Source organism: Manis pentadactyla, chromosome 16 (assembly GCF_030020395.1).
Source record: "Manis pentadactyla isolate mManPen7 chromosome 16, mManPen7.hap1, whole genome shotgun sequence".
Taxonomy (NCBI): domain Eukaryota; kingdom Metazoa; phylum Chordata; class Mammalia; order Pholidota; family Manidae; genus Manis; species Manis pentadactyla.
The window spans coordinates 49,708,854-49,851,066 of NC_080034.1; the positions used below are offsets into that span (position 1 = coordinate 49,708,854).

The 142,213-nt window shown below is 43.1% G+C and overlaps 12 protein-coding genes and 1 pseudogene across 22 annotated transcripts in view; 6 read left to right on the forward strand and 7 right to left on the reverse strand.

Annotated features, from left to right (window-relative positions):
• Window positions 1–14,755: 14,755 nt before the first annotated feature.
• On the reverse strand, window positions 14,756–15,161 carry LOC118913441 (histone H4). Its single transcript, XM_036887482.2, has one exon. It carries the CDS (start codon window positions 15,132–15,134, stop codon window positions 14,823–14,825), a length of 312 nt encoding a protein of 103 aa, XP_036743377.1. The 5' UTR covers window positions 15,135–15,161; the 3' UTR covers window positions 14,756–14,822.
• A 7,029-nt stretch (window positions 15,162–22,190) lies between these two features.
• Window positions 22,191–28,641, reverse strand: HFE (homeostatic iron regulator). Of its 8 annotated transcripts, none has more exons than XM_036886326.2 (6): window positions 28,254–28,641; window positions 25,088–25,351; window positions 24,609–24,908; window positions 23,538–23,771; window positions 23,305–23,418; window positions 22,191–22,357 (listed from the first exon to the last, which is right to left on the reverse strand). In XM_036886326.2, exons 1-6 carry the CDS (start codon window positions 28,402–28,404, stop codon window positions 22,317–22,319), a joined length of 1,104 nt encoding a protein of 367 aa, XP_036742221.2. In that variant the 5' UTR covers window positions 28,405–28,641; the 3' UTR covers window positions 22,191–22,316. The 8 variants fall into 8 exon arrangements, with proteins under 8 accessions (XP_036742221.2, XP_036742535.2, XP_036742073.2 ...); XM_036886640.2 differs by having other exon boundaries at window positions 28,329–28,634; XM_036886178.2 differs by having other exon boundaries at window positions 23,538–23,813; window positions 28,254–28,633.
• A 28,489-nt stretch (window positions 28,642–57,130) lies between these two features.
• Window positions 57,131–59,514, forward strand: LOC118913081 (histone H1.2-like). The gene is made up of 2 exons (XM_036886815.2): window positions 57,131–57,978; window positions 58,911–59,514. Exon 1 carries the CDS (start codon window positions 57,146–57,148, stop codon window positions 57,848–57,850), a length of 705 nt encoding a protein of 234 aa, XP_036742710.2. The 5' UTR covers window positions 57,131–57,145; the 3' UTR covers window positions 57,851–57,978; window positions 58,911–59,514.
• Window positions 59,515–66,455: 6,941 nt separating this feature from the next.
• Window positions 66,456–67,548, reverse strand: LOC118913274 (histone H3.1). The gene has a single exon (XM_036887140.2). The coding sequence runs from the start codon at window positions 66,921–66,923 to the stop codon at window positions 66,513–66,515; it is 411 nt and encodes a 136-aa protein (XP_036743035.1). The 5' UTR covers window positions 66,924–67,548; the 3' UTR covers window positions 66,456–66,512.
• A 119-nt stretch (window positions 67,549–67,667) lies between these two features.
• LOC118910219 (histone H2A type 1-like) lies at window positions 67,668–68,366 on the reverse strand. The gene is made up of 2 exons (XM_036881209.2): window positions 68,328–68,366; window positions 67,668–68,200 (listed from the first exon to the last, which is right to left on the reverse strand). Exons 1-2 carry the CDS (start codon window positions 68,364–68,366, stop codon window positions 67,802–67,804), a joined length of 438 nt encoding a protein of 145 aa, XP_036737104.2. The 3' UTR covers window positions 67,668–67,801.
• On the forward strand, window positions 68,192–71,642 carry LOC118913379 (histone H2B type 1-B-like). Its single transcript, XM_057494371.1, has one exon. It carries the CDS (start codon window positions 68,533–68,535, stop codon window positions 68,911–68,913), a length of 381 nt encoding a protein of 126 aa, XP_057350354.1. The 5' UTR covers window positions 68,192–68,532; the 3' UTR covers window positions 68,914–71,642.
• A 166-nt stretch (window positions 71,643–71,808) lies between these two features.
• LOC118913317 (histone H2A type 1-E) lies at window positions 71,809–72,431 on the forward strand. The gene has a single exon (XM_036887269.2). It carries the CDS (start codon window positions 71,959–71,961, stop codon window positions 72,349–72,351), a length of 393 nt encoding a protein of 130 aa, XP_036743164.1. The 5' UTR covers window positions 71,809–71,958; the 3' UTR covers window positions 72,352–72,431.
• Window positions 72,432–72,580: 149 nt separating this feature from the next.
• LOC118913130 (histone H3.1) lies at window positions 72,581–73,833 on the forward strand. Its single transcript, XM_036886930.2, has one exon. The coding sequence runs from the start codon at window positions 73,302–73,304 to the stop codon at window positions 73,710–73,712; it is 411 nt and encodes a 136-aa protein (XP_036742825.1). The 5' UTR covers window positions 72,581–73,301; the 3' UTR covers window positions 73,713–73,833.
• A 112-nt stretch (window positions 73,834–73,945) lies between these two features.
• On the forward strand, window positions 73,946–78,770 carry LOC118910267 (histone H4-like). The gene is made up of 2 exons (XM_057493889.1): window positions 73,946–73,991; window positions 78,367–78,770. The coding sequence occupies exons 1-2, from the start codon at window positions 73,946–73,948 to the stop codon at window positions 78,693–78,695; spliced, it is 375 nt and encodes a 124-aa protein (XP_057349872.1). The 3' UTR covers window positions 78,696–78,770.
• Window positions 78,771–97,134: 18,364 nt separating this feature from the next.
• LOC118912662 (rho-associated protein kinase 1-like) lies at window positions 97,135–102,412 on the reverse strand (annotated as a pseudogene).
• An 11,797-nt stretch (window positions 102,413–114,209) lies between these two features.
• LOC118913186 (histone H3.1) lies at window positions 114,210–140,170 on the reverse strand. 4 transcript variants are annotated; one of them, XM_057494361.1, is made up of 3 exons: window positions 140,063–140,170; window positions 139,731–139,963; window positions 114,210–117,081 (listed from the first exon to the last, which is right to left on the reverse strand). In XM_057494361.1, exon 3 carries the CDS (start codon window positions 116,695–116,697, stop codon window positions 114,757–114,759), a length of 1,941 nt encoding a protein of 646 aa, XP_057350344.1. In that variant the 5' UTR covers window positions 116,698–117,081; window positions 139,731–139,963; window positions 140,063–140,170; the 3' UTR covers window positions 114,210–114,756. The 4 variants fall into 4 exon arrangements, with proteins under 4 accessions (XP_057350344.1, XP_057350345.1, XP_057350346.1 ...); XM_057494362.1 differs by lacking the exons at window positions 139,731–139,963; window positions 140,063–140,170 and adding exons at window positions 126,281–126,528; window positions 133,402–133,996; XM_057494363.1 differs by lacking the exon at window positions 114,210–117,081 and adding an exon at window positions 137,392–138,317 and having other exon boundaries at window positions 140,063–140,167.
• On the reverse strand, window positions 135,812–136,494 carry LOC118913515 (histone H4). Its single transcript, XM_036887591.2, has one exon. The coding sequence runs from the start codon at window positions 136,302–136,304 to the stop codon at window positions 135,993–135,995; it is 312 nt and encodes a 103-aa protein (XP_036743486.1). The 5' UTR covers window positions 136,305–136,494; the 3' UTR covers window positions 135,812–135,992.
• A 94-nt stretch (window positions 140,171–140,264) lies between the features above and the next one.
• LOC118909055 (histone H1.1-like) overlaps window positions 140,265–142,213 on the forward strand; it is a 4,023-nt gene continuing 2,074 nt past the window's right edge. The window contains exon 1 of the mRNA XM_057494368.1: window positions 140,265–142,213. This exon is cut by the window's right edge and continues 2,074 nt beyond it. Within this exon, the coding sequence (XP_057350351.1) occupies window positions 140,298–140,909 (612 nt within the window). The 5' untranslated portion in view covers window positions 140,265–140,297 and the 3' untranslated portion in view covers window positions 140,910–142,213.

The following is a 142,213-nucleotide window of genomic DNA, read 5'->3' on the forward strand; positions in this document are numbered from 1 at the left end:
CAACACAACTGATATCTGTGATTACCCAAGACAGGAGGAGCAGAAACCTTTTGAAGACAGACTTCCTGGAATCAAATCCCAGCCCTCTTACTAACTCTAAAATCTTGGGCAAGTTATGTGACTTTTCTCTGACTCAGTTTCTTCATGCATAAAGTGAGTCCCTACATTAAAAAAAGAATGTTTTAGGGGAAAATATTGAGACAATGACTGGCACAGAGCAAGCGTTATACATATGTGTATGTATTTTATGTTACTTATAGATTTTTTTTTAATTAGGGTATTATTGATATACACTCTTATGAAGTTTTCACATCAAAAAATAATGTGGTTACTACATTTACCCATATTATCAAGTCCACACCCATACCCCAATGCAGTCACAGTCTATCAGTGCAGCAAGATTCCAGAGATCCACTATGTGACTTCTCTATGATACACTGTTCTCCCCACGATACCCCACACCATGTGTACTAAACATAATAACCCTCAGTCCCCTTCTCCCTCCCTCCCCACCCGCCCTCCCACACCCCTCCCCTTTGGTAACCACTAGTCCCTTCTTGGAGTCTCTGAGTCTGCTGCCATTTTGTTCCTTCAGTTTTGCCTCATTGTTATACTCCACAAGTGAGGGAAATCATTTGGCATTTGTCTTTCTCCACCTGGCTTATTTCACTAAGCATAATGTCCTCCAGCTCCATCCATGTTGTTGCAAATGGTAGGATTTGTTTCTTTCTTATGGCTGAATAGTATTCCATTGTTTGTATGTACCACATCTTCTTTATCCATTCATCTACAGCAGTACACTTAGGTTGCTTCCATATCTTGACTATTGTAAAAAGTGCTGCAATAAACATAGGGGTGCATATGTCTTTTTGAATCTGAGAAGTTGTATTCTTTGGGTATATTCCAAGGAGTGGGATTCCGGGGTCAGGTGTATTTCTATTTTTAGTTTTTTGAGGAACCTCCATATTGCTTTCCACAATGGTTGAACTAGGTTACATTCCCACCAGCAGTGTAGGAGGGTTCCCCTTTCTCCGCATCCTTGCCAGCATTTGCTGTTCTTAGTCTTTTTGTTGCTAGCCATCCTTACTGGTGTGAGGTGATATCTCATTGTGGTTTTAATTTGAATTTCCCTGATGATTAGTGATGGGGAGCATCTTTTCATGTGTCTGTTGGCCATCTGAATTTCTTCTCTGGAGAACCGTTTCTTCATATCTTCTGCCCATTTGTTAATCAGGTTACTTGCTTTTTGGATGTTGAGGTGTGTAAATTCTTTATATATTTTGGATGTTAACCCCTTGTCGGATATGTCATTTACAAATATATTCTCCCATACTGTAGGATGCCTTTTTGTTTTGTTGATGATGTTCTTTGCCATATGAAACCTTTTTAGTTTGATGTAGTCCCATGAGTTCATTTTTACTTTTGTTTCCCTTGCTCGAGGAGATGGGTTCAGGAAGAAGTTGCTCATGCTTATATTGAGGAGATGTTTGCCTATGTTGTCTTCTAAGAGTTATGGTTTAATGACTTACATTCAAGTCTTTAATCCATTTTGTTTACTTTTGTGTATGGGGTTAAACAATAATCCAGTTTCATTCTCTTGCATGTAGCTGAGTTTTGCCAACAACCAGCTGTTGAAGAGGCTGTCATTTCCCCATTGTATGTCCATGACTCCTTTATCATATATTAATTGACCATATATGGTTGGGTTTATATCAGGGCTCTCTAGTCTGTCCCATTGGTCTATGGGTCTGTTTTTGTGCTGGTACCAAATTGTCTTGATTACTGTGGCTTTGTAGTACAGCTTGAAGTTGGGGAGCATAATTCCCCCTGCTTTATTCTTTCTTCTCAGGATTACTTTGGCTATTCGAGGTCTTTTGTGGTTCCATATGAATTTTAGGACAATTTTCTCTAGTTTGTTGAAGAATATACTGTTGGTATTTTGATAGGAATTGCATTTAATCTATAGATTGCTTTAGGCAGGATGGCCATTTTGACAATATTAATTCTTCCTATCCGTAAGCATGGGATGAGTTTCCATTTATTGGTTTCTTCTCTAACTTCTCTCATGAGTGTCTTGTAGTTTTCAGAGTATAGATCTTTCACTTCCTTGGTTAGGTTTATTCCTAGATATTTTATTCTTTTTGAAGGGCCCCCACCAGTAAGATGGCGAATTTCTGGCTTCTCTTCCGGGTCCTCAGTTCCCGACGGCGCCACCTGAAGCCCAATCACCCCTCTCCCCACTCCCACACCCAGCACCTAGCCATTAGCCACCAGCCCCGTAGAAGTAACACCACAATCACCCCATGCCCCTTCCTATATAACCCAGCACATTTCCCCAATAAAGCAGAGTTCTCCGGTGAATTGCTGCTGTGTGTCGCTCCTTTCCTTTCATTGGTGCCAAAACCCGGAAGACGGGACACCCCAACTGGGCCCCGTCTTCCCCCAACACCAGCAGCAGCTTGCCCTCGTCCTCTTTTTCCGGCGCTGGCTCCTCACACTCACCACTCCTCTTTGGCCTTTAGGTAAGTTTTCCCCCAGAGTGGGCCACTCTTCCCCGAGCTATTGCAGTGCCATTGACCGTGATCGTCCAGCAAGGCCCTGACACTTGGGGACAAAGAAGGAATTCTCCCCACCTCCGGCCTTCACGGCTGCAGCAGACCCTCAGGCCCCCCTCCAACAGCCATAAACGAGGTGACTCCTTTGTGGATGAGAACGCTCCCTTTTCCCCCTTCCTCCTGTTCTGCCTGCTGAAATCCATTCTGTCCGCCGAAAACTCCTAGTACTAGGTACCTCGGACTCCGGCATTCTGCCTTCTTAGAGAAGTCTGGGTGACGACCCACATTTCCTAAGAAACCGACTCGTGTACGAGTTTCCACAGACCCTCAAGGGTCATCGGGGACGCCCTTTGTCTCCTTGCCATCTGCTCCGAGTCCGAGGATCTCCGTTCGTCTTCCCCTGTTTGTCTCCTTCTCTGTCCTTTAGCCATGGGAGCCTCCTCATCCCTCCCTGAAAGCTCACCTCTTGAATGCCTGCTCAAGTATCTAGCCACCCTCTCCCTGACGCCTGATATAAAACCAAAACCTCTCCTCAAATACTGCTCCCAAGATTTGGCCGACATACCCCCCTAGACAATAACAACCAATGGCTCACAGGGGGAACTCTTAATCCTAACATCACTCACGATCTCTTTAACTACTGCCAGTGCCTGAAAAACTGGAAGGAGATTCCCTATACCGAAGCTTTCCACCTCCTCCCCCCGCACCACCCCAAGTTATCCTAGCCTGCAAGCCGTCTCCCCCGCAAAAGCCTCCCGTTCACTCCCTTTCCCCTCCTCTCCTACAACAACCCCTCCCCCTTCCTCCACCACCATCTCCTCCCCCACCTCACCCCCCTTGCAGTTCAAGCCTGAGCCTTTCAACCCCCCTCTAACTAAGTTCCAAGAACCTCCTCTGTCTTTGCCCCCATCACCTGTTTCTCCCCCACAGACTGAGCCAGAACCCTTCAGTCCTCCTCAGACTCAGTCCCAAGGGCCTCCCAAAATTATCGCCCCCCCCGAGACGTAGCAAAATCTGAAGGCATCGTGCGCATTCATGTCCCTTTCTCCTTAAGAGATTTAGCCCAACTTGAGAAATGCCTACGTTCCTTTTCCACTGATCCCATGACATATATCAGGGAGTTTCAATAGACCCTCCAGTCATACAGCCTCACACATCATGACATCTTCATGCTCCTAGCCAATACCCTCCTTCCTGAAGAGCATAGACAAGTTTGGGACTTTGTCCAAATGCACGCCACCTAAACCCACAAGACTGACCCCACCTATCCCCCTAGCCCCACTGCTGTCCCCGAACAAGACCCACACTGAGATTATAACACCACTGTGAGTCTCCGCTCTTGAGATATCTTCGCCTGCTGCTTAATAGCAGGTCTGAAAAAAGCAGCTCATAAATACTCAATTTTCAAAAGCTCCCTCTGAGTTCTTAGACAGACTCACTGAAGCCCTATTACAGTATACCAGCCTGGACCCAGAAACGCCTGACAGGAGACATGTCCTTATGACATACTTCCCAGCTCAAGGCTACCCCAACATTAAAGCTAAACTCAAAAAGTTAGAACAGGGCCCCGCTACCCCACAGACTGAGATCTTAACAGTGGCCTTTAAAGTCTTCCATAACTGGGAGGAGGGGAAGGAACGCCATAAACAAAAGGCTGATCAGGCCAATTTCCAAATGTTGGCCCAGCTGATGAAACCACAACCTGGGCGCCCCTCTACAAACAAGCCCCCCCCAGGAGCTTGTTTCAAGTGTGGAAAAGAAGGGTATTGGTCAAGGGCATGCCCCTACCACAGATCTCCTACCACCCCATGCCCCAGATGCCACAAAAAGGGCCACTGGGGGTCTGATTGCCCAGCCACCCAAAGGGGAGGCTGGACGAACAACCCCCATCCTAAGCCCGCCGTAGTGGGGCTGGCAGAAGAAGATTGACGGGGCCCACGGGCTTCTCGCCCGACCATTTCCATCACCAAACAGGAGCCCAGGGTTACTTTAATAGTAGACGGTCGCCCCATCTCCTTCCTCCTAGATACAGGAGCCACCTTCTCAGTCTTGCGGGAATACCAGGGCCCTACCACGCCTGTCATTACTCCTATAGTCGGGGTAGGAGGTAAACAGATTTTCCCATTAAAACCCCCCCCTTTTATGCACAATCCAAGACAATCCCATACCTTTCTCCCACTCCTTCCTGGTTATACCCCAGTGTCCCATCCCCTTACTAAGACGGGACATCCTTTCTCTCCTCCATGTTTCCATAACTATATCCACTCCCACAGCCCCCAGTACTCCCTTTCTGATGGCCCTCATAGCCAACGACACCTCTCTACCCAATGAAAGCTCCAGTTCCACCCTCATACACCCTGTAAATCCCAGAGTTTAGGACATTACAAGCCCCTCCGTGGCTCTATGTCCTCCTGCCTCTATCAAATTACGTGACCCTTCTCAGTATATCTGTCAGGCCCAATACCCCCTAACCACTTCAGCCCTCATAGGCCTCCAACCCATCATTCAAGATCTTTTAAACAAAAATTACCTCAGGCCCACTCACTCCCCGTTTATTACCCCCATATTAGCTGTTAAAAAAACCAATAGATCTTTCTACCTCGTCCAAGACCTTCGCCTCATCAACATGGCCATCGTCCCTATCCATCCCTTAGTCCCAAATCCATACACCCTTTTATCGCTGCCCTGCCTTAGCTTCCCGAGACCCCTCCTCCCAAGATTTTTTCGTCTTCACCTGGACGGACCCATACACAAGACATTCTGAACAACTCACTTGGACAGTTTTGCCACAAAGCTTCTGAGTCCACCTTATTACAATATGTGGACGATCTTCTACTCTGCAGTCCCTCGTGAGAACAGTCTCAACTTGACACTGCCTCCCTACTTAACCTTCTAGCTTCCAGAAGTTACCGAGTATCCCCCGTCAAAGCTCAAATCTCTTCCCCTTCTGTCACTTACCTCCGATTTCTTCTATCTCAACAAAGAAAGTCCATTACCTTAGACAGAAAACGGCTCCTCTCTGACCTGCCCATTCCCAAAACCAAGACAGAAATCCTTTCCTTTCTAAGCCTGGCAGGGTATTTTAGAGCGTGGATCCCTAACTTCTCCCTGTTGGCAAGACCCCTATACGACCTCAGCAAGGGCCCCCCTGAAAAACCATTATCCTCCTCACCCCGACACTCCTTCATTAAGCTCCGTGGAGCCCTTGTGGAAGCCCCAGCTCTCCATCTTCCTGATTTGTCGAAGCCCTTCTCATTATACATTCATGAAAGGTCCAGTCAAGCTCTAGGAGTCCTAGGCCAATATAATAGCCCATCCTTTGCCCCAGTAGCTTATCTTTCCAAGCAATTAGACCCCACAGTTCGGGGATGGGCCCCCTGCCTACGGGCATTAGCCGCTGGACAGCTCTTGCAGAAAGAAGCTCATAAACTGACATTCGGGGCGCCCCTTACCATTCTGTCCCCACATCACCTAAAAGATCTCTTAACCTACAAAAGTTTACAGACTCTCCCTCCCTCCAGACTCCTGACCTTACTGTCCTCTTTCTTCCAAAATTCCATTCACCCCCTTTGCTATCCATACCCAAATCATGACTTTTTCCTCCTTTACTGCTCTCTTGCTTTTTCTTCTCATTCCTATTATCTTCCCCGCCACCCCAGCCTCCTTTGTATGGCGATTCAAAGTAAGACAGACTTACACACAGCATCAAACAAAAGTTACTGCCCTCATTGCCACATCAGACTGCCCTCTGAAAGGCTGCTCTGAGCCTTTATACCTCCACTTTCCTCCCTCCACCGAAGTGTTCACTAGCAGCTACCTTTATTCTCCCTACCTCTGCTTCCTCTATGACCAAAGACAAGCCTATTGCAGGCGATGGCAAGACACCTACAGGGGATGTCCCTACTGGTCTTGCACCATTCACTACATGAGTAACTCCCAGTACCCACAGTATTACTCCTCCAACCGTTTCATGAAATACCCCAACGGCTCATTCTCCTTATCAATCCCAGATCCCTGGGACTCTCGATGGGCCGCCAGGGTCACAGCCTCAGTTTACTATGGGGGGTCCTCGACCCCCCATGGTACCCTTCATATCTCTCGAGAGTATGTTCCCTCTCACCCCCAGATCTCTCAAGTTGCATCAGATATCGGACATTCCGAAAAAGTCATTATCCAAACTCTTGACGGCACTTCTTCATCTTCTTATTCCTCCTACTCTTGGTCACAGCTTATTCAAGACACCACCATCTTTCTCAACCACACCCTCAACACCGCCATTTGTTTCTTGTGCACATCACTACAGTGCCCATTGCTGGCCGCCGTGCCCCTTAATATTTCCAACTACTCCTTCCATGCAGAAGGACAACCCCTCTGCCCCCTGGCAGACATACCCCTATGAGAACCAGAATATGCAGATAATCTCACCATCCACCACTGTGTAGGCCCAGCTCCACCCCCCTCCAGCGCACTTCACTGCCTCTCTATCTACACCCCTACCTCCGGCTCTAAGACTTTTCACTCAACCGGGACACTTCTTTTGGTGTAATGGCAGTCTTTTCAACTCACTGCCTCCCAACTCCGATATACCCTGCATTCTCGTCACCCTAATCCCACAGCTTACACTTTACAGCATGGCAGAATTTCTTGAGCTCCAACCTCCCTTGCCCTCGTGCACAAAAAGGGCTGCTTTCCTTCCCATCATGGTCGGTATCTCTTTGACCACCTCAGCCATTGGGGCAGGGTTTTCGGAAGAGCCTTGGGTCACTCTCTATGGGCAATTAAAGATCTCAATGCCAAACTTGAGGGAGCCCTGACATCCACTGTCGATTCCCTGGCCTCTCTCCAAAGACAAGTCACTTCGCTAGCTAAGGTCACCCTTCAAAACCGGCGGGCCTTAGATCTGCTTACAGCCAAAAAGGGCGGCACCTGCATCTTCCTTCGTGAAAAGTGCTGCTATTACATCAACGAATCCGGCATTGTGGAAACTGACATTACCAAACTCACCGACCTTGCCTCCAGCCTCCACTCTGCTTCCAATTCCAACCCATTCTCTTCAATACTAACAAACCCCCTCCTTACCTGGCTCTGGCCCATTGCAGGCCCCATAATAATCATTCTTCTCGCCTGTCTCTTCTTACCCTGTATAATAAAGTTCATCAAATCCCAAGTCAGAAAAATCTCTAATCAAACTTTCAACCAGCTTTTACTCAGGAACTATCAGCTTCTGGCCACAGAAGATCCCTCACCCTCATGTAACCTCCTCACCACACGCTGAGATGGACCCCTCTCTCCGCTGGAAACAATGGCGGCAGACGCCTGGCTTCTGGCACCCGTATCCTCTTAGCACCATTAGAATCAACAAGTCCTCGACCTGTAGTTACAAGGAACCTTCATTGATTTCCAACCTGAAGAAGTCCTCATCTACTCGTCCTTACTGTGGGGAGTCCTATCAACCCTTTCCCCCCAATCCTCAAGCCCTCACTCCCTTCTCCGCCCCCATTCAGCGGGAAGCAGTCAGAAAGAAAGCAACATCCACAACCCCATAGAGGAAAAAGGGGGGAATGAAGGGCCCCCACCAGTAAGATGGCAAACTTCCGGCTTCTCTTCCGGGTCCTCAGTTCCCGACGGCACCACCTGAAGCCCAATCACCTCTCTCCCCACTCCCACTCCCAGCACCTAGCCAATAGCCACCAGCCCCGTAGAAGTAACACCCCAATCACCCCATGCCCCTTCCTATATAACCCAGCACCTTTCCCCAATAAAGCGGAATTCTCTGGTGAATTGCTGCTGTGTGTCGCTCCTTTCCTTTCACTTTTTGATGCAGTGGTGAATGGAATTGTTTTCCTGATTTCTCTCTCTGCTAGTTCACTGTTAGTGTATAGGAATGCCACAGATTTCTGTGTATTAATTTTGTGTCCTGCAATTTTGCTGAATTCGGATATTAGATCTAGTAGTTTTGGAGTGGATTCTTTAGGGTTTTAATGTACAATATCATGTCATCTGCAAGCAGGGACCATTTAACTTCTTCCTTGCCAATCTGGATGCCTTTTATTTCTTTGTGTTGTCTGATTGCTGTGGCTAGGACCTCCAGTACTATGTTGAATAAAAGTGGGGAGAGTGGGCATCTTTGTCTTGTTCCCAATCTTAAAGGAAAAGCTTTCAGCTTCTTGCTGTTAAGTATAATGTTGGCTGTGGGTTTTTCCTATATGGCCTTTATTATGTTGTGGTACTTGCCCTCTATACACATTTTGTTGAGAGTTTTTATCATGAATGGATGTTGAATTTTGTCAAATGCTTATTCAGCATCTACGGAGATGATTACATGGTTTTTGTCCTTTTTGTTTATGTGGTGGATGATGTTGATTTATTTATAGATTTCTAATGCAAATTATGAATCGTTCTTTCTCTGGATCTTAAATTAGGGATCTAATAATTTTTAAAGTTCTCCAAGTCTGTTACTTTTAAAGCAATGGAATGATATGTACTGTCAACCTATAAATATAAGAACCAATCTACTCCAGAACCCAGCCCTTAAGCCACTGACATTTAATGGCACAGTGCTCAGGGATCACGGAGGGCCAGAGAAGCCAAATATACTTAAAACATAGGGCCCTTAGTAAGATGCACTTGTTTATATCCCTTAAAGATTTTTCAAACTGAGGACCACAGAGCCTTATTAGATTGTGAAATCAATTTCATGGTTTGCAACCAGTATTTTAAAAAAATGAAATAGACCAGATTAGAATATATTATAACGCTGGCATTTGGGTTATTACTGTTTCCTAAATTTTTGTTTCAGGTGTGTACATGTATGTGTGTGTGAGCTTGCCTGCATGGGACAGAGATAAGAGACTTTTCAACCTCACTTTGCAATCAGAAGTTTGAAATTCTCATAATTTAATTTCTGCTTCAGAAATATTTCAAATGTAGACTCCTTTACCACACTGTCTCCTCAGGTGAAGCCCGTCTTCTGAGACTATTGCAAAAGACTACCAAACAACATTGGGCCCTTCTCAATGATGATTGTTTATGTGAAAAACCTAAAGCTTAGCTTAAACAACCAGAACAATACAATTCAACTACCACAGCACACAAACTTTCTCTTTAAAGACTTAGAGTGGTTCCCCAACCTGTAGAATAAACACCAAATTCCTCACACAGTCATTTGGGGATCTTCACAAGATCCTTATGGGGTTTTCCTCTGCTGAACCCTGGATTCTGGCCACACTATGTTGCTCCCTCAGCATCCTTCTGGAAGGCCCAACCTTGAAGGGCAAACTCTTGTATAGTACCTTTCACAAAGATGAGTCCTGAGACAAGCCCAGAGAGGCATCCTGGACATTGTTCCAGTAACTGTTTTTCTGCAGCTCTGCAAACACACCTGCCAGCCTAGTCCTGTCAGAGATCTGGGTCTGTAGTTTGTATGAGCTCTTCAGGCCAGGGTTCCTATCTCACATTTTAGTTGATTGAAGGCAGGTACTGTACCTGTTTCTGCGTGTGTGCATGTTTGTGGGGAAAGGTGGGGGAGTGGGGGTTGGAGAGTTACTAACTCCATCCTTGTGGTCTTCTATCAAGCAAGCTGAAGGGACTCTGCAGCGGCTGTAGTCACAAGCAACCCATATGCCTTGTAAATTATGGTTTATCTGATGTGTTTACCCAAATAAGCTTCCTACTCTGCAGTTTTTAGACAATTTTATAACCATTTGCTGACTTCTGAGTGAGACATCTAAGAGATCTGTGTTACTTCCCCATACTCATAAATAATTTTCAATAAAAATCATTGCATGAATAATTTATTTTCTCCATCGATTGGAGGCCAACTACATAGAAGGCAACTCAGAAGCAATGAGATGAGTCTCCTGCTAAAATTTACTTTTAAATTTACAAGGAAAAAGGGAAGGGCCAAAAGCTCTCCACAAAATTTTCCCTATATAATAAGCAAATTCTGTTTTGAGGAGATAAGAGGTCTCGTCACAAAAGTTGCAAGCTTCCAGAGGTTTCAGTGTATTACTGGTGTTAACCAAGCAAAGAACTAGGCAGTTTCCATCAAGGCCGATATGTTGTGTATGTTTCTACATATTTTCTCTGAACAAGCTTGACTAGTGTTGATACGGGGGTTGTTCTCGGAGCCAAAGAATGAACTTAGCAAACACACAAGGTAGGAGAACAAGGTGTAGAGGCTTTTATTTAGAAAGTGAAGAGGACAGAACTGGCTCACACCAGGAGGGGACATGAGAGTCCAGGGTAGTGCATTGTCTAGGGGATTTACAGGCAGTTGAGGATTTTTGGAAACTGATAAAGGGGTTAGGGTGTGGAGTTGTGCCACTTGCCCTGCCTCCAAGGTGGGCTTGGTTCTTGTTTGCTAGGGCTGTTTACAGTGAAGTCCCGGGGTTATGCTGAGATACCCTTTATTTGCGGAACAGTCAAACATTCCTGGCCAAGTTGCTCCTGGCTTTTTGAGTTTTAAGTGATCTCACTGAAGATGTTTATATTCCTAGTCTGGTATCTTTACCCTAGAGAATTATTGTGACCTTGACTTTGCATAATGCTCAACAGTTTTAACAGGGACTCCTTTTCACACTGTTAACATTGCTCTGACTGTAAATGCCCTTGCCTTTTCCTGGAGGCACTCACCCTACTCTGACTACACCCATGGTCCCTGTCTCACTGAGGAAGCAGCAGACCCTGCTTGGTGTGCAGAGACCTGGCAAATTCTTTTTTGCAAGTTTATACTAGCTCCATGAACCTTACTTTTGCATGTCTAACCAGGGTTTATCGGCCTACATTACAGAGCGGTCATTATACAGAAATAAAGGTGTCTGAAAATTAGGATTAGGAGGTTTAAGTCCAGAGAGGGGAAATCCCGGGGCAAAATACCTCTAAAAACCGAAGTCATTCAAAGGGAGAAATAAAGTTTAAAACCCGTTTATTGCTTACAAACTGCAGTCCAGGACAGTATTTCTCTTCTGCTCTGAAAGAAGCCAGCAAGCCAGCAATACCCCCCTCCCCTTAACCTCCCAGGTTCAGACTCGCCCTCAGTTGCCCAGGCAATTACCCATTGATATGGAGATGAACTTCTCTTTACCCCAGAGGATATGCAAATAAACTAAAGCCATATTTCTTTCCACCACTGAACACCTATTGATATGCAGATGAACTAAGAAAGCCAGGTGAGATATTCTGGAAATGTTACAATTTTCCCACAACCCACCTCTCCAGAAATCTCTGCTTAAAATGTACTCGTTCCCCCTCTTCCAACCAATCTAATAACATACAATAACAACAGCAATACAATCTTTATAATCTTCAACCAGAGGATTCAGCCTATGCAGATGAAAAAATGTACTTTACAGCACAATCTTCACTAAGCACAAAATATGTTTCTACACTTGTTTACTCATTCCTAACAACCATGCTAGTTTGCTCACACAAACTTTTACCGAACATTAGACAAAGTCAAGCCTCTCTTTAATCATTTTTTTTCTTGACAACAGCAACACAATCATGGTAATTCTCAAGCCAGAGGATTCAACTAGGTTCAAAGTCTCATGCAGATTAAGTCCAAAGCTCATCAATGCAGCCAGGGGGCGCATCCAGGACACAAGGACTGTAAAGCAAATAACCGTGATTGTGGGGGGGCCACTTTTCTGTTATTCCAGGAATACAGAGGAGGCGTTTCCAGGCCTTTTCCCCAAGGTGCCAGAAGAGCCAGCCATTGCTGGTCCATGTTTTGAAATGTCCAAGGCCACGTCCATTTTATTCCTAACTGCTGCACCCATTCTTGCAACGCCATGTCCAATAAATTGGGTGCTTTGATTGCTCTTAATCATCTGTGGCTGGCCACAGACTGCAAAGAGATGCTCTACTCCCCTCTTGGTGGTTTGCTGATCTGCACAACGTGCAGGGCACTCCTTCTGGGCTCGGCTGACTTCTTCAAAGGTCAATGGCAAGCCCTACATACGGGCTACAGCCCTCACTGTCTTTTGCCCCATGTGCAACAAACGCTGATGTAGCCATTAGGCCACAAAACAGACTTTCCTTCTAAGCCCAGTGCACCTGGGCCAATGCGTCTGCTTCATTATTCCCTGGGGATACCAAAGGCAAATGGCCAGTCACATGATATACAGTAGGTGTCTGTACCACAGCACTCCGTGGCCTTTGGGTCCAGTCCTGCACCCACCCCATGATGGAATAGGTGGTTATTAGCTTGGTCGGAGCTGTTCCGGCGATGGGCACCGTAGCCAACAAGGTGTAGTACACAGCAGCCAGTTACTTCTCTATCAAGGTGACCCGGACCTCTGCTCCTTTCCATAGTTGTGAGCAGACTCCGGCTGGCAGCAGAAGCAGCAGCAGTGGCAGAAGCATTAGCCCACAGGCCGGGGTCGGCGCAGCCAGCAGCGGTGGTGGCGCCTTCATGACTACACAAGTGTAGACATATGTCCCTCGGCGTGAGCGCCACTTCTCCCCATCTTTTCTTGGGGCGGCCCTCCCAAAGGTCGCACCCATTACAACAGATTACACCTGCTCGCTGCGCCAGGTGTAAGTCCGGGTAGAGGAAATCCCAGGGCAAAATACCTCTAAAAACCGAAGTCAAAGGGAGAAATAAAGTTTAAAACCCGTTTATTGCTCACAAACTGCAGTCCCAGGCCGTCTTTCTCCTCGGCTCTGGAAGAAGCCAGCAAGCTTGCCCGCCAGCCCCCTCCCCTTAACCTCTCAGGTTCAGACTTGCCCTCGGTTGCCCAGATAATTACCCACTGATGCGGAAATAACTTCTCTCCACCCCTGAGGGTATGTAAATGCACTAAAACAAACTTCTTTCCGCCACTGAACACCTATTGGTATGCAGATGTACTAAAGCCAGGTGAGATATTCTGGAAATGTTACAATTTTACCCCCAGGAGGCAATTTTTTACCTTTTTTAGTATTTCTTTTTAACTGATTCCTTTCCATTATGAGGGTACTTAAATTGAGAAATGCTTTTACAGTTGCAGGTTGATCCTCATTACCAAACTACCGTAATTACTAGATGTTGCTATATTAAGCACATGTTGTCAAGTTGAAAATTTGATACTATCATACAACTCTAATTGTATTTGTTGTGTAACTTTGCTCTGATTACACTTCACAGGCTGAAAAATGTTAATCCTAAAACGTTTATGTAAAATGTTGAAGGCCTCACAGTTAAGGTCTTAACTGAACTTTTCTAAATCACAGAAACTGCTTACATTAGGAATTACTCAGGGTTCAAACAAAAGCATCTTCAATCTCATTTTTCACAATGATTTATAATTTTTATGTAAAGGTCACTGTAATATTAAATTCGTACTATTAATCTTATTCTGTATATCGGTATTTGGGGTGACTCCAATTCAATAATGTACATTCCTTCACAGACAAACATGCTCTTTACAGATGACTCAGCAGGACCCAAACTTTGAGCTTGTGTAATTGGGCCGCTGGAAAAAAAAATTGTATCGAATGGAAAACACCTAAACAATGTTTCCAATTTCTATAATCAGCCATAGCCTGCGTAGTATAGGAATGTGGCCATTGTTTGAGGCTTGAGTTGCGGTAAGTATAGTAATGTTTCACTAGTCCGACGAGGCAGGGAATTCTTTGTTTTGCCTGGTAGTGGATTCACCCCACACCGTCAGAGGGAAAGGATGAGACTGGTGTCACTGAACCCAGATTATCTCCCAGTACGTGACAATACCTCGAAGGGCTGAGACATCACCGATGAGCCTCTGCTCCTCACGCCTTTCAACGACTGGCACGCAACAAGTTAAAATAAACCAACCAGTTTTTCCTCGTTTCGGGAATTTACACTAATCCTTTAAGCCAATAGGAAAAGTCCGTGGAACCTCACCCGCCGCAACTTCAGTTGGCGTCACCTCGTACCGCGGTTATCCAATGAGAACTTGATACCTAAAAGCTCTAATTTACATAGCTGTGTGGAGCGTTTAGTACATGTGAACCACATAGTTTTTCCGTAGTGATCTGAAGCTTTCGCAAAGCCGTCCAAACAGAAAAATTCCAATTTACAGTACCCGTTATTGCTATCTCGCTTTACGCAAAATTTAAAGCTTATCGACAGTGGCTTAGCCAGCATTCCGGCGTATGTGCACTTTACCCTCCCAACAATACGTAAACTGCTATTTCATACTCAGCGTCTGACACGTGTTAACAGTCCTTTCAATGGCTTTGTGGGCGGCCCTTAAAAGGGCCTTTGTTTTCTTCGGAATTTGGAAATATGGTATCTTCTTGTTCTCAACCGCCGAAGCCATAGAGAGTGCGTCCTTGGCGCTTGAGCGCGTAGACGACATCCATGGCTGTAACCGTTTTGCGCTTGGCGTGTTCGGTGTAGGTGACGGCGTCACGGATCACGTTCTCCAGGAACACCTTCAGCACCCCACGAGTCTCCTCGTAAATGAGGCCGGAGATTCTTTTGACGCCACCGCGGCGGGCCAAACGCCTTATTGCCGGTTTAGTGATACCTTGAATATTATCTCTTAAAACCTTACGATGGCGCTTAGCGCCCCCTTTCCCTAGGCCCTTCCCTCCTTTTCCACGACCAGACATGGCTACTGCTACTCTGCCTACCTCCAGGCTTCCGAAGCCCTTTAAATAGCATTCTCGCGGACCTGATCGAAAGCAAGATGCTCTGGTGCCTCTCCACACGTCATAAAGTGGGTGGAGCAAAGATAATCATTAACATTTCATTGTTTTGATTGGTCTATGAAATCTCGGTCGTGCTGGAAGGGGAGACTGATCTTATTCCGCTGAAAAGCCTTAGTTTCTCTTTTGTCTCGCATTGTTGTGCACATTTGCAAATTGAATGTATTCTTATCACTTTAAAGACTCAGGAGAAAGAGCTCCACTCCACGTTCTTTTTATTTCTCGTAAGTAAAACTGGTAACTGATATAATACTTCCTTGGAAGATGTCGGTAGAATGTGTAAAGGAGGTTAGAGTTATAGAACAATGGAGTTTTCCCTCTCTGTCTTTTTAATAGTCCTATTTTACGACGCATTTTGACCCCTTTCTCTGTGCTGGGCAAAATATAAGCCTGGCCATGAAAAAACTTTGACCCTAAACATTCTCCGTGTTTTTTGGAAAGGCAATGAGGTTAACAAACAATTGCAAATTGAAACTTCCTTTTCTTCTCTATCTCATTCACTTATTGGGTGACTTTTTTTCTGCAAAAATTTGTGAGAAAGTCGGAACAAAAAGCTAAACTTGGATAATCAATTGTTCCTGAAGCCTCTTCCTGGCCTGCTGAGCCTTGCGTGATCTGCCTGCAGTTCCTAACATGCTTCCTTGCCGCTCCTTTGTTAATCCCTTTTGAACCTTCTCAGATTTGAGACAAGAACATAGGTTTGGTAGAGTTGGGGATTCACTGTAGGGTAGGAGTAATACTTTATTAAGGTCATTACACAGCCTACAGGGCCTTCCCCTGGGAGGCGTTTGATGAGGTTATTGGTGTTTTAAACAAAGCTAATCCCATTTTTTTTTTAAAGGCAGAATAGAACGTAAATGGCTTCGAAAGTGGTTTGAAGAGGGATTTCTCAAAATTTCTTCCTAGCTTCCGGCTGCAGGTTGTGGATATTTCCACGATGAGTCACTAGTTACAGGGAAAAACAAAACAAAGCAAAACACGCCCTCACTCCATCCTGGTTAACTGAATTAGAATGAGACAATGGTCTGACAGAGACCACAAATTTCATCAGAATTCCTCAGATGAAAAGAAAGAGACCCAGGAGAGGGCAGGAAATCTAAGTGGAATATGATTTGTGACAGTTCTGAAATAACTGAGTGGTTAGTCTTCTGCCCCAAACTGAGAGTTTTAGATTCCTAACTTTCATTATCCCCACCACAAACACACACCTTTTAAGAGATTTAACGAACGAGGAAGAAATGTCAAACACTACAGAGGAAAAGTGCAAGGTCTAAAGTCATAAGTAAAGATGACATCTCAACGTGCTTCTTAATTCATGAAAATAAGTAAAAGAGTGTATACAATATGGCAATTTCGTGCGAAAATATATGGTGTGAGCACATCCTAGCAGGTGCCCTCTTCAGTTAAACTGGAGGGCTATGGGAGGCAGGCAGATGAAGCTCAGAATTCTTGGGTGTTTCAAAAAATAAAACCCCCAATCCAACTCCGCCACTTAATAGACCTCAGGGCTCTGACTGGTTGTGCCTATGCAAATAAAGTGTTACACCTTAAGCCAATCAGAGATGGCTTTTCCTAAGGCGGGGAGGGGTGGCACTTCCTCCTCTCAGGAGGCAATATAAACCCCCCAGACACCCGCACCTACAGAGCACTCTCCCTTGGAGTCTCTTCTAAGTAGTAGAAGTTTTCTCTTTTTCTCATTAAAAGAGCTCTTTTGTTTGCTGTGGACTTTTGTTTGCCGACTTCCTCACTGCTTTTGAAACATCTTGGAAAATAAACAGCGTTCTAGCCAGTAACATTACTTGACCATGGACTGGGGTTTAAGAGAGGGGTGGCTTACTGTGGAACTTTTATGACTTCCTATTTTTCTTCTACACCTTTCTTTCACTCTCAGAGAACCTGGCTTCACAGAACCACATTCATTCAACACATGAGTTAGGCCTTAAGGTAAAAATCCCTGCAAGTAACTTGTGGCTAATGGGTACATGAGACATCTGAACAAATAAGCCTATGATGTTAATCAGGTTTTATAAAAATATGCAATGCCAGAGTCATCATCCATAGACTAATACCAGTATCAGAATTGTTTAGTATATATACATATACCGTATGTATATATATATATAATGCATATAGTAAACAGTTCTGATTACAGCTGAGGCTGAGAACTACCGGCTTATACCATCACTTTTAACTATGCAATTGTACTTTAGTGAAAAGAAACCCCAGTGTGAAAATATTTTATCTGTATTACAGTTGTGGAAATTTGTAAGTTCAGTCTCATGCAACTTAGTGTGCAGGGGCTTTATAACATTACAGTAGTACTCTCCAGCCATTCAGGGACATCATTCCTGGTCTGGAGAAGATAGCTCCTCTAGCTCCTGGTTGATTTATCGGTCTTTCTCTCATCTAAGGCTTCAATGCATTTTTCTTTTCAGCCACCTAACCTTTACCCTGTTATGAATACCCATTTTCTTTCTTTCCCTGAATTAAACTGTCATTCACACTACCATGTCTTTGGTTCCATAACATATACTATGTCTCCCCTTATTTTCCTTACTTCTTCCCCTTACCCTTCTAGGAAAATATTCCTGCTTGTTTTCTTCATTCCAGACTCTTGCTAAAAGTTACTGTCACTTGCACTCCTAGGCCTACTGTCCTTGTGTAAGCTTTCTCCCATAAGCATTCTTAATGTTTTGACCTGAAGAAAAAATTATTTGGATAGAGAATTTCTAGCATTATCCTTTCTTATATTTTTGTCTCTTTCAGAAATTCTTAAATATGTCTAATTAAATTTCATTTTCAAAATTCCCTTGAATACTTTCTTAATCACACACAAAAAGTACTAAGTGTTTTGCACTTTTTTAATGGTGAAACTGTGAACCCAAACATACACAAAGGAAAGACCATTGACTTACATCCATTTTTAAAACTGATGCGCTCTCTCGCACACTTAGTCAAGCTCTTTTGACAGTTTTATAAAAATGCCATTGTGGTAACTCTGTTTAAGGAGTAAAATCCAGGATACTTAATCAACTCCTGGAGTAAGGTTAACTGACAAGACTTACACTGAAGTTTATACAAATATTGGTACTTACCCTAACTTTCACCCCCACAAAGGTACACTGAGGACTCCAAAATTCTTCTATAGAACCTTTGGATCAAAATCCATTATTTGATTTTTTAAAAATAGCAACACTTTTTACTCAAAACTGGTGAATGAAATGATTCACAGGGTCTTCAAAGCTACCCATCCCATAAAACTTGTGTATGAACAGAAAAAAATAAATAAATTTAAAAAACACACCCAAAGAAAATGTTTAAAGTTTTCTTCCTCACTGCAAGAAACATCCCAGGGGCTGCCACCAGGCAGTAGAATGGATAATTAAAGAAATATCTCAAAAAATGTTGACAATGCCACACCACATGTTTTCTTGAATCAATCTTAAATATTGTGTAGTGGTAATGAGCTTGACTTGGAGTCAGACTAGCTAGAATAAAAACCTAGCACAACCATTCTCTAACTATGTAACCTTCAAAAGGCAAAATAAGAGTCACAGAACAATAGTTCCTACCTCATCAAAGGAATTAAGTTAAAATTCAGAACAGGGTCTGATATCTAGTATTTAATAATTAATAGCTGAAAAGAGAAATAGTCTTAGAAAATATTCAGGCCATGGAAGGCTTTTACTATGAATGCAAATTCATCCAGCCAAGATACAGAAGCATCTGCTTAAAACATACCAAATGTATCCCTCACATGGATAAATAAAGACCTTAAATAATTACTCAGAAATAGAGCATGTGAGAAACCAGCATGCATGCCATGCTGAGTAATACATCCATGCAGGATGTCAAGGCTTTCTAATAAAATTGTTACACAAAAATATTTAATATTATATTAATACTCTACATGTTCATCACTGGTTAAAAAGAGAAAATTTAAAAAGGTGACCCAAAGTCCACAGAAAGAAATCAAAATTTCAAACACCTGTCCACACATATGAAAATCATTAATGTTTAAAGTCATATATTTTTAAGTTCTAGTCATTATTAAATTAGTGGGATTAGAAAAAAACTATAGCTTAAAAACGGTAGCTTATAAGAACCTTCCAGTATGACAGAGATGGTGTTGTTTTTAAATGTATGTGTGTGCGCGTACTTGTTTTGTAATACATCAAACAGACACAGCACTGTAAGATTATATTATTATAATATGAAAGGAAAATTTGCCTGTATCTCCTGTTAGGCCTCAACCAACTGCTGCACATTGTTTCAAAGATTACCAGGTTGGTTTTTCCTTCTTTTTTCTTCCCAGCACAGGTAACTCAACAGTGCTCCGTGATTCCAGCAATTCAAATAGCTGGTGAATAACTTATTTCCTCAAATATTCAAGGAGTTTTTCTCTGCAAGTGATCTCCATGTCCGACATCTTGTCTATCCACCTCTTCTGGCAGGAAAAACCTCCAACCCCTTACTTTGACTATGGCCACCAGATGTCACCCTTCTCCACACTACCGCACTTGGTATGTGGCTTTGCCAGAGGAAAAATGAGTTTAAAATGCAGGTCTTTGATTTTTCATAAACAGTTGACCTTAAGAATTGATGAACAAGGCCAGAAAAATTAAGCTAAGAAACACTGAAGGAAAAGAGAGATTTATAATTTCCATTTAAAAACAAAGATTAACAGGGCACAGTTGCCAATGGTTGGTTAGTAAATGTGTCACTGTGTAAGACTAGGGTGTTTCTTGAAATCTCAGCCTGTGTGAAATACAACCAATAAAAAGCAAACCATTGTAATTGTAAACGTCCTTAATGAAGTAGAACAAGGAAAGCTTTTTGGCAGCATGCTTTGAGTACAGGATATTTATAGAGAAAGAATTTATCAACGTGTTTTCAGCATGGTTTGGAGTAAAATGACCAATGTGTTACAACTTAAATGATATTGTTCTTACAGCAAGGAAAAACAATTAATTCAGCTGCCATAATTCAAAGGAACTATTCCATGAAACAAAATGTAAAAAAATTAGCAGTATAAATGTCCCCCAAAATGGTATTAACACATAATACCATTAAATATGTAAGATGGGCAGTATATAAAGATCATGCAGTGCATAACACAATTAATTTTATATTTTTAGAAATTGATGTATTTGTTGATTTTAAATATTTTAATGAAGCAATAATACTGAGAAGTATATTTGTGATAACACAAATAGGTTATCACTAGCTCATGAAATCATAGTTCTATTTAATTCATTTCAACTTTCTCATAACAAGCATAAATAACATGTAGTTATCCACTTAACTTTCATAACCAGGAAAAAAATTTTTTAAATAGTTGAGATCTCTTTGCCCAAATTCAATGTCTACCACACAAACTTTTGAGCTTTATTTGCTTTCTTTGGGTACCTGTCCTCCAACACAGAATGCCTCATTCCAGTTATATAGCCAAATGTATGTAGCAGCGTAAACACATGCCACCTGGGTGTATATCAGTGTTTATTTTAGCATTCTTTTGAATACTACAGATGAATTACTTTCTCAGAATCTAGTAATTCCTGAATGATCTGGTTAATTTTTTTCTAATGTACACAGATAGGGATAAAAACCAGGCTCGAGGGGAGATGCTGGCATACCCTTCAGGCAACATGGTGACTTCCATTTTACCTCCTTTAATATATGAGAGGTCACCCCAGTTCATGGGGGGAAATGCCACGACTGTTCTGACTCCAGAAGCACCGTCAGGCCCAACACAGCCACTAACTGACACCATCCCGCACACCTTAGCCTCAGAGCCCGAGAGACAGACGCCAGGCAGAGTGGACTGGTGTAGGTAAGAGGCGTAAGGGAGTCACACTCCAGGGTTGGAGAGGAAGCAATGGCTAAGATTTTTGGCTGTTTTCCCTTCATTTGGTTCAAACTCACTGAGAATAAAGGCAACGAGATTAGAAGCGCCATCTCCAGAGCCATCTCCTCCATTTAACTCCACACAGCTAGACCCTGAAATCAGTAGTATGTGAGATGGATCAGAGATAGACTCACTCAGTTTGAAACCTGTCTCTATTCCTGCCAAGCTGTAAGATACTCTCTACTTCATTTTCATCAAAAAAAAAAAAGAGGTTAATAATGTTTATGTCAAAGAATTATTGTAAGAATTACATGAGATAATGAATTTAAGAAGGTACTCAGAACTAAGTCTGGCAACAAGTGCTTTTCTTTTTAAGCCACTTTATTGCCATCACCATCACTCTTACTATCATTTTTATGAGAACAAGGTAGGGAGGGTCAGCAGAGACCAAGTAGAGAATTACTACACTACTTCAGTCTGGTATACCAGAGAGGCATTGTAAATGCCGGAATCATTAATCTGAGGAAACTATATGACACCTTTATGCAAATTTTTAAAAAGACACCCCTCCTCAAGACATTTCCCGTCCACTCTCCGGAAAACCATCATAATACACACAATCACCCATGATGCCTCTTCTGGGAAAGGTACCTCCTTGGTTTGTGCAGTGCACAGCCTTCACAGCTGTACAATGACCCAGATCACACTCTGGTGGAAGAGAACACAGGGTTTTGTGACAGATTAATTATTGGATTACAGAGAGGGGATTAAAAGGAAACTTGAATGGATCCAGGAAATGCCTATATGTGTAAGACATTCCAGTGGGGATATGAGAATATATATCCTGAGGAGATTTATAGCTTTTCTCAGACATTGAAAAAAATCATGACTTCCCCAAATTTAAAGAGCCATATTCCAGAGGTAGGAGATGAGATGACAGGTGTCTGGAGTCTGAACTGGTGCAGGAAATGACGGTAGGCTCTAGGTGCAGCTTGAGATTCATGAGCCAGTTCCAGTGGGGAGAGGTCACAGCTGTTCACTAGCATGCAGGAACTCAAAAACCTATATGACAGACACTTTTTGAGAGTGAACAGGGAAGGCTGAGAGCAGAGTTCCTCTTACAGTTCCTATTTATTAGGTCCAACTCTGTTTCGAAACATGAAGAAGACCACAAGTGCACCCCCCCTCACTGATCCCTAATTAGGTCTCCTCTCCACAAGAGGTCTGCAGGCTGCACTTCATTCACATTCAGCTAAAACGTAGTCCCCTGTGGCTCCTCCTGTAAAGATAAGAGACCCAGGAAAGAAGCATCACAGACTGAGATACCATTTTGCCTCCTCCCTGCGTCTCACCTTCCTCATACATTCATCTCAACTCTGACCATTCCCTTCCTAAGGAACTGCTGGATTTCAGGCACGATTAACTTTTGTCTGGAATTGCATAATAGTTTTCTAACTGGTCTCCTTGCCTCTCATCCCACCTCCACGCCACAGGGACTGTGCCCCTCCTTGCTCATGTTCTTGCATTGACTCCCCAGCGCTCATGTTACATCGTCACAAAGTCCCCAGAGCTCTGCATCAGCGGGCTCCAGTCTGTCCCTTTTCCCCAAATCACAGATGTTCAGAAGGCAGAAATGCAGAATTGGTGACTGACAGGTATGCAAGGCCAAGGATGAGACACAGTAATAATCTCACCTCCCAGCATGCTTCATATTCTATTTGCATGGTTGTTCTATCTGTGTAGACCTCCCCTCATCCTCAACCTTACCTAATGAAGTCTTACTTCCTCAAGATCCAGAACTCATTCTTGATCCCCAGCTGAATGCCTTCCTTAGGAACCCCAAAGAGTTTTCTTCATGTCTGCCTTAGGAGCTTATGGGCTCTTCTTCAACTGCATTTACTTGTGTTAAAGATTTCATTCTCTGCTAGATTTGGATTCTGAGAATAACAACAGTGAATTACTGAACCCCAAAGCCCCGGCACTACCTTAAATAGCACCTTGCAAAATAATAGGTGCTCAAAAGATGTTTGTTGAGTTAGTAGATTTCATTCTGAGGAAAACCATTAATTCCTGCTTCTAGCAAGGTGCCATTGTTCCCAAAGAAAAGGAGAAAAGGCTTCTCAGGGATGCCAAATCCCCTTCCCCCTCCCTCTCCTCCCTTCCTGCAGAGGAATTAGTGTGTCCTGGGAGCAGAGGTATTGAGAATTCCTCCTTTTTCCTACTCACTCGAAGCCTGCCGTTTCCTAAAGATTCTGAGCAGAATTCCAATAAGGAAGATGATGACACAAACAGCAATCCCACTGATGACTCCAATGACGAGGGTGCCAGATGGCGAGGGCTCTACAACAGCAAAAGCAAGTCAGAGCCTGTGACTGCCACCGCAGCCCAGAGCACACCCTTCCCTCACTGCCATGTTGATCTTTCTGCCCACAACAGATTTGCTCAGCTCTCATCCATACCCCACGTAATAGTGCAGGGCTGATCCAGGCCTGGGTGCTCCACCAGGCAGGTGTATCTGTGCTCTTCCCCAGGGGGCACAGCCAAAGCCATCCAGCTCTGGTAGGTCCCATCCCCATTGGGCAGCATGTCCTTATGCTCGATGTCCTTGGCATCCAATGGCTGCCTGTCCTTCAACCACCTCATGGTGATGTTTGGCGGGTAGAAGTTCAGAGCCTGACACCGGAGAGTGGTCACTGCAGAGGCCATGTGATGAGTCACCTTCACCAAAGGAGGCACTGGACAGGAAGGAGGAAGGATCTAGAGAGGGAATCTTTCTACCCTTGCCAGGAAGACCAGAACTTTCACTTTCCTTCCTCTGTAGGTTAGAGGAAGGAAATAACCTGTTTAGACAAAGCAAGCTGTAGAAAAGACACCATTCTGTGTCCTAAAACAAGTTCTAAGATTCAGCTCTGATGTCACATGGAGAACAGTCACATTCATATTGGCCTGTTCTCCTACCTGTCTCCTAAATGCACCTATCTGTCTCCATGTCTTCTGTGCTTTGTTATTATAATTGTCAGATGAAATGGCTCTTTATGTGGATCAAAAATGGCTGAATACACAGTCAGCAATTTCATCTGGTTCAACCTAGTAAGTATTCTTTGAAGAAGGAGCCTTGTAAGATAGCCAGCCTTCAGTGACTATTGCTATGTCTATGAAAGAAAGCTTTAACCTTCAAAGAATTCTGCTATTCTTATTGGTTGCCTCCCTTGATAATTTCTTGCCTTGGTATTCATGTGATAATTGACATCTTTGAATTCCTAAAAGGTATAAATATATACAGAGTTCTTGGTTAAATCAAAACACTACAGGTACTTCTTCTTTGGCCAAATGGGTGGAGAAAAAAAAGAAAACCATGACCCATGGCTATGTCACACATTTCAGTTATAAGGTACAGACCTCAGGGTGGAAAGCTCAGACCTCAGTTCCTGCCCAGAGGGTCACACAACCTTGTCCCTCTGACACCCCAGCCAGGGATGTGTGCCCTGCATTCCCCATCACTTCATCACTAGGGTTTGGGGGCACCGTACCTTGCTGGTCCAGAATCCCTCTCCCCAGCTCCAGCAACTGCTGCAGGTGCTCGGGGCAGTCCTTCTGGAGGTAGGCCCTGTTCTGCTTGGCCCGTATCTTGTTCACTTCCCATTCCAGCTTGGTGGCCAATGCCCTGGGCTCTGCTGCTTTCCAGTCCAGTGTCTCAGGGCAGAATTCAAGATGGTTCTGCCCATCGTACCCATACTTCCAGAACCCACCGGTGCTGTTGTCCTCTTGCATTTCACAACCCAGGATCACCTGCAGGGTGTGAGACTCTGGCAACACCCCCAGCTTTGTTACTGAAACCAAAGGAGTAGGTCCCCTGTCTCCACCATCCTCAGGGATTGAATGAACTCAGATTCCTTCCCTCCTCCCTGCCCCCAGACCTCAAACTCCCAGCTCTCTCCCTCAAGATGCATCCCTGAGGTGCAAAAACGCTCTGCCCTCCTCAGGAAGGTTAGGACCCCTTTCCACATACCCTTGCTGTGGTTGTGGTTGTCCATGATGGTCCAGAAGTCGACGATGAACATGTGGTCCCACCCTTTCAGGCTCTGACTCAGCTGCAGCCAAAGTGGGCTGGCGGCCCCACCCCAGTCCCATTGGCCTCGGGGCTCTGCTCTGCGACTCTTGTGATCGTAGGACACAAACAGCTGGTCGTCCACGTAGCCCAAGGCCTCGAAGAGGGGAAGCCCCAGGTCCGGCTGTGAGGCGCCCATGAAGAGGTAGTGCAGAGAGTGTGACCCTGAGAAGAGGGCAACAGGCCTTCTCCATGGGCCGCAGGGGGAATTGGGAGGTTGCAGCTCCACACACCTTCTGAGTCAACTCATACCTCCAGCTGTGTCTGGGCCCACCCTGTGAAGTGAGACACAGTACCTGCCTTCCCTCCATGTCTACTCTCTCCTTGTACACCCTCTGCCTATGTGGCTGCTACCCCCAGGCCAACCCCAGCCTCTGCCCAGTACTCAGTCAGGACAGTGTGGCTCTGAAGCCAGCAGGCTCCAGAAAATCCCAATGTGTTTCTAGCTATGGCAGTTGGGCTGTGCAGTTGGTGCTCAGAGCTAATTAGATCCAAGTCAAGGGGAATTTTGCTCTTGGGGTTTTTCACTGCTTCTATCTCTGTATCTTTTCCTGTGTAAATGTTTGCTCTCAAATACTTTGAAGATCTGATGATAAATAGGTCAGGGCAATTTTCAGCATCAAAACAACTTCAAAGCAAGTATAGAAGCCCCAATGAGCTAAAAAGGGCAAGATCTCTATGCAGGCAAGAGTTGCCCTACACCTTCCCTCAATTATAGAATGAGAGCATTCTCAGATGTATCCCCAGTACCAAGAACAGTGCCTGACATGTAGTAGATGCTTAACACACACTTGTTGAGTGAATAAATTGATGACAACTCCTAGACTTTTTATCTCTGGCCCTTAAGTCTAGATTCTTACACCAACTACCTACATGACACCACCAGTTGGATGACTGACTGGAATCTCGAAATGTAACAAGTCCCAAACCAGGCTCTTGATTTCCCCAAACTGCTCTTTCTTCTGCCTTCAATATCTCAGAAATGGCATCACCTATCACCCCATTGCTCAAGCCAGTAAAATAAAAGTAAAATGAAATAATATCAGAGTCGCTTTTGACCTCTCTCTCTCACACAGCGCATAGACCCCTCAACAACTTTCTTCAAAAGATATCCAGAATACAACCATTTCTCAGCACTACCTCTGCTCCCACCAGCCCAGTCTATCATGTCTTGCGTGGACTAGTGCAACAGCTTCCTGACTGTTCTTCTTTTATCAATACTTCCTTCGTTCTGTTTTCCACAGATCAGCCAGAGCAGTCTTTTTAAAAGTTACAACAGATCATGCCACTCCTTGGCTAGAATCTCCATCTCAGACTGCAAGGTCCTTAAGAGGCCTTGATGCGGTTCTTTTGCTGAATTCACCACCTGTTCTTGGCCTCTGGCCCTATATTCCTGCTGCTGCACCAGTGTCCTTGCTCTTCTCTTAACCCTGTGGTTATTAACTGGGACATTTTGTCTCTCTAGAGACATGTGGCAATGTCTGGAGATGTTTTTGGTTGTCAAAAGTAGGGGAGTGCTAACATCCAGTGGATAAAGGCCTGGTATGCTGTAGACACCCTATAATGCCCACAACAGTCCCCATAACAAAAAATGTCACAGGTGTTGAAGTTGCAAACCCTGCTTCAATTCAACTTGGCGGGCCCATTCAGCTTGTCTGGCAAGTGCTGCTCCCATTCGGCTTCACCATTTCCCTCAGGGCTCAGCTCAAATGCCAGCCTGAAGGAGTGACCTGCGCAGGCCTCCCTGCTTCACTCGCCTTCAGCATACCAGTTATTACCTAATGTTCTGCAGCCTTTGGCTGGTTGGTTTGTTATCCCCCACTGGAATGCAAAAACATCAGAATATTTGATATTGGCTTGGCTCCCTGACACCCCCTGGTCTATCCTTTTACACTTGTGAGCTCTAATTCTGTTCAACATCAGATTTTATGATTCAACCTCTGCTGTGCTCTGACGTTCTGGAATAGCAGCTATGAACTGCAGAATTGGGCCCTGCCTTAAAAGCCCAGGGTCACAATGAACAAAGTTACCAGCGAGCAGACAATGTGTCATTCTTTATCTATAAAATGTGGGTACACGCACTATCTATCCTCCAAGTGTTGTTCTGAGGCTATTTGCTAACACGTAAAGTGCTGAGTGCTGTGCTAGACATTAATGAGTGCATATTCACCTTCAGCTAAGATTAGAAACAATGGCAGTATTTCACTGAACATCAGAAAACCTGGTTGCCTAAGATCTGGGTAACCTGGGTAAATTATTTAACCTAAAGACCAACTGACTAATAAAACACCTATGAATAGCTCCTACCTCCCAAATGCATAGACGGTACAAAAAAGATCACAGATATGAAGGTAATTTAAAACGGAGTTCATTACTTAAATGTTAATTATTATCACGTTGGCATTCTTTAGTAAAGGCCTGTTAATTTTACAGTACTATTGACATTGCAAATCAAGAAGCCCCTGCTGAAAAGAAGTGTTAGTTCAATTAAAAAGTTCAAAAACAACACTTTTTCCAGGCCAAAGAACAATCGCCAAGAGTCAGTAAGGACAGGGGCTGATCTCTCTCCATCCCACAACGCATCAAAAGGCGTGAGGGTGGGTAGAATTCAGTTCCCCTTCACACCCGCCGACGCCAGCGCGATTGGTTTTCGGGGGAAAACCCCGCCTCGGTCCTGCGGGGCGTAGGCTCCGCCAAATGTCCCCCGGCCTTCGCGGAGCCCTGGTGTGTACACGCCAGGCTGGCCCTCCTGCCAAAGTCGCCCTAGGTGAGAGCTTGTCTGGGAATGACCGGGGTAAAAACAACACAGCCCACAGCAGCAACAGGAACACGGAGATCCGAGGCAAAGGGCCCTCAGCCTGGCTCGGCCTCAGTGAGAAATGAAAGATTTATTAAAAAGCGTGGCAGTCGGCGCAGAAAGTGGGTGCTTTCGAGTGCCGTTCGGGGGCCGCGGGAACTAGGTCCTGGGGCTAGAGGTCCCCTAATCCCATCTGCACCCCGGTGGCCTGCATCCCCTCCGGGAAAGTTGGGGGAGGGGACTGCGCACGGGCCAAGCAGTTCCTCCCACCTTCGCCAGCTCCAATCGCTAAGAAAGCTAGTTTCGGTTTTCTAACCCCGCCGCGCCCGCAGCCACCGCACTCACGCGGCGCTGGTCCCAGAGTGGCCACGGTCCGTAGGAAGATCAGCAGGAGAAGCGCGGGCGGGGCTTGCAGTCCCATTGCACCGGCTTGGACCGCGCGTCCTGGCGCGTTTCAGCCGCTTCAGTAGGACTGGGAAAAGCGGAAGGCCCGAGAAGTCACCCTGGAGCCATTGCCCAGGCTCCGGAGATCCCATATGAAACTTCCTGGTCAGTGGGATCCTTTTCCGGGTGTTAGGCCGTGGAGAGGAAATCCTGGGGCAAAATACCTCTAAAAACCGAAATCAGTCAAAGGGAGAAATAAAGCTTAAAACCCATTTATTGCTTACAAAACTGCAGTCTGGGCCATTTCTCTCTCCTGCTCCAGCAGCAGCAACACCGGCTCTCCCCTCACCTCTCAGGTACAGATAAGCCCTCCTTGCCCAGGTAATTTACCCATTGATAGGGAGATGAACTTCTCTCCATCCTGAAGAATGATGCAAATGCACTAAAGTCATGCTCCTTCCCACCTCTGAACGCCTATTGATATGCAGATATACTAAAGCCAGGCAAGATATTCTGGAAATGTTACAATTTTACCCACAATGTCTTTGATCATTTTGATTAATTTTTAGATACGGTATGAGGAAAAGGCCCAACTTCATTCTTTTTCATGTGTGTAAAGATAAAAACTCAGCTTTTCTTTCTTATATAGGGAAAAACCCAGTTCTTCCCTGTTTTTTGTTTATTTTTAATCTCTGTTAACACAAAACTTTACTTCTGACATTTCTAGTCACCAAATGTGTGGAGGTATTTTTCCCACAGCAATAAGCAAATCTCCAACACCAGCTGGTGTTTAACTCAATTCTGATGCTATCTACCCAGAGACAGCATCAGATCCCACAGGTTCAAGGCTTAGTCCCACAAGAACACCCCCCTACTCCCCCTCCAGACACCAGTCACAAGCTAGGTTCTCACTTGCGCTTCCGATCCACCGGCTATAGTTTGGAGGTTCCGATGACCTCCTCAGGTTTGATAAATTTGCAAGAGCTGTTCACAGAACTCAGAGAAACACATGACTAGTTTATTAAATGATATCATAAGGTATACAGATGAAAATAGGATACAACCAAATGAAGACATACATAGGGTGAGATATGGGAGGGTCCCAAGTTCAGGAACTTCTAGCCTGGAAGCTACTGGAAACCCTTGCTATTGGGATCTTATGGATGCTCCCTCAAACAGGCATGGTCAGTTATTAACTCCATTTCCAGCCCTTCTCCATTCTCTGAGAAGTGTGGAGAAGTGGGGAGATTGGGGGTTTAGGGAGAGAATATGGGCAGGGCTGAAAATTCCAAGCCTGTAATCATGGCTTGCCTTTTCTGCATCTGCCTTCTAGCAGCCATTTAGGAGCCCACCTAGAGTGGCCTAATTAGAACAAAAGATGCTCCTATCACTCAGGAAATTGCAAGTTTTAAGAGCTCTTTGCCAGGAACTGGGGACGGAAATCAATATATATTTTCTATTACCTTACAATGTAGATATTCAGTTGTCCCAGCACCATTTGTTGAAAGAATTACATTTTCATTACTGAATTTTTTGGCACTCTTGTCAAAAATTAATTAACCGTAAATGTGAGGATTTATTTCTGGACCCAGTCTGTGATACTTTGTTATTGCAGCCTCAGGAACCGACCACAGGAGGAAAGGATCACTCCTGGAGTCCCGAATGTCATGAAGTCCATGCCTCCAGAAAAAGGCTCCACTGGAATGTCTCTGAGCAAAATCAAATGAATTAAGAAATTTCAAGGAATCTGATAAGTTGGTGTAAGGCTGGAGGCACTGGAGGGAGGAAAGCGAGGACAATGCAAACGGAACAAAGACAGCACCAAATAGCTCTGTGCCATATAAGAAAGAAACGGACAGCTCTTCCTGGATTCCAGTCCCGTGACGTGAGGACAAACCCCGGATGCAGAGCCCCTCCATCCGGAAGGAGGAGACCTCTGGCTGTCCATCACCCGACCCTGAGCCAATAAAAAATTCCCCACCTACCCCTAGCACGGCCCACTTTCCCCTCCCTTCCCTGTTCTCTTAAAAACTCCCCACCTCCCCTCCCTGGGCACCACTTCCCCAGCTTGTGTTTCAGACTGGTGAACCTTGCCCAGGAGTTGCGCTCAAATAAACTGCCTAGCCCTTTGTTGCCTCTTGTCGACTGCTTATTTCAGCTCGAGTTTATCTTACACTTGGCAAGAACTGGAGAATACTCTAAAACAGCACTGTTCTATAGACCTGTCTGTGATCATGGAAATCTTTCTATACTGTCTAAAAACAGCTGTTCACCAAATGTGGCTGTTGAGCACTTGAAATATGACTAGTTTGTCTAAGGAACAGAATGTTTAATTTTGCTAATTTTTATTGGTTACAACAGCCACACATGGCTAGTGGTTACTGTGTTGGACAGTACCGCTCTTAAAGTCTTTCATGGTGAGACAGGACACACCATGGTGGCTGCTAGTGGCCAAGCAGCTGCAGGAGCCAGACACACAAGAGGCAGATGCTACAGTGAGGGTCTCTCCAAATACGGACATGAATTTTCCCTACCCCAATACTCCACTAAAATAGAGTTGATATTATTAATGTACATTTTTATGTCCTTTTCCATACAGAAAGATCAGCCAAGAACTACCTTGGTATTTTTGAAACATAATATTAAGTTGGCTGTTATGACAAAAGTAAATTAACAGCTCTTGTTTAAACATTGAAATTCAGTTTACATAGCTCACTATTGTATTTATTAATCTATCAAATTTTTAACTATCATTTTTAATGGGTCTTTGGGGATTTTAATGACCAAGTTTTTAAAAACTTAACTGCAATTACAAATTTAATATATTAGATTTTTAAAGTATCTAATTGATTAACAAACAAAAGTTCTCCAAATACTTCAATATTCTTTAAAAAAAAAAAACCTAGAATCTTAATTTCTTCTCAGTCTGCTTCTCCCATCTCAGGAAATGTCTCTGCCAATCATTCCATGGCTGAGCTCAAAATATCTTAAGTGACTCAATTAAATTAACCATTAGAATTTAGGTTCCATGCAAGCTTTTGTTTAATTCATGGATATAGTTATTGTTATGATTTGTGCCCCCTCAAGAGAAAAAAATAGAAAAGATATGTTGATTCTAACTCTTAGTATTTCTGAAGGTGACCTTACTACAGAGGTCTATACAAAAGTCATCAAGTTAAAATGAGGTCATTAGGATAGACCTTGCATCAATATAACTGATGCATCCTTATAAAATGGGTGAAATGGACAGACAGACATGCATAGAGAGAAGAGGTGAAGGAGAAGACAGTCATCTATAAGTCAAGGAATGCCTAAGACTATCAGGAGAGAGACCCAAAACCAAACCTTCCCTCACAGCCCTCAGAAAGAACTAACCCCTTCAACACCTTCATTTTGGACTTCCAAGCTCCAGAGCTGTGTGACAATATATTTCTGTTGGTTAAGCCACTGTGGGTAAAATTGTAATATTTCCAGAATATCTCCCCTGGCTTTGGTACATATGCATATCAAAAGGCTTTCAGACGTGTAAAGAAGTAGGCTTTAGTGCATTTGCATCTTTCATCTCCATATCAATGGGTAATTACCTGGGCAACAGAAGGCTTATCAGTACCTGAGAGGTGAGGGGGAGGGCTGGTGTGGTTGCTGTTGGAGCAGGAGAGAGAGTTGGCCAGCGGGCAGTTTTGTAAGACCCTTTCTCCCCAAAGAGCGTTTTGTGGTCAATTTCTTTGGTCACACTGAATCCATAGCAAAGTTGCCCGGGCTGAAACCCATTAGCAAGATAGCCACCATTTTTGGTACTTTGTTACAGTGACCCTAGCAACCTGATATACTTACAGCACATGGCTCAGTGCACACAGACACTCAATTAAAAAAATTATTGAAATAAGAAATGATGGGAGATATAAGCCTAGGTGTTAGTGTCCTGGGAGACAAATAAGGAAAGGAGCTGGGAGGATATAATTTTAAGTACACAGATTTTCTTTTAGAGCCTGATTTTCAGTTTTGTACTGCACACTCATCTTAAACTGTGCCTGAGGTTTGTGAGCTCAGGGTCTCTGCTTCAGCATCACCAAAGGAAAACCTTCTGTCTTCTGGGGAGTTGGCTCTGAGAGTTGCTGGTTGTTAATGTGGGGAGGTAATCTGGGATCAAAGTGCTTCTTCCACAGGTTTCTAACAAATCTGCCTGCTGTCAGTCCCGCCCATAATCCTCACTTAAGAGGTACCTGGTGTCTCAAAGACCTAAAGCTTCCTAGGGTTCTAGGGCAGGGAATTTATTTGTTTCTACTCATTCTCCCCCCTTGCTGGTGTTGGGTACAGCTTTCACTGGTTTAGACAAGGTATCTAGCATTCATCCTTCTGCTCTCTAGCTTCTGAAGTTCTGTTTACATCTCTTATAGGTTGTTGTCTCTTCCCTCATTCTCTTCATGTTTGACAGTTTATGTCTTCTCTGTAAAATCCTTTACTTACATTGACTGGGGTTTGGAGAAGGAGCAGAGACTGACCTGTGTCCAGTCAGCATGTTTAACTGCAAGTTGCTTCCTTTAAATAGAAAATTAACAAGATGTAATAGTGGTAGAAGTAAACTTTATTTGCCAGGAACTGTTCTAAACCTTATTTATACATTATCTCATTTTATTTTCAAAAATATCTTATTATATATCAAGGAGTTTACAGTCAAGTTGAGGAAATATGCCCTAATATGTTAAATAGCCAAATAACAATGCTCTACAATCTATTGCACCCAAGTGAAGAAATAGGTGAAGATGTAAAAGTTTTCAAGTTTATGGTCCTTTTAGCAATTCCATTTCTTAGTGTAATCATTATCTAATTATGAGTCCAAAGACCTGATTGCTATTTCCGGCCTTTTACCATATGGCTTTACTCCAGCATCTCTGAACCTCTGTATCTTCATCTATTACATAGGGGTAATAATTTTTGATCACTAATTGATACCTTCTATAAAGGATCTCTTACAGCTGATAAGAGATATAGACACCACTAGTAAGCAATAATCACAGACTCCGCAGATTAGGAATAAACTCTATGCAATACATTTCAGTTTAGAGTGCCATCAGAGCTAATGACATACTGTTAGGCTGGAGGAAGGAGAAATAAGGACATGCAAACAGAACAGAGAGATACCATAAAAGGAGAACAGACCAGACCCCAAGGCCCGTGCCTTATGTGGAAAGGGGACAGCTCTTCCTGAATTCCATCCTTCTGATGTGCCAACTAAGACCCAGATGTCAGCCTCCTCCCTCTTGGAAGGGAAAAAAGTTTCTAGTTGTCTATTATGTCACCTTTAGCCAATCATACTTCTCCATGCCCCATAGGATAGCTTGCCTACTCCTCCCCCTCCTAACCCCTTATAAACTTCCACCTCTCTAACCGGGTGTCACTTCCCCGGCCTGTAATACCCAGATGGGGGAACATCACCCGGGAATTGCACTCAAATAACCTGCCTGGCTCTTTGTTGCCTCTCATTGCCTGCTTATTTTGGTTGCAATTTATCTTACATTTGGTGCCAAAACCCAGGAAGGAGTGTGAGCATGGGGCCCTGACTGGCTACCGGCAGCCCTGCCCCCTCCTTCCCCTACCTGGGACCTCAGCGTGCTCTCTGCTGCATGGACTATTATCCAGTGAGTCCCTCAGTTCCCCCGGTCTGTTTCCCTTCCTAACTCTGTTTCACCTGGTCCGATAGAAATTGTAGCTACGTACAGGTTGGGGCATCTGGCCCCTTGGGCATCCAGCCCACCTTCTGTGGGCATCCGGCCCACCCCTAGCCCTGTGCTGTGGGAGACATCCCTAACCCAGGCCCCATGATGTCTGCGGGCATCCAGCCCACCCCTGGCCCTGTGGTGTGGGAGACGTCCCTCACCCAGGCTCCCAGGAAGTCTCCCCTGACTTGGTGCATTTGGGACGCTGGGCACTCCTCTCAACAGGATTAGTTGAGAACTGGTGCAGACATGGGGAACCAACCCTCGAAAGCAGAGGCTCAGACCACGCTGCAGTGTCTCATTTCTAATTTGGCTACTCTATATTTGTCCCAGGGATTTTGCAAATAGAAGCTAGTCTTTCTTTGCTCTGAGGCTGGGCCTCAGTATCCCTTTGACAATCAATCTCGCTGGCCCCCTGAACGAACTTTTGATTTTAGCATCCTCACGGACTTAATTATTGCCACCACAGCAGAGAGTAGGGTGAAATCCCATATGTGCAGGCTTTTTGGACTTTGTGCTCCCGCCCAGACCTCTATGTTAAGTGTTCAACAACTCAGGTTCTCCTGGCCTGATCTCCATTAAAAGATTGTCAGCCTCTTACTCTGAACAGCCCTTCTTCCTTTTCAGATCCGCCAGAAGACCTCAGTCGCCCACCTCCCTAAGCTCGCAATTCCCTCCCCCTCTCTCCACAACCATCTTTAAGTCCTTTGTCATCACACATGTCGTGGCCATCTTAAAGTCCTACACTCTCAACCATGCCGTTGTCCTGTTCTCCTCTTCTGGTGGCTGCACCACCCCATCCCCCTCTCCTTCCACCTTCACCCCCTCTTCCCCCACCAGAACACGATCCTCCCACCCTCTGGTTCCAGAAGCCACAGACAGGAAGCTGAGGAGAGGGAAAGCAATTGGATATCAGTGACTCAAGTCTTTATATCAGTTTGTCTGTCTGTGTACATGTTTTTGTGTGGGGGGTGTTGCTGACTGTAGTTGTTGTGTCTCAGTTTGTATGTGTGTCTAGGTGTGTAGATGAAAAATATTTTCCTACCTCTGGATGGTATTAATAAAAATTGATTTAAAAACAAGCACTTGTGAAAATTGGGCATTCTAAAACTTCCAGAATATCTGATAAAAAATGTTAAGCATTGGAGGGAGGAGCCAAGATGGTGGCGTGAGTAGGACAGTGGGAATCTCCTCCCAAAAACATATATTTTTGAAAATACAACAAATACAACTATCCCTAAAAGAGAGAACAGAAGGCACAGGACAACAGCCAGACTACATTCACACCTGTGAGAACACAGCGCCTGGTGAAAGGGGTAAGATACAAACCACAGCCCAGCGGGACCTGAGGCCCCTCACCCCAGCTCCCGGCGGGAGGAGAGTAGTCGGAGCAGGGAGGGAGAGTGAGCCCAGGACCGCTGAACACCCAGCCCTAGCCATCCACACCAGAGCGCAGACACACAGTGCATGCGTGGGGTGCCGGAAACTAGGAAAGCAGGACAGTAAGACCTGGGAGCGGGTCCCACAGCCGGCGCTCCTGGGACAAAGAAAAGAGTGCTTTTTGAAAGTCTTAAAGGGACAGGGACCCCACCGCTGGACGGAAGCATCCCGGGTAACAGACCAGCAGCTGAAAATTTCAGGGAACTCCGGACGCACTAAACCCCTGGGCAACAGCTCTGAGACACCTCACGGAGGTAAACAGCCAAACAGCCCCCTGTCCATTACTCCTCCGGGCCCCGACATAGCAGAGCAACAGCCTGAGGCTGGCCACGCCCACAGCAAGGGAGCTTCCTTAATTCCGGCCGGGCAAGATACAGAGACCCAGTCTACATGCAATTGCCAAACACAAGCCACTAGGGGTCGCAGTTGTCCCAGTAAAGAAAGGCCAGGAGCAATTGGAAAAAGTATAGGCTCTCCCAGCAGACAGACACGTCAAAACATATATTTTTTTTTCAGCATATATTTTTTGGTATAAAAAACATATATTTTTTGGTATTCTGAAAAGCATACCACTGCACCTATCAACATGAAAAGGCAAAAAAATTTGATCCAGACAAGACTAACCCAGATAGCTTCGACATCTTCTACATCTTCCCCTGAGAAGGAACAAGGGGAGATAGATTTAACCAGTCTTCCTGAAAAAGAATTCAAAACAAAAGTCATAACCATGCTGATGGAATTACAGAGAAATATGCAAGAACTAAGGAGGGAGAATACAGAAATAAAACAATCTCTGGAAGGACTTCAAAGCAGAATGGACAAAATACAAGAGGCCATTAATGGACTAGAAAACAGAGAACAGGAACACAGAGAAGCTGATGCAGAGAGAGATAAAAGGATCTCCAGGAATGAAAGAATTTTAAGAGAACTGTGTCACCAATCAAAATGGAAGAATATCCACATTATAGGGGAATCAGAAGAAAAAGAGAGAAAAAGGGATAGAAAGTGTCTTTGAAGAAATAATTGCTGAAAACTTCCCCAAACTAGGGGAGGAAATGGCCTCTCAGACCACAGAAGTACACAGAACTCCCATGACAAGGGTCCAAAGAGGGCAACACCAAGACACATAATAATTAAAATGGCAAAGATCAAAGACAAGGACAAAGTATTAAAGGCAGCCAGAGAGAAAAAAAAAAGGTCACCTACAAAGGAAAACCCATCAGGCTATCATCAGACTTCTCAACAGAAACCTTACAGACCAGAAAAGAATGGCATGATATACTTAATGCAATGAAACAGAAGGGCCTCAAACCAAGAATACTGTATCCAGCACGATTATCATTTAAATATGAAGGAGGGATTAAACAATTTCCAGACAAGAAAAAGTTGAGGGAATTTGCCTCCCACAAACCACCTATACAGGGAATCAAACAGGGACTGCTCTAGATAGGAGCACTCCTAAAAAGAGCACAGAAAAAAACACCCAACATATGAAGAAGGGAGGAGGAGGAATAAGAAGGGAGAGAAATAAAGAATCATCAGACTGTGTTTATAATAGCTCAATAAGCAAGTTAAGTTAGACAGTAAGATAGTAAAGAAGGTAACCTTGAACCTTTGGTAACCATGAATCTAAAGCCTGCAATGGCAATAAGTACATACCTTTCAATAATCACCCTAAATGTAAATGGACTGAATGCACCAATCAAAAGACACAGAGTAATAGAATGGATAAAAACCAAGACCCATCTATATGCTGCTTACAAGAGACTCACCTCAAACCCAAAGACATGCACAGACTTAAAGTCAAGGGATGGAAAAAGATATTTCATGCAAACAACAGAGAGAAAAAAGTATGTGTTGCAACCCTAGTATAAGACAAAATAGACTTCAAAATAAAGAAGGTAACAAAAGATAAAGAAGGACATTACATAATGATAAAGGGCTCAGTCCAACAACAGGATATAACAATTATAAATATATATGCACTCAATACAGGAGCACCAATATATGGGAAACAAATACTAACAGAATTAAAGGAGGAAATAGAATCCAATGCATTCATTTTGGGAGACTTTAACACTCCACTCACTCCAAAGGACAGATACACCAGACAGAAAATAAGGAAGGACACAGAGACACTGAACAACACACTAGAACAGATGGACCTAAAAGACATCTACAGAACTCTACACCCAAAAGCAACAGGATACACATTCTTCTCAAGTGCACATGGAGCATTCTCCAGAATAGACCACATACTAGGCCACAAAAAGAGCCTCAGTAAATTCCAAAAGATTGAAATCCTACCAACCAACTTTTCAGACCACAAAGGCATAAAACTAGAAATAAATTGTACAAAGAAAGCAAAAAGGCTCACAAACACATGGAGGCTTAACAACATGCTCTTAAATAATCAATGGATCAATGACCAAATTAAAATGGAGATCCAGCAAAATATGGAAACAAACGACAACAACACAAAACCCCAACTACTGTGGGATACAGCAAAAGCAGTCTTAAGAGGAAAGTATATAGCAATCCAGGCATATTTAAAGAAGGAAGAACAATCCCAAATGGATGGTCTAATGTCACAATTATCAAAATTGGAAAAAGAAGAACAAATGAGGCCTAAAGTCAGCAGAAGGAGGGACATAATAAAGATCAGAGAAGAAATAAATAAAATTGAGAAGAATAAAACAATAGCAAAAATCAATGAAACCAAGAGCTGGTTCTTCAACAAAATAAACAAAATAAGTAAGCCTCTAGCCAGACTTATTAAGAGGAAAAGAGAGTCAACACACATCAACAGAATCAGAAACAAGAAAGGAAAAATTATGACAGACCCCACAGAAATACAAATAATTATTAGAGAGTACTATGAAAACCTATATGCTAACAAGCTGAGAAACCTAGGAGAAATGGACAACTTCCTAGAAAAATAGAACCTTCCAAGACTGACCCAGAAAGAAACAGAAAATCTAAACAGACCAATTACCAGCAAGGAAATTGAAGAGGTAATCAAAAAACTACCCAAGAACAAAACCCCCGGGCCAGATGGTTTTACCTCGGAATTTTATCAGACATACAGAGAAGACATAATACCCATTCTCCCTAAAGTTTTCCAAAAAATAGAAGAGGAGGGAATATTTGCAAACTCATTCTATGAAGCCAACATCAACCTAATACCAAAACCAGGCAAAGACCTCACCAAAAAACAAAACTACAGACCAATATCCCTGATGAACGTAGATGCAAATATACTCAACAAAATATTAGCAAACCGAATTCAAAATTACATAAAAAAGGATCATACACCATGACAAAGTGGGATTCATCCCAGGGATGCAAGGATGATACAACATTCGAAGATCCATCAACATCATCCACCACATCAACAAAAAGAAAGACAAAAACCACATGATCATCTCCATAGATGCTGAAAAAGCATTCTACAAAATTCAACATCCATTCATGATAAAAACTCTCAACAAAATGGGTATAGAGGGCAAGTACCTCAACATAATAAAGGCCATATATGATAAACCCACAGCCAACATCATACTGAACAGTGAGAAGCTGAAAGATTTTCCTCTGAGATCTGGAACAAGACAGGGATGCCCACTCTCCCCACTGTTATTCAACATAGTACTGGGGGTCCTAGCCACGGCAATTAGGCAAAACAAAGAAATACAAGGATCCAGATTGGTAAAGAAGAAGTTAAACTGTCACTATTTGCAGATGACATGATATTGTACATAAAAAACCCTTAAGACTCCATTTCGAAGCTGCTAGAGCTAATATCGGAATTCAGCAAAGTTGCAGGATACAAAATTAACACACAGAAATCTGTGGCTTTCCTATATACTAACAATAAACTAGTAGAAAGAGAAATCAGGAAGACAATTCCATTCACAACAGCATCAAAAATAATAAAATACTTAGGAATAAACCTAACCAAGGAAGTGAAAGACCTATACCCTGAAAACTATAAGACACTCTTAAGAGAAATTAGAGAGGTCACTAACAAAGGGAAACTCATCCCATGCTCCTAGCTAGGAAGAATTAATATTGTCAAAATGGCCATCCTGCCCAAAGCAATATGCAGATTCAATGCAATCCCTAACAAACTACCAACAGCATTCTTCAATGAACTGGAACAAATAGTTCAAAAATTCATATGGAAACACCAAAGACCCCGAATAGCTAAAGCAATCCTGAGAAGGAAGAATAAAGTGGGGGGGGATCTCACTCCCCAACTTCAAGCTCTACTACAAAGCCACAGTAATCAAGACAATTTGGTACTGGCACAAGAACTGAGCCACAGACCAGTGGAACAGAATAGAGACTCCAAACATTAACCCAAACATATATGGTCAACTAATATTCGATAAAGGGTCCATGGACAAACAATGGGGAAATGACAGTCTCTTCAACAGTTGGTGCTGGCAAAACTGGACAGCTACTTGTAAGAGAATGAAACTGGATCACTGTCTAACCCCATACACAAAAGTAAACTCCAAATGGATCAAAGACCTGAATGTAAGTCATGAAACCATAAAACTCTTAGAAAAAAAACATAGGCAAAAATCTCTTAGACATAAGCATGAGTAACCTCTTCTTGAACATATCTCCCCGGGCAAGGGAAACAAAAGCAAAAATGAACAAATGCGACTATATCAAGCTGAAAAGCTTCTGTACAGCAAAGGACACCATCATAGAAGCAAAAAGGTACCCTACAGTATGGGAGTATGTATTCATAAATGACCGATCCGATAAAGGGTTGACATCCAAAATATATAAAGAGTTCACACACCTCGGCAAACAAAAAGCAAATAATCCAATTAAAAAATAGGTAGAGGAGCTGAATAGACAGTTCTCTAAAGAAGAAATTCAGATGGCCAATAGACACATGAAAAGATGCTCCACATCACTTGTCATCAGAGAAATGCAAAGTAAAACCACAATGACATATCATCTCATACCAATAAGGATGGCTACCATCCAAAAGACAAACAACAACAAATGTTGGCGAGGTTGTGGAGAAAGGGGAACCCTCCTACTCTGCTGGTGGGAATGTAAATTAGTTCAACCATTGTGGAAAGCAGTATGGAGGTTCCTCAAAAAACTCAAAATAGAAATACCATTTGACCCAGGAATTCCACTTCTAGGAATTTACCCTAAGAATGCAGCACTCCCATTTGAAAAAGACAGATGCACCCCTATGTTTATCACTGCACTATTTACAATAGCCAAGATATGGAAGCAACCTAAGTGTCCATCAGTAGATGAATGGATAAAGAAGATGTGGTACATATACACAATGGAATATTACTCAGCTATAAGAAAAAAACAGATCCTACCATTTGCAACAACATGGATGGAGCTAGAGAGTATTATGCTCAGTGAAATAAGCCAGGCGGAGAAAGACAAGTACCAAATGATTTCACTCATATGTGGTGTATAAGAACAAAAGAAAACTGAAGGAACAAAACAGCAGCAGAAGCACAGAACCCAAGAATGGACTAACAGTTACCAAAGGGAAAGGGACTGGGGAGGAAGGGTGGGAAGGGAGGGAGACGGGAAAAAAGAAAGGGGGCATTACGATTGACATGTGTAGTGTGGGAGGAGGGCACGGGGAGGGCTGTGCAACACAGAGAAGACAAGTAGTGATTTTGCAGCATCTTACTGTGTTGATGGACAGTGACTGTGAACGGGTATGTGGGGGGTCTTGGTGAAGGGGGGAACCTAGTAAACATAATATCCTTCATGTAATTGTAGATTAATGATACCAAAATAAAATTAATTTAAAAAAATGTTAAGCATTAATGCTAATTTGGGTTTGGCTGAGGCGGGCATGTCCTTGTGGTTATCAGCTGCCTAAGTTTACCTAAGGTCATTTAAGTGGATGTTATCTGCTAAATCTTTTAAGAATAAAATGTTTAAAGGCTTGGCTTTGTCTAATATTCAGTAAAAGTTTTGTAAGTAATCTAGCATAGTTGTTACAAATGAGTGAACTAAATAAGTGTGGCAAGTGAACACCTTTTTAATTGTGTGTTACAGTGTGTATACCTACCTACAGCCTGAGAATCTTTGTAGTAACCTAAAACCTTAAAGTTTTGCTAAGTTAAGAGGATATACTTTGTGTTTAGTGAGAGATTGTGCTGTAAAGATCATAGTTACAGAAATTATAAAATGCTCATAAATTTGTCAGTCTAAAGAAGGCTAGTGTAACAGTTGACAATAGCCTCCTAGGTGTTCACTAAAAATTAAGGTACCTAATGGTTATAAGTTCTAATTAAAACTACTTAAAGTAATAAAGAAAACATTTGAAGAGACTGTCATTTCCCCATTGTATGTCCATGGCTCCTTTATCATACATTAATTGACCATATATGTTCAGGTTAATGTCTGGAGACTCTATTCTGTTCCACTGGTCTGTGGCTCTCTTATTTGTGCCAGTACCAAATTGTCTTGATTACTGTGGCTTTGTAGTAGAGGTTGAAGTTGGGGAGTGATATCCCCCCCCACTTTATTCTTCCTTCTCCAGATTGCTTTGGCTATTCGGGGTCTTTGGTGTTTCCATATGAATTTTTGAACTATTTGTTCCAGGTCGTTGAAGAATGCTGTTGGTAATTTGATAGGGATTGCATTGAATCTGTAGATTGCTTTGGGCAGGATGGCCATTTTGACTAGATTAATTCTTCCTAGGCAAGAGCATGGGATGAGTTTCCATTTGTTAGTGTCCTCTTTAATTTCTCTTAAGAGTGTCTTGTATTTTTCAGGATATAGGTCTTTCACTTCCTTGGTTAGGTTTATTCCTAAGTATTTTATTCTTTTTGATGCAATTGTGAATGGAATTGTTTTCCTGACTTCTCTTTCTATTAGTTCATTGTTAGTGTATAGGAAAGCCTCAGATTTCTGTGTATTAATTTTGTATCCTACAACTTTACTGAATTCCGATATTAGTTCTTGTAGTTTGGGAATGGAGTCTTTAGGGTTTTTTATGTACAATATCATGTCATCTGCAAATAGTGACAGTTTGACTTCTTCTTTACCTATCTGGATCCCTTGTATTTCTTTGCTTTGTCTAATTGCCATGGCTAGGACCTCCACTACTATGTTGAATAACAATGGGGAAAGTGGGCATTCCTGTTTTGTTCCCAATCTCAGAGGAAAAGCTTTCAGCTTCTCTCTGTTCAGTATGATGTTGGCTGTGGGTTTTTCCTATATGGCCTTTATTATGTTGAGGTACTTGCCCTGTATACCCATTTTGTTGAGAGTTTTTATCATTAATGGATCTTGAATTTTGTTGAATGCTTTTTCAGCATCTGTGGAGATGATCATGTGATTTTTGTCCTTTTTGTTGATGTGGTGGATGATGCTGATGGATTTTCGAATGTTGTACCATCCTTGCATCCCTGAGATGAATCCCACTTGCTCATTGTTTATGATCCTCTTGATGTATTTTTGAATTTGGTTTGCAAATATTTTGTTGAGTATTTTTACATCTATGTTCATCAGGGTATTGGTCTGTAATTTTCTTTTCTGATGGGTTCTTGCCTGGTTTTGGTATTAGGGTGATGCTGGCTTCATAGAATGATTCTGGAAGTATTCCCTCATCTTCTACTTTTTGGAAAACTCTAAGGAGAATGGGTATTATGTCTTCTCTATATGTCTGATAAAATGCCACGGTAAATCCATCTGGCCCGAGAGTTTTGCTCTTGTGTAGTTTTTTGCTTACCACTTCAATTTTGTTGCTGGTAATTGGTCTGTTTAGATTTTTTTGTTTCTTCCTTGGTCAGTCTTGGAAGGTTGTGTTTTTCTAGGAAGTTGTCCATTTCTTCTAGCTTTTCCAGCTTGTTAGCCTATAGTTTTTCGTAGTATTCTTTAATAATTGTTTGTATTTCTGTGGGATCCATTCTGATTTTTCCTTTCTCATTTCTGATTCTGTTGATGTGTGTAGATTCTCTTTTTCTCTTAATAAGTCTGGCTAGAGGCTTATCTATTTTGTTTATTTTCTCAAAGAACCTGCTCTTGGTTTCATTGATTTTTTTCTATTGTTTTATTTTTCTCAATTTTATTTATTTCTTCTCTGATATTTATTATGTCCTTCCTTCTGCTGACTTTAGGCCTCATTTGTTCTTCTGTTACCAATTTCAATAATTGTGCCTTTAGACTATTCATTTGGGATTGTTCTTCCTTCTTTAAATATGCCTGGATTGCTATATACTTTACTCTTAAGACTGCTTTTGCTGCATCCTACAGAAGCTGGAGCTTTGTGTTGTTGTCATTTGTTTCCATATATTGCTGGATCTCCATTTTGATTTGGTTATTGATCCATTGATTATTTAGGAGCATGTTGTTAAGCCTCCATGTGTTTGTGAGCCTTTTTGCTTTCTTTGTACAATTTATTTCTAGTTTTATGCCTTTGTGGTCTGAAAAGTTGGTAGGATTTCAATCTTTTGGAATTTACTGAGGCTCTTTTTGTGGCCTAGTATGTGGTCTATTCTGGAGAATGTTCCATGTGCACTTGAGAAGAATGTGTATCCTATTGCTTTTGGGTGTAGAGTTCTGTAGATGTCTTTTAGGTCCATCTGTTCTAGTGTGTTGTTCAGCGCCTCTGTGTCCTCACTTATTTTCTGTCTGGTGTATCTGTCCTTTGGAGTGAGTGGTGTGTTGAAGTCTCCTAAAATAAATGCATTGCATTCTATTTCCTCCTTTAATTCTGTTAGTATTTGTTTCACATATGTCAGTGTTCCTGTATTGGGTGCATATATATTTGTAATGGTTATATCCTCTTGTTGGATTGACCCCTTTATCATTATGTAATATCCTTCTTTATCTCTTGTGATTTTCTTTCTTTTGAAGTCTATTTTGTCTGATACTAGTACTGCAACACCTGCTTTTTTCTCCCTGTTGTTTGCATGAAATATTTTTTTCCATCCCTTGACTTTTAATCTGTGCATGTCTTTGGGTTTGAGGTGAGTCTCTTGTAAGCAGCGCATAGATGGGTCTTGGTTTTTTATCCATTCTACTACTTTGTGTCTTTTGATTGGTGCATTCAGTACATTTACATTTAGGGTGATTATTGAAAGATATGTACTTATTGCCATTGCAGGCTTTAGATTTGTGGTTACCAAAGGTTCAAGGTTACCTTCTTTACTATCTTACTGTCTAACTTAACTTGCTTATTAAGCTATTATAAAAACATTCTGATGATTCTTTATTTCTCTCTCTTCTTATTCTTCGTCCTTCATTCTTTATATATTAGGTGTTTTATTTTGTGATCTTTTGTGTTTCATTTGACTGCTTTTGTGGGTAGTTGATTTTATTTTTTGCCTTTAATTAGTATTTGATTGTTCTGCTTTCTTTGCTGTGATTTTATTTTTACTGGTGACATCTATTTGGCCTTAGGAGTGCTTCCATCTAGAGCAGTCCCTCTAAAATACCCTGTAGAGGTGGTTTGTGGGAGGCAAATTCTCTCAACTTTTGCTTGTCTGGGAATTCTTTAATTCCTCCTTCATATTTAAATGATAATCATGCTGGATACAGTATTCTTGGTTCAAGGCCCTTCTGTTTCATTTCATTAAATATATGATGCCATTCTCTTCTGGCTTGTAAGATGTCTGTTGAGAAGTCTGATGATAACCTGTTGAGTTTTCCTTTGTAGGTGACCTTTTTTCTCTCTCTGGCTGCCTTTAATACTCTGTCCTTGTCTTTGATCTTTGCCATTTTAATTATTATGTGTCTTGGTGTTGTCCTCCTTGGGTCCCTTCTTTTGAGAGTTCTGTGTGCTTCCATGGTCTGAGCAACTATTTCTTCCCCCAGTTTAGGGAAATTTTCAGCAATTATTTCTTCAAATACACCTTCTATCCCTTTTTCTCTCTCTGCTTCTTCTGGTACCCCTATAATGTGAATATTGTTCCATTTGGATTGGTCACACATGTCTCTTAATATACTTTCATACCTGGAGGTCCTTTCATCTCTGTGTCAGCTTCTCTGCATTCCTGTTCTCTGATTTCTATTTTATTAATGGCCTCTTGCACCTTGTCCTTTCTGCTTCTAAGTCCTCCCAGAGATTGTTTTATTTCTGTATTTTCCCTCCTTAGCTCTTGCATATTTCTCTGCAAGTCCATCAGCATTGTTATGACTTTTTTTTTTTTAAATAATTATTTTTTATTGAAGGGTAGTTGACGCACAGTATTACATTACATTAGTTTCAAGTGTACAACACAGTGGTAGAACATTTATATACATAATTCTAGGTTCCAGCTATCACCCTACCAAGCTGTTACAATATCTTGACTATATTCCTTATGCTATACATTACATCCCGGTTACTTATTTATTTTACCATTGGAAGTCTGTCCTTTTTTTTTTTTTTTTTTTTTTTTTTTTTTTGTGAGGGCATCTCTCATATTTATTGATCAAATGGTTGTTAACGACAATAAAATTCTGTATAGGGGAGTCAATGCTAAATGCACAATCATTAATCCATCCCAAGCCTAATTTTCGTCAGTCTCCAATCTTCTGAGGCATAACAAACAAGTTCTTACATGTAGAACAAATTCTTACATAATGAATAAGTTACATAGTGAACAGTACAAGGGCAGTCATCACAGAAACTTTCGGTTTTGCTCATGCATTATGAACTATAAACAGTCAGTTCAAATATGAATACTCATTTGGTTTTTATACTTGATTTATATGTGGATACCACATTTCTCTCTTTATTATTATTATTTTTAATAAAATGCTGAAGTGGTAGGTAGATACAAGATAAAGGTAGAAAACATAGTTTAGTGTTGTAAGAGAGCAAATGTAGATGATCAGGTGTGTGCCTGTAGACTATGTGTTAATCCAAGCTAGACCAGGGCAATAAAACATCCACGTATGCAGAAGATTTCTCTCAGAACAGGGGGGGTGAGGTTCTAAGCCTCACCTCTGTTGATCCCCAATTTCTCACCTGATGGCCCCCCTGCGACTGTGCCTGTCTTAGGTTGTTCCTCCCTTGAGGAATCTTACCCGTCTCTGGCTAACCAGTCATCTTCCGGGGCCATACAGGGAAATGTGAAGTTGGTAAGTGAGAGGGAAGCCTTATTGTTTGAAAAGGTTAGCTTTTTACTTCTTTGCATATTTATGCCCTGTAGCTTCTATGCCCAGCATTTGTCTTGAGGTATCTTTACCACTTGGAAGAATTATGATACTCGGTAAATTTGATATGAGGCACGAATTCTATTTACATTGTTATGACTTTTATTTTTAATTCTTTTTCAGGAAGATTGGTTAAGTCTATCTCCCCAGGTTCCCTCTCAGGGGAGGATGTCTGTGTGATTCTGGTCTGTATCAAATTCTTCTGCCTTTTCATGGCAATAGGGGTAGTCGTGGGCAGTTGGCACATGTGTCAGCTGGGAGAACAAAGTCCCTTCCCGTTTGCTCCTTGCCTTCCTCTCCTGGGAGAACGTGACCCCTAGCAGCTTGTGCTGGGCAGCTGCACTCAGACGGGGTCTGTGATTTTTGCCTGGGCTGCTGTTGAGGCAGCTCTGCGTGGCTGCTGTGGGCATGGCTGTTTTCAGGCTCCTGCTCTGCTATGGTGGGGCTGGAGAGGGAATGGGTGGGAGGCTGTTTATCGCCGTGAGATGCCTAAGAGCTGCACTGTTGCCCAGGGGGTTATGGCATCCAGAGTTCCCCAGAATTCCCAGCTGCTGTGCTGAGTGTGCCGGGACACTTCCATCCAGCCGTGAGACTCCTGTCCCTTTAAGACTTTCAAAAAGTCCTTGCTTTTCTTTTGTCTCAGGGGCGCCAGCTGTGGGAACCTGCTCGCAGGTTTTACTGTTCAGTTTTCCTAGTATCCAGCATGCCACGCAGTGTGTGTCTACGCTCCCAGTGCAGATGAGTAAGGCTGGGTATTTAGCAGTCCTGGGCTCCCTCTCCCTCCTGGCTCCAGTTCTTCTCCTCCCACAGGGGAGCTGGGTTAGGGGTGGCGCTTGGGTCCCACCAGGCCGTGGCTTATATCTTACCTCCCTCGTGACATGCTGGGTTCTCGCAGATGTAGATGTAGCCTGGCTGTTGTCCTGTATCTTCTGGTCTTTCTTTTAAGAATAGCTGTTTTTGAAGTATTTTCAAAAATATATATGGTTTTGGGAGGAGATTTCCGCTGCCCTACTCATGCTGCTATCTTGGCTCCATCTGTATCGCACATTTTTTATTATGCTAATCATTTGTAATCATGTGTAAGATTCACTTCAGCATGCTAAAAGGCCCAGGCATATGTAGTGTTTCCTTCTTCAGACCTGATGAGGTGATTTGCAAACTGGGCAACTAATTTAGCTTGCAGACCCAGCTGTAAACAACATAGTAAAAGGCAGAAAGGATTCCACCTTAAAGATAAGATTGCATTTTAACACCCAGGAAGTTTAAGAAGTAAGATTCTTAACTTACTCTTTAGCAAACAATACCTCAGCCCACCGTAGGGACTGGGCAGGCATCCTTGTTTGATATGCTCCTAGACCAAGAAGCAGTTACCTCAGGGAGAAATCATCAGAGCAGGAGGGTGCTTGTGTTAAGTTAATTCTAAATATTCAGGGATAACTTAACAAGTCCACACCCCTAAGTCTTTATCAGGTTCCCAAAAATCCTCAACTGCTTATAAAACCCCTAGAGAATGCACCACTACGGCCTCTCTTGTCCCCTCCTGGTGTGAGCCAGGAGCTCTGTCCTCTCACTGTATCTCTCAATAAAAGCCTCTTCCTGGCTCTCCTACTATGGGTGTTTGTGAAATTCATTCTTCAACTCTGCAAACAAGAACCCCAGCATCAAGACTATGTCTTACCTCCACCTCCAGGTGTTCCACTCTTTTCATGTTTATTCAGACATCTTTTCCATTGTCACTGTTATCTACGTATTTCTAGGTCTTCATCCTCAAAATCGCACCGTAAGTATAGAGCCTGTCTTATTTACCTATTTATTCCTGGAAACCAGCACAGTGCTAGGTTTATCGAAGGTGCTGATTGATTCTTTGTGGAATGAAAAAAATTAACCAGCATGTTTTTTCTAGACCATTTAATACAGGAGTCCAAGTCACTTAATTTGTTGCTCTCATTTTCCCAATGGCCTCAGGATCATCATCTGTCAAATGCGTGTAGTAATTTTTGTTCATCTAAAGAGAACTAAAACCGTTGAGTGCGTAACTAGAGGGTCATTAGTTAAACGAAGGCCTGATGGGACTGGAACATATCCAGCCTCTAAAAAATGTTTTGGTTGGTTCCGAGCGCCATCTAGTGTCCATTATGACAAATAGCACGATGTATTGTAAACACCTCTCATTCTGCGGAGCTGTGAGGTAGTACAAAATGTATTTGCAGGGGTGAAAACACCTTTTACCTAAAACTTACTAAACAGATTATTATGTAATTAATAGTTGGGTGTAGTTTAATTTTATGCACTTTATAGCTAGGGAAACAAGTCTTATTTTCTTTGACTTTAGTTCAATTCGTATTGTAGTGTGCATGTGTTTAACTATTTTAATTGTAATCAGTTTGCAGGGCTGTCTTAGAAGAAATCTGAATCCTCAGTCTCCATTTTCTTACAAGTGAAGTGATAATAATTGTAATGGTAGTTACAGAATGGTGGTGAAGATGGAATGAAAACAGTGCATATTATGCTTGGTGCACAGGAAATGTTCAGTTATCTTTACTAGAATTCTTAAGTCAAGGGTTCCAGAATTGTGCCATATTGTGTTTATAGTAATATATCTTTAGTTTTTAAAAGTGTTTTTATTAAAGATGTATATATATGTATATATATATATATATATACACACATATATCATATATGTTTTTGTAGTAACAATATGACAGGTACTGTTCTAAGAGCTATATAAATATCAACTTGTAAATTCTCATAACAACCTATGAAATAGGTACTATTATTGCCACTTCGTAAATGAGAAAACTGAGACATAGAGAAGTTAACTTGTCCTATGGCTAAGTTGACTTTGAACCCAGTCATTCCAGCTTTTGAGCTAGTCTGTTTGATAAATATACTATACCATCTTTGTATTTTTCCTGGATTATTTTATAAAATTAAGAAGGAAATGTAAGTGCTACTACCATTAAACATGAAAAGTATAAGAAATGTACTATATTAACAGAAGTATAGCTACAGATCCTTAGGTAAGCTGTCAATAAGAATTTAGTCCCAAGATGTTTTGTTTAACTTAAGCAAGTCCAGGTGAATTCAGTAGTAAAAACGCAGGGTAATGGAGCACCTTGGTCACTCTTACATATTGTAATGCACAGTTCTCCCTGATGACCACACCTGCCTTCCATTGAAATTTTACCCATACCTGGCATGCAGGAGGCAGGGAGTGTCATCCTAATCTTTTCCCATTGAGTTTTTGGGAAAGGGGCAAACTCCAGAACAGCAATATAGTGGTAGATTCTAAGTGACAGTGACAGTCCTGGGTTATGTGGTCACCTACCAATTGCCAACATACACATGATTGCATGCATGAACACACATGCTCACACACACACACACACACACACACACACACACACACACACACACACACATCTCCTTTCTCTGATGGTCCAACTGCATCTCTTCTTGTTAAAATCTCTTCCTGAAGCCTTCCTTGGGATGTACCTCGGTCCTGTGACCTTTCAGTCTGCCAGAGGAAGCACACATAATTGGAAAGAGTAAACTAGCTTGTTGAACTTGAAATACTCTCAGCCACCCCTCCAAATTATGGAGATAGCAACCTTCTCAGGATCATCCAAAATCAGGAGAATCCATGGTACAAGGATCTAATGGGAATAAATTTCAAGTAAGAGGCTACTGTGGGCTCAGACAATCCCAGGAACTATATGCATGTTATTAATTTAACTCTCACTATATTCCTGGGGGAGGTGCTATTCCTATGTTACAGAGGAGGAAATGAGACTTGGAAAAGTCTGAGAATTTAGCAGGGTCGTCCAGCTGGTTAGTGAAGGACCTGGTATCGAAAACAATTGTGGTTAGTCCAAAGGTCTCTTGTCTTCTCTTGCATCAGCTCAACTGTGTATTCCACTTGCAGGCAGCTTTGTAAGTTACAGAGTAGCCTGCGGCTGCCAGATTTTGAATGGGCTAGGGAACCAGAAACATTTTCTAGCTGATCTTCCATCATTTATATATATAATATACAAAATTATATATATGGTATTATATACTATAGATTTTACATGCAAATCTATAGTATACAAGTGAATATATAATATATGCTATAAATTATATGTGATTACAAATACAATTAATTTGGCAATATTTAATAAACATTATCAAATAAATACTTATAGATTATTTAATTTACCTCTCAGTTTTAATGTCTAAAGTAGTAACTATCTATGTACATGTAACCTACATTAACAAAACTTTTTTGGGACCCTATTAATGTTTAAGAGTATAAAGGGGTCCTGAAATCTAAAAGGTGGAAAACCATTATCCTAGGCTATTCTCTGATGTCTTATTTTCCTAATTAGATTGGTAAATTCTTAAAGGCAAAGGTCTAGCCAGCATGTCAACATTTTCAGTTTTTATTTTTCAGTTCTCTCAGTGGTCTGTGTCTTACCGATCAGCTTTACCACACTCTGTGATGATGGTGACTGTCCTCTGTGTCAGTCCTACTTGGTGTGATCCCTTGAGAGGAAGCTCTTTGGCTAATCCTTGCTTTATTTCTCTCTTGGTATCCTTTGCTTAACAAGTGCTCACTACTCAGTAAGTGTTTGAAAAGCTCTTGCATGACATAGAGATGAGCTAGGAATAAAAAAAAAGTTATGTCCCAACAAATGTAGCAAAACTCATACATCCAGGTTTCCTCCCAAATAGTCACTGTGTAAGGCTATATACTAATTCTGATTAAGGCTATTGCCTAATATATATATTATTCATTGTATTATCATTAATCTACAATTACATGAAGAACATTATGATTACTAACTCCCCCCTTCACCAAGTCCCACCCCACAAACCCCATTACAGTCACTGTCCATCAGCATAGTAAGATGCTGTAGAATCGCTACTTGTCTTCTCTGTGTTGCACATTCCTCCCTATGCCCCGCCCCCACATCATACATGCTAATTGTAAGGCCCCCTTTCTTTTTCCCTGCCCTTATCCGTCCCTTCCCACCTTTCCTGCCCAGTCCCTTTCCCTTTGGTAACCGTTAGTCCATTCTTGGGTTCTGTGATTCTGCTGCTGTTTCAGTTTTTCTTTGTTCTTATACTCCACATATGAGTGAAATCATTTGGTACTTGTCTTTCTCCGCCTTGCTTATTTAACTGAGCATAATACCCTCTAGCTCCATCCATGTTGTTGCAAATGGTAGGATTTATTTTCTTCTTATGGCTGAATAATATTCGATTGTGTGTATGTACCACATCTTCTTTATCCATTCATCTATTGATGGACACTTAGGTTGCTTCCAATTCTTGGCTATTGTAAATAGTGCTTCAATAAACATAGGGGTGCATCTGTCTTTTTCAAACTGGGCTGCTGCATTCTTAGGGTAAATTCCTAGAAGTGGAATTCCTGGGTCAAATGGTATTTCTATTTTGAGCATTTTGAAGAACCTCCATACTGCTTTCCACAGTGGTTGAACTAATTTGCATTCCCACCAGCAGTGTGGGAGAGTTCCCCTTTCTCCACAACCTCGCCAACATTTGTTGTTGTTTGTCTTTTGGATCGTGGCGATCCTTACTGGTGTGAGGTGATATCTCATTGTGGTTTTAATTTGCATTTCTCTGATGACTAGCGATGTAGAGCATCTTTCCATGTGTCTGTTGGCCATCTGAATTTCTTCTTTGGAGAACTGTTCAGCTCCTCTGCCCATTTTTTAATTGGATTATTTGCTTTTTGTTTGTTGAGGTGCATGAGTTGGATGTCAGCCCTTTATCGGATCTGTCATTTATGAATATATTCTCCCATACTGTAGGGTACTTTTTGTTTTATTGATGGTATCCTTTGCTGTACAGAAATGTTTCAGCTTGATATAGTCCCACTTGTTCATTTTTTCTTTTGTTTCCTTTGTCCAGGGAGATATGTTCATGAAGAAGTCACTCATGTTTATGTCCAAGAGATTTTCGCCTATGTTTTTTTCTAAGAGTTTTATGGATTCATGACTTACATTCAGGTCTTTGATCCATTTCGAATTTACTTTTGTGTAAGGGGTTAGACAGTGATCCAGTTTCATTCTCTTACATGTAGCTGTCCAGTTTTGCCAGCACCAGCTGTTAAAGAGACTGTCATTTCCCCATTGTATGTCCGTGGCTCCTTTATCATAAATTAATTGACCATATTTTTTTGGGTTAATATCTGGGATCTCTATTCTGTTCCACTAGTCTGTGGCTCTGTTCTTGTGCCAGTACCAAACTGTCTTGATTACTGTGGCTTTGTAGTAGAACTTGAAGTTGGGGAGCGAGTTCCCCCCTACTTTATTCTTCCTTCTCCAGATTGGTTTGGCTATTTGAGGTCTTTGGTGTTTCCATATGAATTTTTGAACTATTTGTTCTAGTTCATTGAAGAATGTTGTTGGTAATTTGATAGGGATTGCATTGAGTCTGTAGATTGCTTTGGGCAGGATGGCCATTTTGTCTATATTAATTCTTCCTAGCCAAGAGCATGGGATGAGCTTCCATTTGTTAGTGTCCTCTTTAATTTCTCTTAAGAGTGCCTTGTAGTTTTCAGGATATAGGTCTTTTACTTCCTTGGTTAGGTTTATTCCTACGTATTTTATTCTTTTTGATGCAATTGTGAATGGAATTGTTTTCCTGATTTCTCTATTAGTTCATTGTTAGTGTATAGGAAAGCCACACATTTCTGTGTGTTAATTTTGTATCCTCAAACTTTGCTATATTCTGATATCAGTTCTAGTAGTTTTGGAGTGGAGTCTTTAAGATTTTTTATGTACAATATCATGTCCTCTGCAAATAGTGACAGTTTGACTTCTTCTTTACCAATCTGGATTCCTTGTATTTCTTTGTTTTGTCTAATTGCCATGGCTAGGACCTCCAGTACAATATTGAATAACATGGGGAGAGTGGGCATCCCTGTCTTGTTCCCGATCTCAGAGGAAAAGCTTTCAGCCTCTTGCTGTTCAGTATGATGTTGGCTGTGGGTTTATCATATATGGCCTTTATTATGTTGAGGTACCTGCCCTCTATACCCATTTTGTTGAGAGTTTTTATCATGAATGGATGTTGAATTTTGTAGAATGCTTTTTCAGCATCTATGGAGATGATCATGTGGTTTTTGTCTTTCTTTTTGTTTATGTGGTGGATGGTGTTGATAGATTTTCAGATGTTGTACCATCCTTGCATCCCTGGGATGAATCCCACTTGGTCATGGTGTATGATCCTTTTGATGTATTTTTGAATTTGGTTTGCTAATATTTTGTTGAGTATTTTTGCATCTACATTCATCAGGGATATTGGTCTGTAATTTTCTTTTTTGGTGGGGTCTTTGCCTGGTTTTGGTATTAGTTGCTTAATATATTTTTGCATCTTGTAATTGTCTATTCGAGGCCTAGTCTGGGAAGTTGTAATAATGTACATATTCTCACTCTTGATAAATCCTTTTATTTTGAGGATAGATTTGACTTTTGAAACAGTTTAAAGTCTTTGAAAGCAAGCTTGAAGAATAACGTGGCCATTAATAACCTAGTTTCCTGTGTAACTTATGTGTAACATCTACAAAACATTAAGCAAATAGTTTTGTGATGTACTGTTCCTTTTGTAATCCTCTCCCTGTGTTTATTAAGCTTCTACCATGTGTTTTACTATTCTCTGCCAGTTTTCCCAATATATTTTGAGGGTATGTCAGGGAATAGAGATAGAGGTACCTCTCCCTCTCAGCCCTTGAGGTACCCACAGGCTGGTGAGGGAAATGTTTTGGTTCAGGTCTAATTGCCTAAAAATTGTTGGCCATTTGCCTGCAAAGGTTGCAAATAGAACAGAAAAGTTGCTCTGAGGTTATTTGTAAGAATGGTTTGCGGTGCTGAAGCAAAGAAATATACTGGAGGACCTACATCTTCAGGCTGCAAATCTCTTGAAGTTCTTTCCCGCGTATTTTTTTTCAGGCTGCCCTATATTGTCAGCCTGGTAGTGAACCAAAGCACTAACACTTTACACTCTTGAACAGGACCACCAGTGGAGTGGCTACTACTATTAGCTTCATCCCTTCCTGAGTCAGGAAAACGGAGGTTGTGATATCACTGCCAGTTGAGGCTTGTAACAAGGTTTATTAATATCAGGACCCTATGTGGGCATGGTAGAAAGAGAAAATGAGAGAAAAATCAACTGTCAGTCCCTGATCCATTCACCTGTGCTAATAACATCTCTCACTCTCCTTTGAGTGTCTTGTTTGAATCCCTCTCTCTGTCTCTGCCTCTCCAGTTATAGTACAACCTTTTGGATTTGGCATTCTGTTCTACATATTTAATTGTGCATACCACCTTCCCAGGCTGTTTCCAACATGAAACATAATTAGCCAACCTGTAATATTCAGGATGTGTATAAATACAAGAATACACAATTTATTGCATGGCAATATTCATGTCCTCAGTTTACTGCTGGCTATCTTGCGGCCATCAGTTTTGAGTGGGAAGATCACACCTTTAATCTGAATTTTCCCTTGGAGCTAACTGTAATAGTCCCTTTGCTGCTCACAGTCTTGTACAAGCTTACATCAAAGCCTGAGACTCCAGGGAACATCTACCAGATCTAAGGTTGCTTTCAAGTTGACGGTCAAAGAATTCTGTATCTTCCATTCTGAGAATAGTTTCTATGTTCTGATTCAGAGCCCTTAGGACAAACTGATTAACCAAGTGTCAAAGCATAATTTTCAAAAAGTTAAAAACATGACTCTTAAACAAATACTGTATAACAAGCTCGTGCATGGATAATTTAAATCATTAGTGAGGGAGCAAACATGACAAAGTTCGGTGAAAGTAGGATACAGGTGAGCAAAATATGTATTTAATCAGGAAAGGAAAGAATGCTAGACAGCTGAAAATCGGATATAGAACTAGCTGATATCCTAGTAGGCAATACAATCCTAACTTACAGGGTTATGTTTTCTACTGGAAAGAATTTACCTACATCTCTATTGGAGAAAACCTTTATTAATGTACTAATCTACGAGTGAACATAAAAGTTTACACACTCTGAGCCTAATCAAAAAGTAAGTATTAAGTCAGTTACCTTTGGTGTAGTCATGTTCTCCAGGATGACAGCTATTAGTTACATATGGCCATTGCAATATATATACATATAGAAGTATTAAATATTTGAGAAGAAAGTTTACGGAGCCTTTTCTTACGAGAAAAAAATTGCAATATTGGAACCAAAGGTTGAAATACAAAGTAGCAAACCTTAAAGTAGTAAAGCAAATTTTTGAATAGAATACATATGAGCAGCTTCAGGGGAAATGCGAAGAGGTGAGCCTATTAACAAAAAATGGTATATTAATTTATATGTTCCAGTACTTTTCCTCTATTTGTTTAAATTTTGCCATTTTGGTTTTTTTTATTTCAAATCTACAGTTCATCTTATTAGTCAAAAGTGTATTTTATTAAAGTCAGTTGCTTTATTTCCATCAATGAGATGCCAGTTAGAGAGTGTCCTTCTATATATACCATGACATGTATTAGATAGTGTTACTGGAAGTAACGTACAATCTTCATGTGCTGAAATTCATCTCTTTATTGCAGCACACAAAAACAAATGCTTGTTTGAAAACAGATCATCACAATGTCTCTAGCTGCCAAGTCTTTGGGGGGGTTCTTTGCAAGCTTAGGGGCTCTCCCTTTTTCTCTAATTATTCTATTCTTGTGGGCCAGACCCCCTGCCTTGCACAACCCAGAGGGGAACCTGAGGGCTTTTTAAAAACAGTCCAATTTCTCGACTTTGGAGAAGTGAAGAATGCCCCGCCCCATCTATGAAAGAGGGATTTGATAGTTTCAATGTCTTCAAATCGAAGAACTAAGTCCACAACCCCTTGTCATCCAGGACTACCACTGCCTCCTCCCCAAGGCTTATGAACCCACTCCTATCCTGCCCTAAATGCTTTGGACTGGCCACGGAATCCTTGTCCCAGTCCACAGTTCCTATCGGTCCGTACGCAGAATTCATAGAGGACCTGTGTTATTTCCCTTGCGAAGAAACAGAATTATCGTGAAAATTTAGGTGGAAAACATTTCTTTTTTGTCCCCCAAAGAAGGGAAGCATGTGCCCAACCATCCTTGAGAAAAAGAACTTTCAGGGGCAAAGGAGCGAAAAGGCAATTTAGAAGAAAAACAGAAAGTGGTCTCCTACTGCCCTGGACTTCCCTGGGAGTTGGGGGAGTTGGGGATGTCTGGACGCGTTGTGTTTGTGGTTGCGGAAAAAATAAACGGAGAGTATGAAGCCTGAGGCTTCTCGGATCCTTTCCCGACCAAACCTGGGTAATTTGGTGAAGGATATTTTAATATTTTTCCTCTTTTGTGAAGTGGAACAAACACAACTTGGGCGCACCACGGCGGCCCGGAGCCTGCCAGCCAGGCGGGCGACCGGAGCACCAATCAGGGCGCGCCTGCGCTCTATATATATATGGCGGCCGGGCTTCGGCCCCGCTTCATCGGCAGTCTGCCACTTGCGTCAAAATCTTGTGTGTTCAGCATGTCGGAGACTGCTCCTGCCGCTCTTGCCACCGCCCTGCCTACGGAAAAGACACCGGTAAAGAAGAAAACTGCCAGAAAACCGGCGGGGACTCGCCGTAAGGCATCCGGCCCCCCGGTGTCCGAGCTCATCACCAAGGCAGTCGCGGCTTCCAAGGAGCGCAGCGGCGTGTCGCTGGCTGCACTCAAGAAGGCGCTGGCGGCCACCGGCTACGATGTAGAGAAGAACAACAGCCGCATCAAGCTGGGCCTCAAGAGCCTGGTGAACAAGGGTACCCTAGTGCAGACCAAGGGTACTGGCGCTTCGGGTTCTTTTAAGCTCAACAAGAAAGCGGTCTCCGGGGAAGCCAAGTCCAAGGCTAAGAAGGCGAGCGCGGCCAAGCTCAAGAAGCCCGCGGGAGCAGCCAAAAAGCCCAAGAAAGCCACGGGGTCTGTCACGCCGAAGAAAAGCGCTAAGAAGACCCAGAAAACAAAAACTACGGCGGCGGTCGTCACCAAGAAAGTGGCCAAAAGCCCAAAGAAAAGTAAGGCTGCCAAATCCAAGAAAACAGCCAGAAACGCGCCTAAGGCAGTTAAGCCCAAGGCCGTCAAGCCCAAGGTTGCTAAATCCAAGAAAGCCGCACCCAAAAAGAAGTAGGTTGTCGAGGGTCTGCTTCTAAAACCCAAAAAGGCTCTTTTCAGAGCCACCACAGATTTCAAAAGAAAAAGAGCTGACTATTTGCTCATCTGCCACGTCCATTGTTCCTTTCACCTTAACATTTTAAGGTAAGGTGGCGCGGGGAGATAGGTGGCTACGGGCTGTACCCATAAAGGCGTCGTAGGAGCTGGGGAGGGGCACTGCTGAACGTGATCCTGGCCGCGTTCCTGCGGCTCGTTCCTCGCCTGTGCGGGCTCCGGTTAGCCTGGTCAGCTGCTCGGAGACCACGCACACCTGACGTACTAGATGACATCCACCAGCCTCGCCCTGCACCTACGAGCCACAAAAACATTACGAATGATCGCAACTAAAAATGAGTCCTAACGAGGTATCTCGATTGGTCTAAATTCAAAAGTCCCGCCCTGCTCGCCGGTTGGCCCACTCTAGCCCATGATTTCCGTCCTGCATTTAATTGGATGGTGGCGGCCTCCTGACTATTCTGCCCGTTCTCCCGGCTGAAGTTTGCCCTTTTCTCCAGTAGAAATTTTTCTGATGTTTTGGACATTTCCACATTTACCAAGTAAAGTTGGTATCTCCCGGGGGCGAGGAGAAGGGTACAGGCACCTTTGCCCTGCGTTATTCTTGTCTGCTATTAGCAACAAAGGGATGCGTTAATCTATCCAGGGCAAGATGGATGACCGGATATCGGTTTTTCGGATCGTGTAACTTTCGGGAAAGGTGTGATGGGTGTGTGAGCACGAAAAAAACCAACTTTGCGTCGGCCACTTTTTCCTGGAGGCTGGTCCCCGCCCCTCTTTTAGATGATACTTAGGCATCTAAAAATTGTAGTTGCTTCAAATGCATTTTGTGCGGCCCAATCAAATGTTACAACGCAGAGATCAAAATATGGGTAAACTAAGGGAAATGGGTATTTAGGTGGAAGTGATGTTTAGAATAAACAGCTGTAGTTTTTCATTAATTTATCCGGTAATTCCTTCATATTTGATTGAGGCGGTTCTGGATAAAGTCCAGCTTCCTGTTTTTATTCTGTTGAACACAGATTTTCTTGAGACAAGTACCAGTGACGGGCTTCTGGAGACCTGCCGCTCAGTTCACGCATTGCCACAGGACGAGACTAATTCCCCCAGAAACGGTAGGAGCACGGAGTTCACTACCTGCTCCGCCCCGCCGCTCCCAACGAACTGAGATACTTTAAACTTTGCGAATGTGGAAAGACCTTCCCACGGAGACCACAATGCACATGCATACACACACGCTCACACCCAAAGAATGAAAGCGTTCTCCATTGTTTCTTTCAGTTTTGTGTTTAATTTTACAGTTAAAACAATTGTGCCCTTCAGTATTTTTTGTAAGGTTTAATATATGGATATATTTACCCCTCCACCCCTCAAGAACATTTTATTAACTCTTCCATTTCTGCCTCTCCGCTATCCTCACCCCTCGTTTGAGATGACAGCTTTTATCATAGGCTAAATTCCATGATGGATCTTGGTTTTGTTTGTTCCTGTGGGCCTTCTGGCCATTTCTCAGGTGGCGTCACACCATTTTAAGTGTTCACAGTAGTATTTTCAATGCTGAAAATACAGGACCCATAGTAGATACTCAATTATTGAATGTTTAATAAACTGAGATGTTATAACATGCCTTTAATTGCTGATAGAGGTAATTCCCTCGTTATACTCTTACAGAGTTTCCTGGCTATTGAATTTTTTGGTTATTTGTTTTGCACTATATATCCTTTAAGATAATCCCCCTCCTACCCCTTCAATACCCCATTACACATAAAAAAAACCTTAACACCCTCTTGGTAGTTTTCTTGAGACTGCTAAATTTATAAATTAATTTGGGGGAGACAATGAATTTTCCTATTCAAGTACACTTTGTTTTCTAGTTTTCAACTATTTTGGACTTGTGGAGAATGTTTTAAACTTTCTCTAAATGTATCTGAACATTTCATATTAGATTTATTCCCAGATTTTTATCTTTGTACTTTTGGAAATGGCAAGCTCTCATTCTTTGAGAGCCAGGCAGCACAGAATATGCTCATTGAAGATACTCAGTTATTGAAGGGATCTTACATGAATGAATTAACAGTCTTTAGAACAGCCCTGTCCATACTCACATAAATAAGTAAAAAAGAAACAGGTGAAATCAATTTTTAATAATTTAAGCCAATATATCCAAAATATTCTCATTAATCATGAAATCAATGTAAAAAGATTTATGAAATGTTTCCATTCTTTTTTGTTTTGCATGTACTGTCTGTAATCTCTGTATTTTACACATACAGCACATTCACTTCCCACTAGCCCATTTCAAGAACTCAGTTTACTGTGTGTGGCTCACAAGCAACAATATAAACTCTAGAACGCCTTCTGTTCTCAAATATCCTGGTCTTCTCTAACCTCATCTTCTGTTTAAAGCTTAAGTGCCAGTGTGTCTGAATACATACTGTCTTTTGTGAACTAAACATGTGGGGGAAGGTGTCTGACTTTAAGGATAGTTGGTCCAAAGATAACTGAGCCAATTTCTACCAAAACTTTTCAAAAACTGGAATTGAGCTACAGGAACTGAAGTAACCTGATGTCGGGCTGGGAGCTGCCTTCTTAGACACTATGTAGGAGAAACCAAGAGAGCTGATGGATAAAATGGTGCAATGGAGCCAAAGTACAGAGAAAAGCAGAGGTGAGAGATGTATGGAGCTACAATGTCTGGGTTCCTGACAATCTCCTGAGTTTCTGATTCCTTGAACCATCTGAGTTCCTGCCACTGAGGCCACCTTATTTAATTCAGATTGCATCAAATTGTGGCAATCAGGAGACCTAAATAAGACACTTCAAATATAATCACAGTTCATGATTATAGTAACAGCATCATGCATTTCTTTTTTTAAAATTTTTTATTAAGGTATTATTGATATACACTCTTATGAAGGTTTCACATGAAAAAACAATGTGGTCACTACATTCACCCATATTATCAAGTCCCCACCCATACCCCAGTGCAGTCACTGTCCATCAGTTTAGTAAAATGCCACAGATTCACTATTTGCCTTTTCTGTGCTACACTGTTTTCTCCGTGATCCCCCACACCATATGTGCTAAACATAATACCCCTCAATCCCCTTGTCCCTCCCCACCCACCCTCCCACACCCCTCCCCTTTGGTAACCACCAGTCTCTGAGTGTCTTGGAGTCTCTGAGTCCAGCATCATGCATTTCTATATTTCATTTCTCCTTCAAATACTTTCAAGTCCACCCATTTGCTTGATTTTCACACCAGTTCTGAATTAGGCTGGGAAGGAATCAGCCTAAGCAAAGAGAGTTGATTCTCTGATTTTCTTTTAAACCTGTTGTGATTGCCCTTTGGAATGTCAGTTTATTGAGTTCACAGACTTACAGTTGATAACATTGAATGTCTCCCGCAAACATATGTATAGATGAAGGATGTCCTTTACTTTGAAATGAAACATGTTCTTCAAAACCAGGTATAATCACCCTTCTCCAGAAAGGTTGGTGAGTTCATTCACTCACAGAGAGCTAAAAGTTATTATAAAAATCTCTATTTTTTATCTAGCTTTTAGATAAAGTCTTCAACAGTTTCCTCAATTGTGCCCATGTTTAACTTTGTTGCATTTCTTCACAATTGATCACATAGTTGACTGTCTGAGATCTATTTAGCCATTCATTTGAATCTAAAAATTTACCACTTTAAGAAAAGGGTCCCTGTGTTGATTTTATTAAGTTAAGAAACCCATATTTATTTTGACATTGTTAATATTATCATTTTCAGTATTTCCTTTATTATTATAAAATAATGTTGACAACAGCAATAATGTATTCAAATAATTGCCCAAACACAGCTGATTAGCCAAAAATGGCAATGAATAGTGCATAAACTTTTGAATGATAATTCAACAATGAAAAATCATGAAATGCCCATGTATACAACACAAGTGTGATGAGTAAGACAATAATCACAGGCTTCTTGTAATTTCTTATTTCAAACTTTCTTTCTATGCATACACAGTGCTCTCATGGCTGAAGAATTAAGTATTCTATTATATCCCCCTAGGGGAAGCTCTAGGTATCATTCCTTCTATGCCAGTGGGAAATATAGAAGGCAATTCTGTGGTTGAAATCAGAGATAAACAGATCCAGTACAAGACAGATTTACATCATTAGAGGATTTCTGAAGGGAACAGGGATTTAGGGCACAGTGGTAACAACAGTAAGGAGAGCTAATATTTCTTGAACACTAGTTTACAATGTATCAAGCATTATTGCTGAGCAGTCTACATTTATTTTCAAAGATTCTTTTCACAGCACTTTGAGGAAAATGTCATTATTACTGAGGATCAGTGATGCTAAGGACATAGATAGTTTCTGATCAGTGAGTCAGCATAATTATTCTCTATACTAGTGCTTTCCTCAGAAATATAATAAGAAATATAATATGCAGTAAAAAATTTCCTAGTAATGCTTTGGTTATGTAACTATACTCCTATTATGTTAATGTGTGTGCGCAATTTAAGTAGTAGCTTAAAACCTATATATGCTGAAGTTACTCTACAAGAAGATATGTCAAAGAAATAATCAATCTTCCCATGTTTTCTTCCGCCTGCTACTTCTATAGCTTTTCTTCTTCCTTCCTAATTACAACCCCTAAATAGAATTCGTGCCTCATATCAAATTTACCGAGTATCATAATTCTTCCAAGTGGTAAAGATAACTCAAGACAAATGCTGGGCATAGAAGCCACAGGGCATAAATATGCAAAGAAGTAAAAAGCTAACCTTTTCAAACAATAAGGCTTCCCTCTCACTTACCAACTTCACATTTCCCTGTATGGCCCCGGAAGATGACTGGTTAGCCAGAGACGGGTAAGATTCCTCAAGGGAGGAACAACCTAATACAGGCACAGTCGCAGGGGGGCCATCAGGTGAGAAATTGGGGATCAACAGAGGTGAGGCTTAGAACCTCACCCCCCCCGTTCTGAGAGAAATCTTCTGCATACGTGGATGTTTTATTGCCCTTGTCTAGCTTGGATTAACACATAGTCTACAGGCACACACCTGATCATCTACATTTGCTCTCTTACAACACTAAACTATGTTTTCTACCTTTATCTTGTATCTACCTACCACTTCAGCATTTTATTAAAAATAATAATAATAAAGAGAGAAATGTGGTATCCACATATAAATCAAGTATAAAAACCAAATGAGTATTCATATTTGAACTGACTGTTTATAGTTCATAATGCATGAGCAAAACCGAAAGTTTCTGTGATGACTGCCCTTGTACTGTTCACTATGTAACTTATTCATTATGTAAGAATTTGTTCTCCATGTAAGAACTTGTTTGTTATGCCTCAGAAGATTGGAGACTGACGAAAATTAGGCTTGGGGTGGATTAATGATTGTGCATTTAGCATTGACTCCCCTATACAAAATTTTATTGTCGTTAACAACCATTTGATCAATAAATATGAGAGATGCCCTCACAAAAAAAAAAAAAAAAAAAAAAAAAAAAAGGACAGACTTCCAATGGTAAAATAAATAAGTAACCGGGATGTAATGTATAGCATAAGGAATATAGTCAAGATATTGTAACAGCTTGGTAGGGTGATAGCTGGAACCTAGAATTATGTATATAAATGTTCTACCACTGTGTTGTACACTTGAAACTAATGTAATGTAATACTGTGCGTCAACTACCCTTCAATAAAAAATAATTATTTAAAAAAAAAAAATTTCCTAGTAGCCTTATTAACAAAAGGAGAAACAAGTAAAATCTATCTTAAGTGTTTCAATGTACTATGATCAAATATTATTTCAATAAGTAATCTAAATATAAAATATTAAAGAGATTTTCTAATTCTATTTTTTGTAGTCTTTTGAAAATCTGATATGTATTTTACATTTAAAGCTCTATTTGGACTAGCTACATTTCAAGTACTTAGTAGCCACCATACGATCTTGGACAACATAACTCTAGAGTAAATACTGTGGGGAAGACACAAGCAAATATTTGCTTTGGAGCAGAATACACATGTTTCTAAGGAAATCATTACTCTGACCTGGCCTTGAATCCCAGAGATCATCCCTGCAACCTGGTGTTTCTTCTGGTCATCCTACCCATGTCATCTCACACTAGGCATCTGACCAGAGGACTCTGATAACAGAATTTAGCCCAAGCCAGGCCATGGTAGCTTCCCCCTATCCACCCTGAGGCAGCCCAATTTGCACAACAGAGTTACCTTTGAGGAGGAAACTAGATATGGAAATCCATTTCTGGGCAATCTCACTGATCAGAAGATATTTAGAACGTGTGGTTGATGTAAGACTACCTGGTAGTCGTATTTGCTAGTAGTATGAGTTTGATCAATTTACTAAAAGATCTTAGGCTAAAGTTCTTCCTCTAGAAAATGGAGACAGTTGAGAGAACTTACCTTTCAGTGTTGTAGTAAGAATTATATATAATAATTCAGGCCAAGCATTTCATGTGGTACTTGACCCATGGAATCCATGGTTTTATTGTTTTTTCCTTCCATGGGGTCTTCTCTAAAGAAAGATGATATTCGGTACAGAATGGATCTGTAACACCCAGCAAAGCTGTCTCAGGGAACTCCTCTTTACTCTGAAAATGTTCAAATTGCTCAGAATTGACTTTCTATCCTCTCCACTGAGTTTCCCTTGGTATCTCTAGGAGAAAGTATCTCTAGATGGTAAGAACTAAAGCCATCCATCATCCAAAGCATCGTGCTAAGCATTGTTCTATCTCAGAGGCCTGAGACTCATCCCAGATCAGTGATTCTCAACCTTTCAGGTGCTGATGTGAGTTAGGACAGAGTGGGAGGAGGGCAGGAGGGCCATGGATAATTTGGAAAGCCATTGCTCACAGATTGATGAACCTCAAGTGTCAGGCACCATACCAAGGTTCTGGGAATGGTTCCTGCGAGTGTATTCACTTGGTCTCGTGTTTTTTGTTTTGTTTTTTTAATTGTAATGTTAAGATATTTTAATCAAAGCTAGTTAAAATCTTTATTTCCAATCTTCTCTTCCATTACTATTCACCTTTTGTTTGATTATATTGGGATGCTGATGACAATATTTGAGACTTGGGAAAGAGAAAATTTAGTTGAATACGTATTTACTTTGAGGTTAATGAGACATTACAATGAGGTTAATGAGGTGATTCACAGACATGCTCCTATTTAGGTCTCCTGTTGCTAGCCAATCTAATGTAGCAATGGTTTCAAGGAATACTCCTACTGCTCCCCGACAAACTAACCTGGATTCCTGGCAGAAAGATGCAGGACTAGAGGCCATATAATGACATCTGTGTATTCATAGCACCCAGCAGTGAGAGTGAGTGTATAATAAAGAATCAAGACTTGAAATATATAGACAGAAACTAATCTGTGAAGAAGTCTTCCAAATTTTATAACTCACATATGAAACTCGACAGAGGAATCCCCAAATTTGACAAGTCTTAACAACCAACCAACATTACCAAAAATGTGTTGTTCTTAAGCTGAAACTCTTCTAAGTTACCAAGGGAATAAATAGTGGAAATGCTGGATTCTCTTTCCACTATCTATATAGAAATATTACAAAATAATTTTCATTTGAAGAGAATCAATATGCAAAGACATAGAAAATGTGTTATATTCAAGTTACTAAGATGTACTATTTTTCTGATGGCTATGGTTTTATTTGTAAAACTGGATTTCCCCCAAAAAACTAGATATATGTCTAACTAGGTTTGGATTTCTGATTTTTGTATTGTAGTTTTTAAGAGGTGCCAGGTTGTATAAGCTTTAGGCCTCAGAAAACTATCAGTTGTTATACTTTTATATTTGGAAAACTTAAAAAGAAATTAACACATAAATCGATATTCTTGTAAAAGTGGGCATGGCTAAAAGAACTACAGTTACTACCTTTCTCAATCTCAAATCTGATTTTAAAATGTATAGGCAAAGGAATTTTGTCAGATAGGCAAATCTTATCTTTTTTGTTGCATACATCTAATTGAGTGGACCTCTGGTGGTGACTACTGAAATTACCTTTCTATTGCCTGGGCTATACATTGTAGGCCGACTGATGGTAGATTCTAGATTCTGGATACGCGAATGCTGTGGATTACTGGGTTTTATGCATAGTAATGCTGCTGCCAGATCTCACGTTTGTATTACAATGAATTAAAAACTATGACAGGGGCCTCCATATAGACCCATGAATCTTTTTACCAAATTTTATAGAATTGAGGGTAAACATAAATGAGAACTAAACACTAAGTACTATTAAAACTGAGTAATTCAAGTACAACTAAAAGCTTACTGTACTATTGGTCTACAAATATGTCCGAAAGGACAATTGCATTCTACAAATAACAAGGCAAGATATGCAACTGTTTAGCATTCGTAATAGACCTAACCCAAGTGGAGACCAAGAAACGTACCTAAGCTTATAAAAAGCCAACTCACACTCAAACATCTAAGTGAAAAGCATTTTCCCATCAAAGCAATGCATTTTATGCTTCAACAATTGAAATCTACAATCAGATTACAACCGCTTTAAATGAAGTTGTGGGTGGCTCTGAAAAGAGCCTTTTTTTAATCATAAGGTAACAAATCTCTTAAGCTCTCTCCCCACGGATGCGGCGCGCCAGCTGAATGTCCTTGGGCATGATGGTGACACGCTTGGCGTGGATGGCACACAAGTTGGTGTCCTCGAAGAGCCCCACCAGGTAGGCCTCACACGCCTCTTGTAGCGCCATCACAGCCGAGCTCTGGAAGCGCAGGTCGGTCTTGAAGTCCTGCGCGATCTCGCGCACCAGCCGCTGGAACGGCAGCTTGCGGATCAGCAGCTCGGTAGACTTCTGGTAGCGGCGGATCTCGCGCAGCGCCACCGTGCCGGGCCGGTAGCGGTGGGGCTTCTTCACGCCGCCCGTGGCCGGCGCGCTCTTACGTGCCGCCTTGGTGGCCAGCTGCTTGCGCGGGGCCTTACCGCCGGTGGACTTGCGAGCCGTCTGCTTCGTACGTGCCATCTTGCAAAACTCGAGTACTGGCAAGCAAGTGCAAAGTTGCCCTTAAATACAGTACGAAGCATTCTGATTGGTCATATGTTTTTTAAAAAGTCCCGCGCGATAAAACCACTGGCTCGAAGCGTAATCAGAAGGATTGGTCAACTGCGAGAGCATGATTTGAATTACTCCATCGCCCATCTATTTTTTTGTCTCCGAAATCTAAAAGTATTTCACATGTTGTTTCACCTTGCAACCAAACACCGTGTTAAATATAACTTCTGATTTAGAAAATCTTGGTGGGTTGGGTCTCAATTCTTGACATGCTCAGTGACAATTCTGATCTGCCACGTTAAATTACATACAATTTTAATTTTGTCTTGTTTCTTTCTCCCCGGACAGTAGAGGTTGGTTTTTTTTTTAGTAAATAATTAATCCCCTGGACTGCCACTTTCGCAGCTGCGCTCATTACAACTCCTAATCTCGAGTGTTTTCTCTTGTGTGAGACTACATGTCAGGATCCCTGAGTAGATTATTAAAATCACATGTAAAGCGTCTTGTCAGGTCTGGTAGCGCTAAATCCAATGGACAGCCACCATATTCTCCGAATTTTGCTAGATGAAATAGATCTTGCTTGAACTTGAAATGCGTGTTCAACTATTACTGCTCAGCTGTTCGTTTCCTTGCCGCGTATTAACTGCGAGTCCCAGAGACATTCCTGCCCCAATTCTGGCGATTTTTCTAACATGTTTTCACATCAAAATACCTTTCACAAGTTGATCTGAGACCAACGTAGCATAGCCCGATTACCAGCTTTTCCTGTGAAAATGTTGAATGGCTCTGAAAAGAGCCTTTAGGTAATAGGGAGACTTAAGACTATATATTCTTTTCTGTTGCAGACTTTACTTTCCCTTGACCTTGTGGTGGCTCTCGGTCTTCTTGGGCAGCAGCACGGCCTGGATGTTGGGCAGGACACCGCCCTGCGAGATGGTGACTTTGCCCAGCAGCTTGTTGAGCTCCTCGTCGTTGCGGATGGCCAGCTGCAGGTGGCGCGGGATGATGCGCGTCTTCTTGTCGCGGGCCGCGTTGCCCGCCAGCTCCAGGATCTCGGCCGTCAGGTGCTCCAGCACCGCCGCCAGGTACACGGGCGCGCCGGCCCCGACCCGCTCGGCGTAGTTGCCTTTGCGGAGCAGCCGGTGCACGCGGCCCACGGGAAACTGCAGCCCCGCCCGCGAGGAGCGAGTTTTAGCCTTGGCTCTAGATTTTCCTCCTTGTTTCCCACGTCCGGTTTTTTCAATTCGCTAACAACAAACAGAAGTTTCGTGTAATACAGAAAACCTATGTTGCAGACTGAGAAAACAATATTTTTATAGATAGTGCAGGGATGCACCAATGAGCTATCCAATTGGTCAAAATGTTTTGTTCGACTATCCAATAGAAAAAGGAATGTGAATCCTGTATTTGCATAAGCACCTCCCTCAGGGAAATTGTGTCACATTTATCCAATCAGAAGAAATAGTTGTTGATCCTTCGTTTGCATTAAGGAACTATAAGTGAATGGACTCCAGACTTTTAGGTACTAATCTTTGATAAAAGTGAGGCTGTTTTTTTGTTAGCCTTTGGAGAAAGAACTATGCCTGAACCTTCTAAATCAGCTCCGGCCCCTAAGAAGGGTTCCAAAAAGGCCATCACTAAGGCACAGAAAAAAGATGGTAGGAAGCGCAAACGCAGCCGCAAGGAGAGCTATTCCATCTATGTCTATAAAGTGCTGAAGCAGGTCCACCCTGACACTGGCATCTCGTCGAAGGCCATGGGCATCATGAACTCGTTCATCAACGACATCTTCGAGCGCATGGCGGGCGAGGCGTCGCGCCTGGCCCATTACAACAAGCGCTCTACCATCACCTCCAGAGAGATCCAGACGGCCGTGCGCCTGCTGCTGCCCGGGGAGCTGGCCAAGCACGCCGTGTCCGAGGGCACCAAGGCCGTCACCAAGTACACCAGCTCCAAGTAGGCGTCTCTAAGCACAGGGACATTTTCAAACAGGCTCTTTTCAGAGCCACATATTTTCTCAAGAGAGTTGTAACTGCCACCTACCCTGCTGACTACAAGTGGTTGGTTTGAGCTCTAATGAAATGAATATGAGACAATCTCAGCAAGCAAATTCCGTTGAGGTCACTTGGCTTTAAGTGAAATACACTGCTGTGGTGAACCAGAAGAATTTTTCTCCCTTAATCTGGAGGTGCTCATTAAACTACTTGGGAATGCTCAGTCCCCTGTCTCCGTCTGCACGTTTCTGACGTTGACTGAAATTTCGTCGTTGGGTGAAAAAAGGCGGTTCAAAGAATATAAAAATGGGAATCCTGAGAAGGTGGATTATCAAGGCCACCCTTGTATGTAGAGGGTGAGTAACCTGAGCGGCGGAGAGGGCAGATAGCCGCTCTTCCTGGAGCTCAAATTTAGAGTGGCCTAAACCACTGGTGAAATACAAGGCAAAATAGCCTGACTTTTGGCACTCCTGTGGACTGCACTTCGAGCTCTGCGCACAGATTAAATTGAGATTCCTCCAATTTCGCATTACGGTCGTTTACCGAGGGCAGTGGCCAATCTGTGGCTATTGCAGTTTTCCTTGCATCCCAGAAATCTGGCTCGTTTCCTGGGTCACTTGTGGTTAAGGAGAGCCACTTAGAAGAGCAGGGAGGATGGCCCTCCAGTTCTAGGAGGGACAAAGGGTTTGAATTTCTCGCTCTTCCCTATCTGGCGCCACTTCCAGGCTGATAGCGAGGAAGAAGATGGGCGGTGTTTCTTTGAAAACTAAAAACCATCTTGAACTCCAAAACATACCCTAAAAGAGTGTCTTCCGATGAAGAAATAAAATTTAAAGTAGAGGCTCTTAAGAGAAAACAATTTAAATTTTTCTCCGTGTCCCAAACAGTCGACCAACTGTATGAGAAGCACTTCCTATCCAGCAAACACAAACTGTAGGTGTGAAAGATGCTTCCCTTTAAAAAAAGTAATTTTTGTTTTTTAGATTATACAAAGGCATTCCCCTCCTCCCCTTCTGTCTGTCTCTGTGTTATTAGCGAACTCAAGCTACAGCTTAAGAATCACTGACCCATATGTTTTTACCCTGTAGAAGTGAGATCTGGTCTGCAATCTTAATATTTAGCCTCTTTAAAATGACCTCCTGAGGTAGGGATTATTTTCTCCACATCTTGTCCTTCGTAACCAGTCTGCCTGCTTGTTTTCTAGCTTCCTTTTCTCTCTAATCTTTCCTTCCTTCCTTCCTCCCTCTGACTTCTCTTTCCGCTTTCTTTCTCTCCCAGCCCCCTTCTTCATTCCTAATATTTGATGTTTTATCTAAAACTATACCCTTGATTAACAAGCTCAAACCAAAAGCTAGGCCTAAACTCAAAGCTAGGCTTTTTTGCCACCTGTACTGATACCTGGCTGGTCTTTAAGTGAATGAGGAATTAAAAAAAAAAAATCAGATGCCTGGCCTCTGGTAGACCTTAGATCCACAATGGAAAGTGGGAGAAGGCCTTAAGAAAAATAAATTCATAAATTCCCAGTTGATTCTGATAAGGCACCAACTTTGGACACAGTAGGGCCACTGGGCAAGCCCATCAACCCGAAAGACCAGAAGTGTTTCCACACTCCTTTCTTAGTTAACACCCGCATTTTCTCCAGAGATGCAGTCCGAGTTACAAAGCAAATGAGAGAAAAATAACCTGTCCTACATCCTCAATTATTTCAGTCATGGAAAGTTTTGCCTCCCTCCCTATCCAACAGAGGATCTGAAGACAGCAAGAATGAAATACAGGAAGGAATAGAACTGCCTGGGCAGAGTTCTATCTGCCTGGAAGGAGGCAGAGGGGGATTGGGATAATTTAATTTTGGGAAACAGACTGACTGAAAATTTGGAAAAGAAAGGTCCACAAAGAGACAGATAAAAGGAGGTCTAGAGGCTGCTCATAATTTGGGAAAGGGACGGCACAGTTAGGAGACAAGGCAGGTCCCAGCCCTTGCTTCATGGCAGGTGGGAGGACACGGACCTCTCATCTCCGTCTACGGCAACTCAGAAATAGTTGATGTATTTTTCTTGGCTTTCCATTTCCATTAAACTGTATAATATGTAAAAACGAGCTATTATTAAATAATGAGTGTAAGTCTGGGGAGAGGAAATCCAGGGTCAAAATACCTGTAAAAACTGAAGTCAGTCAAAGGGAGAAATAAAGTTTAAATCCCGTTTATTGCTTACAAACATCAGTCCAGGGCTCTTGGTCCTCTGCTCCGGAAAGAAGCAAGCCAACAAGCAAGCCAGCCCCTCCCCTTAAACTCTCAGGTTCAGACACGCCCTCGGTTGCCCAGGTAATTACTCATTGACATGGAGATGAACTTCTCTTCACCCCTGAGGATATGCAAATACACTAAAGCAAGGCGAGATACTCTGGAAATGTTACAATTTTACCCACATCTGTCCTCTCACTTTATCTCTAAAAAAAGTCTCTGCCTTGCTCTCCTACCGTGAGTGTTTGCTAAGTTCATTCTTTGACTTCGCAAACAAGAACCCCGGCATCACTACGACAAAGAATTATTTACTGTCTCCTTTACTGTTGTATGATTTAAATTAGTTAAAGCAATTGCTAGTATAAAAGTACCTCTTAAATGTTACCTATTTAGAAATTGCTTTCCAAAATCATGAGTCCCAAGTCCCAGTTAAAGGACCAGCAGCGGAAAAGACAAAACAATGAGAACAACCACTTCTTCCGATTGTGCTTAAGGTATTCTGCGTAAACCACATGATTCAATTACCATTACTATTAAAAGCTCATCAGACCCGATTAGATTTAAACAAACAAAAATCTCAAACCAGATGGAAGGATTAATGAAAATGAAGGATGCAGATTCTGCTTTTCCATTGGCTGCTTGATAATAGCCAATGGGAGATTTGCACTCGAGACTACCTCCAGTTAGTATAAATATTCGCCTTGATTTCATTTTATTCTTACTCGATTTTCCGCTTTCCTGAAAATCTTTATGTTTTACTCAAGAAATTATGTCAGGCCGTGGTAAGCAAGGCGGCAAAGCTCGCGCCAAGGCCAAGACCAGGTCTTCTCGGGCCGGGCTGCAGTTTCCCGTGGGCCGCGTGCACCGGCTGCTCCGCAAAGGCAACTACGCCGAGCGGGTCGGGGCCGGCGCGCCCGTGTACCTGGCGGCGGTGCTGGAGTACCTGACAGCCGAGATCCTGGAGCTGGCGGGCAACGCGGCCCGCGACAACAAGAAGACGCGCATCATCCCGCGCCATCTGCAGCTGGCCATCCGCAACGACGAGGAGCTCAACAAGCTGCTGGGCCGCGTAACCATCGCTCAGGGCGGTGTCCTGCCCAACATCCAGGCCGTGCTGCTGCCCAAGAAGACCGAGAGCCACCACAAGGCCAAGGGAAAGTAAAGGGTTCTTAGCACGGATATTTTCATCTTACGTTAATAATCAGCCTAGCTTAATAAAGGCTCTTTTCAGAGCCACCCATAGCTTTTCTTTGAAAGAGCTGTCATACTATTTCTGCCCCTATGAAGATTTAAAGACTCAGTGACGTAACAACCAAATTACCCGAAAGAAATGTTTAGCGCTCGTGAAGATCTACGGGAACGTTGACTTAAGGTCGAGAACCACACATGAATTTCCTGAATGCACCTATACTGTAAGCCTTGACCGAGGCTAGCCGTACAGGAGAGTGAATGGCTAGAGAAGGCGCTGCCTTAGCTCTTAACTGGACGTTTGGGAAAGTTCGGAAAAGACAGTGCAGCCTCACATTTGGGAAAATGAGTAAAGTGAAGCTGGATTAAGTCAATCATTTTAACGCTGACGATACTAACACCCACATCGTCTCCATCCAGATTCAAGTTTTTATTAAAACTACTTAATGTCCTTGACAGTGCTTTGTAAATGGAGCATTTTCTCAATTGTCCATAATCGTGCCACACCCAAGAAAGTTATCATTTTAGATGCAGCCCATAAGTAAATTTACCTAAGCATCTCCAAAATACCTGATTGCTCTTTTTTAAAGAATCCACTGGAGTTTCTGCTTTGCTTTTTTAGACTACCTTTCAATATAGACTTCAGAAGCTTTCAGTGAACGACAGAGATCCGGAACTCCTCTACTAGGTTAAGAGTAAATAATATGACGTCAGAGGGGAGACAGTGAACGGCAGGGTTCGGGATTCATTCACCAACGGGAAAGCAGCTCTTAATCCGGGCCAGGCACATAGATGGTCCAATCCGGAGAGGACGCGGGGACTTTTGAATGTTCTTGGGCCCAATAGTCAGTGATCTTGCTGTATAAAAAGAAAGGTTCTTTACTCCTCACTGGAGTTCCTAAAAACATCCCGTGATCTTTTAATATGGCTCGGACGAAGCAGACGGCTCGCAAGTCCACCGGCGGTAAGGCCCCGCGGAAGCAGCTGGCCACCAAGGCGGCACGTAAGAGCGCGCCGGCCACGGGCGGCGTGAAGAAGCCCCACCGCTACCGGCCCGGCACGGTGGCGCTGCGCGAGATCCGCCGCTACCAGAAGTCTACCGAGCTGCTGATCCGCAAGCTGCCGTTCCAGCGGCTGGTGCGCGAGATCGCGCAGGACTTCAAGACCGACCTGCGCTTCCAGAGCTCGGCCGTGATGGCGCTGCAGGAGGCGTGCGAGGCCTACCTGGTGGGCCTCTTCGAGGACACCAACCTGTGTGCCATCCACGCCAAGCGTGTTACCATCATGCCCAAGGACATTCAGCTGGCGCGTCGCATCCGTGGGGAGAGAGCTTGAATTGTTGACTGTACGGTGTGATATCCCTAAACCCAAAGGCTCTTTTCAGAGCCACGTAAGTATTTCTATGAAAGTAGCTGTGACATTTTAGGTCTCCTTGGCCCCTAAACGGAAGTAGTGAGAGTACTTAGAATCCACTAAATTTGTTTTACAGGTGTTAGGGACCATCGATAGTCTGCAGAAAAATGACAATAGAATGCTTCTATTTACTGTCACTGATCTGTTGACCAAGCATGTTTTGTAATACATCTGTGGCTCAACTTGTAGACATTCTGGATCGTATTGCATACTCTTAAGGCTGTGAAATGCAATATGGTATGCCAGTTTTTTTGCAATAGTGAGCTGTAGTTATTTCAAATGTAGGATTTAACCGTTTTCCTTGATTCTAGGTATTTTGGAGTTTGGGATTCAGTAAGTAGTGAAAGGAAGATGACCTACATGAGAATAGTGTGAGAAGAAAAGGCATTTATAAACTTTATTTCCCATGTTTCACCCAATGTTTCATAAGACAATTTTTTTTATTAGATTTATCGCTTTTACCCTACATATTAAAACCAACTTTAGGACAACAATGTGGAATGCTGCATAACATGCCAGCTACCACATCCCAGAGATTTTGCTTCAGCTTTCCACACCTTATTTACACTTAACATCTGAGCTGTGAGTTGATGCATCAATGCTTCATGACAACCCAACAACAAAATACCAAAGATTAAACTTTTACTACTAGGAATTATTTGTATTCCAGTTTTTATGAAAGAACTACAAAATATTTACATTTTCAAAAGTAAAGCTAGACGTTTATCTCATTCGTGTGTGTGCTGTTTTGTTCATTTGACGTTTTTCCAGACTGCCTTGGCACAGACGTTTGTTACCAAAACAGGATCTGTTAGAGGCACTGGTGTCCTTGGCTTAAACCAAGTGTTTTGCCCTCCAGCTCTGGGCCCAGCTGAAATCCAAGTGTCTTGGGTTTTTTTTTTTGTTGTTGTTATAACTATGCTGGCTCTTACCAGAACTGTTTGATTTTTCCCTCTCATATTTTATGTATATGTGGGGAAAAGGGGATATTTTAGGTACAGGGCATGGCAGGATAGCCTTAAAAAAGAAAGTGCCCATTGTTGTCTGGGAGTCAGACTGTGGCTCAGAATGGCAGCTCCTCCTCCAACCCCTAAGCCAAGGAACACAGATTTGGCCTTTTCATTTATTTGAGCCCCTAGGAAGAAATGCCCAGTGTCTAAGGAACAATGCAGCATTTCCGGATTGCTGACTTTTTAATCTTTGTATGGAATACTCTGGAAGCTGGCAGCACAGAGTCTGAATGCTAGATTGACAGGGTTCACATTCCAGCTTTACTACTGTGTCATTTTAGACCAATCAATTTCTCCATCAGAAAAATGGGGGTGATACTACCCACCTCATAGGGTTGTCATTGCGGTCATATCAGTCAATTTTTGGATACATAGCATTACGTAAGTGTTACTAATTTTCATGAGCTGTTTATCATTTTCCCTTATATTCTAAGATTTTTAAGAATTTGAAATAAAAATTCAGGTTTAGCTTCTAAATGTCCTTTTCATTTGGGGTTACATAGCTGCAGATTCTGCTCAGTTTAGAAATGAAACTTCAGCAGATATTTTTGAATCAAAGAATGGAAGAAATTCACATTTATGAAAGAAACATTTATGAACATTTTGGACTGGGGATAATGCAAGCAACAAAGCATCTTTATATTTGGGGAGTAACTATGGTCAGGCTGGAGGCAAAAAGGGGATGTCTAATGTACTGATTGGATCTTTTAATGCCTGTTGCAAGGTCCTTAGTCAAAAGGGATTTTTCTTTCCAAAGCACTGCAATGTGATGTTACTGACATCACAGGCTGAAATTTACAGCTACTGCTGCTGGAGTCTAGAACTAGCTTGGGTTTGTTACAGAGACTCAGAGGAGTGAAGGAAGACAAGATCAGGATGCATTTTTCAGACTTAACATTCTAGTAGTATCCCTTCCTAGTAGTTGTCCCATCAGAAATGACCTGATGATCAACAAGTTTTAAGGAGAATTAATACAACAGTGGAAGTCAGTGTAGAGATTTCAACTACACTGCAGGCTTGGCTGCAGGAAAACCAGAAGGCTGAGATTGTCGATGCACACTGGCAGAAAGCAAAGAAACACTCATAAACCATGTTTAACATGTCATATATGAAAAACAAAATAGTCCATCAATATCTTGTAGTTTATTAAATGCTGTGATTTTTAAAATCCTCACTAATATATACGTGTTTGTGTTGTCAATATTATGTTGGGAGTATAAGCCTGAAAATGAGAGCTTGGGGCAATATTCCAATTTCAGGCAGATTCTTTAAGTAATATCAGCTAAAAACAAGTCACATTCATGTAGGATTTCTTTGTGCCAGTGTGTGTTCTAAATGCTTCAGTTTAATTAATTTAAATCTTCACAAAAATTCCCTGAGTACTATTATTACCCCAGCTTTGCAGATGAAGAAAATGAAAGTTACAACATCACACAGCTCTAGGGGAGAAAAAACAATTTTCCCTCTACCGTTCTGAGTTCTTAGCTGAAACTCATGTAATACAACACAGAAAAAAAAAAAAAAAACCAGAAAGAGAAAAATAAATATAAATTGATTAATATGTATACTTCAAGTCATATACCCAGGACATATACTTCATGAGACATACCCAGGGAAAAATGAGTAACTCCCTAAGGTGGCTTAGAATTGAGACCTAAATATCACCTTAATAGGGAAAGGTAAAGGGAGTAAACTATTTTTAGGAAAGGTGAATAGGCCCTTAGATTAGATGGGAACTATGACAGTTTGTGACAAGGTATGTCTGCATGTTGGCATCAACTTTGTCTCCTTTCCTGTGATAAGTGTCAGTCTTCTCTGTTTAATGAACTCTTGAGAATGGATTGATAATTTGAGTTCCATCTGGAGCATCTATCTTTAGGCAGATGAGAGTTCAGATAAACACTCTCTGAATTTGCTATCTTTCAAGTGCCCACAGCTCAAAATAATCAACATACCTATAGAAAAGGAAAAATAACGTTCCCTCTTCTTTTTTAGGTTTTTGGCTGAGAACCCTGTAAAAAGGCAGATTAACAAGAGAAAAACACAATATCAAATATACCACATGTATACATGGGAAATATCCAGAAAAAAATGAGTAAAACTTCCCAAATTGGCCCAAGCCATCACTTTACACGTTATCTTCAACTAAAGAAAAAGGAAAGATGTTGATCAGGGGAGGGGCAAGTAGCCACTTAAGGGAAGTTACCAGGAAAAGGTCAACAAAGGATAAGGTTTTTACGCAGAATTAAGTCCCCTGACTTCTCCACTGACAAGATTCTCCAGTGACTTAGAGAATCTTCCTGGTGCAGAGATGAAAACAAAAATCGAGATTTCCTTTACAAATCTGTATGTCCCTTATAAAAGAGTAAATTCTTTTCTTTTTAGAGATTCTCCTGTGTACGGTGTTTTTTAAAAAAATAATCAGCTGAAAAACAGTCCTATGTCAGGCATATTTTGGGTCGGCATGTCCTGAAGTCCTACAGCCCTATTTTGCTGCGCTCACAGCTAACAATCACTTACTTCTGAATGGGCAAGTACAGTACTTTTGAGACAAGAGACCCTGGATGTAGTCAGAGAAGGGTGAGGGCCTCCGGAGGGGGCAGGGCAGGATATTTGCAGTCAGAGCAATGTAACTACATGCAAGGAAACCTCCCTACTAAAACTCTGTTAAACATTAAGCTCTAGAATCATTCTTCAGTGACATCAGTTAATGTTCCCCAGATAAAGAAGAATAACACGTTTTATTATGCTAATCATTTGTAACCATGTGTAAGATTCACTTTAGCATACTACAAGGCCCAGGCCTATGTGCTGTCTTTCCTCCTTCAGATCTGACAAAGTGATTTTGTAAACTGAGCAACTAACTTAGCATGCAGACCCAGCTTTAGACGGCATGGTAAAAGGCAGGAAGAATTCCATCTTAAAGATAAGATTGCATTTTAAGACCCAGGAAGTTCAAGAGGCAAGATTCTTTAGCAAGTAGACAATACCTCAGTCTACCTTGGGGGCTGGGCAGGCGGCCTTTTGATGTGCTCCCAGACCAAGGCGCCGGTGTCGCAGAGAAATCAAGGCAGGAAATTCCTTATGTTAATTTTTAATATTCAGGGCCCACTTAACAAGTCCACACCCCTAAACTCTTTTTCACATTCTCGAAAAATCCTCAACTGCTTATAAAACCCCCTAGACAACGCACCACTACGGGCTCTCTTGTCCCCTCCTGGCGTGAGCCGGGAGCTCTGTCCTTTCACTTAATCTCTAAATAAAAGCCTGTACCTTGCTCTCCTACCTTGAGTGTTTGTGAAGCTCATTCTTCGGCTTCGTGAACAAGAACCCGGCATCATTTTGTCATAATATAAGGCCCTAAGCAAAGTCTCAGCCAAAGATATAGCTCCAGATATAAATGACACGAGGACCAAAAAAAAAAAAAATAGGATAAAAACGAAACCATTTACTGTTCTCTCTTCCACAGTCATTGGTCACACTGCCCAGAGGAGGCGGAGCTGTAGGGCGGCAGCCGAGCCACTTCCGCGCCAGGGCTTTCAGTTCTCAGTAAGGTCCCGGAACAGCTCTTATTGTTGGCCCAAGTTCTCCACGTTCACTTTTCGCGTTGAAGTTATTTGTACAGTCATGTCGGTGTGACAAAGGCTTGGGCAAAGGCGGCGCCAAGCGCCACCGCAAGGTGATGCGGGACAACATCCAGGACATCACCAAGCCCGCCATCCGCCGCCTGGCCGGCCGCGGCGGGATCAAGCGCATCTCCGGCCTCATCTACGAGAAAAACCGCGGGGTGCTGAAGGTGTTCCGGGGGAACGTGATCCTGGACGCTGTCACCTACACCGAGCACGCCAAGCACAGGACTCGTCACGGCCGCACCCTCTACGGCTTCGGCGGCTAAAAGTTTATTACAAAAGGCCCTTTTCAGGGCCGCCCAATTCCTCTCAGGAAAAGCTGTAAGTGGCTTTTGTGGCATATTGCGTAACTGTTGGAAATGTTTATTGGCTTTCATGCTAAGACTGTCTTAACCTTTGGCTGTAAATACGGGCCGGGCCAAGTAGCCAGCCGACATTCTTGACTGATCTCCCTTAACCAATCTGTTAGCAATGTACTTAAGAAAAAACAGTACTTTCGGTTAGTCAGAAGAGAACAAGCGCTTGCTTGTGGATATGTTGGGGGTGCGTTGTGTGTTTCCTCAGTCCTTGTCCCCGCCGCGAAAAAGAATTGAAGTGCAGAGACACAGTAGTGAAGCAGAGTAAAAGTTTTACTTAAAGTAACAAGAAGTGCAGCAGGCAACCTCAGCAAGGAAAGGCTCCTTGAAAGGTTTGGAGAGAAAGTTTATCGTAAAATAGATTTTAGCCAAAATAAGCAGGCGAAGAGAGGCAACAAAGGGCCAGGTGGTTTGAGTGCAACTCCCCGGTGATGTTCTGCGGCCTGGGTATTACAGGCCGGGGAAGTCACACGCGGTCAGGGAGGTGGGGGCTTATAAGGGATTAGGAGGGGGAGGAGTGGGCAAGCTATCCTAGGGGGTGTGGAGAGGTATGACTGGCTAAAGGTGACACAATAGACAACTAGAAACATTTTTCCTTCCAAGAGGGAGGAAGATGACATCTGGGTCTTAATTGGCACATCAGAAGGATGGAATTCAGGAAGAGCTGTCCCCTTACCATATAAGGCACGGACCTTGGGGTCTGGTTTGTTCTCCCCCTATGGCATTTCTCTGTTCTGTTTGCATGTCCTTGTATTTCCTCCCTCCAGCCTAACATTTCAGCCTTTTGGTCATAATGGGCGACGACTCCATCCAGCTACTTCCAGCTGACAAGGGGCGTCGTGGGGGTTTGAGGCTGGTATTAGGCTGAAGGAGGGGGTTCAGTGGGAAGAGGTGGGTAACGGTGAAGTAACACCTGGTTGGTGGCGACCCGGGTCACCTGGGTTAGCCGCTGTTGGAGGAACCTGAGGACACAAGGGGCAACTAAGAGTAAACCACAAACTGTTACTAAGGGGCCCAGTAGGGGCATTAGCCAGGCCATTATGGGGGGACTGGAATTCTGGATCGAGTTTACATCTCAATGACTAGTATTGGGATTTACTATAGATAAGACTGCATTATTGAAACAATACTTTTCTCTAAAATCACTCTCATTTTTATTAGAAGTATCCAAATTAAGAAAATAATTAACAGTTGGCTTGATTATTTGCATAAGTGCAGCAAGAAGAGCAGTTGATTACATAGGCTCTTTTAAATATGCTTTGCTGGAACGTTTTATAAGGAATTTCAGATTGGACTTTTAAAGGCTTCTTGAGGCCAGAAAGCCAAGCTAGACTTGCCATCAGGTTGTGCCTGCAGTACATGTACATTTGGGTGAATTCCTCTTTTCTCTGAGGTTCCCAAGACATTCTTGAGGTTCCTGCACCTGCCAAGCAGTGACCTTCCTTACTCACCTGGTAAGGCTGCTGGGAACTCTGTAAGCAAGGTACCAGGCCAGTTCTCTTAAGGGGCTTTGTTGGCTTTATACAGTCAATCTTAGTTCCTTAAAGCTGTCTGTTCACATCTGAGTTTACACACGTGTCTCTCAGGTATGACGTTCCAGTCAAAGCCTTGGAAATATAACCAGTGTTTTTAATTGGTCCTCATACAAGGAAAGCAGATTCTTAGTGAACTTGTGCAAATAAACATACTGCCATGAAATATAAAAATAGTCACTGAAAGTTTTTAAATTCTGGAGGGATCAGCTAGAGGGAAAGATAAAGTTTCAATTCTGCTTATAAAGGCAGTCATTTACTAAACTGTTGTCAGCTTAAGAGAAAAAGCTTAAAACACTTTATCAACATTTGAAACAAAAAGCCACAAAATCATCTTCCTTAGTTTACTTAATCCTATGCAACTAATACCTTTTCTGCTGAAATCTAGTTCTTTACTAGCTTAAGTGTAATAAAAGAGTGACTATAAACAATAAAAGACTTACAAATGGCAATGGTTATTTGATGAGAGCTTACTGTAAGACAGTTGACATAAGGAAATTCTGATATTTCTGTAACACAAAATGTTTAGTAACAAAGTTTAGCATTATTCTTTTTGACAGTGCTTTCTAGGTAATTAAGCAGGTAATTATATATTAAATAAGCTAAATTAGCCAAATACTTTCTTCAGTGAGAAAAAGTTCCTCTGACATGTTCCAGGGGCCCTCTGGAAAATATCAGTGTTAACTAGAGGTAAAGGTACCTTTTTGAATTTGATTTTGGGAAGTTGTCAGAAGAAAGTTTCTTTGGCACTTGCTTAAATAGGATTATAGGTTGCTGTGAAGCAATACTTATCTATTTAACTAGAATGACAACAAAATACCTCAAAGGCAAATAAAGAAGGTTACACAGTTGTTAGCACACTTTAGCTTTTAGTATTTTTAATATTAAGATCTTATTTCTTAAATACTCCAACAACTCATTGAGACTTTAAGCATGAGAAACTGCTTTGATAAAACAATTAGAGAACTTTTTGCAATCTTTCAATATTAGGAGCAGACTAACAGTTAAGAAAACTTTGTCTTTTTAACTGAAAACAAAATTCTAATTTTGCTGTGTACTTCATACCGAGACTCATTTGCTTTAATTTTATATAGCATGACCATATTAAATTCTTCCACAAACTTTCTACAACCTTTTTACATTTAGATTTCTCTTTCTAAATAAACAGCTGTACTTTAGAATAAAGTTACTTTCTTCTATCAAAACACACATTCTTTAGCATGCAGAAATGTTTTCCTTATTACTTTAAGTAGTTTTAATTAGAACTTAAAACCACTAGGTACCTTAATTTTTAGTGATCACTGAGAAGCAGGCTATTGTAAACTGTACACTGGCATTCTTTAGATTGACAAATTTATGAAAAGTTTATAATTTCTGTAACTATGAGCTGTACGGCACAATCTCTCACTAAACATAAAGTGTATCTTCTTAGCAAAACTTTAAGGTTTTAGGTTACCACAGAGATTCTCAGGCTGCAGGTAGGTATACACACTGTAACACACAATTAAAAAGGTGTTCTCTTGCCACACTTATTTAGTTCACTCATTCGTAACAATTATGCTAGATTACTTACAAGACCTTTACTGAATATTAGACAATGCCAAGCCTTTAAGCATTTTATTCTTAAAAGATTTACCAGATAACATCAACTTAAATGACCTTAGGTAAACTTAGGCAGCTGATAACCACAAGGACATGCCTGCCTCAGCCAAACCCAAATTAGCATTAATGCTTAACATTTTTTATCAGACTTTCTGGAAGTTTTAGAATGCCCAATTTTCACAAGCGCTTGTTTTTAAATCAATTTTTATTAATACCATCCGGAGGTAGGAAAATATTTTTCATCTACACACCTAGACACACAAACATACAAACTGAGACACAACAACTACAGTCAGCAACACCCCCCACGCAAAAACATATACACAGACAGACAAACTGATATAAAGACTTGAGTCACTGATATCCAATTGCTTTCCCTCTCCTCAGCTTCCTGTCTGTGGCTTCTGGAACCAGAGGGTGGGAGGAGCGTGTTCCGGTGAGGGAAGAGGGCGGTGAAGGCGGAAGGAGGGGGAGAGGGGGTGGTGCAGCCACCGGAAGAGGAGAGCAGGACGACGGCATGGTTGAGAATGTAGGACTTTAAGATGGCCACGACATGTGTGAAGACAAAGGACTTAAGGATGGTGGTGGAGAGAGGGGGAGGGGATTGCGAGCTGAGGGAGGCGGGCGACTGAGGTCTTCTGGCGGACCTGAAAAGGAAGAAGGACTGAGCAGAGTAAGAGGCTGACAATCTTTAACTGGAGATCGGGCCAGGAGAACCTGAGTTGTTGAACTTAGCATAAAGGTCTGGACAGGAGTGCAAAGTCCAAAAAGCCTGCACATGTGGGATTTCACTCTACTCTCCGCTCCAGTGGCAATAATTAATCAAGGTGGTGAGAAGGCTAAAATTGAAAGTTCCCGCAGGGGGGCAGCGAGATTGATTGTCCAAAGGATACTGAGGCCTGGCCTCAGAGCAAAAAAAGACTAGCTTCCATTTGCGAACTTCCCGGAACAAATATAGAGTAGCCAAATTAGAAATGAGACACTGCAGTGGGGTTTGAGCCTCTGCTTTTGCGGGCTGGTTCCCCATGTCTGTGTCACCCTCCCTACTAATCCCACTGAGAGGAGTGCCCAGAGTCCAAAGCGCAACAAGTCAGGGGAGATGTCCTGGGAGCCTGGGTGAGGGACATCTCCCCCACCACAGGGCCAGGGGCGGGCCGGATGCCCACAGAGGGTGGGCCAAATGCCCAGGGGTCGAATGCCCCACCTGGACGTATGTACGATTCCTAATGGACCAGGTGAAATGTAGTTAGGAAGGGAAACAGACTGGGAAAACTGAGGGACTCACTGGAAAATAGTCCACGTAGCGGAGAGCAGGCTGAGGTCCTGGGTCGGGGAAGGAGGGGGCAGGGCCACAGGTGGCCAGTAGGGGCCTCGCACTCACCCTCCTTCCTGGGTTTCGGCACCAAATGTAAGATAAATTTTAGCTGAAATAAGCAAGCAAAGAGCGGCAACAAAGAGCCAAGTAGTTTATTTGAGTGCAACTCCTGGGTGATGTTCCGCAGTCTGGGTATTACAGGCCGGGGAAGTCACACCTGGTCAGCGAGGTGGGGGCTTATAAGGGATTGGGGGGGGGGAGTGGGCAAGCTATCCTAGGGGGTGTGGAGAGGTATGATTGGCTAAATGTGACATAATAGACAACTAGAAACTTTTTTTCCTTCCAAGAGGGAGGAGGCTGACATCCGGGTCTTTGTTGGCACATCAGAAGGATGGAATTCAGGAAGAGCTGTCCCCTTTCCATATAAGGCACGGACCTGTCTGGTCTGTTCTCCCCCTATGGCATCTCTCTGTTCTGTTTGCATGTCCTTGTTTTTCCTTCCTCCAGCCTAACATTTATAACTAAAAGGTTACACACTTAGAAAGTGTGGGTGACCTCAGAGGGAGGAGCACGCCCTGAAAAGCTGAAAACAGTTTAAAGTTAAAAGGTTACGCACTTAGAAAGTTTGGATGACCTCACAGAGAGGAGCGCCCCGAAAGGTTGGGGGTTCCACCTTTTAAGGATTCTTCAGGAATGTGACTAAGGGCTGGGGCTGCAGACTTGTTAAGTGGTCTTTGAATACTTAGAATTAACTTAGCACAAGGAATTTCCTGCTCTGATTTCTCCCTGGGATACCGTTGTCTAGGTCTGTGAGCTGATCAAACAGGCTGCCTGCCCAGCCCCCAAGGGCTGTCTGTTTGCTAAAGAGTAAGTTAAGAATCTTACATTGTTAACTTCCTGGGTATTAAAACATAGTCTAAGACGGAATCTTTCCTGCCTTTTACTATGTTGTTCACAGCTGGGCCTACAGGCTAAATTAGTTGCCTAGGGTACAAATTATTTAATTAGGGCGGGAAGGAGAAAAAAAAAGCTTATAGGTAAAGGTAAAGAAAGTAAGCTGGGCCTGCATGATTAACACAATAAATACATGGGCAATGCTGAGGTACCTTCCTTTATCTGGGAAATATTCAAACATTCCAGGCCAAGTTGCTCTTGGCTTCCTGAGTTTTTATTGATTAATTTTAGGTCTTTTTTAGTGGACTTTCTGGCCTTTTTCCACCCCGCTCATATCCATTTTCCTGCCTAACATATAGGACAAAGGTTGGGATAAGAAAGGAGCTCAAATCCCAGACTGAATAGAGGACAAAGACCTGGTGCAAGTCTGGGGAAAGGAAATCCCAGGGCAAAATACCTCTAAAAACCGAAATCAGTCAAAGGGAGAAATAAAATTTTAAGTCCATTTATGACTCACAAACTGCAGCAAAAGCCAAAGAGTGCCTCTCTTCCTCACTTCTCAGGTACAGATAAGCCCTTCCTTTGCGCAAGTAATTGCCCATTGATATGGAGATGAACCTCTTTCCAAACCGGAAGAATGGTACAAATGCACTAAAGCTATATATCTTTCCACCTCTGAACACCTATTGATATGCAGATGTCCTAAAGCAGGCGAGATATTCTAGAAATACTACAATTTTACCCACAAGCACCTATTCTCAACTAGTATGGAAATTGATCTCACCGGAGTTTGGTCTGTTGTTTTTTAATGGTTGCGCTTTCTCTAGAATTTAAATCATTAGCTCTCATGAATAAAGAAAACAATTCCACACCTACATTTTGATGGAGCTGAAATAATACATAATAAAAGTAATATACATTATTACCAAATAAAGGAAAATCTTGAAAGTTAACAGAAAGAGAGGTAATATACAATGGAAACTCAATTAGAATGGTAACAAAGACTCTAGAAATCAATGAATATTATTTTCTGAATGCTGAGAGAAAACACTTAACTTTGAGGTTTAGGACCGTGTGGGTAAAATTGCAACATTTCCAGAATACCTCACCTGGCTTTAGTACATCTGCATACCAATAAGTGCTCAGAGGTGAAAAGATGTATGGCTTTAGTGCATTTGCATCATTCTTCAGGGGTGGAGAAAAGTTCATCTCCATATCAGTGGCTAATTATTTGGGACTGGAGGGCTTATCTGTACCTGAGAAGTGAGGGGGGGGGCAGTTTTTGGCCTCTGCTGGAGCAGGAGAGAGAGAAATGGCCCCAGATTCTGATTAGGGAGCAGTAAATGGATTTAAAATTTTATTTCTCCCTTTGACAAGTTTCAGTTTTTAGAGGTATTTTGCCTTGGGATTTCCTCTCCGGACTTACCTTCAGGAGCAATTGGTAGGATTCCTCTGAACCCGAAATATAATGGGTAGGGTCTTTGGGAGGGTCGCCCCAAGAAATGATGGGGAGAAGTGGCATTCGCGCTGAGGGACATGTGTCTACACTCCTGTGGTCATGGAGGCACCCCCACCGCTGCTGGCCATGCCGACACCAACCTGTGGCCACAGCCTAAGGCTACTGCTTCTGCCACTGCTGCTTCTGCAGCCGGCTGGAGCCTGGTCACAACCATGGGAAGAAGTAGAAGTCTGGTACATCTTAATAAAGAAGCAACTGGCAGCTGTGTACCATAGTTTTCTGGCTACAGAGCCCATCGCTGGAAAAGCTCTGACTGACCAAGATAATAACCACCTATGCCATCGCGGGGTGGGTGAGAGTCTTGTCCCAAAGGCAACGGTGTGGTGTGGCACAAACACCTATCATATATCCTGTGACCTAGCCATTTGCCTTTGGCATCCCCAGGAAATGATGAAGCAGATGCATTGGCCCAGGTGCACTGGCTAGAAGGAAAGCCTGTCTCTGATGTGGCCCAATGGCTGCATCAGCGTTTGTTACACGTGGGACAAAAGACAATATGGGCTGTAGCCCGTAGGCGGGGCTTGCGATTGACCTTTGAAGAAGTCGGCCCGCTGAGCCTGGAAGGAGTGTCCTGCCCTTTGTGCATATCATCATACCACCAAGAGGGGCCTAGAGCGTCTCTTTGCAGCCTATGACCGGTTGCCAGTGATTGAGAGTGATCAAGGCACCCATTTTATTGGACATGCATTGCAAGGACGGGTGCAGCAATTAGGAGTAAAATGGACGTGACCCTGGACATTTCAACATATGGTTCGGCAATGGCTGTCTCTTCTGGCACCTTGGGGAAAAGGCCTAGAAGCTAGCCTGCATATTCCTGGAATAACAGCAAATTGACCATCCCACAGTCATGGTTATTTGCTTCTATAGTGCTTGTGTCCTGTATGTACCCCCTGGCTGCAGCTGCCACGTGCTGGCTGGAATGGACGAGTTTTGGACTTAATCTACGTGAGACTTTGAACCTAGCTGAATCCTCTGGCTTAAGAATTATGATTGTGTTGCTGTTGTCAAGAAAAAAATGCTTAAAGAGAGCCTTGACTTTGTCTAATGTTTGGTAAAAGTTTTGTTAGCAATACATCATAGCTGTAAGGAATGAGTAAAAAAGTGTAGAAACATATTTTGTGCTTAGCAATTGTGCTGTAAAGTATGTTTACTTAATCTGCATAGGCTGAATCCTCCAGAGGATTATGAAGATTTTATTGCTGTTGCTATTGTATGTTATTAGATTGGTTGGAAGAGGGGGAACTAGTAAATTCTAAGCTGAGATTTCTGGAGGGGTGGCCAGTGGGTAAAATTGTAACATTTCCAGAATATCTCACCTGGCTTTAGGACATCTGCATATCAATAGGCATTCAGAGGTGGAAAAATGTATGGCTTTAGTGTATTTGCATCATTCCTCAGGGGTGGAGAGAAATTCATCTCCATACCAATGGGTAATTACCTGTGCAAGGAGGGCTTGGGCTTATCTGTGCCCAAGAGGTGAGGGGAGGGCTGTTTTCCTTCTGCAAGAGCAGGAGAGAGAGAAGGGCCTGGACTGCAGTTTGTGAACAATAAATTGATTTTAAACTTTATATCTCCCTTTGATTGATTTTGGTTTTTAGAGGTATTTTGCCCCATGATTTCCTCTCCCTGGATTTACAGACCAGCACAATCAGCATTCAAAAGCAAAGAAGAGCTCTCAAAGCATTTTCAGATACGTAAATTATCAGAGGCCTTACATCTCACACACCTTCTTACAAAGAAATAAAGGAGCTACTTCAACAAGAAGAAAACAATACAACAGTATGAAAGAAGAAAAAGCAAAGTGTAAGTCTGGCGAGAGGAAATCCCAAGGCAAAATACTTGTTCATTGCTTATAAACCTCAGTTCCAGACCACCTTTCTCCATTGGCCTGGAAGAAGCAAGCAAGCAAACAAGCCAGGCCCTCCTTTTAAACTCTCAGGTTCAAACACACCCTCAGTTGGCCATTAATATGGAGATGACCTCTCCACCCCTGAGGATATGCAAATGAACTAAAGCCAGGTGAGATATTCTGGAAACATTACAATTTTACCCACAGGCCACCCCTCCAGAAGTCTTGCCTTACAATTTACTCATTCCCCCCCTGCCGACCTATCTAATAACATACAATAGCAATAGCAATAAAATCTTGATAATCCTAAAGCCAGAGGATTCAGCCTATGCAGATGAAGTAAATGTACTTTACAGCACAATATCTCACTAAAAGCACAAAATATGTTTCTACACTTGTTTACTCATTCCTAAAAACTATGCTATATGGCTCACAATATTTCACCAAACATTAGACAACGTCAAGCCTCTTTACGCATTTTTTCCTTGACCACAGCAACAGAGTCATGATAATTCTCAAGGATTCAGCTAGGTTCAAAATCCCATGCAGATTAAGTCCAAAACTCATCCATTTCAGCCATTACACTGCAGCTGCAGCCAGGTGGCACATCCAGAACACAAGCACTGATGAAGCAAATAACCATGACGGTGGGGGGCCACTTTTCTGTTACTCCAGGAATACACAGGAGACCAGCTTCCAGGCCTTTTCCCCAAGGTGGCAGAAAAGCCAACCATCACCAGTCCATGTGTTGAAATGTCCAGGGCCATGCAGATTTTACTCCTAATTGCTGCACCCATCCTTGCAACGCATGTCCAATAAAGTGGGTGCCTTGATTGCTCTCAATCACCAGCCACTGGCCATAGGCTGCAAACAGATGCTTTAGGCCCCTCTTGGTGGTTTGCTGATCTGCACAACATGCAGGGTACTCCTCCTGGGCTCGGGGGACTTCTTTAAAGGTCAATGGCAAGCTCCACTGGTGGGCCCACATTGTCTTTTGCCCTGCATGCAACAAGCAATGGTGTAGCCATTGGGCCACATCAGACGCAGGCTTTCCTTCTAGCAAGCGCACCTGGACCAGAGTGCCTGCTTTATCATTCCCTGGGGATGCCAAAGGCAAATAGCCAGTTACATGATATATGGTAGGTATCTGAGCTACACCACTCCATGGCCTTTGGGTCGAGTCTCTCACCCACCCCACAATTGGATAAGTGGTTATTAACTTGGTTGGAGCTGCTCCGGCGATGGGATCCATAGCCAGCAAGCCATGGTAAACAGCAGCCACTGGCTTTTCTATCAAGGTGACCTGGACTTCTGCTCCTTTCCATACTTGTGAGCAGGCTCCAGCCAGCAACAGAAGCAGCAGCAGAGGCAGGGTCAGGGCAGCCAGCAGCAGTGCTGGCGCCCCCACAATCACACGAATGTAGACACACATCCCTCGGTGCAAGCGCCACTTCTCCCCATCAGTTCTAGATCGGCCCTCCCAAAGGTCACACCCATTATAACAGATTTTGGGTTCAGAGGAATCCTACTGACTGAACCAGATGTAACCTCTGGGAAAGGAAATCCCAGGGCAAAATACCTCTGTTTATTGCTTACAAACTGCAGCCCTGGGCAGTCTCTCTTGTCTGCTCTGGAGGAAGCAAGCAAGCAAGCCCCTCCCCTTAACCTCTCAGGTTCAGACACACCCTCCGTTGCCCAGGTAATTACCCACTGATATGGAGATGGACTTCTCTCCATCCCTAAGGACATACAAATGAAATAAAGCCAGGTGAGATATTCTGGAAATGTTACAATTTTACCCACAAAAAAAAACTATGAAATATTTTTAAGTGTTGCAAAATGAATGGTAACCTATAATGCTGGGGATAGAAATCCCATGGCAAAATACCTCTTAAACCTAAATTAGTCAAACAGAGAAATAAAGTTTAAAACCCGTTTATTGCTTACAAACTGTAGTCCAGGGCCAACTCTCTTTCCTGCTCAGGCAGAAGCAAAACTAGCACTCCCCCTAACCTCTCAGGATTAGATAAACCCTTGGTTGCTCAGGTAATTACCCATTGATATGGAGATGACCCTTTCTTCACCCCTGAGGAACACCTATTGGTATGCATATGCACTAAAACCATACTGCTCTCCACCCCTGGGGAATGCCTGTTGTGTGCAAATGCACTAAATCCAAGTGAAATATTCTGAAAATATTACAATTTTAGCCATAGGCCACCCCTCCAGATATCATGCCTTACAATTTACTTGTTCCCACTCTTCCTCAGTGGTCCCTGGGTGAGAAAACTGGGAGCATTGTGATCAGACTACTGACATACAATAGCAATAGCAATAAAGTCATGATTATCTTCAAGCAGAAGAATTTAGCTACATTCAAAAGCTTATAAAGATTAAGTCCAAAGCTCGTCCATTTGTGCCATCACGTGGCAGCTGCAGCCAGGGTCACATCCAGGCCACAAGGACTGTAGAAGAAAACACATACAATAGCAGCAGCAATAAAATCATGATAATCATTAAGCCTGAGGATTCAGCTAGGTTCAAAGTCTTATGCAGATTAAGTCCAAAGCTCATCCATTCCATAGGCAGGCAATAGCTGAAGAGGTAGAGGACTCAGATCAATCATCACGCAGCAGCTACAGCCAGAGGGCACACCCAGGCCACAAGGAGTGTAGGAGAACATAACCTCCTGGACATTTTGGGTACAGTACTGTGCTTTTTAGGGACCACTCTGCTGTTACTCCAGGAATGCACATGAGGCCAGCTTCCAGGTCTTTTCCCCAAGGTGCCAGAAGGGCCAGCTATTGCTGGTCCATAAATCAAAATGTACAGAAAAATGTCCTTTCAACAGTGTCTTCATGGTTTAATGAAGTAGAGGCTGGCAGCAAGATGTTGCTCTACTGGCCATATCCTGGCTTCAATAACTATTCTTTGGTTTGCACATACAGTTGTATAGGTGAGGCAGCACGGTGTGTGAGCATATCCACAGGGCTCAAAGCTCCTTTATGGGTCTTCTCATTCAAATGCTGCAGCACTGTCCATAGGCAAACTGACCAGCCCTGTAGACTATTGGTGTCTGACCTCAGGCCAGATTTCAACAAACCTTTGTACTTCTCTATCATGCCTGCCCCAGTAGGATTATATGGTACATGAAATTTACACTTTACTTCTAATTGCTGCACCCATCCTTGCAACGCATATACAGTAAAGTGGGTGGCTTGATTGCTCTCAATCACCTGTGACCAGCCATAGGTTGCAAAGAGACACTCTAGGCCCCTCTTGGTTGTTTGCTGATCTGCACAATGTGCAGGAAAAGCAGCCAACAGTCCTGTAGCCATGTCCACACAAGTCATGGCATACTGATATCCTTCTGATATAGGCAGAGGCCCAGTATAATCTATCTGCTGCCTGAGGAGGGTATCAGCCCCCTTACTATTGTGCCATATTTTTGTGGGACTTGGTGAAAGTCCCCCTTAGAGCACATGAGGCACTCCTCTTCTTGGGCTCGGGGCCTCTCCTTGGCCTAACTGGTCCACAGGGCTCTGGCTGGCAGCAGGAACAGCAGCAGTGGCAGCAGCAGCAGCATCCTTCAGTTCGGACCATGGGCTGGCGTTGGCATGACCAGCAACAATGGTAGCGTCTCCACAACTGCACAAGTGCAGACACATGTCCTTTGGAATGAGTGCCACTTCTCCGCATCATCTCTAGGGGCAGCCCTCCCAAAGGTTGCACCCAATATGACAGATTTCAGGTACAGAAGTCCTGCTGACTATCGCCAGGTGTAATTCCAGGGAAAGGAAATCCTGGGGCAAACTACCTCTAAAACTAAAATCAATCAAAAGGAGAAATAAAGTTTAAAACCCATTTATTGTTTACAAACTGCAGTCTGGGGCCGTCTCTCTGTCCTGCTCCAGCAGAAGCAAAATCAGCACTTGCCCTAACATCTCAGGTTTACATAAGCCCTCTGTTGCCCAGGTAATTACCCATTGATAGGGAGATGAACTACCTCTCTCCACCTCTGAGGAATGCCTGTTGATATGCATATGCACTAAAGCCAGGTGACATATTGTGGAAAAAATTACAATTTTTCCCACACAACCTTACAGAAGTATAAACTCCATTTGTGCACTCCATTTGTGCAAGGATTTCTCCTTGTTTTATTCACTGATATAGCTCCAGCTCTTAGCATACTACCTGGCACATAATAAGAACTCCATAAACATGTATTTTTAAGAAATATGAATATCCTGAGCACTTTATGTTACTCTGGGTAAAATTGTAATATTTCCAGAATATCTCACCTGGTTTTAGTGCATCTTCATGTCAACAGGCGTTCCTCAGGGGTGGAGAGAGGTAGTTCACCTCCATATCAGTGGGTAATTACCTGGGTGACTGAGGGCTTATCTGAACCTGAGAGGTTAGGGAACGGTCTTGCTTGCTTCTGCCTGAGCAGGAAAGAAATGTCTCTGGACTGCAGGTTGTAAGCAATAAATGGGTTTTAAACTTTATTTCTCCTTTTGACTGATTTCGGTTTTAAAAGTATCTTACCCCGGGATTGCTTCTCCCTGGAGTTATATCTGGCAGTAGCCAAAAGAATCTCTTAACATGGAACCTGTCAAATGGGTGCAACCTATGGGAGGGCTGCCCCTAGAGGTGGTGGGGAGGTGCCCAGAACCTCCACTGTGGAAGTTGGGGAAGCCCCAGTGGATGCAGTGGCAGAGGGTGCAGCTTCATTTGTTATTATCCCCCCAGCTGTATGGCTTCCAATTCGGGAGCCCCTAGTGGGAAATTGGTTTGGCATAAAGTACCTCCTAGAGGGGTGAGGCCTTCACCAGAACTGGAGAAGGGTGGAAACACCAAAATCTGCAGAATTAGTCCTCCATGAGTTGGAAGACTGTTTGAAGACTCTAGGGTGCTGAAGATTCTTTTGGCTACTGCCAGATATAACTCCAGGGAGAAGCAATCCCGGGGTAAGATACCTTTAAAACCAAAATCAGTCAAAAGGAGAAATAAAGTTTAAAACCCATTTATTGCTTACAACCTGCAGTCCAGAGACATTTCTTTCCTGCTCAGGCAGAAGTAGTGTCTGGCATTGTAGGGTCTCTTTTCATAAAGATGGTGGAAAATGTTATCCAGGAGAAAGGATTAGTGAGGGTTAGTGAAAAGAGAGAGGTACTTAGGCGGGAGAGAGACACACTTCACCATTGCTTGGAGGAGCTGCAATATGACCACTGGGAAGTAAAGAAGAGAGATAGTTACTGAAAAGGCAGGTCATGTGCCTAAGATTCCTTAGCAGCCACAAATGGGGAGGTGGTAGGAAAAAACATTTTGAAAGAGGCCATAGGGGAGGGGGATGAAAGAGTGATGCCTTTGGCCCCAGAAATGAGGAGGAGCTGGAGGGGAGAAGAGGAGGCTGTGGGACCATGGGCCCATCTGCTACCAAGGCCACTGACCAAGGTACCAGCCTCTCCTGTTTTAAATGCCTGCCAGCCTGTAATTAAAATAACAAAAATGAAACAACCGCGGGCCCTCAGGGGGAAGAGCTGCCCCTTCCACAGGTTGTGGAGCACTCCATTCTCTGCCCCTATGCCCAGGATGAGCTGCGGGACATGAGCATCCGGTATAGGCAGAGGTCATCAGAATCTCTGCCTACATGGCTTTTAAGTCTCTGAGATATGGGGTGGAAAACATTGTTACGTTGCATAGTGAGATGACTAGACAGGCTTCCCTGATGACTCACCCTTCTCTCCACCAGTGGTTGCAAAATGCCCATCACAGCTCAGGGAATCAGACACTCCTGGAATGGCTGACAGCTGCTATCAGGGTACTTTGGTCTAATCAAGGTGATTTACCATATTTACCCAGTACACGGAAAATGTATGCAGAGCTCCAACAGGTACTGTGGAATTGGGTATGCAAAATATCATGGATAATATGGACTCCCAGAACACTGATAAGGTGTTCACTGTAGGAATGAGAAATCTGGTGCTGCAAACAGCTCCCCCATCTCTCCTTGGGTCCCTAGTGACTACTCTTGCCCCCCACAAAGAGCAACTCATAAGTGAGGCTACTCATATGTGGGTAAAATTGTAACATTTCCAGAATATCTCGTCTGACTTTAGTACATCTGCATATCAATAGGCATTCAGAGGTGGAAAGAAGTATGGCTTTAGTGCATTTTGCATCATTCCTCAGGGATGAAGAAAAGTTCATCTCCATATCAGTGGGTAATTACATGAGCAAGGAGGGCTTATGTGTATTTGAGAGGTGAGGTGGAGGGCCGATTTTTGTCTTTTGCTGGAGCAGGAAAGAGAGAAATGGCCCCAGACTGCAATTTGTGAGCAATAAATGTATTTTAAACTTCATTTCTCCCTCTGACTGATTTCGGTTTTTAGAGGTATTTTGCCCCAGGATTTCCTCTCCCTGGACTTACATCATACTTTAGCAGATCTGGGGGAGGTTGAAACAGCAAGGGCTTGGAAGGAAGTATGGGTTACAACTGAAAGGAGAAGTGCAAAAGGCCCCGTGAAGGTCTCAAGGACCCAGAAGTGGATTGATTTGATAAAGGTTGGGGTAGTGAAACAAAAACTTGATGGGCAACCCAATCAAGTCTTGTTACAACTGTGGAGCCAATTAAACCCAGAGCAGCAGTTCTAGCAGCTGAGGTCCAGGACACGAAAACCGGAGTCAAGGCATCATGCCCAGCCTGTGTCCCTGCAGCACTTCCTGAGACACATTGCTCAGGATTCACCTGAGCCCTCTCCCCCATAGGAGGATGATTGGGCATTGTGGTTTGACTGAGGGGGTTGGGTCAAGGTCCCCACTTTGGGGGACATGGTGGGCACCAGAGGCCACATGTAAAATTAGCAATTCATTGGTCTGCTGTGAATGTACAATGTGTCCTGGTGCTGATGGACACAGGAGCTGAGTCATCTCTGATTCTTGGTAACCCTGAGTGTTTTCCCAGGACCCCTGCTATGATAGATGGGTGTCAGGGTAAGGAAATTAGAGTGAAGAAAACCCTTATCTCATTGGGGATAGGGTGTTTACCAACAAAGGAAAATACTGTGTACATTTCTCCCATCCCTGAATGTATTTTGGGGGTAGATATCCTGTAGGGCCTGTGGTTACAGACACTACAAGTGAAGTCAGACTGAGCATATGTGTGGTAAACGCAGATCTGAGGGGACATGCTAAGCATCCACCTGTAGCTCTCTTGTCACCAACTCTGCCTGTACCTCGGTGGGTGATAAATACTAAGCACAAGGAAATTAGAGAAACTCTACAGGAGTTGGAGAAGGTGGGCATCATAAAGCCCATTCATAGTCCATTTTATTCCCCAGTGTGGTCAGTTAAAAAGCCAGACAGCTCCTGGCTTATGACTGGTCTACAGGGAATTGAATAAAGTCACACCCCCTTTGCATGCTGCTGTTCCCTCAATAGCAGACATTCTGGACACACTCAGCCATGAACTGGGAACATATCATTTCTTAGTAGACCTTGTTAATGCTTTCTTCTCTATTAACATAGCACAGGAAATTCAGTAACAGTTTGCCTTTACATGGAAAGGCCGGCAGTGGACATTCACTGTCCTTCCACAGGAATACCTCCACAGTCCCACCATCTGTCACAGACGTGTTGCTCAGGATTTCACCACATGGAAGAAACCTCAAACGGTGTGGTTGTATCACTACATTGATGATATTATGCTCACATCTGATTCTCTTTCCAATTTAGAAGGGGCAGTTCCTAGACTGTTGCAACATCTACAGGAAAAAGGATGGACCGTGAACAGCACCAAGGTCCAGAGACCTGGTTTGTCTGTAAAATCCTTGGGGGGGTGTCTGGTTACGTAAAACTAAAGTTATTCCTGAAGCAGTCACAGACAAAGTTGAGGCTTTCCCCACCCCTACCACTATGGCAATCTTACAAGAGTTTGGGGGGATTTTTGGCTACTGGAGGCTATTTATCCTGCACTCCTCACAAATTCTGAAGCCCTTATACCAGATGGTATGAAAGGGCATCAGGTGGGACTGGGATGAGACGTGTTGCTTTTACTGCTGCCAAGCAGACAGTCAATGCCATATAGGCCTTGATTGTAATGTGTTGTGCCCAAAGTCGCGAATCCCAGAAGACCACCAAGGAGCCAACACTGATGCAAAAGCAAAGAGCCTTTATTCGAGCTAGCTCGAGCTCAATCTCTCATCTACACCAACGCAGTGGCAAGATGCCAGAGAAAAAGAGCGAGTTTCAATACCACAAAGGTTTTATGGGGTTCTAGGGCAGTTGGTGGGGTGATGGTCATGGCTCTGGCTGATTGGCTGGATCTAGGGGTAGTTGGTGGGGTCGTGGCTCTGGTCAATTGGCAGGGTCTAAGGGTGGTGGGTGAGCTCCTTGCTGACTGGAGAGGAGAGAGACCAAGCTCCGATTGGCTGAAATAGGATCTGGGAGCTTACCCCTTCATAATGGACTCATCAAGGCTCTGTGAGGTAGATGTTCATGTAACTGAAGATGGTTACGGATGGGGTCTTTGGCAGTGGCTTGAATAGACACACTAACCTATTGGTTTCTGGTCACAACTATGGAAAAGAGCAGACATCTGGTATACTTTGATAGGGAAGCAACTGGTTGCTCTGTACCATGCCTTGCTGGTGACTGAGTCCATCATCAGAACAGCTCCGACCGAGGTAACTTACAGCCACCTATCCCATTGCAGGGTGCACTGGCTAGAAGGAAAGCCTACCTCTGATGTGGCCCAATGACTACATCAGCATTTGTTGTATGCCAGGCAAAAGACAATGTGGACTATAGTCCATTGGTGGGGCTTGCTATTGACCTTTTAAAAAGTCAGCCAAGTCTGGAAGGATTGCTTTGTGTGCTCTAAGAGGGACTTACACTGAGTCCCACAGCAACATGGCACAAGAGTAAGGGGGATCTATATAACAGATAATAGTACATTGGGGCTCTGCCTGTATCAGAAGGATATCGGTATGCCATGACTTGTGCGGACTCAGCTACTGGACTATTGATTGCTTTTCCTGCATGCTGTGCAAATCAGCAAACTGCCAGGAGGGGCCAAGAGCATCACTTCGCAGGCTATGGATGGCCACAGGTGATTGAGAGTGATCAAGGCATCCACTTTACTAGACATGTGTTACAAGGATGTGTGCAGCAATTAGGAGTAAAGTGGAAATTTCATGTATCATATAATCCTACTGGGACAGGAATGATAGACAGGTACAATGGTTTGTTGAAATCTGGCCTGAAGATGGACACCAATAGTCTACACAAACTGCAATCTAGGGCTGTTTCTCTTTCCTGCTGAGGCAGAAGCAAAACAAGCACTCTCCCTAACCTCTCAGGTTCAGATAAGCCCTAGGTTGCCCAGGTAATTACTCACTGATATGGAGATGAACTCCTGCTCTCCACCCCTGAGAAATGCTAGTTGATATGCAGATGCATTAAAGCCAGGCGAGATATCCTGGAAATATTACAATTTTACCCACATCGCCCAATCTCTCCAGTCCAGATATGCCCTTACTCCCCCTTGTAATTACTTATTTATTTTTTATTTTTTTAAATGTATCCATCCTTAAATTACTTCCATTTCTCATTAAATGAGCACAGTCATTAGCATATTAATAACAGATGTTTATTATTACATATCCATCAGTGTGGTTTTCAATACCACTAGAAACATGTATATCATCCTAGAGACAAATCCATTTTCCAGTGCTTCTTATTTGATACACATTACTGCAAAGCCATTATAAATTATTGAGGTGGTATTTGGTTAAAAAAATAAACAATGAATCATACTGCCTATATGAATCAACTCCCATTATTGGATGGGAGTTCAACAGTATTTATCTGGTAATTCCTGTGCTAACTTGAAAACATTACAGATGTACTGCCATAATTTTCTTTTATACTGATGTAACCTTCTACACAGTTTGCAGAGTTTTATAAAGTCATTCATTACTTGAGCAGGTAGTTTGATACAAAGATTGTACTCAGTTTATTAAAGTCCAACAAACCTCTAAATATTTTAAATTAAACAAATTATTAATGAAAAACCCAAAGACACACACTTTTTTGAAAATATGTTTTTTTGAAATTTCTATATTTAGTCATGGCAGATAAAATAATTTTTTCAAATTAAGGCACTAAAAGGGAACTCCCATCAAAAGTTTTCTAAAAATAATTTACATCTCAAACAGTGCATACATTTCTTATGTGTTTGTTAACTTAATGTCTTTATCACTTAAAACCATAAATACATTATACAATAACAGAAATTATGTACCCCACAAAATGCTCTTAAAATTGCTTCTTTTGTACAGTTAGTTCCTAATGTCTCTAGTAGTAAAATAACTCAATATGGCTTGGCAAAAATGCATAGAGTAAATGTAACTTTTTTTTGCCTTCTCCCATTTCCCAATCTACAAACTTGCTGAAACACGTACAGTATTTTGTAAAGCATAATGTAAGATATTTATTCTCCATCAAGTCCACTATGGGCAATCAACAGTAAGTCTTTTAAATTCTACAGTGAGGGCACTGAAGTCAAGTGATGTCACTTTCTTAAAATAGTTTTGTATAGTCTTGCAAGAAAACAGAATCTGAAGTCATTTAAAAGAACTTCGGTTGTCTTATTTTGAGATATTTTCTTTACTCCTTCCATGAGCTGACCTTGATAGTGATGTCCATTCCACATGAAAGTGAAAGTCCCTTCCTCCCACTCATATGAGGAAAACTGTTCTATGATGATTGACAGGCATTTTCTTAGAAATTCAAAAAGGCAGCACCTTTTAAAATATATATATATATATCAAGCTAAGCTTTCCCTCAATTGTACTTGCATTACATAGTAATAATTAATCTAATCCACCTGTAGGCAAACCCGCAAAAAAGAAAAACAAAAAACAAAAAACCCTCAGTGTGCTTTTGTGCCAAAGCAAGGACACAGTAACAGCAATCTTAACCCCCAAAGCTTGTGTCAAATACTTGTGTCAAAAGAAAGCCTGTCTGCTCTGCATGTTTAAAGAAGCTTGGTTTGTCAGGTAGCATCCTACATGATTCCACAAGGTGCTGGGGTCACATGGTTTAGTTTATCCAGATGTATTTTTGACTTTCCGGAAAGACTGCTTTGCAGTGGACCTTGTTGAAAGTATTCGAGGGGATGCACGAACAAAACCAGATGTCGGATTTTTAGGGATCTTCTTTACTAAATGTGTCACCCATTTTTTTTTTGTTCATCCTGAGAATATGCTAACAGCAGCATGTCTCTGGCTGATGTTACATTATAACATACTTTACATGGAGAAATGAAGTCTTTCTTATCTAAGTGATCTCTGTGGCACTTAAGATGGCACCTTTGACAATCTAGGGCAGGGGGTGGCTTAAAAACATGCCAGAGACATTTGGCACAGGCCTCACAGTTGGCGGGAAAGTGGTAGAGTGTAGGAATGAACTCATGGCCTTTGTGATTTTGAAAACTGTTTTTTTCAGCTTGTTGCTCTGGTTCCATCTCTACATCTTTTCCACATTCACCTCCATTTGCATATAGTATCTGGAGTATTTTAGGAATTTTTTCAGTTTCAGCTCTGTACACATCTCCTTGGGCTTTAGGTTGAACACAAAACAATTTATCTGTGTCCAATACCATAAATGGATTGGATTGCTCCTTATCTTGCTCATCATTGTAGAACAAAATTTTTTTGCTGCTTACCACAATGTACAGTTTCTTCCAGTCATAACGTTTGATATTTCCTCTATTTGGTATTGAAAGCCAACCTTCAATTCTTGACTCTGGAAGATTTCCATCAGTTTCATCAGTACTAGGAAAACTAGCAACACTTGTAGAATCCAAAAGATCCAAAACGTAGCACGCAATTGTTCGGTATCACTCTCTTTGCTAGCCAACTGCATCTGAAGCTCATTCCTATGTGTACATTCTTCTACCAATTATGCTTGCATGTCATTCAGTTCCTTTTGATGTTTCACTACCATCTGGTTGAATTTCTCTTTCTTGGGTGAGTTCCAGTTGTAGCTTCCGATTTTCCTTTTCTTTCTCAAATCCTGTGTAAAAGCCTTCTTTCTATCAGTTTTAATATGTTTTCATTATTTCTGCCAACTTGTTAACAGCCTGTGTTTTAATGGCTCGTTGTGTTGATATTCTTTTCAAAGTCAGCCTTAAGATTACTAATCTCTCTTTCTTCAATTTATATTCTTCCTCTGCCTTCCTCATTTTACCATTAGCTCCTCATTTCCTTTTCTTAATAATTCAATATCTTGGGTAAGCATGCGGTTCATTTCTTCAAGCCAACTAACAGTGGGATCTTTATCTGTCATCTCTTGTCTATTTCTTGAAGCAGCTTGCTTGCGTTCTTTGGTCAATTCCAAATACTGCTCTTCTAGAAGCCCTTGAGCCACCTGCTCAGACTCAGCTTTTGTTTCTGTTGGAACCAACTGAGTGGCAAGGGTTTCTTTTTCATTTTGTAGTTCTTGTATTTTCTTTAAATTCTGTTTTTTCCTTCAATTTCTTCCTTAAGTTCCTTTACCTGGGTCTTATACAGTGTCGAGAAATATTGCTCAGCTTCAAGCTGATCTTGCAGCTCCCACTTCTGTCCTTCATTTCCTCTGTATTGTTTTGTAAGCTGAGCTAACTCAAATTCTGATAATCTCTTTGCTTCCAATAAAGTATTTATTTCCTGTTTCACCTGATTTTCTAGACCTTTTAAATTATCTGCTTCAAATGCTTGAGTCTTCATTTTGTAACAAAAGTCACTTATTTGATTCTTGCTCCAATTGAAGACTTAGATTCTTAACTTCATCCTCCATTCTTTCTTTATTTTCCATCAAATGCTCAAGCTTCTGCTATTGTTTTAGATCAACATCTAGCATGGAACACTGCTTCTCAGTCTGAACAACCCTACTTTCAGCCTTCTCATGAGAATCTCTCTCTTCCTTTAGCTTTTTTTCCATCTCACACATTGCAACGGATTTTGCCTCTTCGATAGACTTATGTTTGTCAGTTACATGAACTTTGGTTGCTTTATGATCATTTACCTCTTTTTCTAACCATTGTTGTAGTGACTTAAGTTTATAGTTTAAATCTATTTCTAAATTATTCTTTTCCTTTTCTGAGTGATTAAGCATGTTTTGAGCTTATTTTTTCTCCTTCCACTCTTTCAAGATATTTGAGATGCTTCACCTCCTCTTGTAAAGATGTAATTTGAGCTTGAAGTTCTCCCATCATCTCAGAATCATGACCTCTGCCCTTCATTCAGCTTCTAACACAGCTTGCAGCTGGTAATAATCTTGGTCCATTTGTGACTTGGAAATCTCTAAACTTCTATTTCTCTCTTGCAATTCTGTTTAGGGACTCGGACTAATTGACATGCTCGTCTCTGTGTGACTTCCCTTAATCCTGTAGCTGTGTCTAATTCTGTCCTAAGTAAGTCATTGTCTTCTTCTGGCTGCTTTTGTAGTTGTGCCAGCTTTTCATTAGCAAGCTGTGAATTCTGATTCATTTTCTTTACGTCTTCCAACTTGTCCTTTAATGTAGAAACCTCATTTTCTACATTCCTCCTCTTCTCATTTTCCTTTTCTTTGGTACTCATTAATTCTATGCTGTGGCAACATTTTATCCTTCTCAATATGAGACACTGTAGATTCTAGATTTCTTCTTTGATTTCCCTCTTCATCCACTTCTTTTGTTATCTTGTCTAGTTTTGTTTGAAGTTCTGCACTTCTGCTCCATTTCATCTTTTAATTGCATTTTATTATGCAACTGTTCTTCCAGCTTATAAATGGTTTTATGCAAATTTTCCTGCAAGCTTTTATCCACACTGGAGCTAGTTATTTTATCATTAGGATTAGCTGAAGACAAGTATCTATGATTACTATAATATGTAAATTCTACAAAAGGTAGCTGATTGCCAACAAAAGCTTTAGGTGTAGGGAATATTTCTTCAACTCCTTTATCTTCTTCTAAACCACCAGTTACTTGTATCAGTGTCACTGCTTAAATCTGATACAACTGGTGCTACAGTGTCTTGGAGTGTTTCCCAAGCCCACAGATCATTTTTGAAGCAGAGATGTAGTTTGATTTCTTCTACACCATTTTGCCCTAATATCACCTCTCTGTCAGTAAGGAAGGCACAAATAAGATTTTTTGCTTCTTCTGATATGACATTATCATCAGGGAAGGTAAGTGAATTTTTATGGTTCATAATCTTACTATAAATTCCAACCAGAGAGTCTGCATAAAACAGTGTATCGCCTACAAGCACTTCATATAAAAATACCCCAACTGACCACCAGTCACATTCTTGTCCATAATAACCATCACCACCTTTAATGCTTCAGGGGAAATATAATCGGGTGTTCCAACTGCTGTGTCCAACATTGTACCATACCTTCCTTAGTAATTTTCATACAAGTACCAAAATCTGCTAACTTCAAATGTCTAGATTTATCCAGCAGCATGTTATCAGGTTATCAGGCTTCACATCCCTATAAATAAAACCCATGGAATGAATTGCATCCAATGCAAGAACTACTTCTGCAGTATAGAATCGAGTCTATTTTTCAGGTACATCATAGTTGCTCATTAAGTTTACAAGATCTCCACCAGGCATGTATTCCATCACCATGTAGAGGTAACAATCATCTTGGAATGCATAAAAAAGCTGAACGACCCAAGGACTGTTAGCAAAAGCCATGATGTCCCTTTCTTATGATGAAAAAAGCAGAATCAGATCTCTTAATCATTTCAACTTTGCTAAGAAGCTTCATAGCATATGCCTGCCTGGTGGATTTATGCCTTACCGATAGAACTTCTCCAAATGCACTTCTACCAATCACCTTCACTACTTTACAATCTTCAGCTTTCATCCGTAAATCCCAGTTTTATTATGTCTTTATATCTGCTTAAAAAGTTGTCAATATTTTTGTTTTTTCTTATGGCAGGAAAATCCAAATCAAATACCAAAGCAGCCAATCCATACGGCAAACAATCCGAATTTACTTTCGATTTCGGATCCCGCAGCAGGTTGTAGATTTTTTCAAACCGAGCCTAAAAACTGTCCCCATTCAAAATGTTGCTGTTACTGTGACAATACCCTCGTACCAGCACCAGCAGCGGAAAGCAATTTCAACCAACTTCCGATGGGGGTGGGTTTGCAGCCGTGGGGCCAACGATCCGGAACCTCAGGGTCACCAGGTGCGCCTGGCTCCCTTCCTCTCCTCACTGAGGGGGATCTCCGCTCTCCGATCCCGGGCGAGGAGCAACAGCAACCCACAGCCGCTTGGACTCCCTAAGTCGCATCCCACCTGGCAGCCCCTCTCGACAGCCAACAGCACCGTCGGCACCAGCCTCATCGTCTGGCGGGGTGCCTCAGCCTAGCAGGCCCCAGCCGCCTTCGCCGAGGAAGGCTCTCCGTCTCGAGCTGGGAAGGGCAGGGAGAAAAAGAGAAGCAGGGTGGAGACTCCTTCAGGCAGCAGGGGAGGGTGAAGAGGAAAGGCGCAAGCGAAGGGCGGGCGCGGAGCTGTGCTAGCTGCTGCCACCGCCGCTGCCGCTTGGGCCACAGGACAGTGTCTTTCTCACATTTGTTCCGTCACTGTGGAGGCTGCTGGGGCTGCTGCGTGGCGTCCAGCGGGGCAGGGCGAGGTCGGTGCCCGATGTGGACTTAGGAGAGGGAAGGCAGGAGAATCGGCAGTGAGGAAGACTAGAGTCGGCCATGGCAGCTGCTCATTCTTACTTATTCTTATGGAGATGCACTAAGGCCAGATTCAGGAAATTTTGCAATTTTCCCCACAGTGTGATTTCTCTAACTTTACTCAAATTTCATCCTTTCTGTGAGGTATCATCCTGAAAAGGGCACCTCTTTGTACAAACATATGTGATCATTCTGCGAATAAGGCACAATGCCTGGAAACACAAGACTATGTATGATTTGTCTAATTGAGGACAAATATGAATAATAAAATAAGCACACCAAATCAAAATAGCACTTGACCATTTGCCCCCCAAGTGTAATGTGGGTAAAATTGTAATATTTCCAGAATCTCTTGCCTGGTTTAGGACATTTGCATATCAATAGGAGTTAAGAGGTGGAAAGAAGTATGGCGTTAGTGCATTTGCATCATTCCTCAGGGGTGGAGAGAAGTTCATCTCCATATCAATGGGTAACTACCTGGGCAACCGGGGGCTTATCTGTACCTGAGAGGTGAGGGGGAGGGCCGGTTTTGTTTCTGTTAGAGCAGAGGAGAAAGACGGCAATAAATGGGTTTTAAACTTTATTTCTCCCTTTGACTGACTTCGATTTTTAGAGGTATTGTCCCACGATTTCCTCCCCCCAGATTTACATGTAACCACTGGGTTTACAGAATTTAAATCATAGGTGTAAGGGACGAGGCAACTAATTTAAATGTTTGAATCACGACTAGATGAACGTGGCCTCTATAGAACATTGAAGAATGGTGGGGACTAACTCAAACTAAAGTGTTTATTCCATGCTTACACGACTTTAGTGAAACACAGTGTATAGGGCAGACAAAATAGTTTAAGACTTGTGTTAAGTAAACAAATCTAACTTGGTAAGGAGAGATCTTTTTTGAAAGGCTTATTGACAGGATAAATAGGACTATTGCAATAGGGATTGGGTGACTACTCATAAGATCTGCAAGCTTCTCAAAGGTCAGACAAAAATATTTTCTTTACAGGGAAGAGTAAACAAGACCAGAAAGAACTGAGTATAGGAAAGTGGGAAGAAAAACAGCTTGACTGGAAAACAGATCAAAGAATGTTTACCTTGAGGCTAGCCAATTCCAAGGAGGGACCCTTAAAGAAGTTGAGGATGGGTCAGAGTTCAGGGACCTCGGGGAAGGAGAAAATATAGCTGAAGTTTGGTTGACAAGCATACTCTTCTGATTGATCAGTGAAGACAAGTTCAACTAATTATTTTTGAGGCAACGAATGGGTAGTTGGAGGGTCTGTGTCTGGCTTTGTCATAGGTAAATAAAGGAGTTCATCCTTCAGTCTTAACTAAGTCATATGGGGAAAGGTGGTTCCTTGCAGTAAGCTATTTTTGGAATTTAAGTTGGGGATTTCTTTGACCATTGCTGTTTCCAGCATCACAGGTCTCAGATAAGGGTCAATATTGTCAGTTACAAACAATGACATCTCATTTAAATCCTGCTGGTTCTGATACTTAAATTGTTTAGTAGTAAATTTAAGCACATTTGATTTTATTTTAATGTAATCTGAAATACTGATAATTTTTCATAGAAATATATGTTGGATACCATAAAAATTGCTTATCCATGGATAGCTGAAACCCAATTTTTAAAAATATCTCAGAGGCAGTGTCATTTGATGATGAGCTGAAGGATATTGCCTGGACCACAGGATTGTTAATTTAAAATAAAATTGATTAGTATCCTTTTAAATAAGTGGATTTCTTGTTGTGCCCAAAGTCGCGAATCCCAGAAGACCACCAAGGAGCCAACACCGATGCAAAAGCAAAGAGCCTTTATTAGAGCTAGCTCGACCTCAATCTCTCACCTACACCAACGCAGTGGCAAGATGCCAGAGAGAGAGCGCGTTTTCCCCAGAACAAAGGTTTTATGGGTTTCCAGGGTGGTTTGGGGGGGGGGTGATGGCCATGGCTCTGGCTGATTGGCTGGGCCTGGAGGTAGCTGGGGCGGGTGATGAGTCGTGCCTTTGGTCAGTTGGCAGGGTCTAGGGGTGGTGGGTGTACTTCTTGCTGACTGGAGAGAGACTAAGCTCCGATTGGCTGAAATAGGATCTGGGAGCTTGCCCTTTCATTCTCTGATGGACTTTTTCCCTATAAAAATTCTTTGCAAACCCAAGTGTTAGGCTGCAGGCATCAGGGGAAGGGGTGAGCCTGCTGGACAAGCTCAGGCCTCACCAAAGAAGGCAAAGAGACCAACAGGTTCCGGTCTGACAACATTCCAGAGCCTGATCAGATAACCCTCCCAACTAGAGCCCTTCCCCCAAGCTAAAGGATTAGTGGTAACTTTCCAGTACCTGGCTAAAGGCCAATGAGAGACCCCCACGTACTAGACAAGCCAATCCTTGTGCCACTGTACGTACACCTTTGCTCTCCCTCCCCCTGCCTTCTGAATTTTTGTAGTAACCAAAATTCTTAAAGTTTGCTAAGTTATATAGACATATTTTGTGCCTAATAAGAAATTGTGCTATAAAGCACATTTCCAAAAATGATAATATACGTTCATAAATGTATCCATCTGAAGAATGTTAGTGTAACAGTTTACAGTAGCCTATTTTTCAGTGTTCACTGAAGGTTAAAGTAATAGTTTTAAGTTCTAATCAAAACTACTTAAAGTAGTAAGAAAAACATTTCTGCATGCTAAAAAATATGTCTTTTGATAAGAGAAAGTAACTTTGTTCTAAAGTACAGCTGTTTATTTAGAAAGAGAGATCTAAATGTAAAAAAGAAAGTTGTAAAGAGTTTGTAGAAGAATTTAATATGGTCATGCTATATAAAATTAAAGCAAATGAGTCTCAGTATCAAGTACACAGCAAAATTAGAATTTTGTTTTCAATTAAAAAGACAAAGTTTTCTTAACTGTTAGTCTGCTCTTAATATTGAAAGATTGCAGAAAGTTCTTCTAATTGTTTTATCAAAGCAGTTTCTTATGCTTAAAGTCTCAGTGAGTTGTTGGAGTCTTTAAGAAAATGAGATCTTAATAGTAAAAGGACTAAAAGCTAAACTTTGATAACTGTAACCTTCTTTATTTGCCTTTGAAGTACTTTGTTGTCATTCTAGTTAATTGGATAAGTATTGCTTCATAGCAACCTATAATCTTATTTAAGCAAGTGCCTTAAAACTTTTAACAGCTTCCCAAAATCAAATTTAAAAAGGTGCTTTTATGTCTAGTTAATTCTGATATTTTCCAGAGGGCCCCTGGAACATGTCAGAAAAACTTTTTCTCATTGGAGAAAGCATTTGGCTAATTTAGCTTATTTATCTGATATATAATTACCTGCTTAATTACCTAGAAAGCACTGTCAAAAAGAATAATGCTAAACTTTACTGAATGCTTTGTGTTACAGAAATATCAGAATTTCCTTATGTCAACTGTCTTACAGTAAGCTCTCATCAGATCTTTAACCATTGGCATTTGTTCCTCCAACAGCGGCTAACCCAGATGACTTGGGTCGCCACCAACCAGAAGTTACTTCACCGTTATGCACCTCTTCCCACTGAGCCCCCTCCTTCGGCCTAATATCAGCCTGAAACCCCCATGACGCCCCTTGTCAGCGGGAAGTAGCCAGATCGAGTCATCGCCCATTATGACCAAAAGGCTGGAATGTTAGGCTGCAGGCATCAGGGGAAGGGGTGAGCCTGATGGACAAGCTCAGGCCTCACCAAAGGAGGCAAAGAGACCAACAGGTTCCGGTCTGACAACATCCCAGAGCCTGATCAGATAACCCTCCCAACTAGAGCCCTTCCCCCAAGCTAAAGGATTAGTGGTAACTTTCCAGTACCTGGCTAACGGCCAATGAGAGACCCCCACGCACCCTAGATGAACCAATCCTCGCGCCACTGTACACCTTTGCTCTCTCTCCCCCTGCCTTTTTTAAAAACTTGCTGCCTGCCCTGCTGGGTGGGTGACTTCCCTGGCCTGTGTTTCAGCCCATGGAACATCACCGGGGGTGGCATTCAAATAAACTACCTGGCTCTTTGTTGCCTCTCTTCGCCTGCTTACTTAGGTCGAAATTTATTGGAATTTATCTTACACCAAGAACAGTGATTCAGTTTTTAAGGTTTTTATAAAATGTAAATACAAAATAATGGTGGATGTTAACTTAAATGTAATAGATTCATAGTTATTTTGCTATATGATTACAGTCTCATGGAATTTTTATAAATTTTTATCCACCTTTCTCCAAAAACGAGTTAAGAGTCTGGAATATGTACAATATTTGACCTTTTTATGATATTTATCTTTTTTAAATAAAGAATGTATTTAATAAAAAATACGCATTAGATAGTGCTCCTCTTGTTTGAGTTTGAAAATAAATCATGCTTGTAATTAAAAAATACTACTTATTGTAAGATAAATTCTAGCCAAAATAAGCAGGTGACGAGAGGCAACAAAGGACCAGGCAGTTTATTTGACTGCAATTCCCTGGTGGTATTCCTCAGTCTAAAACACAGGCAGGGGAAGTCAAACTGGTCAGGGAGGTGGGGGGCTTATAAGGGGTTAGGAGGGGGAGGAGTGGGCAAACTATCCTAGGGGGCGTGGAGAGGTATGATTGGCTAAAGGTGACATAATAGATAACTAGGAACTTTTTTTCCTTCCAAGAGAGAGGAGGCTGACATCCGGGTGTTAGTTGGCACATCAGAAGGATGGAATTCAGGAAGAGCTGTCCCCTTACCATATAAGGCACGGACCTTGAGGTCTGGTCTGTTCTCCTTTTATGGTATCTGTTCTGTTTGCATGTCCTTTTTCCTTCCTCCAGCCTAACACTTATAAATAAGGATGAGGGGAAAATACACATTGGAAACGTTTACGAAGGTGTAGTTCGGGGAGAGGAAATCTGGGGGCAAAATACTTCTAAAAACCGAAATCGGTCAAATGGAGAAATAAAGTTTAAAACCCGCTTATTGCTCACAAAGTGCAGTCTCAGGCTGTCTTTCTCCTCTGCTCTGGAAGAAGCCAGTAAGCAAACAAACCAGCCCCCTCCCCTTAACCTCTCAGGTTCAGAGATGCCCTTGGTTGCCCAGGTAATTACCCATTGATATTAGAGATTAACTTCTCTCCACACTTGAGGATATGCAAATGTACTAAAGCCAGTGAGATACTCTGGAAATGTTATAATTCTACCTACAGGCCAACCCCCCAGATATCTCACATTACAATCTACTCATTAACCTTCTTCCACAATGGTCCCTGGGAGAGAAAATGGGAGCATTGTGACCAGACTAATGACATAACAATACCAACAGCAATAAAATTATGACAATTCTCAAACCAGAGGATTCAGCTAGGTTCAAAGTCCCACGCAGATTAAGTCCATAGCTTGTCCATTCCATAGGCAGGCAGTAACTGAGGGTTCAGAGCAATCATCATGCGGCAGCTGCAGCCACAGGGCGCATTCAGGCCACAATGGCTGTAGGAGAAAATAACCTTAAGGGCATGTTTTAATGACACAAGCATAGGCAAATCTTTTCCATCATCCATACATGCAAGAGAGTAGTCTTGTGATAAAACAGTGGCAGGAATGGGATCTCGTTATGGTCTAGTATACCAGACTTTCACCCCACTCCCTGTGGGAGTTACACATGGGTTGATATGTAGGGCTACGGGAAGTACCTGCATAAAACAAAACTTCCCCGCAAGATGCTCTTGCCTCCTGGACATTTTGGGTACACTACCCTGACCTTTGGGGGCCATTCACCTGTTATTCCAGGAATACACAAAAGGCCAGCTTCCAGGCCTTTCACCCAAGTGCAAGAAGGGCCACCTATCACTGGTCCATGTGTCAAAATATCCAGGGCCAAGTCCATTCAACAGTGTCTCCAGGGCTTAATGCAGTAGGGGCTGCAGCAGGATGTTGCTCTGCTGGCCATATCCTGACTTCAGTAGCTCTTCTTTGGTTTGAACATAAAATTGTATAGGAGAGGCAGCAAGGTGTGTGAGCATATCCACAGGGCTCAAAGCTCCTTTATGTGGCTTCTCATTCAAATGCTGCAGCACCATCCATAGGCAAACTGACCAACCTCGTAGACTGTTGGTGTCCGACTTCAGGCCAGATTTCAACAAACTGTTGTATCTCTCTATCATGCCTGCCCCACTAGGATTATATGGTACATGAAACTTCCACTTAATTCCTAATTGCTGCACCCAGTGTTGTAACGCATGTCAGGTAAAGTGGATGCCTTGTTCGCTTTCAATCACCTGCAGCCAACCATAGGCTACAAAGAAATGCTCCAGGCTCCTCTTGGTGGTTTGCTGATCTACACGATGTGCAAGAAAAGCAACCAATAGTCCTGTAGCCATGTCCACACATGTAATGGCATACTGATATCCTTCTGATATGGGCAGAGGCACAATATAATCTATTTGCCCTTAATCTATTAAGAGGGTATTGGTCCTCTTAATATTGTCCCATGTTGCTGTTGGACTCACTGTAAGTCCCTCTTAGGGCATACAGGGCACTCCTTCCAGGCTTTGCTGACTTCTTCAAAGATCAATGGCAAGCCTCACAGAGGGGCTACAGCCCACATTTTTTTTTTGCCCTGCGAGCAACAAATGCTGGTGCAGCCACTGAGCCACATCAGAGGTAGGCTTTCTTTCTAGCCAGTGCAACTGGGCCAATGAGTCTGCTTCATCATTCCCTGGGGATGCCAAAGGCAAGTGGCCAGTCACATGATATACAGTAACAGTCTTAGTCTGACCAGAGGCCCATAGGTATTGCCACAACTCTTACCCCCAAAGGGGCTGGTGACCAACCATCCAGTTGTCATAATACCATGTCGGTAGCCACAGGGTCAAGCCCCAATAGATGGCCAAGCTGTCAGTGCAGACAACTATGGGGGAAGGCATCTGGGTTATCACGAGCCATACTGCCCACAACTAGGCCCATTGACTGCTCTTCCCCTCTCCATCCTCCATCCATGTTGTCTCAGTCTTAGGATCGAAAGCAACAGCCCTCCACTTCAGGGACTGCCCACAACTAGAGCCATCTGTGTACCAAGCATCTTCAGGTATAGGGGCTTTTCCCTCCTGATAATGAGTATCAGCTACCAAGGGCTGAGAAGCAAGTTCTTCCTTCTTTACACTGGTATAGGTCACTGGCCCCATAAGCACTGTAGTTCTCCACTTAAGAGGCTAGTAGGGCGCTTTGCTGCTGTAAATATGCACCCAATTTGGCCAGTGTAGGTGTGTGCCCCACACCACTCTGTAGCCTTTGGGTCCAGTCTCGCACCTACCCTGTGATGGAATAGGTGGTTATTACCTTGGTTGGAGCTGTTCCAGCAATGGGCTCCATAGCCAGAAAATGGTGGTACACAGCAGCCAGTTGAGGAGCCAGTTGATTCTCTATCAAGGTGTAACAAGACCTCTACTCCTTTCCATAGCTGTGACCAGAATCCAGTAGGGTGGTATATTCATTCAAGTCACTGCCAAAGACCCCATCCATAACCATCTTTGGTTACATGAACATCTAGTTCACAGGGCCTTGTTGAGTCCATTATATTCAAGGCCTGTCCAGCTTGACTGCCTGCTTGGCAGCAGTAAAAGAAGCTGCACATGTCTCATCCCAGTCCTACCTGAGGCCCTTTCATACTGACCGGTATAAAGGCTTCATAATTTGTGCCAAGTGCAGGATAAAAACTCTCCAGTAGCCCAAAAGACCCCAAAACTCTTGTAATACTGCCACAGTGGTAGGGGTGGGGAAAACCTGGACCTTGGCTATAACTGCTTCAGGAACAACTTTAGTTTTACCCAACCAGACAATCCCCATGAATTTCACAAACAAATCGGGTCCCTGAAACTTGGTGGTGTTCACAGGTCATCCTTTCTCCTGTAGATGTTGCAACAGTCTATGAACTGCCCCTTCTAAATCTTAAAGAGAATCAGATGTGAGCATAGTATCATCAGTGCAGTGAAAGAACCACACTGATTGTGGTTTCCTCCATGTGGGCGAGTCCTGGGCTACAAGTCCATGACAGATGTTGGGACTGTGGAGATATCCCTGTGGAAGGACAGTGAATGTCCAGTGCTGGCCTTCCCACGGGAAAACTGTTCCTGCCCTTCCTGTGCTATGTCAATAGAGAAGAAAGCATTAGCAAGGTCTACTACATAATGATACGTTCCCAGTTCAAGGCTGAGGGTGTCCAGAATGTCTGCTATAGAGTGGACAGCAGTATACAAAGGGAGTGTGACTTTATTCGATTCCCTGTAGTCTACAGTCGTACACCACGAGCCGTCTGGCTTTCTCACTGGCCACACTGGGGAATTAAAAGGACTAGGAGTGGGCGTTATGTTGCCCACCCTCTCCAACTCTTGTAGAGTTTCTCCAATTTCCTTGTGCCCCCAGGCAATTTATGCTGCTTAATATTTGTCACCCACCCAGGTACAGGCAGAGCTACAGATGGGTACTTAGCATGTCCCCTCAGAACTGCCTTTACCACACATACCCTCAGTCTGAACTCACCTGCAGTGGTCTGTAAGCACAAGCCCTGCAGGATGTCTACTCCCAAAATATATTCAGGGATGGGAGAAATGTACAAGGTATACTCCTTTGGGGGTAAACACCCCATCCCCAATGAGATTTGGGCTTTTTTCAATCTAATTGCCTTAACCCCATAGCCATCTATCACACCCGGGGTCCTGGGAAAACGCTCAGGGTTATGAATCGAAGAACACTGAGCTCCTTTGTCCACCAGCACTAGGACATGTTGTGCATTCACAGGGGACCAATGAGTTGCTAATTCTACATGTGGCCTTTTGTCCCCACCATGTCCCCCAAGGTGGGGACTTTGATTCCCCCCTCCTCCTGTGGGGGTGAGGTCTCAGTAAAATCCTGAGTACTGTCTCCCATGAAGTTTTGCAGGGACACAGGCTGGGCCTGAGGCCTTGACTCTGGTTTCCATGTCTTGGACCTCAGCGGCTGAAACTGCTGCTCTGGCTTTAATTGGTGGCACAGTTCTAACAATATTCTATTGGGCTGCCCATCAACTTTTTCTTTCACTACTGTGGCCTTTATCAAATCAACCCATATCTGGGTTCTTGAGACCTTCACGATGCCTTTTCTATTTCTCCTTTCAGTCGTGGTCTGTACTTCCCTCCATGCCCTTACTGTTTCAACCTCCTGCAGATCTGCTAAAGTACAAGTCCCTCTCTTATAGGTTGCCCTAGGTGAGGGGAAAGAGTATCACTAGGGACCAAAAGAGAGATGTGGGTGTTCTATGCAGCACCAGGTTTCTCATTCTTATAGTGAACACTTCCTCATCAGGGCCCTGGGGGTCCATATTATAGATGATGTTTTTCATACCTAATTCCCACATTACTGGTTGGAGCTCTGCATATGTTTTCCAACTACTGGGAAAATACAGTAAATCACCCTGACTAGGCCAAACTATCCTGATGGCAGCTATCAGCCATCCCAAGAGCGTCTGATTCCCTGAGTCATGATGGGCAGTTTGCAACCACTGCCAGAGGAAGGGTGAGTAGTCAGGGAAGTCATTCCACTCCTCTTGATAGGGAAGATTTACAAGGACAGCAACCTAGGGCGTGACTCCACTCTGTATATCGCCCCCCCTCCTCAACACAAACAACACAAGGACAGTAATTTACGAGGTGGCTCCCCTCCGCCTCGCCCCCCTCCACAACACACACACAAAAAACCACTCTCTTGGTTTCCTGCTCTGCCAAGCACCAGTTCCCAAGGTTCACTCCCTAAACTCCCTCCCCCTTGCCTGCTGGCTTGCTGTGCACATGGGAATGTTACAGATAGGGAAGCAGAAAGATATATATTGGTGCCTTTGCCTTTGTTCGAGGCTCAGACTTTTTGGGAGACTACTCCCCTCTGAGCCCGCCGGTGTGAAATAAAGCCTCCACACCCCAAAGCCTCCACACCCCAAAACCTTCGAGTGCCACTTGGTTTTTCCATCGGTGATCCAGTCCAGGCTTTTTTTCAGTATTTTCTGTAACACTCTCAGTACCCGACACAACAATGCCTTCCACCCCCATATCCCAGAGACATAAAAGACATGGAGGCAGAGATTCCGATGACCTCTGCCTATACTGGATGCTCATGTCCACCAGCTCATCCTGGGCATAGGAGAGGAGCATAGAGTGCTCCACTGCCTGGGGAAGGGGCTGCTCCTTCCCCTGAGGAGACCGTGCTTGTGTCGTATTTTCTTAATTACAGCTGGGCGGGCCTTTAAAACAGGAGATGATACTTCTGGTGTTGGCCTTTAAAACAGGAGATGATACTTCTGGTGTTGGCCGGGGTTGCAGAACTGCCAATGGCCCCGCCGCCTCCTCTTCTCCCTAGGGTTTCTCCACCAAGGGCTCCTCCTCTATCATTTCCGGGGCTAAAGGCACTACTCTTTCCTCCCCCTCCCCCACAGCCTCCTGCAATGCCACTTTTCCTGCCATCTCCCCCCTCGCCCTTGCTAAGGAATCCTCTAGAAGCGTGACCTGCCTTTTCAGGAACTGTTTCTCTTCTTTAACAGCATCCCATACGTTATCTCCCAGCTCCTCCAAGTGATGCTTAAGTGTTTCTCTTGCGCCTGAGTCTTTCGATAACCCTCTCTTTCTCCTGTGTAACATTTTCCACTATCTCGATGAAAAGAGACCCTACAATGCCAGCCACTACACGGCCCCTTAAGGTCTCCAAGCAGTCTTCCAACTCACGAAGGACTAATTCTGCAGTTTCTGGTGTTTCCACCCTTTCCCAGTTCTGGGGAAAGCCCCACCCCTCTACAGCTGGGGGATAATAACAGGTGAAGCAGCATCCCCTGCCGCTGCACCTCCTGGGGCCTCCCCAACATCCACAGGAGCAGCCCTCCCAAAGGTTGCACCCATTATGACAGATTTTGGGTTCAGAGGCATTCTGGTGACTGCAAATGTAAGACCCAAAGGCCTTATTCCAGTCTGCGCTCCCCCCCAGTGAGGAGACGAAGGCCACGGCAGATCGATGCAACAAGCAAGAGGTTTATTGTTATTCCAGCTAGCTGGGGTCCAAGTGTCTGCCCGACACAGCGGGTTTCAACAAGGACCCCGAGCATTCGAAACCAAGGGTTTATATATCATTTTTAAAGCACTTAACTCATAGTAATTTCCTACAGCTATACATTATTCTTGCAAGACATATATACTACATCCTGGGGTTAGGCAGGATAAAACCATTCTTCAATTGTCAGGGCGGACATACATCCTGGGGTTAAGCAAGAGGTCAGGGTAAGACCATCCCTCAATTGTCAGGGTGGTTCCGCACGATAAGCTTGGTATGTAGGTTTTACTGACCAAGGTTAGCTGACCAAGGGTCACCGTTGCCTTATTCCAGTGTTCATGATTGATTACCTTGTTTTTCCCAGCCTTACCCAGTTTCAGTTCTCACACACTCAGGAAATGGCTTTTAGGCCCTAAAGATGGCTACTCTTATGCTAACCCATTTCTATTCTTACATTTAACCTATTTCTACTCTCACATTCGCCTCTTCTTCTTGTATCTATTTCAATCATGAACTAGGGGTCATCTGTTTGGTCAACACTCTGATAGTTCTGTCTCAACACCATGATTTGCACGGTGCTAATGCGTTCTTTGATAAAAGTAACTAGGCGGTTTAGGATGCAGGGGCCAAAGGTTAGAATTAATACTAAGATTATTAAAGGCCCTACTAGCGTAGAGATGAGGGTAGTTAACCAAGGTGAGGAGTTGAACCAGGACTCAAACCACCCTTGGTTTTGTTCTTTTTCTCTTCTCCTTTTAGCTAACCCTTCTCTGACTTTTGCCATGGAGTCTTTTACTACTCCTGAATGATCTACGTAGAAACAACATTCTTCTTTAAGGGCAGCGCACAGTCCGCCTTGTTGGAGGAATAACATGTCTAACCCTCTTCTATTTTGCAGGACTACTTCTGATAAAGAAGTTAAAGAGTCTTGCAGAGTGGATATGGATTTCTCTATTTCTTCTAAATCTGCATCTATAGCTTCTCTGAGACTGTGGTAATGCTGATTCTGGAGAACTAGTGAGGATGCTCCTGTGGCTGCCCCTGCTGCCCCTAGGCCGAGGCCCAGTAAGAGGGAGATAGTCAAACTCACGGGTTCTCGTTTGACTCGGGGCGAAGACTGGCTTAGTTGGGACAGGACTTCGTCATATGGATGGTAAATAAGGCGGGGTATTAATTGTACTAGAACACAAAAGTCAGACGTTTCTCTTAACTTCTGGGAATGAACACATGGAGTGACTCCGGTTTGGCAGGCCCACCACCCGTTAGGGGGGGGAATATAATAAGTTGGGGTGGTGCTTATTACCTCTGTCTTGTTGCAGAGGGAGGTGTAAGTTTTAGGAACTTTCCCAATGCAGGTTCCTTGCCCACTTACAGAGGATAAAGTGAGTTTCGGTCCTTTCTGCTGCCATCTACACTGGGAGGGGTCAGAAGACTGATTGAGAGCATTAACAAACGCTATACCTTCGTAGTACGGGGGAGCAACATCATAGCATAACCAGCAGGAGTGAGTTAGCTCGGGACGGGAATTGTTGACAACTTGGAAAGCGCCTCTGATCAGACTAAGAAGCCGGGATGGCTGGCTTGCTATAGTGGGGGCTGGTGTCCAAGCTGGGCTCAGGCTCTGGGGAAAGGACTTAGGGGGCTGTGTCACTTTGAGGGGCTGTCTAGGGGTTTTGGGTGCTTCGGGTCTCAATAATTTATTTGGACCCAAGGCTATCTCAACTATTGGCTCAACTTTTAATTTGACTCGGATAAGAGTTCCAAAAGGAGGGGTCTGGTAAAGATATATGCCCCAGACTAACCCCGTCTGCCACCGGGTGTCTTTTTTTCCTTGCTCTGTGAACTGGAGCTTGAGCAGATTACAGTCTGGGCTATACCTAGTTCGGGTGCACGGTTTAACAAACGAGAGAGTGACGAGCTGGGGGGTTACTTGCCACTTCCACTCCCCGTCATTGGTGGTAACACAACTCCAGTGTGCACAGTATCGGGACTCGGCCCCTCCGCACTGCTGCTTCTCTGGCCCTATTCGAAACTCCGGGCACGCATAAAACCCATTTCGACTCACAGAGACTCGGCGCTGCTTTTCTCGCCAGTCTCCCCCTCCCATTCCAACCGGACAGAACTGAGGGGCGCAGGGAAGAGGGGGGCCTGAATGCTGGCTCCTGCCCTTCCCGCCTCTCTTTTCTAAATCTGCTACTCTGTCTAGGTTAAAGTACAGTTTAGGGAACCACGTGCCTAAGGGGCTGGTATGGGAAGTGCGGTTGTATATTTCATGAGTTTCCCAGTTCTCTATTTCCCAGGTGAGCTGATAAGGAACATGGGGGTTAGGGTTACTGAGTGCAATGGGGGAAAGGCACAAAATATATAAGATGAGCGGCACAGTCTTAGCTTTTGTAAATTGTCTTTGTCCAGCTGACGTGGTCATCTTGGAGCAGAGTTTTTGGGTACGGTGCATGGGTCAGCTGAATGGCGCTGGTGTCTCCGGACGTGCACCTGGTCACTTTAGGGGTCTTCTGGTGATTTTAAGCCGGAGAGGATTCTCAGTAGACTGGGCTCTCCACGCGAGATGGTCGTCAGCTGTCTCGGCTGAGATAACGGGTTTCACATGAGATGCGTGGATCCAGGCAGAAATCCCGTCAACTTTGACTGCTGTTGGGGTGGTCAGCAACACGAAGTAGGGTCCTTTCCACCGTGGCTCGAGGGTCTGTGCTCGGTGCCGCCTTACAAACACAAAGTCTCCAACTTGGAACGGGTGGGCTGCTTCTGGAGAGCCAGGCTCGTAGACTGCTTTTAGTTGGGTCCACACTTCTTTTTGGACTGCCTGGAGAGCTTTCACAACCTATTATATAAATTGCGATTGTCAGTCTGGGTAACGGGGAGGGGGTCATGCAGGCAAGTAAGTGGGGCGGGGGAGCCATACAAAATTTCAAAGGGGGTCAGGTTGAGATGAGTAGGGGTGTTCCGAGCTCGGAACAAGGCCAGGGGAAGGAGCACCACCCAGTCTGAGCCAGTCTCTATGGTCAATTTAGTTAAGGTCTCTTTTAGGGTTCGATTCATCCTTTCTACTTGCCCTGAACTCTGTGGTCTGTACATGCAATGTAATTTCCAATCGGTCCCCAAATACTTAGCAACTCCCTGACTCACCCGGGCGATGAAAGCAGGTCCGTTGTCAGATCCTATTACCTTAGGTATCCCGAACCGAGGAAATATTTCTTCTAATATTTTCTTTATTACCACTGCAGCTGTTTCCTGCCTTGTCGGAAAGGCTTCAACCCAACCTGAAAAGGTATCTACAAACACTAGAAGATAATTTAAATTTATACTTTCCTGGTTTAATTTCAGTAAAATCTACTTCCCAAAACTGTCCGGGCCGGTTCCCCCTTGCCCATTTTCCAGTCCATTTCTTCTTCCCGGGCGAGTTTGTTTCTTGACAAGGAACGCATGGGTTTAACTACGGATTCAGCTATCTGCTGCAGGTTCGGCGCATACCATCCAGAATTTAAAACAGTCTGGATAAGTTTGTGCGCTCCTAAGTGTGTCCACTGGTGCATCTGTTTAATTACGGCTTTGGCAGTTGCTCGGGGCAGGATGATTTTTTATCTTGGGTGCACCAGGCTCTCTTCTGTTCATCAAAATAGCGAGTACGATCTTTGGAGATTAATTCCAAGTCTGCTGGGCTATATTGATAGGGTGGCAGGCTCAGCTCAGGCTGGGTTTCAGAGAGGAAGATTTCTACAGTCTTTGCTGCCACTTCTCAGGCAGCTTGATCAGCCATATTATTGCCTACGGAGATGTAAGACCTCCCGTGTTGGTGAGCGGGGCAATTAATTATACTTACTTTGGCTGGCTTGTGCAGAGCTTCTAAGAGTGCCATGATTTCTGGCTTGTTTTTTATTTCTCTTCCTTCAGAGGTGAGGAGTCCTCTTTGTTGATAAATGGCTCCATGCATGTGTGCCGTCGCAAAGGCATACCTGCTATCTGTATAGATGTTAATTTTCTTTCCGGACCCCAGTTCTAGCGCTCTCGTAAGAGCAATGAGCTCAGCTTTCTGTGCCGAGGTTCCCTCGGGGAGGCGCTGAGCCCACACTATCTTTTCTCCATCTACTACAGCCGCTCCTGCCTTACGCTTTCCTTGATCTAGGTAGCTGCTTCCATCTGTGAACCAGGTGGCTTCAGCATCTGGTAAAGGCAGGTCAGTCAAATCTTTACGCCACCCATGGACTTCGGCTAATACTTGCTGACAGTCATGCACTGGGGGTTCAAGATCAGGGTCTGGCAGCAAAGTGGCCGGATTGAGACTGGTCGGCGGGGAGAATGTCACCCGGTCAGAGTTGAGCAACAGGGCTTGATAGTGAGTTATCCGAGCATTTGTAAGCCTCCGGTGCAGGGGCTGCCAGATTATGCTTTCTAGCGCGTGCAGAGCAGTCACGGTTAGATTTTGCCCTAGGGTCAATTTGTCCGCATCTTTGACTAACAATGCTGCTGCAGCGATTACTTTCAAACATGCAGGCCAGCCAGCGGCTACTGGATCTAGTTTTTTAGACAGGTATGCTACAGGCCGTTTCCACGGTCCGAGCTTCTGAGTTAGCACTCCTTTAGCTATCCCCCTGTTCTCCGCCACAAACAGATGGAAGGGTTTTGTCACATCGGGGAGTCCTAGCGCTGGGGCGGACATCAATGCCAACTTAATGGCATCAAACACCTTCTGTTCTTTCTCTCCCCAAGAGAACGGTCCGGCTTTGGTGAGGGGGTAAAGGGGGGCTGCCATCTCTGCGAACCCGGGGATCCATAGCCTGCAAAATCCTGCGGTCCCCAGGAATTCTCTGACTTGCTTAGGGGTCTCAGGCGTGGGGATATGGAGAACAGTCTCTTTCCTTGCATCTGACAGCCACCTCTTCCCTTCTCGTAACACATAGCTCAGGTAGCTTACCTGTTGTTTACAGATTTGTGCTTTCTTGGCTGATGCCCGATATCCTAGAGTTCCTAATTCTGCCAGAAGTTTCTCCGTCCCTTTCAGGCAATCTTCTCTCGTTTCGGCTGCAAGCAGAAGGTCATCAACATATTGCAACAAGGTTACCTGGGGGTTCGCTTCTCGATATAGCGCCAGGTCCTGGTTGAGAGCTTCATCGAAGAGGGTGGGGGAGTTTTTGAATCCCTGCGGGAGTCGGGTCCACGTGAGCTGCCCCGTCACTCCTCCGTCTGGGTCTCTCCATTCAAACGCAAAAAGCTCTTGACTCTTCAGCGCAAGTTGGAGGCAGAAGAAGACGTCTTTTAAATCTAAAACAGTATACCAGCCTCAGAGAGGTGGCAGGGAACTCAAAAGATTATAAGGATTAGGAACCGTGGGATGAATGTCTACTACCTGCTTGTTAACTTCTCGCAGGTCTTGAACTGGGCGGTATTTATTTGTGCCTGGCTTCTTGAAAGGGAGAAGGGGGGTGTTCCTGGCAGATTGACATCTGCGCAATATCCCCAACTGGAGGAATTGGGTGATCTGGGGCCGGATTCCCTCTCTGGCTTCTCTCGGCATAGGGTACTGGCGAACGGCTACGGGGGTGGCCTGTGGTTTTAGTTCAACATAGACGGGCGGCCTATGTTTAGCCTCCCCGATTCCTGCTGTCTCTGCCCACACCTGGGGGAACTTTCTTAGCCACAGGTTGAGGTCTCCCGCGCCTGGGTTCTCTTTTTCAAATTCAAAGAGTCTATACTCATCTTCTAACATCACAGTCAATATCTGGATGGGATTCTCTGTGGGCCTTTTAAGCTGTGGCCCCTCTGGCAGGAAATGGATCTGGGCTTTCATTTTTGTGAGCAAGTCCCTTCCCAATAAAGGGTATGGGCAATCCGGGATCACGAGAAAAGAATGAGACACTAATCCTGTTCTCAGGTCCACCGTCCGTGCGGTGGTCCAAGAGTACAATTTATTTCCCGTGGCTCCCTGGACCCACGACTTCTGACTTGAAAGTCGTCCGTCAGTTTGTTGCAATACTGAGTGCTGTGCCCCGGTGTCCACTAAGAATTGAGTAGGTTTCCCCTCCACAGTTAAGGTTACCCTAGGTTCGGGGAGGGGCTCCGAACACCGTCCCCCCTAGTCACTGTCTCCGTGCATGGTTAGAATTTTGGGGTGGTTTTTTCCCACTGCGGAAGTTTCTTTTTCCTGTTTGGGCATTCTCTGGCCCAATGTCCCTTTTCTTTACAGCACACGCACTGATCTTTATCCAGCTGTTTCCTCCTGCCGCCTGGCCCTGATTTAGGTTCTCTGGTTTCTCTCACAACAGTGGTGAGGATTTTATGGAGGTTGCGTTCTTGCCGTTTTTCTTTCCTCAGCTCTCTTTCTTCAGTCTCCCGCAGCTTTCTACCCTCTTTCTCCTCTTCTGTCTCTCTATTATGATACGCTTTCTCTGCCACCTGTACTAAGTCTCGCAGGGTTTTGTCCTGCAGTCCTTCTCGCTTTTGCAATTTCCTCCTGATGTCTTTACTAGACTGATCTATAAAAGCCACAGTAACTGTGGCTTTATGTTCTTCACTGACTGGATCATACGGAGTGTACTGCCGAAAAGCCTCCATGAGTCTCTCTAAAAATGCTGAGGGGGATTCATCGGGTCCTTGAAGGACTCCTCTTACCTTAGCCAAATTAGTGGGGCGCCTCACCGCTCCCCGGAGACCTGCCATCAGAGCCTGGCAAAAGACTTTCAGGTGCTCCTTACCTTCCGGGGTGTTGAAGTCCCAATCAGGTCTGGTCAGAGGGAACCCTTCTTCTATAATAGCTGGGTTCTGAGTGGGTCGCCCATCGACTCCCGGTACATTTTTCCGGGCTTCTAGGAGGATCCGGTCTTTTTCTTCTGTTGTAAACAGGACCTATAACAACTGGTTGCAGTCATCCCAAGTGGGCTGATGGGTGAAAAGCAAAGATTCAATCAGATTGGTCAGCCCTCTGGGATTTTCTGAAAAAGGGGGATTTTGGGTCTTCCAGTTGTAGAGGGCTGAGGAAGAAAAAGGCCAATACTGTAGGAGTTGCTGGCCATCCTCAGAGGGGGCGCCGAGGGCTCGAAGGGGAAGCGTCACAGCGGCCCCTGGTGAGGGGGCCCGGCGGCTCCTAGTCCCTCTGGCGGGGCCGACGTTCTGCCCTCCACTGGCCTGAGGGGTCGAAGGAGGTGGGGGAATATCGGGAATGGGAGGGACAGGAGGAACAGGAGAGAGGGGGGGAAGGAATAGGGACCGGGGGAGCGGCAGGTTGGGGGAAAGCGGTAGGAGGGTATGGAGGGGGAGAATCGAGGAGGAGGAGATCTGTATCGGGGGCTGGAGGCAGAACTTTCTTAGGCTCTTTCAGGTCGTTGGGGGCCGCAAAAACCTGTGAAGATGGGTGGGGTAAGAAGGGCTGAACCCAAGAGGGGGGTTCTGTGACTAAGTTTTCCCAGACAAGAATGTAAGGAATCTGGTCCTGGTGTGCATGGGATCTGGTACCGAAAACTTTCTTCTTGACTGCCTGTATAAGGGGAAGAGAGAAAGTTCCTTCGGGAGGCCAGCCAACCTGACAACCAGGCCAATCGGCTGAGGCCAGAGTGCTCCATTTATTCTTTTTAACAAGAACAGACAGATTGTGTGCTCTATTCTTTATGTCTCCCCAATGTCTTAAAAGTCAAGTCTAATGGAGTTGTCTGCGTCTGCCCCATTTCTTCCGTCAGCAACAAAGCTAAGATAAACACAACGAATAACAAACAGGCACCTACAGAGAAAAGTCTGCTGCGGCCGCGAAGACAAACCTGAAAGTATGTTGAGGGCCTGTCGGACTGCAGCGGCAGCCGACTTTCCTCACAGATGAGGACTTCGTCCTCCAGACGGGGGCAAGGGAAGTCTCCCAAGACCCCTGGTCAGCGACCTGCCAGCGCGTCCGCCTAAGTCTATGCCGACCCAGAAACAGATTGGAGCTCCCTACAGGCTTATACAGGTTTCAGGTTTGTTCGCGAACAAAACAGTGAGTGCGCTCACCAGCCGGCAAGGCACTTTCTGATTAAACACAGAACGTACTTACAGGTTTGACAAAAGACATACATGGATACAAACACAGTAATACCTGGCCAGGGCAAGCCTCTGATCCTTGGCTTGTCGTTCCTCCGGGGGGGGGGGGGGGGGGGGGGCGGGGCACGTGATCACGGACGAGCCCCCAAATGTAAGACCCAAAGGCCTTATTCCAGTCTGCGCTCCCCCCCCCAGTGAGGAGACGAAGGCCACGGCAGATCGATGCAACAAGCAAGAGGTTTATTGTTATTCCAGCTAGCTGGGGACCAAGTGTCTGCCCGACACAGCGGGTTTCAACAAGGACCCCGAGCATTCGAAACCAAGGGTTTATATATCATTTTTAAAGCACTTAACTCATAGTAATTTCCTACAGCTATACATTATTCTTGCAAGACATATATACTACATCCTGGGGTTAGGCAGGATAAAACCATTCTTCAATTGTCAGGGCGGACATACATCCTGGGGTTAAGCAAGAGGTCAGGGTAAGACCATCCCTCAATTGTCAGGGTGGTTCCGCACGATAAGCTTGGTATGTAGGTTTTACTGACCAAGGTTAGCTGACCAAGTTATTCCAGTGTTCATGATTGATTATCTTGTTTTTCCCAGCCTTACCCAGTTTCAGTTCTCACACACTCAGGAAATGGCTTTTAGGCCCTAAAGATGGCTACTCTTATGCTAACCCATTTCTATTCTTACATTTAACCTATTTCTACTCTCACACAAAATACCTCTAAAAATCGAAGTCAGTCAAAAGGAGAAATAAAGTATAAAACCTGTTTATTGCTCACAAACTGCAGGCCCGGGCCGTCTTTCTCCTCTGCTCTGGAAGTAGCCAGCAAGCAAGCAAGCCAGCCCCCCTCCCCTTAATCTCTGTTTCTGACTCAATGATGGTTGCCCAGGTAATTATCCATTGATATGGAGATGAACTTCTCTCCAGATCTGAGGGTATGCAGATGTACTAAAAGCAGGCGAGACATTCTGGAAACGTTACAATTTTACCCTCACAAGGGATGATAGTAAGTATAGCAATATTAATCTCAGACAAAATTTCAAGCTAAAAGTATTAATGGGAATAGAGAAGGACACGGAAGGACTTGTATTTCCAGTGTGGAAAAACATGATATTCTGGAAAGCCCTCGTGAAGCAAAATACGTAAGGGATAAAATACAAAAACATACTAGCAACAAGAAGCCCAGATAACAAGAAGCCAAGGAAAATCCCCTGGAATCTTCCAGTACATTAAAACCTAGGAGCTGAAACCAGAGTGATAAACACATCAGACTGGTTTTCCTGTTGCAAATATCATTTTGAAAATTCAGAGCTTTGTCAATTAATGTCTGCCTCTTTGGATAAAGGATTCTAGGCCCTTAAACCATGCTGGAGATAAGTAGCATAAAGCCAGGTCCCTTTGAGAAAGTGTAGGCTGGAGAAAAAGAGAAAATTCTAGCAAAGATTCATATGAAAACCTGTTTGTCTTAGCAGGGCCCTGTAGAGGAAGACAGAAGAAATCTACCACAAGGATTTAAACACACACCTCCCTAAGAGTCTAAAGTTTCAAAGAAAACGGCCTGAACTTTAAGAGACGTGAGTTGGTTGCGCCACCTAGTGCCTTATGAAGGCAAATATAAGTCCCTTCAGGACGGAAGCATCTAGAAGTTCTCTAGACACACACATTGGTTGTTTATTTATGCAGTATTTAGTGAACAACTATTACGTTTCAGGCACTCTACTAGGAACTTGGGATGTCCAAATATAAACTCATAACAAATGCGACCAAATCAAAGAGTAAACAGATCGCGTTTCCAAATAAGAGTTTTAGATCCCTTCCCTCTCTGACATAAAATTTCAGATTTTGAAAGTATCAGAGATGATAAAGTAACTATTCACTTAAAGGTTAAATAAATAAAAATGTAATAATATCAAGAAGCAAGAGACAGTAAAAACCGGGCCAATTAAAAAAAATAACAAAGTAGAACTTCTTAAAATAAAAGTTATAGATACTCCATAATATAATAATATAAAAATTCACTAATAAGATTCAGGACCTTGTATGCACCTGACCACACAACCACTAACCATGGAAGGCAATAAATGGCAGAATAGAAGGAGAACCTCAAGTGTACAATGTGGGGCAAGCTTTCAATATACTACTCTTAGAAATTCATATAAAAAGCATAGAAAAATGCTTATGGTTGTAGAAGATTTGAACAACATAATGAACAAACTTGATCTATGATTCCTGTACTTGTATATAGTATCTGACTTTTTTCAGAACACACATTTAATAACTTCAAAAATTCAACCCTGGCATCAGAAATAGTCACAGTAACTACCAAAGAATCAGTTTGTGTACACTGCACTCTTTTATCATAATCCCATTAAATAACAATACAAAGGATTTTTTTAAAGATAGTAAAAATAAAACAATCTTCCCATATGCTTGGAAACTAAAGCTAAAAACACATCTAAATACCGCGGACTAGAATGGATATCATAAAGGAAAGAATACAGTAGCGTGAAATAAATATGAATGAGAATAATACATATGAAGATTGTAGGATGTATCTTAAGTGGTAATAAAAGGGAAATATATAATATTAAATGCATATATTAAAGAACAAGAAACACTGAATATATGTAAACTAGGTATTCAACCAAAGAAGCTAGAAAAAAGAGAGTAAATCGAATTAAGTAGAAATAATTGGATTTAGAATCCTTAGAACATGTTGTACTCTTGCAAATTATGTCTGAGTTTTCTATTTCAGTTCCACATACATTATTGCTAATGTATAGAAAGTACTTTAGGTGATTTTGGTGCACACTCAAGTTTGAGACTGCTTCAAAGTATTGTGTTCCCCTTAATTAAGATGCTGAAAGTAATCTTTCAAACGCCAAACTAAATTATTTATATCAAAGCCAAAACAGGAATTAGGCTTATCCATTGAGACCCTGACTCCAGAAGATAAAGTAAAAAATAAATTATATGTCCAGGAAGGGGACCTTTTAGGAGAAGAATTCGAATCAACAATGAATGCAGAATTCCAATTATCTGCAGATTTTTATTAATCATAACATCTCATTTACAGACTTTTTGCCATCCTCTCATTCACACTTCTCCAAGCAAAGGTAATCCATGGCAAATCATGACTTGCCAGTATATATACTAGGCCCGTAATAGAATTAAATTCTATTTTTATGATTCAAAAAATAAAATGAACAAGCTAAAACACCTTATTGAGGCTCTTCCACTGAGGTAATTGAGACAGGGACCGAGGATGTAGTCAGAGTAGGGTGAGGGCCTCGGGAGGGGGCAGTGTGGGATATTTGCAGTCAGAGCAATGTAAACTACATGCAAGGAAACCCCCCTGCTAAAACTCTATGTTAAACATTGAGCACTAGAATCATTCTTCAGTGTAATCAGTTAATGTTCCCCAGATAAAGAAGAGCAGCACATGTTTTATTACGCTAACCATTTATAATCATGTGTAAGGTTCACTTTAGCATACTAAAAGGCCCAGGCCTATGTGTTGTCTTTCCTCCTTCAGATCTGATGAAGTGATTTTGCAAGCTAGGCAACTAATTTAGCAAGTAAGCCCAGGCATAAACAACACAGTAAAAGGCAGGAAGGATTCCACCTTAAAGATAAGATTGCATTTTAATACCCAAGAAGTTAAGACGTTAGAAATTCTTCACTTACTCTTTAGCAAACAATGCCTCGGCCCACCTTGGGGGCTGAGCAGGTGGCCTTGTTTCATATGCTCCCAGACCGAGATGCTGGTATCTCAGGGAGAAATCATCAGAGGAAGTTGCTTGTGTTAAGTAAATTCTAAATATTCAGGGACCACTTAACAAGTCCACACCCCTAAGCTTTTTCATTTTCTCAAAAATTCTCAGATGCTTATAAAACCCCCTAGACAATGCACCATTAAGGACTCTCTTGTCCCCTCCTGGTGTGAGCCAGGAGCTCTATTCTGTCACTTTATCTCTAAATAAAAGCCCGTACCTTGCTCTCCTACCTTTACTGTTTGCGAAGCTCATTCTTCACAAAAAAAAGGCTCCGCAAACAAGAACCCTGGCATCATAATGATCTCCTTTTGATGATCAATGTGCAGCAAACCAGGATGGGTTGGATTTGGACAGTATTTACACAGTAATCAACCACTCTCAGGAAGATCAGACATTCCATATTTCATAACTTCTTTGGGCTGATTTACATTTTCAGTTATTTTTGCATTCATTTCTTCTCTGCATTCATATATCTCCCCTAATTGAAGAAATAAAAAGTGTTTGTTAGGTGCCATTTGCTATACAGTGTTAATTAATATTTGCTATACAATTAATAAAGTTCTTTTTACATGTGCTCACATAATTTTCTATGAGGTATCACTGCCCCTGTTTAACCCACATTTTTGTCATTATTAGCATGAACAGGTTATGACTCCAATTGATGCTGGGGTTCTTGTTTGTCAGCTTAAGAGAAAAAGCTTAAAACACTTTATGAGCAACATTTGAAACAAAAAGCCACAAAATCTTCCCTAGTTTACTTAATCCTATGTAATACCTGCTCTGCTGAAATCTAGTTTTTTACTAGTTTAGGAGTAATAAAGCAGTGAGTATAGATGACAAAAGACTTACAAATGACAATGGTTAAAGATCTGATGAGAGCTTACTGTAAGACAGTTGTCATAAGGAAATTTGGATATTTCCATAACACAAAACATTCAGTAACAAAGTTTAGCATCATTCTTTTTGACAGTACAGTGCTTTCCAGGTAATTAAGCAGGTAATTATATATCAGATAAATAAGCCAAATTAGCCAAATATTTTCCTCAATGAGGAGAAAAAATTCCTGACACGTTCCAGGGGCCCTCTGGAAAATATCAGAGTGAACTAGGGGTAAAAGCCACCTTTTTGAATTTGATTTTGGGAAGCTGTTAAAGTTTTTAAGGCACTTGCCTAAATAGAATCATAAGTCACTATGAAACAATACTTATCTATTTAACCCGAATGACAATAAAAGATCTTAAAGGCAGAACAGAAGGTTACAGAGTTGTTAATAAAGCTTAGCTTTTAGTCTTTTTTATATTAAAATCTCATTTTCTTAAATACTCAGACAACTCATTGAGACTTAAAACATGAGACACTGCTTTGATAAAACAATTAGAGAACACTTTGCAATCTTTCAACATTAGCAGTTAACTAATAATAAATCTTTGTTGGTTTAACAAAGAATTCTAGTTTTGCTGTGTACTTGATATTGAGACTTATTTGCTTTAATTTCACACATCATGACCATATTAAATTCTTTCACAAATTTTCTACAACTTTCTTTTTACACTCAGTGTTCTCTAAATAAACAGCTGTACTTTAGAACTGTAAGAATATAGTAATTTATCCTCTATTTGCCCCATGGTCCCAAGCACATAAGCCGGGTGAGAATTATGCCTGGGCTTACCCCGCCTTATCTCTAAACATCCCGACCCTCCCCCAAGGCAACAGGCCTAGCAGATCTGCCACAATAAAAGGCACCACGCTGCTGCCCTCTCTCTCTGTCTCTCTCTGCTGCCCTCTCTGTCTCTGTCTCTCTGTCCCGCTGCTCTCTCTCTTTCCCCCAACTCCCTCTGGAGCAGCCACTCTCTCCTTCAGATAATAAAGTCTCTTGCGTGGGCCTGTGTCTCCTGAGTCATTCTGGGTAAGGAGGGTCGTGGCGAGATACTCTTTCATTGGTACCGTGACTTCGGATGAGGCTCAGAGACCGTTGAGTGTCCAGCACCCCCAAGGGCTCCTCTGGGACAGGGGCACCCCTAATCATGACCTTCAGAGTCACAGTTGATCCCCACAGTCGACCCTTCTCTGCCTCCCCATGGTGAGAATCCTCATCCACTGAGGCCCGGTCTCCCTTTATCTACATATCTACTCGACTCGAAAATTCCAGGTACTGAGCCTCCCCAGCGTTTTCATCTCAACCCCGCAACTGTGCCTAGTCCTCTCCATGACCTTCTCAATCGCTCAGGGACGCCTCAGCAACTTCTGAACGGTCTCGTTCTCACCATGGGATCTGGCCCCTCCATTCCCGCAGATTTACCACTAGGGTGCTTACTCAATAATCTAAAGCCCCTCCACCTCACTCCAGACCTCAAACCTGTTCTCTACTGTAATGAGATCTGGCCACAATATCCCTTGGACAATCAGTCTAATTGGCCCCCCAATGGCTCTTTAAATCCTAAAATTCTCTGCAACTTATACAACTTCTGTGAGCACATGGGCAGACGGAAAGAGATCCCATATATCCAGGTGCTGGGAGCCATGCTACTCAAGCTGTGCAGCGAAGCTCAGGCTGGAAGAAGACCCCCATAAGGCAAGAGCCTTCGCAGCTGGCTCCCTCTATTACCCACCTTGATTTTGTTATTCTCCATTATACTATTGGCTTTGCTTTTGCTTGCATTGTTTCCAAGGGCTAAAGCTAACCTTTGCTGAGCAGTGTGGAAAAGATGAGAACATTACTTTCCCAGGAGCTTTTCAGGACAGTGCTCCTGAAGAATGGAACAAGCGGGGGCCAAATGGCGAACTTGGCATAAAGTACCGAAACCTACTGTTAGTCAAACATTGACCACCCCATTTCCACTGAGAATGCCCACCTTGTTTACAATGCTAGTGAAACTAGTGATGGAAAGTTTTCTAGAAATAGAGTTATGAGAGAATGTTGAATGGAATAACCCTGTTGACAATTAATCATCTCATGTTTTCTTCCCTCTACTACTTCTATAGTTTTTTTTCTTCTTTCCTAATTACAGCCATTTACTAAATTTTGTGCCTTATATGTGAGATTACCAAATACCATAATTTTCCAGGAAGTAAAGATACTTCAAAACAAGTGCTGGGCATAGAAGCCACGGAGCATAAATCTGCAAAGAAATGAAAAACTAACCTTTTAAAGAATATTACTTCTCTCTCACTTACCAGCTTTACATCTCCCTGTATGGCCCCATAAGATAGCTGGTTAGCAAGAGATGGGTAAGATTCCTCAAGGGAGGAACGACCTAAGACAGGCACAGTCGCAGGGGGGCCATCAGGTGAGGCTTAGAACCTCACCCCCCCAGTTTTGAGAGAAATTGTCTACACCTGTGGGTGTTTTGTTGCCCTTGTTCGGCTTAGACTAATACCTGGTCTGTAGGCACAAACCTGATCATCTACACTTGCCTTCTTACAGTTCTAAATCATGCTTTCTATCTATATCTTGCATCTATCTACTACAATAACATTTATGAGATTCATATATAAAGTATAAAAGTCAAATGAATAATCATACATCGTATTTGACTTGGCTGTTTATAGTTTAAGGTTTGTAGTTAAAACAGAAACAGTTTCTATGATATGAATGTCCTTGCATTGTTCACCATGCAAGAACTTGTTTAGTCGCTGCAGTAGTGGAGTCATAGAGACCTGTGTAGCATATGTCAGGGAGATTTTGGTATCCACACAGAAGAAAGAGAAATGTAGATGTGGATAAGAAGGGGAAATTTAGTTTGCTGCCTACTGTGCCCTATAAAGGGGTATAAAGTGAAGATATGAGTTTATGATTTTAGAGTGATTATAAATTTATTAAAGCTGCTAAGAATATTTTTGTGGGAAAGAATCCTAGCTAACTGTGGCACTAGGTGACCTGTATTTCACCCTGAGCTGATAGACTCCATAGTCGCTGCTACATACTGCAGGCTCCTATGGTCACATGCACTACTTAGAAACTGTGTTGCATAGAAATGTAAAACACAATAGAGTACATGTTATAGGAAAAGTTTCGGTCAAGGAACAGAAAAACAATCACCTGTCTAACACCTGACCAACCATGAATAGATTAGAAAGAAAAAGAAAGGAAAAAGCTTGCCTATACCTATTAATCAACTGCCTATACCAATTAATCATCAGAATAATAAAAAATAATCATATCCTTGTGCAAAATGGTATAAATAAAGCTGTCATCAGCACTTTGTCGAGAGACCACCTCCATCTGACTCCGTGTCCTGTCTCTCCGTTTGCCGACTCCGTCTCATCCTTTTGGGCTTCACCCCCCACCCCGCTTGAGCTGGACTCCAGCATCCAGGCTTTCTCCTACCTCCGAACTAAGCTCTCAGTCTCTGTCTTGTCTGCAATCCTAAACACCTACTACTTGCCTTAAAGTCCACACCCCTAAGCTTTTTTCATGTTCCCAAATATCCTCAACTGCCTATAAAACTCCTAGACAATGCACCACCACGGGCTCTCTTGTCCCCTCCTGGCTCATGCCAGGAGCTCTGTCTGTCCTCTCCCTGTACCATTACGTCTCAATCTGTATGTTTGTGTCTAAGTGTGTAAATGAAAAGTATTTTTCTACCTCCAGATAGTATTAATAAAAATTAATTTAAAGACAAGCGCTTGCAAAAATTGGGCATTCTAAAACTTCCAGAAAATTCTAATAGAATATATTAAGCATTAATACTAACTTAAGTTGAACTGAATAGACATGTCCTTATAGTTATCAGCTGCCTAAGTTTACCTAAAGTCATTTAAGTTGATGGTATCTGTTAAATCTTTCAAAGAAAAATGCTTGAGTGTAGCTTTGTCTAATGTGAGTAACTATTTAAGCAAGTGCCTTAAAACTTTTAACAGCTTCCCAAAATCAAATGCAAAAAGGTGCTTTTACCTCTAGTTAACTCTGATATTTTCCAGAGGGCCCATGGAATATGTCTGAGGAATTTTTTCTCATTTAGGAAAATATTTGGCTAATTTGGCTTATTTACCTGCTTAATTACCTAGAAGGCACTGTCACAGGAAATGATGCTAAACTTTGTTACTAAATGTTTTGTGTTACAGAAATATCCAAATCTCTTTATGACAACTGTCTTACAGTAAGCTCTCATCAGATCTTTAACCATTGTCATTTGTAACTCTTTTGTCATCCATAGTCACTGTTTTATTACTCCTAAACTATTAAAGTAGACTTCAGCAGAACAGGTATTAGTTACATAAGATTAAGTAATCTAAGGAAGATAATTTTGTGGCTTTTTGTTTCAAACGTTGTTGATAAAGTGTTTTAAGCTTTTTCTCTTAAGCTGACAACAGTTTAGTAAATGACTGCCTTTATAAGCAGAATTGAAACTTTGTCTTTCTCTCTACCTGATCCCTCCAGAATTTAAAAACGCTATTTTTATATTTCATGGCAGTATGTTTATTTGCACAAGTTCAATAAGAATCTGCTTTCCTTGTAAGAGGACCAATTAAAAACACTGGTTATATTACCAAAGCTTTGACTGGAACGTCATACCTGAGAGACATGTGTGTAAACTCAGATATAAACAGACAGCTTTAAGGAACTAAGATTGACTTTATAAAGCCAACAAAGCCCCTTAGGAGAACTGGCCTGGTACCTTGCTTACAGAGTTCCCAGCAGCCTTACCAGGTGAGTAAGGAAGGTCACTTCCTGGCAGGTGCAGGAACCTCAGGAATGTCTTAGGAATCTCAAGAAGAGAGGAATTCACCCAAATCTACAGGTACTGCAGGCACAACCTGATGGCAAGTGTGGGTTAGCTTTCTGGCCTCAAGAAGCCCTTAGAAGTTCAATCTGAAATTCCTTACAAAAAGTTCCAGCAAAGCACATTTAAAAGATCCCATGTAATCAATTGCTCTTCTTGCTGCACTTACGCAAATAATCAAGCCAACTGTCAATTATTTTCTTAATCTGGCTATTTCTAATAAAAATTAGGGTGATTTTAGAGAAAAGTACTGTTTCAATAATGCAGTCTTATCTCTCTCTCTGCTGCCCTCTATTTGTCTTTGTCTCTGTCCCTCTACTCTCCCCCCCCTCCCCCCCACTCCCTCTGGAGCAGCCACTCTCTCCTTCAGATAATAAAGTCTCTTGCGTGGGCCTGTGTCTCCTGAGTCATTCTGGGTAAGGAGGGTCGCGGTGAGATACCCTTTCAAGAACAAAGTTACTTTCTTTTATCAAAAGACACAATCTTTAGCATGTAGAAATGTTTTCCTTATTACTTTAAGTAGTTTTAATTGGAACTTAAAACTATTAGGTACCTTAATTTTCAGTGAACACTGAGAAGTAGGCTATTGTAAACTGTTACACCAGCATTCTTTAGATTGACAAATTTATTAACACATTTTATAATTTCTGAAACCATGTGCTTTGCAGCCCAATCTTACTAAGCACAAAATGTGTCTAAACTTAGCAAAACTTTAAGGTTTCAGGTTACCACAAAGATTCTCAGGCTGTTTGTAGGTATACACACTTTAACACACAATTATTATTAAGATGTTCACTTGCTACACTTAATTTATTCATAATAATACAGTGAGAGGACAGAGCTCCTGGCATGAGCCAGGAGGGTACAAGAGCTTTATAGGCAGTTGAGGATATTTAGGAGCATGAAAAAAGCTTAGGGGTGTGGACTTTAAGGCAAGTAGTAGGTGTTTAGAATTGCAGGGGAGACAGAGAGAGCTTGGTTCGGAGGTAGGAGAAAGCTTGAATATATGATCTCTTTACATTTGCCCATGTGCTCACAGAAGTTGTATAAGTTGAGGAGGATTTTAGGATCTAAAGAGGCATTTGGAGGCCATTTAGACTGATTGTCTAAGGGATATTGTGGCCAGATCTCATTACAGTAGAGAACAGGTTTGAGGTCTGGAGTGAGGTGGAGGGGCTTTAGATTATTGAGTAAGCCCCTTGCGGTGAAACCTGCAGGAATGGGGTGGGGGCAGATCCCATGGTGAAAACGAGACTGTTCAGAAGTCGCTGAGCCGTCCCTGAGCAATTGAGAAGAGAAGGTCACGGAGAAGACCAGGCACAGTTAGGGGGGTCGTCACCACCTCTAACTGCGGGGTCAAGGCAAAAACACTGAGGAGGCTCGGTACCTAGTACCAGGAGTTTACGAGTAGAGTAGATACATAGATAAAGGGAGACCAGGCCTCAGTGGATAAGGATTCTCACCATGGGGAGGCAGAAAAGGGTCGACTATGGGGATCAACCATAACTCTGAAAGTCGTGGTTACGAGTGCCCCTCTCCCAGAGGAGCCCTTGGGAGTGCCGGACACTCAACGGTCACTTCCCAGGTTCCAAAGGGACATTTAAGTCGACCATGAAGGGGAGACTCACCAAATCGAAGGCCGGTGTTGGGCGAGAAGACGAGCGACCGGGGAAATGAACGGTGAGCCCGTGGAGGAGCATCGGGCAGTGAGGGTTCCCAGAGCAGCTCAGGTTCCCAGAGGAAGAGCTAAGTCAATGGGAGAGCCTCATCCGAAGTCACGGCACCAATGAAAGGGTATCTCGCCGCGACCCTCCTTACCCAGGACCACTCAGGAGACACAGGCCCATGCAAGAGATTTTATTATCTGAAAGATTAAGTGGCTGCCCCAGGGGTGTGGGGGGGAGAGAGAGAGAGAGGGAGGGAGAGCAGGGGAACAGGGAGACAGAGACAAAGAGAGGGCAGCAGCGTGGTGCAGAGCGTTGTGCCTTTTACTGTGACGGATCCGCTCGGCCTGCAGCCTTGGGGGAGGGTGGGGATGTTTAGAGATAAAGGTGGGGGTAAGCCCAGGCAAGCCCCAGGTATAATTCTCACCGGTTTATGTGCTTGGGACCATGGGGCAAATGGAGGATAAATTACTATTTTCTTATACTAACTACCTGGTTTTTTAAATGAATCTTAGCCTTAAGATGGAGTCCCTACTGTTCTTACTATACTATTTAAATCTTAGCACTTTTCATCATAGGAAAAATAATGATGCTTGTCCCATGTCCTAGCCCTACCTCACAATAACAAACACATTTATTAGTAAATATGTCTATAGATGAGAATAAGCTGTTTCTTTACTAGCCAACTTCAAGTGAATTCATGTCCCTCCTCCAGCTGAAGTGTAATATACTACCGAAACACAAAATTGAATAAAGACATCTTTGCTTAAAAACCTTCTGTGGCTACTGTAAGGGTCCAGAGCAAGTAGTCCTGGGATATGCCACTTTGACATGCAGATTATTTTGCGCAGAAAATCATTAAGGTCCAAAGAGGAAGATACTTTGACCTCCCCCAACCCCCACCCCACAACTACACTGTGGGTAAAATTGTAACATTTCCAGAATATCTCGCCTCGCTTTATTACATCTGCATATCAATAGGCGTTCAGAGGTGGAAAGAAGTGTGGCTTTAGTGCATTTGCATCATTCCTGAGGGGTGGAGAGAAGTTCATCTCCATATCAATGGGTAATTACCTGGGCCATCTGTACCTGAGAGGTGAGAGTAGGGCCGGTTTTGGCTTCTGCTGGAGTAGGAGAGAATCGGCCCCACACTGCAGTTTGTGAGCAATAAACGGATTTTAAACTTTATTTCTCCCTTTCACTCATTTTGGTTTTAGAGGTATTTTGCCCCGGATTTCCTCTCCCCGGACTTACATACACAAAAAGGATTCAGATAGAGGAAATGCCCATTGAGGAGAGCTATCACCATAGATAATGTTACAATGTGAACTATAATGTGAAAGATAGGAAGGAATGTGACAAAACATTTCTGTGAATTACTTTCCCCTTCTCCTTTAAAATCTCAGACCCCAACCCCTTCTCCCTTGGTTCAGGATAATCTATACCTCATTGTCCCTCTCTTTGGAACCCATGTCTATGGCTTTCCTGTGAATAGGGAATTAAACTGTTTTTTTTGTTGTTGTTAATCTGGCTCCTGTCAACTTGATCCTTAGATCAACTAGAACCTCAGGGAGTAGAAGATATTTCTTCCTCCCTGGACACTAATAAGTGACTAGCCCAAGCCCATAATGCCAAGTTTAGCAGGTGAGGCCATTCACAACCACGGACCACAGGTGCCTACCTTACTAAACTCACTTCCTGCCACCCTGTCTGGAGATATAACACCGTTGCTGACATACAGTTTATATAAGATTAGCCCACTTTAAGTGTACAATCTAATAAGTTTTAGTATATTTACTTGTACAATGATCAGCACAATCTAATTTTGGAACATCTCCATCACCCTAATTTCCGTAGGGAGATTCCACCCTAAACTCCATACATCAAATTGAAATTTTCCCTGAATCCAGCGCTTTGCGATTTCTGGCCCTTCAGTGTCCTCGTCTGCCCATTATTTCAGAATTTTCAATTGAGACAAGTCATCCTATTAGTGACGATAATTTCAGTGCTGCTATCAGAACATGATTAGCTATCTCTGCATGTGGTTCATAATCCGTAAAAAGAGATGCAAATCATAGAAATACTTTAAACCAGAACTTTGGCGTTTCTCTCTGCTTTTCCATCCCAGTCTGGCTCTCCGCGGGGAAAATGAGATCACCAGTTCTGATTGGTTGATAACCACAGATGGGGCTTGCTAATTGGACAATATTTCTCTTTGTTCCTGGACCTGGAAGCAAAGGGCTTACCATACAGGTTCTTTTCCACTTTTAACGATTTGGAGTAGCATTCACTCCCTCACCCGGTGAATGTGGTGAGTGAAGGTAATACAGCTAAAATGAGGCAGTTATGTGATTGCACGGATGAATCTTGCCGTTTAACTCTCGTCAACTCGGACTCTAGATGTATCAGTATTACTGTTGACTTGAACTACAGCTTTAGGTGCAGAATCAAGTTCGTTAGGTAATGAATAGTACAACTCTTCTTTTGAGTAGTTGGGTGGCCCTTAAAAGGGCCTTTGGTTGGCAAATACAAGGTCCTGGTAATGAAAACAAACATTAGCCGCCGAAACCATAGAGGGTGCGGCCCTGGCGCTTGAGCGCGTAGACCACGTCCATAGCCGTGACCGTCTTGCGCTTGGCGTGCTCGGTGTAGGTGACGGCGTCCCGGATCACGTTCTCCAGGAACACCTTCAGCACCCCGCGGGTCTCCTCGTAGATGAGTCCGGAGATGCGCTTGACCCCTCCGCGCCGGGCAAGGCGACGGATGGCGGGCTTGGTAATGCCCTGGATGTTGTCCCGCAGCACCTTGCGGTGGCGTTTAGCGCCGCCTTTACCCAGGCCCTTCCCGCCCTTGCCACGTCCGGACATAACTGAACTTAAAAGCGACCCAACAGCAGATACCAGGAAAAACAGGAGAGCTGATCCTTATATAGCTATGTCTTCCCCTGTCCCCACCACCCCCCTGCAGATTTAGAGAATGGATTGCTGCGGAGGCGGGAGATGTGACGCCAACAGTTTCCTCCTTTAATCCCTCCAATCCGCAGGAACACAAAGGAAGCGGGGGTGGGGGGAGGCTGGGAGGGAGAAGAGACCCAGTTTGACGGTTGGACTTTGATTCGTAAACCGGGTTATGTTGCTATGACCTATGCTGTAATTCATTGTAAATGGAAGGAATAAGGAAGCAAAAAGATCGTTTCACAATAATAAATTTTGGTAATCGAAAAAATGTCCAAGATCAAAGAAATGTAAATTGAGCAGTTGAGTGACAAGCCAGGTTTCTTTTAATGATATCTAATCATGTTTTGATAATGCTCTTTATATTCCTGTTCATGTTTGCGTTGCCAGTCAATGGGTTTCAGCCCCGGATAAATTCACTATGGATTCAGTGAAACCGAAAAAATGACAGTGGAACGTTCTTGGGGTGAAAGGGTTTATACCCAACTTTATTCCCACAGTGGCAGGTCAAGCACAAGAATCCCAGCCACTCAGAGCCTAAGTGCATGTAGCAACACCCGTCTCTGCTTCTGGGCCTCTCTGCCCTGAGGCCTTCTCAGTATATCGTCGAGCCACCACTTCAATCTCTGCTCTCCAGCAGCCCAGAACAGTGCGCGGAGGTCTTTTTCTAAGTCAGTCGTATATTGCCCGCACGTGTGTAAAAGGCAAGCCGACCAGAAGCAGGTGAGAATTCTGGCCATAGGAACCTTGTTTTCTACAACTGCTCGAGTCTGTATTTAGCGCTCTTTAAATGTCAATTCTATCGAGTTCCTGTACAGTTTGTTACAACTTTTAAAGTACTAAACATTTGTAAAGGGGCAGTTTGCATGTGTCCTGAGGTTAAGATAAAGGCAATCATCCATAAACCTTCAATGTTGTCTACAAACAGGCCTTTGATTCTAAACCACTATTAAATTACTAAATTGGTAGTACTTTACAGCTGTTTCATGGGAAAATGTGGGTGGCCCTTAAAAGAGCCTTTGGTTTGTTAATGAACTTTGGCAGTATTATGCCCGCTCTCCTCGGATGCGGCGCGCCAGCTGAATGTCCTTGGGCATGATGGTGACACGTTTGGCGTGGATGGCACACAGGTTGGTGTCCTCGAAGAGCCCCACCAGGTAGGCCTCACACGCCTCTTGTAGCGCCATAACGGCCGAGCTCTGGAAGCGTAGATCGGTCTTGAAGTCCTGCGCGATTTCGCGCACCAAGCGCTGGAACGGCAGCTTGCGGATTAGCAGTTCGGTGGACTTCTGGTAGCGGCGGATCTCACGCAGCGCCACCGTGCCGGGCCGGTAGCGGTGGGGCTTCTTCACGCCGCCCGTGGCTGGCGCGCTCTTGCGGGCCGCCTTTGTGGCCAGCTGCTTGCGCGGGGCCTTGCCGCCGGTGGACTTCCGAGCTGTCTGTTTAGTACGAGCCATCAGAACCAGTCCCTACAGACATTCCAAACACAACCGTATCGCCGGCTAGCACGGCTTATTTATAGTAGGTAAAGTGTAATGATTGGATGAGAAAAAAATGTTTGTCATGCTCTAGGCTCTGATTGGTCTATATTTAAAAACTATTCAACAATCTTGCAGTTTCATTGGCTATTACGTTCTATCCTCGGCTCTTCAGTATTTTTGCTTAGGTCTTTCTTGAACTTGATTTTTATGTAAATACAATGTTTTGAGCATTACCTTACCTTTTCGTAAAAGTAGACATTGACTTTATTGATACTGTAGTTCCCCAATTCTGTATATCTTAGTTCTTGAGAGAGAAAATTGAGGGAATATTTCTTCCAATAATATGCTTTTTACATTCCTCGATAATCTGGTACTGGGTTACAAATTTCCGAAACCTTGGAAAAACGAGATCCTGCTCAAGTTGACTGAGGAACTCCTTTGACGCCTAGAAGACAATCTCAGGCACAGCAAAATTACACTAATTTGCAGAAATATTTCCTGTAATTAGGCACCTTTTTGTTAAGTATTATGCTGTTGTCTACACTTGGAGCTTTCTGAAACTTAACGTTTTAATGCCTTGAGTACATTTTGCCAGATACAAAATGGCGGTGACTTCAAATTCTCCAGACCCACACCTAGATACAAAAGCGCACCAGTCCCAATGGCTCCCAGAAGTTCTCCTTGTGGAGCTGTGTGGACTTAACCCTAAAACTGGGTTCCGGAGAGAAAAGGGAGTCATTTCCCATTGCCAAGACCTCATCTTCCCATTAACATTTCAAGAGGCTACGAAGTTGACCCTTTTCTAGTATAGAGGAGGTAGCCCAGATTCTACCTTATGATAGATTTGAGTTCATTATACTGAGCAGCCATTAAGAAAACAGATTCAGCAGCCTTCATTTCGGTGGTGTTCCTATCTTATTTAAAGCTCAGTTAATGCAACTTTAAAAGATGCTTTTGACTGGAAGGCTGTTTAAAAAAAGTTTGCTTTCACTTAGGAAATGTTAGTCTTGGAGGGAGATTTGTTTACCTGTGTACCATAATTGACTATCCTTTAAACTAAGACACATAGTTGCAATTATTTTCCAAATTCTTAGAAACTACGTGTTGCATTAAAAGAAATAAAGACTCCCAAGACACTAGGAAGTAGAAAAATGTGGAGAAGATGGGCGAAACGTGCGCCCGATACCACTACATCCCTAGTCACAAATCGGAAACGAGTTCCTGGAGTCTTTTGAAGGGAACCCAGGAAGTTCAGCTCAACTCAGCCGGTGCGGACTTGTTTGAAAACTGCCGGTGCGCTTGCGCGGCAACAAAACGTCACTGCCTCTCCTTGTTGCTAGGCGACCGCGCAGAGAATTGAGAGGGACATTTTATTGTCTGATTTACAAAGTGAAATCGTAGCGGTTGCAGTTTCTTTTAAATGCTCTATACAGCCGCTGACAGCGAACAGAGTAAAAACGACGCTTGTATGGGGTATGTTGTAAGGATGAAGGCACCCAAAATTCGTGAGGTGCACTGAGCTGTAGAAATAAATTGCAAATGCAGAAATTGCTTTCATATTGTTTCCCACAGATGCAGCTGAGTGTTAATTGCGGTATTAGCGAGTTTTACGCTATTAGTGCTTTTTACGATTTTTTATCCAAAATACATAAAAGGTCTTCACCAGGCATATCTCCAGCGTTGCTGGGAAAGGCAATGGCATGAATGCGAACTCGTCCCAAACCGGCAGACAACGCCTACACTCCCTCGCTTTCCCATCTCTAAACCCCAAGGCATTTAATACACAACCTTTTATATTTATTGCTGATTAGAAACAAGTGTCCTAACAATGCTTTCCCCTGGAATGATGGTGACGTACCCGTATAAATGGCGTCCTCGAGAGCCCCACAAAGTAGGCCTCGCAAGCCTCTGGCAGCGCCATCCCAGCAGAGCTCGGACGATGTGGATTGCTCTTGCTGGCACAGCGCCTTATTCTGTGTCGGTTTGCGGGCTGTAAACTAGTTTCCGGTCACGGTGAAGTTTCAGGTGAAAATCTTTGGGTTGTGTGATTGCCTCATTTAAACTGCTCTCTCGCCCCCGACAAAAAAAGACCTGTTTTTTAAAAAGGAAGTAGCATTCTGATATTAATGGACAGCAAAGCCAGACCCTTCCCCAGTATTTCTGTCTCCACGAGTCGACGGGGGTTGCTACCTGGGTGGGTGCCTTAGCGCTCGCGGCAAGAAAGTGGGACCTTCCAGCGCCCAGCTACAACTACCTTTTGAGACCTGGCACGGGCAGCGGCGCAAGGGCGCTTGGGTGCGAGGGGAGGGCGCCAGCAGGCACCAATCACAGCGCGGCCAAGCCCTATAAATATGCGGCGCCGGGCCCTCGTTAAGTTTTTCTGTGTTGTCAAGTTCTTGCTGTTTGCTTAATTCTATTGCTCACAATGTCTGAGACCGCGCCGCCGGTTCTCGCAGCTTCCCCTCCTCCTGAGAAGCCTTCGGCTGCAAAAAAGATGAAGAAGCCTGCGAAGGTTCCAGTAGCTGCCAAGAAAAGGCCCGCGGGCCCTCCGGTGTCTGAGCTGATCTTGCAAGCCGTCTCCTCCAAGGAACGCAGCGGCGTGTCGCTGGCTGCGCTCAAGAAGGCGCTGGCGGCCGCTGGCTACGACGTGGAGAAGAACAACAGCCGCATCAAGCTGGGCCTCAAGAGCCTTGTGAGCAAGGGTGCCCTGATGCAGACCAAGGGCACCGGCGCCTCGGGCTCTTTCAAACCCACTAAGAAAGTAACCTCCATTGAAACTAAACCCAATACCACAGAAGTGGAGTCAAAACCCAAGGTAATCGCAAAAAAAGCCTCTGTGGCTGCTTCTAAGAAAAGTGTCAAGTCTTTGAAAACTGCCAAAAGGCCAGCCGTGGCAAAGAAGCCCAAGGTTGTGAAGCCTAAGAAAGTAGTAAAGAGCCCTCTTGAAACAAAGGCTGTGAAGCCCAAAGCGACCAAGACAAAGGTGAACAAGCCCAAGACTGCCAAGCGCAGGAAGGTGGCGCCCAAGAGGAAGTAAGAGGTTCGTCCGGTTGGAAACTTTCTCCAGTAACCCAACGGCTCTTTTAAGAGCCACCAACGTATTTCAAGGAAGAGCTCTAGCACGCAAGTCTCTGGGCTATTGTTAGTTTCAGCCCTCAACAAGTGTAATAGTGTGCTCTCAGCCCAATCTGCTGAACATGAGGATCATATTGAATTACTTCCGTCCGCAGCTTAAAAGTGCAGCAAACTCAAGGAGCTACCTCGTCCTTTGTTCTGCCTGTCTTACGACCCTTGTACAAGAAACATCTAGGAGAATTTCTCATAACTACCTTGACATCCCATACCCCCAAACAGCCAAAATTGGCAATTCTCTAGCTTCGGTTTATCTCTGCTAGTGCTGGATGTGTGGACGACGCCCTCACTCGATTTTCCTGGTGGCCTCATCCAAGCGGGGACGTTGGGTACTCGGGGCAGTACTGCTAAAGCGGCCATCTTTGAAATTACTACTTTCAGAAATGCTTTTAGGGTAATCAATAAAACCCTTAGCTCCACCACGCCCTCCGATGTGAGCCAGCTGTCCGTCCTTGGGAATGACTGTGACGCGCCTGTATAAATGGCGTTGTCGAGAGCACCACAAGAGGCCTCGCAAGCCTCTGGCAGCGCCATCCCAGCAGAGCTCGGATGGTGTGGGTTGCTCTTGCTGGCGCGGCGCCTTATTCTGTGTCGGTTTGCAGGCTGTAAATTAGTTTCCGGTCATGGTCAGGACAAAAGAGCTTGGCTGCAATGGGGTTTTACAGCTAAATCAAAAGCCCTTACCCGGTTTCGCTATAGTAATAGAATGGGCCTGATTGGACATTTGAAAATCCCCTGTGCCCAGGTAGATCATACTTCACCGCGTGCAGGGTTTCAATCCTGGTGGTGGTGCTACAACACATTAGTTGATGGACACTGCCGCAAAATTGCCTCCTAACGCTTTTGAAATTTACTTTTGGGGTTGAAATTTTAATGTTTTTACATCTGAGGAGCTATGTTTACTCACGTATACCCAACTCAGTAAAATTTATTTTTACATATGTGCATATTTTTTAAAGTGACCTTTTTTCTCCATTGTTTTACTTGGCTCCCTCCATCCCTTAACATCCTCCGTACAGACACTTGACATCCCTGCTCTCCCTCCGTCAAACTGGTATGTAGTAATGTTTTCCTTTGAATTCAGCTTTTTACCTATACCCATCCATACACACATGGTTTTCAGTTAGGGGTATTTGCAAAACGGTGAAATTATATGTATATGCTTATCTGCATCTTGCTTTTTCTCTTTTAGAAAGTCTTTCAAAAATC

Coding starts and splice junctions, on each gene's coding strand:
- LOC118913441 (XM_036887482.2), bottom strand. CDS start 15,134: ATGTCTGGTCGTGGAAAAGGAGGGAAGGGCCTAGGGAAAGGGGGCGCT.
- HFE (XM_036886178.2), bottom strand. CDS start 28,404: ATGGGACTGCAAGCCCCGCCCGCGCTTCTCCTGCTGATCTTCCTACGG. Junction 25,352..28,253: donor AGCGATTGGAGCTGGCGAAG/GTGGGAGGAACT, acceptor CCCTCTTCTCAG/GGTCACACTCTCTGCACTAC. Junction 22,358..23,304: donor TAGGAAACGGCAGGCTTCGA/GTGAGTAGGAAA, acceptor TTATCTTTACAG/GAGGAGCCACAGGGGACTAC.
- LOC118913081 (XM_036886815.2), top strand. CDS start 57,146: ATGGCGGCCGGGCTTCGGCCCCGCTTCATCGGCAGTCTGCCACTTGCG.
- LOC118913274 (XM_036887140.2), bottom strand. CDS start 66,923: ATGGCACGTACGAAGCAGACGGCTCGCAAGTCCACCGGCGGTAAGGCC.
- LOC118910219 (XM_036881209.2), bottom strand. CDS start 68,366: ATGCAAATACAGGATTCACATTCCTTTTTCTATTGGATA. Junction 68,201..68,327: donor ATTCCTTTTTCTATTGGATA/GTCGAACAAAAC, acceptor GTTTGTTGTTAG/CGAATTGAAAAAACCGGACG.
- LOC118913379 (XM_057494371.1), top strand. CDS start 68,533: ATGCCTGAACCTTCTAAATCAGCTCCGGCCCCTAAGAAGGGTTCCAAA.
- LOC118913317 (XM_036887269.2), top strand. CDS start 71,959: ATGTCAGGCCGTGGTAAGCAAGGCGGCAAAGCTCGCGCCAAGGCCAAG.
- LOC118913130 (XM_036886930.2), top strand. CDS start 73,302: ATGGCTCGGACGAAGCAGACGGCTCGCAAGTCCACCGGCGGTAAGGCC.
- LOC118910267 (XM_057493889.1), top strand. CDS start 73,946: ATGTTTTGTAATACATCTGTGGCTCAACTTGTAGACATTCTGGATC. Junction 73,992..78,366: donor ACTTGTAGACATTCTGGATC/GTATTGCATACT, acceptor GTCCCGGAACAG/CTCTTATTGTTGGCCCAAGT.
- LOC118913186 (XM_057494361.1), bottom strand. CDS start 116,697: ATGCACCGTACCCAAAAACTCTGCTCCAAGATGACCACGTCAGCTGGA.
- LOC118913515 (XM_036887591.2), bottom strand. CDS start 136,304: ATGTCCGGACGTGGCAAGGGCGGGAAGGGCCTGGGTAAAGGCGGCGCT.